Here is a 121,896-nt window from a genome sequence, read left to right on the forward strand (position 1 = left end):
CAACACTATAAATCAACAATATTCTAATTTTTTAAAAAAGATGTTCAAATGTTCAACCTCATGGATAACTAAAGAAATACATGTGAAAACAACAGTGAAGAATTATTTTGTCCCAATCCAATGAGCAAAAATTAGAAAGCTCAATAATACCCAGTGCTGTCAAGAATAAGGAAGAAGACCTCATATTTGCAACCTCTCAAGGCATTGGATTCCTCACATTTATGGCTCCTCTTTCACCTTTTCACTCCAAGCATGGATTCAGTTCCTTCCCTTCCCAATGCAAAGAGGAACTGAGACCAGAATATGGTTTTAACTGAGTCTTTAATCAAGTGGGTTAGAGGAGAAAGTAAATCTCCAAGACTATAATCATTTTGAAAAATTAGCCATCCTCTACCGGAACCAATCCTAGACCAACTTGGGGCACAATTAAGCAAGTTGGCACACTGGCTTGCCCTTTGGGTCTCTCCCTTCTAGCACTGAACCATTCTTCAAGGAGCCTGTCTTCTTTCTGGCTCTTAACTACCCAGAGCCTTCCCTATTGTGCGTTCATTAGGTTTCTTCTGCTCACTAGCTATGATTTAAATCAGAAAATAAAAAATGACACAAAAGTTCTCCAAAGGCATCTTTCTTGTGATACACGGAATATCAGACATCGTGTAATAGGAGAGGCATTTGTGATACTTCAAATCGCACCACTTAATCTGTTTGTAAACTCTCTCCTTCCCCTCACCTTCCATTTGCTTCTTTTGGTACAAATGGATAGAAAGGAGAGCACACTAATTTTATTAAGAATTCAAAAGCAAAGGATTAAAAAAATTCAGAGAACTCAACTTTTTTTCTTTCTCTCTCTCACTCTCTTTTTAAGTACACTCATATTGCAACCAGGCAATCAGGGCATCTGTAGAGAAAAATCTCACAACATAGAAATTAAGACCCATCCCACATTTATCAGGCCCACAGCTGGCAATTAGGAAACTTAAAGTGAGCTTTGTGGCACATTTTTATAAATTTCCACACATAAACTGTCTCAACTCAAGTCACGCCATCTTTTTTTCCTCTTCTTTTTTTCATATAAGAGTTTTTCTATCTCCTTATGTTTTCAAAATAAAGAACTCTTCTTTTCAGCCATTAACAGATACACCATGCTGAGAACTGCAGATGGAATGCAATCTGTTTAGCTTAACTGAAGGCTGGATCTTGTTCATAAGATTTCAGAAACTACTTTATTTACCTTCGTAAATACCATCCCTGGCCCACAATTCAAAGAAAATACACATATTCACAGTGGTCTTTCTACAGAGCTTTTTCTTTAATGATCTAGAAGAGAAATTTCATGTGGGAGTATAAAAAGAGGGAAATATTTGGCAAAAGTTTGAAAGCATCTGATAATGGCTTATTCCAAAGATTAGATTAGGAAGTTTGTAGAATGTTTGAAGAATAAAGCAGTACATTAATTAAGAAAACTGCATTTGATTTAGGACAAACTTCTCCATTAAACATGTCTATGTAATTGCAGTTCCCAAAGTAGCTGTAAAATGGAATTTTTTGTCGTCTTCATACCTTTGAATATACATTGCCTCTTAATGATCCTGCCTTCTTGGTATTTTCCCAAGTAATCTCCTCCCCTCGATCAGTTTGCCCCTAAGCAATAGGCTCTCTTTTGCTGGCTTTGATGAAGCAACTGCCATGTTGCAGGGAGTAGAGTATTCTTGCCCACATTGGGAGAGACTGAGAGACTGAACTCCTAATAACCAGTTAGGAACTGAGGCACTCAAGACCAATAGCCCTTGAGAACAGAATCTTGTCCACAACTGTATGAGTGAACTTAGAAGCAGGTCCTTCCCCAGTTGAACCTTTTTTCACATGAGAGCTTGGCCCTGGGAAAACCTTTGATTGCATCCCATGAAAGACCCATGAAGATAAGCTATGCCCAGATTCCTGACCTAAATAAATTGTAAAGTAATAAACTATGCTTTTGTATGTCATTAAGTTTTGGAGAAATTTGTTATACAACAATAGATAACTAATTCAAGCATATATTTCCCATTTTTAAAATGTCTATAATACTTACAATTTTCTATAGATAAGTTACTATATATTTGTGAAACAGTAATAGTAAGTAAATACCTTACTATTTCACATGATTTTTCCCTAACACACTATTTTTACATTTTAGTTTTAGCTGTCATAAGATCCAGTACAGGAGTTCCCCTGTGTTGCAGCAAGTTAAGGATTTGGTGCTGTCACTGCAGTGGCCTGGGTCACTTCTCTGGCCCAGGTTCAATCCCTGGCCCAGGAAATTCCACATGCTGTGGAAGCAGACAAAAATAAAACAAATAAACAAACAAACAATAAAGACCCAGTACAACAAATAATGACCAAAAGAATCCAGCCAAGTTGTGAATGCAAGGGATAAACTTCTCAAAGAATATTAAAAGTGCTATTCCAATGAACGTACAAATGATAAGAAAAAGAAAGCCTTATTCCTGACATGAAGAAAGTTTAAGTGATCTGGAAAGAAGGTAAAACCAGTCATATTCCCTTAAGCCAAAGCGTAATCAAGAGGAAGGACCTTACTATCTTGTGAAGGCTGAAAGAGGGAGGAAGCAGCAGAAGAAAATGTTGGTGCTAGCAGAGATTGGTTTGTGAGATTTAAGGAAAGAAACCATCTCCATAATACAAAAGCACAAAGTGGAGCAGTAAATACTGACATAGAAGCTGCAGCACGTTATCCAGAAGACTTTCCTAAGATATTTAATGAAGGTGGCTATACTAAACAATAGATTTTCATTGTAGGTGAAACAGCCTTCTATTGGAAGAAGATACCATCTAGAACTTTCATAGCTAGACAAGAGAAGTCAAAGCCTGGCTTCAAATCTTCAAAGGACAGGCTGACTCTCCTGTTAGGGGCTGATGCATCAGGTGACTTTAAGTTGAAGTCAGTGCTTATGTACCATTCTGAAAATCCTAGGCCCTTAAGAATTATGCCAAGTCTACTCTGTCTGTGCTCTATAAATGGAACACAAAACCTGGATGACAGCACATCTGTTTACAATGTTGTTGACTGAATATTTTAAGTCCACTGCTGAGATCAACTACTCAGAAAAAAAAAAAAAAAGATTTCTTTCAAAATACTACTATCCATTGACAATGCACCTGGCTACCCGAGAGTTCTCTTGGAGATGTACAAGATTAGTGTTATTTTCATGCCTACTAACACAACATCCCATGAGTCAAGGAGTAATTTCAACTTTCAAGTCTTATTATTTAAGGAATATATTTTGTAAGGCTGTAGCTGCAATAGATGGTGATTCCTCTGATAAATCTGAGCAAAGTAAATTGAAGTATTTTGGAAAGGATTCATCATTCTAGATGCCATTAAGAACAATCGTGACTCATGAGAAGTGGTCAAATTATCAATACTAAGAAGAGTTTGGAAAAAGTTGATTCAAATCTTCATGGATGACTTTGAGGGGTTCAAGATTTCAGTGGAATGATAAGTGATTAATGTCCAAAATATACAAAAACTCGTACAACTCAACATTAAAAAAAAACAACTCAATTGAAAAATGGGCAAAGGAAATGAATAGACATTTTTCTATAGAAGTCATACAGATGGCTAACAAACACAAGAGAAGATGTTCAATATCACTAATCATCAGGGAAATGCAAATCAAAGCCACAATAAGATATCAGCTCATACCTGTCAGAATGGGTATTATCAAAAAGACAATAAATATCAAGTGTTTCCAAGGATGTGGAAAAAATGAAACTCTTGTGCCCTGTTGATGGGAATGTAAATTGGTACAGCCACTATGAAAAACAGTGTGGAAAAATTAAAAACAGCACTACCATATGATCTATCAATTCCACTTCTGGATATTTTTCCAAACAAAAAGCCTCACTAATTTGAAAAGATGTATTTGCCCCTATGTTTATCTTAGCATTATTTACAATAGCCAAGATATGGAAGCAACCTAACTGTCCATTGATAGATAAATGGTTAAAGATGTGGTATATATACATATGTGTGTGTGTATAATGGTATTACTTAGCCATGAAAAATGAAATCTTGCTGTTTGCAACAACATGGATTGACCTAGAGGGTATTTATGCTAAATGAAATAAATTACACAAAGACAAATATCATGTAATTTCACTTATCTAGAATCTAAAAATCACAACAAAAAACCAAACACAACAAAAGAGAAATGAACTCATAGATACGGAGAACAAACTGGTGGTTGCCAGAGGAGGGAAGTGTAGGGAGATGAGTGAAATAGGTGAGGAAGTTTAAGATATAAACTTCAAGTTATAAAATAATAAGTCACAAAATCAACAAAATAGGGAATATAGTCAACGATGTTATAATAAATTTGTAAGGTGACAGGGTAACTAGATTTATTGTGGTCTAGTTTTTTAAGGTATAAAAATATTGAATCACTATGTTGTATACCTGACACTAATATAATATTGTAAGTCAACTATACTTCACCTTTAAAAAAAGATTTCAGAGAGTTCCTGCTTTGGCACAGCAGGTTAAGGATCCAGTGTTGTCTCTGCAGTGGCTTGAGCTGCTGCTGAGATGTGGGTTTGATCCCTGGCTTGGGAACTTCCATATGCCACAGGTATAGCAAAAAAAAAAAAAAATTTAAAAAAAATAGTTAGCAGAAAAAGTAACTGTAGATGTGGTGGAAATAGCAAGAGAACTAGAATTACAAGTGAAGCCTGAAGATGTGACTGAATTGCTGCAATCACATGGAAAAAATCTTTAACAATTGAGGAATAGCTTCTTGTGGATAAGCAAAAATAGTAGTTTTTGAGATGGAGTTGACAATTTTGAAATGAAGACAAAGGATTTAGAATATTAACATTAACTTAGTTGATAAAGCAGCAATAGGATTTGAGAGGACTGACTCCAATTTTGAAAAAAGTTATACTGTGGATAAAATAGTATCAGACATCATTGCATGCTACAGAGATATTATTCATGAAAGGAAGAGTCAATCCATGAAGCAAACATCACATGGTGTCTTATTTTAAGATATTGCCACAGCCACCCCCACCTTCAGTAACCACCAACCTGATAGGTCAGCAGCCATCAACATCAAGGCAAGGCTCTCCACCAGTGAAAAGATTACAACTCTGATGACTCAGATGGTTAGCATGTTTTAGCAATAAAGTATTTTTTAATTAAACTATGTAAATTTTTAGGCATAATGCTATTGCACACTTGATAGACTATAGTATAAATCTATCTATGTACTTGGAAACCAAAAAATTTGAACCCCTTTATTTGCCATATTCATTTTATTACAGTGGTTTGGAACCCAACTTGTTATATCTTCACAATATGCCTGTATGCTCTAGGGCAGGCAGGGGACCCATCCCTAATTTTGGCAGATCCTGACTCGCTGTGGTCCTTCTGCACCTGAAAAAAAAAATTATGCATTCCCAGGGTTACGTGGTGAACACAGAATCACCACCAAGGGGACTGAATTGTTCCATGACAGATTTCCCTCAGGCTATAGGAGTGGGGCTGACTGTGTCTGCTTCACTGAGTGGCTACCTTTCTCGGTATGCTGAACACCATGTGCTCGTCTCTCAGCAGGGCAAACACAAACATACCTCACTTTTTTGGCTTTCTCTTTCTAAATGGCATGGAGACTGACCCTTTCCATTATAAAACTACTTCAGGGAAATCAAAATGAATTAGGGCACCTAGTCTTTTATAATTAACTGCACTCTAATGTCCTCAGTGAGCTTTGAGAAATTCTAGCACCCAGTGAACCATGAGGATGCTCTTCTATCCTTTCCTGCAAATTCTGGAGTCTGGCTCCTGTGCAGTTTATTGTTTATGAACCCAACAACGACCAAGCATTTGACCAACACTGTTTTACAGAATAGATGAAAGCACAGAAAACATAATATTTTCTCAATAGTGAAATATCTATTGATTAACTGATGCTTGATCAGTGAAAAGACAAATGGAATTATGGTTTAGAGAAAACTATCTCCTAATAAAGTCCTTTGGTAATTAATCCCCTTTGGCTAGTGCTCAAGACCCTTCTGACACTGAGCAGAGCAAACAGCTTTTATTGAGGTCCCAGAATGCCTACTGAGATATCTTCGTCCTTCCATATGATTAACAGCTCTGTACAAGGGCAATGGAGTAAATATCTGGGTGCCTGCTGACACTGAGAAATCTAAAGTAATTTTTTTTCCCTTTCCTCTAAAATCTACCGTGATCAGACTTAAGGGTATCAAGAAGAAAAACACGCTAACACAATTTGTATTGAATTTTGAAAAATCATTCCCTGTAACCATGAGTAACCGGATAAGAAAACACTAAACAAATCCCCTTGGGGATATTACATGATGGTATTCAATTTTATGTCCTGCCTACTGCATTGGGGATTTCTTCAAGATACAGGCAGACAGTAAGAGTCAGACTCGTATAAATACAGGCATTGCTCCGTGATGGGATAACCCTTGGCTATAAGGCAAAATTATTTCTAAATAGATCATGGCAAAGAAGGAAAGAGGAGGAAGGAGCTAAGGAGGGAGAGAAGGAAGGAAGGAAAGAAGGAAGGAGGGAAGAAAGGAAGGTTGACCTCAGTGGTATGAGAAAGATCATTAAGCATTTTAAAGGTTATCCATAATGGTCTAAAGAATCACATATGAAATTATTTCAGACACAAAAGGAAATTGTGACGATAAACATTCAATTTACCCTTCTAACAGAGCAATAAAATCCCCCCCACACACACACTCCCTACATTCATTCTCCTATTCAGATCTAACTAAGAGCAACTAAGGGTGGCTTTGATTTCCTCTTCCAAGAGGTGTGGGAGAGAAAAGTTACATGATTAGATCAAAATTCCCTTCGCTGGGGAGTAAGGCTCCTATGTAACTATAAAAATCAGAACGCCCTCTGTTAGCAGATTGTGTACTTAATTAGGGCCTGAACTTCCAATGTTCAATATGCTAATGACATGCCTAAAAACACTGATTATAATTTTTAATCTACCAGTCTGCTAGATATGGTACCTTCTGGATATATAATTGCATAACCAAGGAGTCTTAAAATACTCTCAGGTTGCCTTTTCCTAGTCAAGTCACATCAGTCATATAGTTAACATAATTTTTGGCTGTATAACCACAAAAACGTACTGGGACTTCTTCCCCATCTATGCCAGAAATTTTCAGACACATCCCTAACTCTCCATCTGAAATAGTCATCTCTTTTTTTCTTTTCTTTCATTTAAGGAAATCTTCCTTTCCATCAGGCAGAATAATGTCCCCAGAGACCTCAGAACTGTAAAAAGTGTCCCTCCCCTGATGAGGGGGGAGGAAAGGAAGAAGACTGGCCTAAGAGACTAGAGTGTCTTATCTCTAGGCTAGACTGTGACTTCTGGAGATTCCAGGATGCCCGCTCTCACAGTCCTGGGGATTTAAAAGCCAGGATAAATGTGAAAATGACACTCAACAGGTTCCACACCTCCCCCCGCTCCCCACCCATGGTAATATATATTTCAGACAAGCCAGGATCCCTGTATTCACATTAACCATTTCCTTTTGCCCCTCTTGTGGGGGTCATCAAGATAAGTTTTCCACTGGACACTTCCCCAACCCAGATCCAGGGAACTGTAAGCCTTGGGAGAAAATGGAGCATAGCCTGAACTGACAGTAGAGTCATGGCTTCTGTCACTTCAGAGCCTTTCAGCCCTGATGAACATTCCACAAAGGAAAGGAACATTCTTCTGACTCAAAAAGGGAGACGAGGCAGGAATTTGTGACTCAGCTGGTAGAGGCAGGGAGAGCAGCACGGCTCACCTCAGGCATCTCACATCCCTCCTCCCAGAGGCATGATGGTGGCCAACCTCGAGGATGGTTCCAATGAAGCTTCAGTGGGAGAAGGAGTCCGTCATCGGCTGCCTCACGGGCCACATGGCAGACGGGAGCAGAGAGTCCTGGACCCAAATATGACCACCCCCAAAACACACACACACACAGCCTGGAACACCTAAAAATTCTCGAGAAGAGAAGCCTGTATGAACAGAGAAAGGAGAAGAGCCCTTTGGATGGGGCAGTGAGCTGACAGTAGTTGCATTTTTCCTCAGACTATGGAACAAAGCCTTGGTTCCAGAAAATGTGGAGTTAATGAAGCAGTATAGGGGCTGTAATTGAGATAGGGGCCAAACAACCAGGAAACAGAATAGATAAACGAGGTGAGGAAGCAGGGGAGGGGTGTCAGGGAAGAGGTAGTGAGGCTTGATCTAGGGCAATAAATGTAAGTGGAAGCAGCTCCTCAGGCCAACAAGACCAAAGGGATTCCAGAAAGAGAAAGCAGCTTCTGCAAAGGGCCCAGAGGGACGCAAGCACAAGATGAGTTTGGAGAACGGAAGACAGGTCACTGTAGGCGAAACAGTGATGGCTGAGGAGGGAGCAGTTGGTGGAGCCCTGAAAGCCATCTCATAAAACCTGGGCTTTTCTGTAAGGCACCAAGAGATGTTATCAGGTTAAAAGTAGCAACTCAGCCTCTTGAAGATTTGCCTTTGGGAAAGATTTCATTTTTTTTATTGTTATTTCCCCAATTTTCTTCTGTACAGCATAGTGACCCAGTTACACATACATGTATATATTCTTTTTTCTCCCATTATCATGCTCCGTCATAAGTGATTAGACATAGTTCTCAGTGCTGAACAGCAGGATCTCATTGCTAATCCATTCCAAAAGCAATAGTTTGCATCCATTAACCCCAAGCTCCCAATCCATCCACTCCCCCCCTCCCCCTCCCCCTCCCCCTCAGCAACCACAAGTCTATTCTGCAAGTCCATGATTTTCTTTTCTGTGGAAAAGTTCATTTGTGCTGTATATTAGATCCCAGGTATAAGTGATAGCGTATGGTATTTGTCTTTCTCTTTCTGACTTACTTCACTCAGGATGAGAGTCTCTAGTTCCATCCATGTTGCTGCAAACGGCATTATTTTGTTCTTTTTATGGCTGAGTAGTGCTGCATTGTGTACATATACTACATATTCCTAATCCAGTCATCTGTCAATGGACATTTGGGTTGTTTCTATGTCTTGGTTATTGTGGATAGAGCTTCAATGAACATGCAGGTGCATGTGTCTTTTTTAAGGAAAGTTTTGTCCAGATATATGCCCAAGAGTGGGGTTGCTGGGTCATAGCCTTTGGGAAAGATTTCAATGGCCACTTGAGGGGAAGAGAGACTGAGGATGAGTCTGGAATCTGTTGAACCGTCCAGAGCAGAGAAGGTGGTCTTTGCCATGGCAAGAGACAACAGGGTTGAGAAGAGGGCCTCTTGAAGGAAAACTTGCTCTGAGCAGGAGGAACTAAAACAATCCCTTACCTTGGTGTGGCACTCACTGGTTTTTGAACTCATACGCAGCTCATTAATTCTCACACGAACCCACCCAGGCAAGTATCACCAACAGAGTTTGACGTCTCGAAAAAGAAACGGACTCCAGGTGGTAGACTTGGGTAGGAAATTGCCTCCAAGGGACACACCACACGCCCTCCCAGGTCAGGGCTCTCTCCTCTGTACCCCGATGCTTGCAACTAATGAGTTTCTGTCTTCCAAGCTGCTAATAACTACCCTCAGAGAAAAATACATGCGATTTGCAAGACATCCCACCAGCAAGGAGACCAAGCAAAGGCAGAGAAATTCTCAAGGAAAAGAAAAATATGTCTTTCTGTGGTTCAGAAAACAATACCACTCTGAGAGCCATTTTGAAAACAGTTAAATAACCAAAGAATTATATGAGAGATTTTCATTTTGAGGGTTTTCTTCAATGTTTCAAATATTACATTATTTTATTTTTCCTTTTCTATATTTCAATGGTGAGGGCCTATTTTTACCCAAAATGTGATTTGGAGAATTATACCTACCGCCCCAAGAACATCTGATAGATACATTTAAAAAAAGGTGAATTAAACTCTTAAATTCTGAAAGGGTGAATCTATATATCTCTTTGGAACAAGCAATATTACAATAGCTAAATAAATAAGTGGTATGTCTAGAAGTTCTGTGGTGGCTCAGTGGGTTAAGGATCTGGCATTGTCACTGCTATGGCTCTGGTTATCACTGTGGCACAAGTTCAACCCCGGCCTGGGAACTTCTGCATGCCGCACAGACAAAATAATGATAATAATAATAAAGTGTAATATCTACCTAAAATGTGCAAGCACTGTAGTGAAATAGTTCTGTGCTTCATCAGTTAACTTAGTGTTTTCCTCAGAAAACATCCAGAGACAGCATGCCAAAGAGGAGTAAACAGTAAAGATTTTTATCACAAACACATGATCTTTCAGAACAAAATCCCCTACTCCCTTGGAAGTGACCAAAAAGGAAACATGTAGGGGTATTTTCCTCAAAGGAGACCTCCAGGTGGCTGCTCTAACATGGTTAGCAATGGCTCACTTCATGCTAGAGGGGTATCTGCAGTTTGAGATTGGAAAACATAAGCTCATTAGTAGTAGAAGAAAAGCATGGGAAGGTACCTAGATGATGGTTGATGTATGGCATCTGTAAGCAGCTGGTTGCTGTCAAAACTAGAACTGGATATAAGACAAGCCTTTTCCCAAGAAATGGCCACATTCTTTCATCTTGTCCAAACACTATGAAAGTGACAATCATATTATACAAAACGGAATCCTTAATACTCCAGCCAAATCTGTTCTTTCTCTACACTCTCCCACCTTCATAAATATCACTTTGAGTTCTGTGCTGCTCACTTCTGCAAGCATTCCTTCACCTTCACATTCAAGACCCAGTACCAGGTCTCCAGTCCATCTTGGAATCTCAAACCACTTGAATCACCCTCATTCACTACACCACTCATCTTTCCAACTGCAAGAACCTCCCTGCTGATATGCCCACTTCAGCTCTTACCTTCTCTATCTTTCTCCCACGTAGCAGCTAGAATGATCTTTAAATGCAAATCAGAAATTACAAATCCCTCTGAGCTTTCCTGTTGCTCCTAAAATGAAACCCATGCCTTGTTAACATGTCCTAGGCTGAGTCATACAGCTGAGCAGGCCCCAGCGCCCCCTTCCCAACTTCACTTCACACCTTTATCCACTGTAGAATTACCCTGCAGAAACACTACCTTTGATTCCATCAATAACCAATCCATTTCCCACCTCAAGGTCTTAGCACATGAGGTTCCGATTGCCTGGAATGCTCTAGTACATGGTCTTTACCTGGCTAACTGCTACCTCGCACAAGTCTCAACTAAAATATCCAGTTTTTCCTGACCCATCTATCTAAATTATTTTAAATTATGGTATTCTTTCTCTGTGTATGTTCCTTCTTGGCACTTATAGCAATTTGCAGCCACCATATTCATTCTACGTTTAACTTTTTGCATGTCAATGTCTTCCACTATACTGTAATCTCCATGACAGCAGGAGTCAGGTGTGTCTCTCTGGTTCACCTCTGTTTCCCCAGCACCTAGCATAGATTCTAATACATAACATGTGCTCAATAGCCATTGGCTGAATGTGTTGATGAATAGATGAGCAGAAACCAAGATTTAGTGATATTTTTTCTCTATAGAGAGTTTTCATTTAAAAGGAACTAGTATTTAATTTCATTTTTTAAGATTAGCCGAATATACAGAAATATATATTCAAATTAAGCAGGCTTGTGTTCAAATACCACTCGTACCATTTAATAGCTGTATAACTTGGGGAAGTTTCTCCCCTCTCTGCATCTTGGGTTTTTAAACCATATAATGAGGATAATAAATTCTATTTAATCAGTAGGTTAAAGGTGTTTTCCATTTTTTCTTACAGTTTTATCATACTTTCCATTTTTTTTTAATCAGAAAAGAGCAGTAAACATTATTTTAGAAAGTGACTATTTTGGAAAGTTATTGTGGAGATTGTTTTCTACTAACTTATGATTCAGATAGCATATTAATTATCTGGGACTGAGTAACAAACTATCTCCTGAAACTTGGTGACATAAAGCAGCAGCAATATCGATGATCTCTCTGTGGCTCTGGGATTCAGGAGGGGCACGGCTGGGCATTTCTGGCTCAGGTCTCTCATGACATTGCAGTTAAACACAGCCAGGCCTGCATCAACAGCAGTTGTTCTACTGGGGCTGAAGGATGCATTTCCAAGGCAACCAGTCCCATGGCTGGCAAGTGGATGCTAGCTCTTGGTCAGTTCCTTCTCTTGTGGATCTTTCCATAGAACTACTGGAGTGTCCTCCCAGCCTGGTGGCTGGCTTCCCCCAGGGTAAAGATTCTAAGAGGACAAAACAGAAGTGCAGTGCTTTTATGACCCAACCTCGGGAGCCACACACTGTCATCCCCACTGTATTCGACTGGTCATGTGAAATCAGCCTTGATTCAGGGTGAGAGGAGACCACACTGGGGCCAGAATACTGGGAGGCATGGGCCTCTGGAGCATTGGAGAAGCTAACTACCCAGATAGGAACTCTTGGACTTTAACTTTTATTCCTACAAAATACCCATGAACCCTCACCACTATGTGTAATGTGTAATATTGGCAGTTGCTCACTGTGATATATCTAGGGGTTTGTTTTAGTGCTAGGCTTTTGTTACATTGCTTCTGGTAGAGCAAAATGTGTGTCTTTTGTATAGTTTCAGAGATGTGTCTGAATCAATTTTATTTATGTTCGAAAATGGTTAATTCTCAGCATACTGCCATCTCTGTCCCCATTTAAACATAAAAATTAGAGAAAATTCATCATTTAATGATGATGACGAGAGTGGGCACTCCTCTCAGACCGTAACTCGCTTATTCCAATCCAGACAAAAGTAATTTAACAAATTTGTAACTCTGCTATTTTGATGTGGAAGTTGGAAAGGAGAATGTGAACACAAATAATAGAAAAACCAACTACAATTGGAAACCTAATGCCTAGTCCCATATCCAGTGTCATGTCATTGACTAAAGTTGATTGAAATATTTGAGCTCCCCTTCTTATTTATCCCCTTTACTAAATAGAGTTGATAATAACAGTCCTCACCTTGCCTCTGGAGATGGGAATTATAGCCATCTGGAGGAAATAAGTGAAAAGGGTTATTTTCACTGTATACTCTTTTGTACCATCTGAATTTTAAATTATTGAACATATTAGCTAGTCGACATCAAAAAAATTAAATTTTTAAAAACTACTGGAAGGAAGTCAACTGTTCATCACTAGGAAACTGGTTAAACTATGGTCCGTTCGGGAAATGGCCGGAAAAGAAATGAAGTGTATCCCTAGGCACTGCTATGAAACGAACCTCCAGGATATTTCACTAAGTGAAAAGAGCAAGGGATAAAAAATATGCTTAGATGGAAGTATCTAAGAAGGGGAATTTACACATATATTTTTAAGTACATATATAAATATACAATAATATTTAAATGTATATTAAAAAGGTAGATACATTTTGTATACTTAAATATATAATAATATTTTTAAATAAATAATTATCTATGGAGGAAAGAAGACAAGGTGAAGGTGACAGGAATGAAAGTTAGAATGATTGAAATGTTTGTAAATTTGACTATGAAACCACAACTATTTTGCATAATTACAAAAACAAAATTTAAATGTAAAAAGCCATCCCTAAAACCTTCATGTGAAACAGAACAAATGAGACTAACTGTGTGTCTCCTTGGTGGCACAATGCTCAGTGAGGAACACTTCTGAGGAACTTCAAAGCAGAGGAATCCCCCGGAGGTGAAGCAGGATCAGCCCTCCCGGCACTGGGTCTCACAAGCCGGGCACGCCTCTCCCCAAATGTGCCTTCTGTGGCATCAAAGCAGACGCCCTGGGGAAATCTGCACCATGGAAATCAGCAAATTGCTATAAATCAGGCTTTTGCTTATTTTGGTTTTGTTGTTGTTGTTGTTTCCTTGTTTTCAAAATATGATTACAAAACATTTACCAGCATACTATTTAATTGTATCTACCTAGAGACAATAATAATTACAAAACAAAATTGCCCCAAATTAGTTTCAGTAATCATGGTGTTGGCAGTAGTGTTGGCATTGTTTTTCTGAGACTGTCTTATGTGTAGTACAGATAAACAAATGAGTAATTATGTTGCTATTGTTAAGAACTGGGATTTGGGAGAGTGGGAGAAAGAAGATACAAAAATAAGAGATTAAATAAAAACCCTTAGTACTGAATTTCAATTGGAAGTGTGGAAGTGTCAGTGTGAACACTTCATGAATTTTATTTTCATACAATTTTAATTTCACGGTACAAGATTTTTTAGATCCTGATTCATATCAAAAAAAAAAAGAGAGAGAGAGAGAAAAAAGAAGGAAAAGCAAGCACATTTCTAGGACAATTAAGAGAACATAAATACCAACTGAACATCATGTTATTAAGGAATTTCTATTCTGTGTCATTATTATGCATTATTTTGTATTTTGTGATTATGTCTTAATAGAACAATCTTTGTCTTTTAAAATATATTTACACATGAAATTATATCACTGATATGCCTAGGATTTGCTTCAAAATAATCAGGGGTAGGAGTTCCCTTGTGGTGCAGAAGGTTAAGGATCCAACATGCTCACTGCAGTAGCTCAAGCTGCTGCTGTGGCACAGATTCAGTCCCTGGCCTGGGAACTTTCACATGCTGCGGGTACAGCCAAAAAAAAAACAAATAAACAAATCAGGGGTAGGAGTAATGGGTCATAAACTGACACCTATTGCAATTTAGGCACAGATGCATAGGAGGTCAACATATTGTCTACTTTTGTATTTGTTGGACATTTTTCTTAAATGCTTTTTTAGAGATTAAGATTCCCACATTCCCATGTCTCCTTGATTTTGCTTTTCCCAAGTTTCTTTAAAAATATAACACACTTTTTTGAGATAAGTTTCTGTGGGTATGTTTCTTACTATCATTGACTAAAAATTCTTTACTAAGTGCCTCATGTGTGGATCTCAATTTAACAAAATTCAAGTATCACCACACGTAGACATAAAACTGAGTTGGTTAGAAAAAAAAATTCAACTCAGTAGAGTCCATTTATACACCAAAAAAATCTTGGCAGCTATTAATGAAATGCTTAATTAGGAACCACAAACACTTTCCAAACAATAAGCAATCTGAATGTCTTACAAAGTTATCACGCCTTTAACAGAGTTACTGCTGCTGTGTAACATTATATAGGCCCACATAGAAGGATCCTTAAAAACATCTGGAATCCAAGGACATCTGCTACAGGTGAGCAAACAGAGTCTCCATAAAGCCACAGAATAGACAAAACAAGCTGATTGACCTGAGGGGCACTTTTTTGAACGGCCCTTTAGGAAGAGGCATAAACAGCACTGCTACTCATTGGGCATTTTTCAAGGAAAATGAAACCACACAGAAGTACAAAGAGGCTTCAGCCAAAACCATCCCCATTTGCTTTTGGTGTGAACTATCCTTCCCCAGTTCAGACAGACAGCAAATATTTAATGGGGAAAGAAGAGAAGCAGGTGCAGAATTTGGGCCATCAGTAACAACTCCTCGCACCATTTTGAGTCATTGGTGGGATATTTAGGGCAATGACCTTCAAACACAGATAGTGCTTTTGATGATTATAAAAAGTAGGAGGCACACTAAGAGGAGATCCATCTTTGGCCCCTGACCCCAGAGTTCCAACCAAACACTAAATCCACATGCCGTGCTAAGTTGGCAGTGAGAAACCTCTGCCATTAGCCAGGGTAAGCAACTCAAATAAACACTCGAAGTGTCCTAAGACAGACTTCAGGTGAGAACCCACAAGGTGTTGCCTTCTGGAACTCCTATTTGGTATTTTGAAAGTCTCAAGTCATACAAGGAGCAGAGTTTTCTGAGTGACTTCAAGCCAGTGTCCTTGCAGATGTGTCTACTGGACCACCCACATCTGAACCACCTTGAGGTGATGCTAAATACAGACCTCCTAAATCAGAATGGCAAGCAAGACTAAGAAACCTGCACTTTTAACAAGCCCCACAGGTGGCTTTTCATGACCACTAAAATTTGAGAACTACTGTATTAGACCAAGCCTGAACAGTGAGTGTTATCACAGCAAAATGCCCAACAGCAGAAGCAAGTGCTGACTATTTTTCCTTCGTGTAAAGTATTTAAAGTGTAAAGTCATTCTCTAAGCACATGCCTCAGACCTATAAAATGTGGTGGGAGGGTGGGAGTCAGGGGTGGAGGTTGATCAGAGTCAGAGATTCTCCCCAACTCCCTAGCCTCTGGATAGACTTCTTGTTGTTCCATCTCTGGACCTGGTTCTCCGGGTTAAGAGTCCATGTTCGTAGGAGGACACTCTGACCCAGCATTTGTATTGACTATCTATGGTATAGAAAATATTCAAACAGATATTCAAATATTGAAGGGCGTATTCATGTTGCCTACAATGGAGAGACTGAAACCTTTACTCAGATCAGTGAGAACTAGCAGGAGTCTAGAACAGGACTCAAGTTCCATTCCTCTGCTGTGTGGCTTTAGATGGGTCACCTAAACTTTCTTAGCATCATCTCCATGTTTAAGTGGAGAACAAGGAAAGTATCTACCAGGATATTGGGAGAGGTAAGTGAAGCACCCTATGGAAAAGCCTTTCGAATCTGCTGAACTCCAATTGAGCATAAACTGTTTTAATTACCAGATGTGACTGGGGTATTAAGAATTCAGTTTTAGGAGTTTCTGTTGTGGCTCAATGGGTTAAAAACCCGACTAGTATCCATGAGGATCCAGGTTTGATCCCTGGCCTTGCTCAGAGGGTTGAGTATCCAGTATTGTCTCAAACTGCGTCGGCGGTCATGGATTCGGCTTGGGTCTGGTGTGGCCGTGGCTGTGAGGTAGACTGGCAGCTGCAGCGCCAATTCTACCCCTAGCCTGGGAACTTCCATATGCCGTGGGTGCAGCCTTAAAAAGAAAAAACAATAATAATAATGTTGTTAATAATAATTGTTGTATTTTACTGACAACTAGTAATTATATTTTCAAAACACAGTTGTGAACTGGAGAGGTGAGAGTGAAGGGGCGGGGAGGACCCATCCTGTGCTGAGCACTGCACAAGCATCCATGCTTAATATAGAGTTCCCCATCCCCACAGATTTTTCTAGAACCAAGACCTCTAACTGACAATCCCAACCTAACAGTCAGTCCTAAAGCTTGGCCTGGGTGGCAGTGAAAGGGAGAACCACAACATTCCTTCTCCTAAGTTTTCTGGAAATTCCTACAGAGAGAAAGAAATACTGCCCGGTAGACTTACACCCATGTGCCTCCCTCCACTACTCCATTCCCGGTTCATTAGGAAAACCTTGAAGGGGTTCAGAATCTCCAAGTAGCTCTCGATCAGGAAGCCCCCAGGGAGTTGCCATCTCACTAGCACCCTGCAGCAGGCCTGGACCCAGTTCAGAAGTCCATCACCGCCTGCCAGAGAGTAGATAAATCAAACACAGTCTGGGCTATTAAAACTGCATTAAAAACAACATATATGAGCAAATGGAGCCCATGAGACAAGAGCAGGGTTGCTGGAAAAATCATTGACTCAGAACTGAAGGGACTAGGTTTGGCCCCTGCATCTCACTAGGTCTTAGTCAGCCCCAATCACTCAAAGCCTTCTTGTCTCCTAAAATCTAAAACAGTAGCACTTAGGATCCTCCTGCCTTCTGAGATGGAAGGGAAACCTCACATGGAACAAATTCAGAGAGGAATACATGAAATCATTAACAACAGTCACCTCTGCAACAAGAGATCCTAGGAAAAGAGGAAGGCCCCTTTTAAACCCATGCACTTCTAAAATGTATAAATTTATCCAAACAAGCATGTATTACTTTCATAATTAAAAATTAATCATGAAGGAATTCCCATCACAGCGCAGTGGAAACGAATCCAACTAGGAACCATGAGATTGCATGTTTGATCCCTGGCCTCACTCAGTGGGTTAAAGATCTGGTGTTGCTGTGAGAGGTGGTGCAGGTTGCAGACGTGGCTCAGATCCTGCATTGCTGTGGCTGTGGTGTAGGCCGGCAGCTGTAGTTCTGATTCGACCCCTAGCCTGGGAACCTCCATATGCTGTGGGTGTGGCCATAAAAAGAAAAAAAAAAATGTAAATCATGAGTCTCTCTAACCCTCTCTTATGTAATCATCTTATTTAATCATGAGTCTCTTTGTTTAGGAGTTCTATACTGGCAGGTAAAGTAGACTTCTCAGACTGACGAGCCATGACTTCATGGAAATTCTTGGTGAGAAGCAGTCGCAGCCTGCTCCGGTGGGAAGTGTGGAAAACACACATCTCATCTGCTGGTGGTCACCAGAGCCTTGTCACCCCAGAAACCAGAGTTTCACCTTCAAATGGGACCCCACACGTGGGAGCCTCTTGTGTCTTTGGCCTCTAGGAATCCATGTCCATGGCCACTCCTCCCATGGTCTACCCTAGAAGGCAGCCTGCTGTGTCCTCTGCAAGTCTGCCTGCTCAAGACCAGGACCACTCCCAGCCTCTCAAATGAGCCTTTGTTTGCAGGACACCTAGAGTTCTGCTGAACATACTGGTTTAAACCCTCAAGCTTTATTCCAACAGGACATAGCAAAGCGATTTATGAGAAGTCGCGTCTGGAGGCAAGAGGAAAATGCAGGTCATAGGGGCAGCTTCCTGCAGAGGCCGGCTGTGCTGTGGAACGAGACGTCTGCCCTGAGGCCAGGCAGGGAGCTGGGCCGGGCTCCCCAGGCTCCTCAGAGCCACAGTGAGATCCATTCACAAAGCCACACCCCACGGCCCAGAGTTGAGAGAGACTCCGTGCTGAGGGCACCTTTTCCAAAATGTGGCAATTCAGACATGTAACCAGAAAGAATCTGCATTTTCCTGTGGTCAGTGTCTGCGACTGAGCAGGAGTTGAGGCTGGCGTTGCACAATGACTTCCGGAGTTGAAGGCCACTGTGGGGTGGATTCCAAGAAGGATTTCGGACTGGGCTTCACAGAGCCCCCAGGTGTCAGAGCAGGCATCTCAGGGGACAAGGGTAAGGCTGAGGGGGTCTCTGGGCCACCCCTTCTGGCTTCATTGAGTGGTTCACTATTTACCTGGGGTTTTTTAATTTGGTTTTTTGGATTTTGCTTTTCTGCTTTTTAGGGCCGCGCCTGTGGCATATGGAAGTTTCCAGGCTAGGGGTCGAATCAGAGCTGCAGCTGCTGGCCTACACCACAGCCACAGCAATGCCGGGTCCTTGACCCACTGAGCGAGGCCAAGGATCAAACCCAAGTCCTCATGGATACTAGTCGAGTTTGTTTCCCCTAGACCACAATGGCAACTCCCTGTTTACCTCTTTTGTATCTGACTTCTGCCCTGTGAATGCCAGACAGCCTTGTGGTCCAACCTCAGCCAAGAGCCATGTTCAAAGAAACAGCTGTTCATCAAAAATGTATATAATCCAAAGCAATTTGAATCTCTACCCAGCCTCTACAGAAAAAGCCGGAGGGGTACAGTGTATTCTTAATGAGCACTAAGGTATCTTTACAATCCATCACTCTCCATCTCTACTATCCTCAGTATCCTCGACACAGATGGCAGCTGTTCCTGCAATCTTACTCTCCTTCCTCCTCCCGGAGCTAGACCAAAACCTTTCCACAACATGCAGCCTATAAGCCTCCCCCACCCTCTCCCCTCCTTTCTCTGGCTCAGTTCTCCCTTATGTATCAGTTTAGTCTCTCTGGCTCCATTAGCTAGGAGTCGGGCTTTTTGTCGCCCTTGTCCCATGCAGAAAGCCCAGACACTGGTGAAATGAGTATAAATCCTTCTTCATTACAGAGAAGGGAAAATGGACAAAGACTATGAATTCTAATACAGTAGGTTTTTTTTTTTTCCTTATTGCTTTGAGCTCCCATGGAAAAAAAATCCATTTTTAAAAGGATGCCACTCACTGACCCAGTCTATTCTACATGGAGTCTCTGAGAAAACTTTTAACTGGAAACATCCTACCTCTATACATTCCATAACAGGGAGTTCATTACTTCTCAAAGCAATATGCATAACCTGGGGCCAGTTTTTATTTCTGAAAGATCTTCCTTAACCATATTCTTGACAGGGTTCGAGGTCTGGCCAAAGGTCCTTCCGCTTAAAAATATTTCTGTCCAGCCACCTGCTGAATTGTCTCAAGTCTAAAGTTCCCACGTTGCCTTCCCAAGGACTGGTTAAGTATAAACAGATCCCCTAAAACAGGTAAATCCTTCAGTTCCTGACACCAACCTTATTCTTTGAACTCAATTCTCAAATCGGCTGGCCAGGCAACCAGCCATGCCTTGAGACATTCTATGAGGCGTGAGGAAGGAAAAGAGTCCACCACGGGAGGTGATCAGGAGGAAAGGCCCAGAGAGAACACACAGCAAAGTGGAGGAGGGCCCGGAGCAGTGGGAAAGGACAGATCCAGGGACAGTCAGTGTGAGAGACACGTGGTCCTAGCCCCAGCCCCAGAGTAAGAGGCCTTGACCCCGAGACCCAACCATCCAAGAGACCTTGCGCCCTCATCATCAGTCAACACTGTGGTTCCAGGTGTACCTTCGTTTTTGCTTTTTAGAAGTTTTTTCTCCTTTACATGATTTTTAAAGGTTACTTTCTATTTATAGTTATTACAAAATATTGGCTATATTCCTCACATTCTACAGTACATCCTTGAGCCTATCTTACACCCAATCGTTTGCCCTGCCACTCCCCCACCCCTTTATTGCTCCTCTCCCCAATAAGAACAACCAGTTTGTTCTTAATATCTGTGAATCTGCTTCTTTCTTATTATATTCACTAGTTTGTTGTTATGTTTTTTTAGATTCCTCACATAAGCGGTATCATAGAGTATTTGTCTTTCTTGGTCTGGCTTATTTCTCTTGGCATAAGGCCCTCTGAGTCCATCCATGTCGCAGCAAATGGCAAAACTTCATTCTTTTTTATGGCTGAGTAGTATTCCATTGTGTATATGTACACATCTTCTTTATCCATTCATCTGTCGATGGAACTCAGGGTGCTTTAATATCTTAGCGATTATAAATAATGCTGCCATGAACATTCAGGTGCATGTATCTTTTCAAATTAATCCTGTTTTTGTTTTCAGATATATACCCAGGAGGAGAATTTCTGGGTCATACCAATAGCTGTATTTTTTTGGGGGGTGGGGTGAATCTCTGTCCTGTTTTCCACTGTGGCTACACCAGGCGTACTTGTGGAATGGAGAACTTCCTGGGAGCCTGTCCTCAGCAAATGCTCCTGACCCAGTGAGCTCATAAACCCTTCTCTCTTCTCTCTAACAACCCCACCTGCCGGGTTTCTACCAGGTTCCAAACACCACCCCCATCCTGTTATGCCTGCTCTGTCTTCTGTCCCCACCTGTTGCACCCCCCACTTCCTGGTGGGCTCCAGGACCTTGTTCTGACCCAGCCCAGACTGTGCCCATCCCCCAGCAAGTTCTGGCTCACCAGAGCCTCTCCCCTCAACTAGCCCTCGTCCTCTCCCACCTGGATCTAACTGCTCCTTATCAGCCAGACCTCGGACCCCCTGCCTCTTGGTTACTAACAATTTTACCAGGGAAGCGTTCCCTGGCTAACATCACAGAGCCACACTGCTCAATCCTTTCATCCTCAGGGTTCGCTGAATGGGTTCAACGTGTGAGGGAGTAAATGAATTGCAAGTAACAGAGGGAAAAAATATATGAGAATTAAGGAGTGAATGGAAGAATGAATGAATCATGGAATGCTTTATAAGAACTGGCAGGGATGTTGTGGAAACTACCAAAGAGAGGTTCCCTTGTGTGACACAAGTGTTCGACAACAGCAACAACCATAACAAACAGAAAACATCTGATGAGGTTAATGCCCATTATGCAGCTGTCCTTGGAGCCCCATCTGACTCCAGGAACTCTGGACATCCATTGTTTTTGTCCAGCCAGCATCCATTCCCTTTCTTCTGATTTTCCTTGGGGTGGGGAATCAAAGCACTATGACCAATAGATGAGCTAATGGACCAGTGAGGCTGTCCAAGCCTCTCCCTTCCAGGCATCTGCATCTTCAGTCGAGTGACCCAAGAAAAGAAATAATTGGAGCAAATTCCTCCAGAAGGCTGTGCCTTGTAGAGACTGGTCAATTGTTTAAGAGGCAAGGTGGTGCCATATGCCCAGGATCAAACAGGGATCCACCACTTATTACCTCTGTGTCCTCAGATCAAAGTCGCTTAAGTCCTAGATGCCTTACCTTCCTTTTCTGTATAAAAACAATATGCAGTGTCTGTAAGGGTCTTAAGTTCAAATAGGTGTTCAGACCCACAAGGCAGCAATAGCCTCCACACTTAGCATCAGTTTACTCAGAAGCATATCAGATGCTCTTCTTCAGAACAGGAGCCGTGACAATAATCCACACAGTAGGTTTCAAGCCCACGGAGCCAAGATCCACAGCAAGTGGGAAATGCTCTGGCTTAAAAAACTTAGAACTTCTCCTCTGAGAGCTAGTAGCTCTTATGACAATTCCGTAAGCATAGCTTGCAAGTCTCCCCATAAAGACATGCCAGTTGCAGGTGTCAGAGAAACCCAGAACAATAGCTTCCAAACAGAAGCTAGGAGCCACTTGTCAATCAAGGGTCATTTTTACCCTAAACAATATTCTCTAGCATTAAGGTCAACACAAACGGTATCCAGTCTCCAGAGTGGCAATCAGGCAGTTAACACAAAAGGTCAGATTTTCACACTGCAGGGGAATTAGCGTTTGTGAACGCTTTCACCCACAGGATAATAATTACGCACCTCACAGCATTGTTGAGAGAGTCAGGTGAATTCGTACCTGTCCAGGGCTTAGAACAAGCCCTGGGAAATCCTCAATAAACGCTACCATGATTGTAGATTTGGGGAGCTGTCTGCATGTCTATCCTTTCTGAAACATGATTATTCAGTTTTTTTTCTCTTAGTTACCAGTAACCCTTCCAGTAAATTGAAATTTACTTCCATTGATTCAAGTACCTTTCTATGGTGACTTGCCAACTCTGATTACCCCAGAGTAGCCATTGAGAAGGAGCCTGTCTGAACCAGGAAGTCTAAGGCCGCCTGACTCTCAGGCCGTCTCCTAAGTGCCAGATTTTTTAAATTTGTGTGTGTGTGTGTGTGTGTGTGTGTGTGTGTGTGTGTCTTTTTTTAAGGCCGCACCAGCAGCATATGGAAGTTCCCAGGCTATGGGTCAAATTGAAGCTATAGCTGCCAGCCTACAGCACAGCCTTCACCATTGCTCAGATGGAAGGATCCAAGCCACGTCTGTGACATACACCACAGCTCATGACAATGCTGGATCCTTAACCCACTGAACAAAGCCAAGGCTCAAATCTGCATCCCCATGGATACTAGTCAGATTCATTACTGCCGAGCCACGACAGGAACTCCAAAGTGTCAGATTTTTTAAATGACCACATGAGATTCTGGAAACATCCAATGTGCCGCTGGCCCAGGGTAACATGGTACCAGAGCCTGAGGTGGCTTTGTTGTCAAGGATGAAAAAGGAAGAAGCATGTTACTGTGCCTCCCTCCCTCTGAGACGTCCAGTCGTGGTGTTTATTAGTAACTGGAGCACCCAGGGTTGTCAGGGAACACATGTCTCCATAGAGAGCTTCTCAGGAGGGTGAGTTGTTGAAGCAGCTCGTTAGAAAACAGGTAAACCAGACGGGGATGCTTTCCCCGGATGACCCTGAGCCAGAGCGCAGACCTCTGGGAGGCGTCGGTTACAATAAACGTACCCCTAAAGGAGACGCACCACAAATGCCACGTTTGTTCCTCCCTCCTCCACTCAGCGGACAGGAATGAAGGCACCGCACATCAGTGCCCCTCTGTTTCACGGAGCTAACTGTCTGGTGCCGAAGCTGGATGACTCACTTGAAGGCATTCCTTTTTATGGGCCTGCTGTCTGGGATGTGAATTGATCATTCCTCCCCTTGTCCCGCTGCCCCAGGTCCCTCACCTCCAGCACCCTGTGTCCCGTCTGGCTTCCATCTTCCTGCTTCTGACACTCGGACTAAAAAAAGCAGATCGAGAAACCAAGGCGGCTGTCCTGGGTCTGGTTGGGTGACAGTAACTGTATTTCTCGCTAAAGCAAGTTTTCACACCTGCTCTCTGGATCTAAGGAACATTGCCTGAGAAAATGATGTATTTGGAAAAGGTGAGAGGATAAGGAGTTCCTGTCGTGGCTAAGCAGAAATGAATCTGACTAGCACCCATGAGGACACAAGTTCGATCCCTGGCCTCACTCAGTGGGTTAAGGATCCAGTGTTGCCATGAGCTGTGGTGTAGTCTGCAGAGGGGGCTTGGATCTGACATTGCTGTGGCTGTCGTGTAGGCCAGCAGGTGTAGCTCCAATTCAACCCCTAGCCTAGGAATCTCCATATGCCGCGGGTGCAACCTTAAAAAGACAAAAAAAAAAAAAGGTGAGAAGATAAAAGGATATAGAAACTGGCATGTGTCCTGTTATAGGATGAGTCTCCACTGCCTTCTTTCCCTTCAGAAGAAAGCCCACCTGTGCAGCCCACCCACCTTCTTTGTGATACTGTCCAGCTTAGTACGGACAGGTGCTTCTCAAGCACCAATCATTTTTTTCATATAGTTTTCCTGCAATATCCCTGGAGGTTTGCTTCCAGGACCCTCAGACAGGTACTGAAATCCATGAATGCTCAAGTCCCTTATATAAAATGGCTTAATAGTTTCATTTAACCTATGCACATCTTCCTCTATACCTTAAATCATCTCTAGATTACTTATAATACCTAATAAAATATAAATGTTATGTAAATAGTTGTAAATACAATGTAAATGCTATGTAAATAGTTGCAGGAGTGTAGCAAGCTCAAGTTTTTCTTTTCAGAAATTTTCTGGAATTTTTTTCTCAAATAATTTTTATCTAAGTTTGGTTGAATCCATGGATGCAGAACCCCCAACTACAGGCTGCTCCCCCAACTACAGGCTGTTCTATTAGTTACCAATTTTATTTCAAAATTATTTCTATCCCTTTTGAAACATAAACTCTTACCCTCTCCAAATTCAAAAGTACTTGCAGTCATAAGTTTAATGTGCTATTTTTACTGTTTCCTGATTAATATGCTGTTATTTTTATTTTTTTAATATTTCCTATTATAACAAGTGCTTACAGAATTCTTATAGTACTTCAAGACCCACTCTAGGTGCTCTACAAATAATATTAGCTCACTGAATCCTCCCAACAAGCCTATGGAGGTGAGAGCTGCTATTAGTCCCATTTACAGATGAGGAGACTGAGGCTTAGGCTGATGGGGAAGGAATCACACAGTAAATAGTAGAACTAGGATTGGAATCTGCTAGAAGGGCTCTAGACCTTGAGTTTCATCTGAGTTAAACTGAGTTAACTACTATACCTTCTGATATATCTATTTTTTTATTAAAGTGCAGTTGATTTACAATGTCGTGCCAATTTCTGCTATAGAGGTAAGTGACACAATCATACATATATATACATTGTTTTTCTTATATTATCCTCCATCGTGGTCTGCCCCAAGAGATTGGATATAGTTCCCTGTGCTATATACAGGGACCTCATTGCCTATCCATTCTAAGTGGAATAGTTTGCATCTGCTAACCCCAAATGCGGGGTCCATCCCATTCCTTTCCCCCTCCTCACAGCAACCAAAACTGATAGACCTATTTTTAACATAGATTTTTTTAAACTATTAAAATATTTATATTGTGACTCATATATACTGCCTAAAAATCATCTCACGGACAACCCAGTGGTATGTGCCATGGTTGGAGAAACACCAGCTGAGTGTAAAGAACTCTGGACTCAGAGAAGAAGACGGGCTTCCGTTTCTTTTTCACTGCTTTCACATTCCTGGCTGTGTGGCCTTGAGCAAATTTTCAGACCAGCATAAGCCTCAGTTTCCATCCTAGAGACAGGAGTCCATACTTCCCTCACCGGTGGTTTTAGGGACTGAAGGAAATCATACCATTGCACGTGCTTTGGGAAACACTGTGGTCGAAAGTCAACACCATCCACTCTGAAGATGAAGAAATGTTTTAAAATTAAGGAGATGATGCCTCTCCCTTTTCCCTACAAGCAGCCCCTCGCTGGTTGGAAAACCTTTCAAAGAAAAAGTAGATCCCTATGTTCCTTTGTGCTATAGAGGTTGTTGCTGCAGCCAACCATCCAAAATAAATTACTTCATGCAGTAAGGTCTGTTTATATTATTCCACTACCTGATGACTTCCTGTATATAACATTCAAATGTGAGCATCTCAGCCAAAGGCCCATAAAGCTATTTCCCCCGCACACTTTACACTTCACCGTGCTAAACATCTGCTTTTCTTGGCCACCTGAGTTGATGAGTTTCACTTTGCACCACGGTGAGGTCCAGGTGTCAGGCGAGGACCCAGACATTTTCTTCCCGCATGGCCTCAAGAGGGATCTGGTTTATAGCCTTATTTCCCCACAAGAGCTGGTGGTGAGGGAAGCACTGCAGCTGGGCGTCATTACCTTCAATCAACAGCCATGACATTTTTTTTTTTTTTTTTGAAGGTAGCAGACAGGGCCAAAGGCTGCCTTCTCACATTTTCAGCCAGGTTGGAGCCGTGACCATCTGGAAAGACGGATATGAGTATAAACCCAAAGGGGGAACTTTCATTTTTCCTTTTTTGGGAACTCCCACAACTTAAAAATTCCTTGCGTCCTCATCCCGGGAGGAACGTGTTGTCTAGACCAAGCCTGTGACAGTGGACAGGGGTCCGATCACTGTACCTCTCTGCTCCTCCTCATTATCCCAACAAAATGAGAATAAGGAAGGTGATGCTCCTGGAGGATTTTGATATCCTGGCAGGAACAGTTACCTGTGATGAATCAGTGAAAGCTTGATATCACAGACGCCTTTGGGGCAGATCTCCTACCTGATTCCAACAACACCTTTGGTATCAAAGGATTTCTTTTGAGCCCTATGTCCATTTTCACCATGGGGACCACATCTCAGTATAAGAGAGAACTTCACCTGATAACTAATTATTGAGGAAGGAGAGGCAAGACAAACGCAGAGAAAACATTTCCTAAATCCCACCTGGCTTGCCCCTGTGCCTCCGTTGGCTAAACCAGAGCCTCCCAACGTGGACAGAAAGCAACTCGCCAGAAACAATTCAGATCGTATTTTGAAGGCCAGAGCTTCTTAAAGAAATGATTCAGAATCTAACAAAAAAATGATACAAAGAACTGAACAAAACAGAAACAGACTCAAAGATTTACCCTCTTCACAGGAAGTGTCCTCTCTCCTTTCCATCCATGCTTGAAAGTCCAGCCTCTCTGGACCTGTTTTCTTGCATCTCCTGTTTTCTTCCCTACTCCCCACCCTCGCCTCCCTGCTTTTCCTTTCTTATCATGGCCAGGTTCCTGAAAAGCCAACCACACTCTTCCCATTGCTCAGTTCCTTTCTTCAGCTCGCTCCCTTGAAATTGCCCACCAAAAAGACAGCTGCATGGCACTGCTGGTCTTTTCCTTTGTTTTTACATGTTCTGATTACATTCAGGTCTCAGGCAAACAAGCATACGCCAATCTGTATGCCAAGGGGAGATATATATCCAGATATGTGTTCTTATCCACAAATTAGTTAAAGCAACATACTAAATACTTTTCCAGGTCTTTTGTTTTCTTTTAGTCATAAAACAATTCAAGCTACTTGGAAGTAAGAACTATGTCCTCTTGTTTCCAGTAGGGGGCCTGAGGACATGCTTGCAATCAAATTAGAATCAAATAAGGATGCAAACTATTGCCTTTGGAATGGATTAGCAATGAGATCCTGCTGTGTAGCACTGGGAACTATGTCTAGTCACTTACAATGGAGCATGATAATGTGAGAAAATAGAATGTGTACATGTATGTGTAACTGGGTCACCATGCTGTACAGTAGAAAAAAAAAATTGTATTGGGGAAATAACAATAAAAAAAGTGAAAACAAACAAAAAGAATCAAATAAGAAATAGAATTCAAATCATCTCTATCAAATGAAATCAGCTGCACTTGTTCTCAATACTGAAGCTTCCATGACTTCAGAACAGAAGAAGAGTGATATTATTTAGGAAAAAAATTTTTGAAAGTTGGCCTATATTGCAAAGAATGCCCACTTCCCATAGACAAAAGAGTGATAAAAGGAAGAAACTGTTAGCTCTGTCAAAAACTTGAGTTAACTGTGTTAGCAGGAAGATAAGGGGAAATACACTCTGATGCATTGCGAGTACGAGTGTAAATTGATGACATATTTTGTAAAAAGATTGATTAATATATATCAAAATTAAAAATGCATAGGGGAGTTCCCATTGTGGTACAGCAGAAAGGAATCCGACTAGTATCCATGAGGATTTGGCTTTGATCCCTGGCCCTGCTCAGTGGGTTAGGGAACCAGCATTGCCCTGAGCTGTGATGTAGATCAAAGACGTGGCTCAGATTCCATGTTGCTGTGGCTGTGGTGTAGGCCAACAGGTGCAGCTCTGATTTGACCCCTCGCTTGGGAACCTCCATGTGATGCGGGTGTGGCCCTAAAAAGAGAAAAAAAAAAGGGCATATACCCTTTGACCCAGCAATTCTACGCTTTTAGAACCAATTCCACCTGTTTACTCATATCTTGCCCAAAGATAGGTATATTGTGATATTCATTGAGTCATTTTAAAAAATGAAGCAGCTTGATATCTATGACATGATTGCCAAGATAAGACATGCAAAAAAGCAAAATGCAGAACAATGTGTTTAACGTGCTAATATCTGTGAAGGTAGGACACATACACACACAAACTTGAATTTGAATGTGTTTGTCATAGACACACACATACACATTTGGATTTGAAAAGACTGTCTCTGGCAGCTTATCCCAGAACATTCTCTCAGCACCTGTCTTTAGGGAGAGGAATAAGTGACTGGAGACCTGGGGCAGGAAGGAAATTTTCTTTCCCTCTACATTTTTATGTGCTGACTTAAAAATTTTTTTTTATTGTGCAAGCATTAAATTTTTTTGTTTTTTTAAACAAAAAAAAATTTAAGTTTGGGTTAACTTGGACAGCATTTTTCCCCAACTGAGTGCTAAGAATGGCTGTGATTTAAACATTTTTCCCAGTTAAGTGTGAGGAGTTGCTGTAAGATTTGAGAGGCATGCGTGGGCCAACTCTGAATGGAGATGTATCAGCCCTGGATCTAAGATGAAAGAGAGTTTTCTGTTACCTCCCACTGGCTTTGAGTTTCGCTATGCTCAGAAGTTTTAAATGAGGTGTTGCTGTAAAGAAGGCACAAATTACTCAAACCAGACACAAGAGCCAGTCTCATTAGTTCACATTCCTGTCTCTTAGGTCATCCCATGGTCATTAGCGATTGTTGAAAGAAGCTGCTAGGGAAAAATCTCACTGCTCCAGGAAATGTGTTTCCATCCTACAGGTTCTGGGTCTCAGAATGTCAGCAATAACAGTCACTAGCCACAGTCCAGTCTGTTTCTGTAGCAGGCGGAAGGAGGCATCTTAAGGCCAGTAACGCCGAAGTCAGTATCACTCCATCCTTTCAGCTAGCCCCTGAAGCTCTCTATTGCCAACACTCGACTGCAAGGGTATGGCACCAAGGCAAGTCTGGACCTTCCACTTCTAGCTCCGCATAACTCTGCTCTCTTCCCTTAGGAGTCCCCCTAGTCTGACATCTTCTCAGCAATCAACCTCACACCCCGGGAAAGAAGGGGACATTCTGGAGACTAGGGTCCCCTGAGCCATCTTCGAAGCACCGGAAGACAGCCATTAGCAGACATTCTGGGACCTGGGGCAGTTCTGGTCCTCATAAGAACTGTTTTTGGAGAGGCAATTTACAGCTGTCACTGTTGTCAAGTGCAAAGAAATTTTTAATAATAAGAATAAGAGCAGTGGATTGATACCTTGGCTCTTCTGGAACAGCCATCCAGGGATATTCCAGCCTTAAAGTTTTATCAGCTCAAGCTAAAATTGATATTTCCACCCCACAGGGGAACATTTCGGCCCTTAACCTATTACAAGCAGCAGTGGACTTGAGAACCAAAGACAGCTGAGGACTTGGCCATTGCCAGGTAGCCTGTGAGAGAGGGACCACCGAGGAATTGAGGCCCTTTGCTGTGTTGCTGTGTTTCTCTCACTAGTCTTTCTTTCCAACTTTCCTGTAGGTGTGGTAAATCCAAATGCATAGTTCTCAGAAACTGTAACTCACACTTTAAGTGTCAAGAAATCTTAGAATGTGAAGACACTTTGAACAATCCACTCTTCTCAACTTCAGCTTCTGGCATTGACCAAGGAAAGTGTTTTTGGCATTGCCCTCCTCAGTCTCGCTCACATGCTATCAAGACTCACCTATTGGAGGAGAAATACTTCCAAGGACATCATGTGAATTTATATCTTTTTCTTTCTTTCTTTCTTTCTTTTTTTAGGGCTGCACCCACGGTATATATAAGTTCCCAGGCTAGGGGTTGAATTGAAACTGCAGCTTGCAGCTGGAGGCCTACACCACAGCCACAGCACCTCAGGATTTGAGCCACATCTGCAACCTATATCACAGCTCACGGCAATGCTGGATCCTTAACCCACTGAGCGAGGCCAGGGATCGAACCCACGTCCTCATGGATACTAGTCGGGCACATTACCGCTGAGCCACAATGGGAACTTCCATGAAGTTATATCTTTACACATCCAGTATACTGACGACTCTTGAATCCCCATACAGTATGAAAGCGAACATAATGCAAGTAAAACCTGAATTGATTTTAGTCTGATTTTTGCAGGAACAGAGACTTATAAATCACTATATGTGTCAGACTCTGCCCTTTTCCCTGATTTGGTAATCACCCTCTTAGTAATTTGGGAGATCTAAGCCAGACGTCTGAATCTACCATGGGCCCTGACTTTACTTATTTAATTCAGCTGAGAATCTGGGATATTATGTTCTATTAATTCACTGACAAACTATTTTTAAGTCAATGCTTCAGAGTCAACTTCTTTGTTAGATGTTAGGTTGGATAGAAATACATGCAGTAAGAAGTAATTCTCCATTCTGGCTTAAATTTGTTATTGTTCTATTCACATAAGAAAAGGAAAAAAAAAACCCTCAGATGCTCTCAAGTTCCATGGACATTTTTGTCTGTATGTTTATTCAGAAAGCAGTCCAACTCTACAGTTTCATTTTCATATTTTAAATTAACAGCAAGAGGAATAGCTCAAGCCAATTCAAAAATCCCAGTTATTTTGAATGAAAGCTAAAATTACAAAAATTAGTTAAAACCAAGAATTATGTCTAGCTTTAAACTATCTCAAATGCACAGATATCTTTTAGCCACACTTTGTGTGAAAAGAGTTTTAAAGGTTTTTAGAAAAAGGTTTGACTCTTTTTCCTCGCCTTTCTCCAGAACAACTTGTTCAAGTTCTATGGTGCTAAGATCTGGAGTTAACTACTATGATTCATAATGGATTTTCAAAAATTCAAGTGCAAGGAAAGAATAAAAAGCCCTCCACTGATGTTTGCCTATTGAAGGAAGAGGAGAAAAAATGAGTAAGCTGATAGAGCTTTATGATTCAAAGCAATGGCTTGTGCTAAATTCCTCATAAAAAGGTAAATTCTCAGGGTCTCCTTTCAACCTCAAAACTAGAGGTTGATTTTGTGCATGACTACTAATGAGATCCGTGATCCATGGGTCAGAAATACCAGGCCACATCAGGCACATTGCTTTCCCCCACCAATATCTACGTCTCCATCTTTAAAAGCATAGATTCCTTTCCTACTTTTACCACTCAACTTCAAATGGCCTCTTTTGGTCTGAGATCAACAAAAACCATTCAGAACGGACTTTTCAGATATTGTATTCTTTTTTCCAGTCTTTGTGCAAATGCTCTGATGAAAAGAAAGAAAACATGGTCTCAGAAAGCCATGACTGTGCATGTTTTTTAGTGCCCTCCTTTCAGAGTGTTCCTTTTATGTAGAGGGTATCCCTCTCCTGCCCCCCCACTTATCCAAGTCCTTCCCACCCTCCATCACATTAAGGACTGTTCTAATGACACTTCTTCTCCCAAGACCTAGCAAAAAGCCAACACCACATGAGCACTCAAAGGACTGTGGAAGGGTGATGTTGTGCTTTTCTTCTCTTGAAGGAGCCCTAAGTCATAACCTCGAAAGACTCATGTACCTGCAGGATGCAGCTCAAGGTTAGGCAGAGGCTACATAAGACTAAATGTAGGTTAATAATACTTGATTTAAAGCTTCCCTGTAACCCTTTTCTCTGAGGAGGTATACCTATGCACACGAAAAACAGGAGGTTAAGGGGGCCGGCACAACCTTTCGCAAAACGACATAGACTTTGAGGAGATGACAAAAACTGGTTGGACTTCCAGGGGAAGTAAGCCTCATTCTACACTCATTGTAATACATTAGCATGTGCTAAATGAGACAGGCACCATGACACTAGTCCAAGGCCACCATAAAAGGTCAAAGAGTGGGTGGTGGCCCAATTCCTGGAAATCCCCACCCCTTCCCTGAAATAGTTGGAATAATCCTCCCACTCATTAGCCTATGAAATTACCCAGCCCATACAAACTCACTGCCTCATATTTCAGGTATTTGCTCTCAACATCATGAGGCCTCTTGTGCCTTTCATTGACCTTGAGCTCACAACTCTAAGTTATGGATACCTGATGGTACTGCAAATGATTCTCGTCCACAGGCATGCAAACGAATTCTGTTTTCTGAGGCTACAATTGATTATTCTCTCCTGCTGTCCAATGGGCCGGTTTTGCATCTACTTACAAATTTATTGCTGCATTATTGCCAGGTCTTTGGATTCTCCTACAAGCCAGTTGTAATATCTGACTGGCTCCCTCATTTATTAATGATTTAAATAACATCTCTAACCCATGTTCACTTTGTATCTGTGATTCATGATGATATTCTGTTTTGAAAACGATCCCTTAACACAAAGAATCTAGAAGACAGTACAAAACTATTCTCTACTTTCTTCCTTGAGGAATCCATGGAGTTCACCTCAGGAGGGCATAATGAGCCCCCTCCTTCTCCAGTCTCCATCCTTATTCTCTGCCACCCTCACCCCTAAACTCTTTTCCTTATTTTCAGTGATTTACCCCCAGGATGGGCTCCCAGCCAGCCAGTTCCATCTGAAGGGAAGAGAGAAAAATATCTGATTCTTCAGTTTCCTCTGCCTGGAACAGCTACAGAGAAATTAGGCCTTCCTTTTCTAATGTTAAGGAGACCTAGACTCCAGTGCATTATACTAACTTCAATTTTCAAAAGTCCCCTCCAAGAAAGAGAGTGGGAAGGAAGGGCCTCCAACTCCATTCTGCCACGCTGTATCACCTTTCTTTTCCTGTTAAAAAGGTATGTTGCTGATTTGTCTTTCTGCTGATGAAGATGGTTTCTGTGGATCCACTCTACTCTTTCATCCAGTCTCTTTCGTGGTCCTCCACCAGTTCTGTGACGCATGAATTGAGCATTTGCTACATGGCAGGCATCGTTCTCTTTGCAGGAGTTTTGAGAGAGTCACCTCCACATGAATGCAGCAGCGTGGCACTTCATAAACCTGTACACTGGCAGGGTCTCTCCCATGAAGATGCCCAGCGTGTGGCAAATTCACGCAACCAAAGACTCAGAGGAGCACTCAAGCCTGAGGTGTTTGACTTCTTTGGCATAACATTTGAATAAACGCAACCAGCTCAGACCAGAACTTATCTGAACACAAAATAGAAGAGGTCAGGTACTTCAGATGGCTAATTATCTAAGTGACAATTCACAACCCAGAAAATATCCCTGCTTAGTTTGGCTTTCAAGTTGACAGCCATGAAATACAGGCTTAAGAAAACTCTCTCGAAGGGCATGTAGTGATTTGGACACTCAGCACTGAAACCCCACTTTTGGGGGGCTGGAGGGGTGCAATTCTGGTTGGGGCTGCCTTTCTAATGTGAGTGGGCCCTTTATTTCCCTGACCTCCAAGAGGCTTCCAGCACTTGTCATGGTTTATGAGTAATATTTAAAGTACATTCTAGACCTCCCTCCCTTTCCAACTGCTCAGGCCTCACTAGGCTTTTAAACTTTCTATTTCATTACAGTACAAACAACTCTACAAGCCAGCCTCCTGCTTCTCCCCTCAGGCTCTGCAGAATTATTCATATTCAAGGTCTAAAGAGGAACACGGGCATGAAGGGAAAACAGACGAAGGAGTGAAAACAAATTAGCAATCCAAACAGCCCTTTCCCTGACTGTCACGAAGGCCTTTGGTGTCTCCTCCCAGAGTCAGGGGGTTTTCTGAGTGGAAGATGAAAGGGTACATTTTCAGGGCTCAGAGAACAGATTCTGCAAAATCTCTATGCACCCAAGGCAACCAGGACAAATTATGCACATGCAGAACCAGGGCGTGCCTTCAACCCTGCAGGAGTCACCACACCAGATTAGCTGGGCGGGAAAATTTGGTATTCTGCACCCACCAGGAACAGGACAAAAAGTACATTTCATATTTTCCTTCATGCTTGGATAGGGGGAAAGAAAAAGGAAAAGGAAGAAAGAAAAAAAGAAAAAGAAAAAGAAGAAGAAGCCCTTAAGCTATCTTTGGGTGTGTCATAAAGCCTTATCTTAAAGCAGTAATTCTCAACTGGGATGAGTTTGCGCAAGCCCACTCCCCAGAGAGACACTTGGCCATGTCTCAAAATATTTTTGATGGTCAAAACTGGGGGTGGAAAGTGCTACTTGCATCTAGTGAGTAGACAACAAAGAGGATACCGCTAAAAGCCCTATAATGCACAGGGCAGCCAGCGTCCACAACCAAGAATGATCTGGTCCACTTGTCAATAGTGCTGAGAAACCCTGCCTTAGGGAGACTAAGGAGTGAAAATAGAATTTTTAAAAAGCTTCTCTCTCTCTCTCTTTGTGCGTCACACACACACACACACACACACACACACGCACGCACGCGTGCGCGCGAGCCCTTGACTTCACACAGGTGCGACCTGTGCAAACACACAGGCCCCCACACTCAGAAGAGACCCCACACTTGATGGAATCCTCGGCTACTGCCATCTTGAAGTTTTAATTTTGAAAGAGGGCGTCCCCATCGTGGCGCAATGGTTAACGAATCAGACTAGGAACCATGAGGTTGTGGGTTCGATCCCTGGCCTCGCTCAGTAGGTTAAGCATCTGGTGTTGCTGTGAGCTGTGAGCTCTGGGTAGGTCACAGACACGGCTCTGATCCCCCGTTGCTGTGCCTGTGGCATAGGCCAGCAGCTACACCTCCAGTTAGACCCCTAGCCTGGGAACCTCCATATGCCAAGGGTGTGGCCCTAGAAAAGATAAATAAATAAATAAATAAACAAAATTTTCTTTTGAAAGAGGCCCCACATTTTAACTTAGCCTGAGTCCACACACTATGTAGCTAGTACCACATGCAAATGCACATGCACCAAGGAGACACAGCCCTTTTCTTCCATTTTTTAAAAATAGATCAACAGGGATTTCCCATTTTAAAGTCCCAGACACAGACTTTAAAATAAATGTGCTAACAATGTTAAAGATAATAAAAATAATAATAATGGCAAAGAGAGAGATCAGGGGCTGGGTGTTCGACAGGCAAGGGGACAATTAAAAGATGGCAACACTGGATGGCACGAGGGCACTTCACTGTCTGTCATACCTCTATTCTCCCAGATGGTCACATCTTTTTTTATTATTATCTGTCAATTTCTGCTGTACAGTAAAGTCACCCAGTCGTACATATACACACACTCTTTTTATCATATTATCCTCCATCATATTCTATCACAAGTGATTGGATATTTTTCCCTGTGCTGTACAGTAGGACCTCATTGCTCCTCCATTCTAAATGTAATCCTTTGCATCTACTAACCCAAACCCCCACTTCAGCCCCCTCCCTCCCCTAACTCAGCCCTTTTCTGCAGCAGAGCCATATGTTTTTCACAGCACCCCCTTTTCACCCCCAAAATTCCACTGCAAAATAGCAGTCAATGTTATTTTTCTGTTTTGAAAACCCTTTGTTGGGTTATGACGATGGAGCTGAAGCTGGAAAATACACTCCTGTCACAGATTATGAAATTCCCTTCAGATTCCCCTCTTTCCCACCAAGCTGTCTAGGAAATTTACAGAAAGCACCGAGGGGTGGGCAGTGAATTGTGTGATGTAAACAGGCATTTTCTCCAGGAAAAGAAGCTGTAGGGACTATAGAGTGTGTTCTTTCCTACAGTAGGTTCTGCTCCAGTAACCCTCCCAGAGATGACAAAAACAACCCAGAGCAAGTATCTTAATACCTGCAATCAAAATCAAATTTCACATCTAGCCTCTACTTGTAAGTTGTTTTTTGTTATAATGTTCTCCAATGACAATAAACCTTTGAAAATTCTTTAAATGTCCTATTAAAAACTCCAGTGAAATAAGAACCATCACTTTGCTTCCTTTTTTTTTGTCTTTTTGTCTTTTTTTAGGGCCGCAGTGGCAGCATAGGGAGGTTCCCAGGCTAGGGATCTAATCGGACCTGCAGCCACTAGCCTACCCACAGCAACTCGGGATCCGAGCCGCGTCTGCAACCTACACCACAGCTCACGGCAATGCCAGATCCTTAACCCACTGAGCGAGGCCAGGGATCGAACTGTGTCCTCATGGATGCTAGTCAGGTTAGTTAACCACTGAGTCACAATGGGAACTCCACTTTGCTTCTAATTAATCACTGTTACCTACTCCCACAGGTCATTCAGCAACAATTCCCTGAGCAACTATGAAGGGATGGATGACCCTGTCCACTAATAATCTTGTTCCCTTTTCCAAATGGACCCTTTAAAATGTCCTGTGTGGGGGATTATCTGCGATGCTTATTGAAAAAAAGAAAAGAACTCCCACACCACCCCCCCTCCAACATACACACACAAGAGCAACAACAAATTCAATTCTAATACTGGACGGAAATGAGAAACCCTGTGGAAGGTCCGTTCCCTTTGTGGGGACCCGCTTTATGTGTCTCTGCTGCCATCTTCTGACGAAGCATCCAAGCAAACACATCCATTACTACCTGCCCCTTGGGTATCCGCCTAGCAGTTTAGAACTGCACTTACGGAGTAAATGGGCTTTGAAAAAAATATTAAAGCACAAATCACAGTCGCTGCCACATTAGTAAACAGTTGAGAACATCAATAATAAACTTCTAGACTTGCAGACAGCCTGACTTAAGAACCGATACAGAGAGTTCCCGTTGTGGCTTAGTGGAAATGAACCCAACTAGTATCCAAGAGGATGCAGGTTTGATCCCTGGTCCTGTTCAGTGGATTAAGGATCCGGAGTTGCCTTGAGTAGCCAGGTATGTCACAGACACAAGCTCAGATCCTCCATTGCTGAGGCTGTGATGTGGCCTGGCATCTGCAGCTCCAATTAGATCCCTAGACCGGGAACTTCTATAAGCTGCACCAGTGGCCCTAAAAAAAAAATAGTTACAGATGGAGCAGAATTCAACACTGTGGTCTGTGACTGGGCAGTCTGGAGCAGTGGGACTCTGGAGAGAACTGCACAAGGATGGTGGGAAAGGCTGAGGAAGAGAATCAACCAGCTATTAACAGCTCAAGGTCTTTAGAGGTTTTTCTTTGTCCGCTCCTAGGGAGGCGAAAAGATCAAAAGCCCTGAGCCCACTTTTCCAGGTAAAGTGTAAATATGGCGGATGTCCCTTCTTAGGCATCACCTGAGACACGCCTAACTCTCCTTTCCCCTTTGTACACCACAACCCAGCCAGAGTTTCAATATTAATGATGGTGCAATATTCACTGCAGCACTATATACAATAGCCAAGACATGGAAACAACCTAAGTGCCTATCAACAGAGGAGAGGATAAAGAAGACGTGGTACACATACACAATGGAATATTACTCAGCCATTAAAAGGAAAGAAATAATGGTATTTGCAGCAACATGGATGGACCTGGAAATTATCACACTAAATGAAGTTAGACAATGAGACACCAACATAATATGCTATCATTTACATGTGGAATCTAAAAAAAGGACACAATGAACTTCTTTGCAGAACAGATACTGACTCACAGACTTTGAAAAACTTAGGTTTCCAAAGGAGACAGATTGGAGGTAGGGGGATGGGCTGGGAGTTTGGGACGGAAATGCTAAAATATTGGGTTGTGGTGATCATTGTACAACTATAAATGTAATAAAATTAACTGAGTTAAAAATATTAATGATGGTGGTGATGTAGATTCCACAAGTGCAAGGACTTGAGTCCATGCACAGCTACATTTTCAGGACTAGGATGGTGGTTCACAGTAGGTTCTCAAAAGATAGATACTTACCAAAGAAACAGTCTTAGCTGTCATTTATTGATAATATATTTTATTCCCAGTCTTTTACTGTTCTTATCTCATTTTAGATTTATAACCCCCCTGAGATATGTGTTATTATCCCTGTATTACTGATGCAGAAAGTGTATTAAGCAGACTTGGTAATAGCCAGCCGGAACAAGGGGAAAATTTATACTATGTTGCTATTAGCCCAGGCTGCATAAGAATAATAAAACCAATTATTGAGTAGTTACTATGAGCCAGGACAGTGTTCAGTATCATCTTATTTACTCTGAACAATAGCTCAGTGAAATCAAATATCAAATATATTTGGATATTGCAGTTTTATAGATCAGAGTCAGAAAGTTAAGCAATTCGCTGGGACTTGACCCTGGACTGAGGCAGCTTCTCTTCCCCAGTATCCTGCCTCCTGTGATAGGAGTCAGGCTGCACACCTTGCTCCAGGATGTCACCCATGAGAGTGACAACAACGTGAGCCAGCTCCCACGCAATGCCCACCAGCTGACTAAAGGTAGACACTTCCTCCCAGCTATTTAGAACCCTAGGTAGAGAAAGAGTCCTGAGAGGCAGCAATCCAAAGGTACTGGATGGCTGGTCTACCATGAAATGGAGTCTCCTCCACACAATGGTGAAGGTCAAAAAGTCAGCTGGAAGAAGAAAGCACAGAGCCCTGGCAGCAACTTGGCTCCTCCACTTGGCTGTCCCTTAAACACTGCAAAATGTCATAAACTTAAACAGAACTCCTGGATAGCCACACCAAAACTTGTATGCAAATACCTGTGGCAGAATTGTTCATCGTAATCAAAGGTGGAAATGACCCTGATGCCCATCAGTTGATGAGGAGATACATAAAATAAGTGTATTCAGAAATAGAATACTATTCAACAACAAAAAGGAGTGAGATACTGGTACATGCTACAGTGCAGATGAACCTTGAAAACATCATCCTAAATAAAAGAAATTAGACAGAAAGGCTACATATGAATGTATGCTCAGCATACATAAATCTATAGAGACAGAAACTATGCTAGTGGTTGCCTAGAGTTTGGGATAGGAAAGGGGCGGGGGCTGGTGTAAAGAATGAGGCGGGAACAGTGTTTCTTTTGGAGGAATGAAAATATCCTAAAATTGATCATGGTGAAAGTTGCACAGCTCTGTGGATATACTAAAAACCAATTGAATATATCCTTTCAATGGATGGATTGTACCTCAATAAGGTACATATAGGCAGTATGAATTATGCCTCAATAGAGCTGTAACCAAAAAAACCACTGTCTACATGTGCTTAGAAACAAAATGAATTCTCTAATTACTGAGGGAGAAAACCCTTGGTGCTCCATAAGATCTAATCTAGTCCCTTCCTCCAGTCTTCCTTATCTCAGCAAATGGCACCACACCCTTGCACAGCTAGAGCGCTAGGAGTGATCCTTGTCCTGTGCCACCTCCAAAATCCGAGTCCATCAACAATTGCTGTTCATTACATCTCCAAGTTATATCTTAAACTTTGCCCATTGATCCCTGTCCTAACAACCTCCACCCTAATCCAAACTGCCACCCTCTCTCCGTCACTGATCTTGCTTCCATTCTTGCCACCCTCCTATCCATTTTCTGTAAGTTGCAAGAGGGATTGTCTTAAAGTGGAAATCAGATCATGGCACAGACTCCTTCAGGGGTTTTCCCATTGCAGAGACACAGCATCCACCTTCACCATAGCCTCAGCATTCCCTGATGATGCTCTAGGCACATGCCCTCCCTATTGTCCCTCCATTACACCAAACACTTTATCACCTCCAGGGCTCTACATTTACAGTTCTCCCTGATAGTACCAGTCATTCCTTCAAATCGTTGCATGACTGGCTGTCACTCATCCTTCAGGTCTCAAATGTCTCCTCCCAGAGGAGCCCCTGATTGCCTTCTATAGAGGGATCTTATTGGGTTCCCCTCTATCTTATCCCTGTTCGTATTTATAGTACTTATTGTAATTTGTAGTTACCTTGTTTATTTGTCTACTCTTATCCTCCCTGTTAGAGACTAGGTTTAATTATTTCTTTCAACTTTATAGTTAATTAAATATTTGTTTGTAATAAAAAAATGCATGAAAGCGCATAGAAATCCCTGCATTTTGAGATTGGTTAGAAAGGAATCCAGCAGAGGAAACTGAAAGAAGTATGTTCCTGAAAACATCTCCAGGGAAAAAAAAAAATTCATGGGAAAACAAGATTATAAACAGGATAATAGGAGCCCAGTGAGATAGACAAAACTTACAATGGTAAAAAAACAAAAACAAACAAACAAACAAAAAAACAAAAACAAAAAAACCACCTTTATATTTACTGAACTAAAACAACAAAAATAGCATATAAAACAAAGAGAATATTTGTTAACATTTTACAGAATTGAAATTTATAATAGGAGTTCCCGTCATGGCTCAGTGGTTAATGAATCCAACTAGGAACCATGAGGTTGCGGGTTCAATCCCTGGCCTTGCTCAGTGGGTTAAGGATCCATTGCCGTGAGCTGTGGTGTAAGTCACAGATGCTGCTCCGATTGGATCCCTAACCTGAGAACCTCCATATGCCACAGGGGTGGCCCTAGAAAAGGCAAAAAGACAAAAAGGAAAAGAAAAGAAAAGAAAAAAGAAATGTATAATATTGAGTGTGGTATAATTAATTTCCCCACTTATCCTAGTTTGAATTCAACATTTTGGGAGTTCCCTCACATAATTCTAAAGAGATGCTTATAAATTTGTTCTGTTTTGCTTGAAGATAATACAAATTATTAATAATAATTAAAATTATTATTAAGAAGAAGAAGCAGCAGCACAGTTCTTCCATCTAAAGTTTGGATGGTTTTCTAAAACTGAATCTCAGGGTCATTGTGTCACTTTTCCCAAGTCATGGCTCAAAGAACCTAGCAGTTCATGTACATTCTTCCAAAATTCTTTCTGTTGCAGAGAAGGAATAGAATATTGTAGAATCAATTGTTTGAGGATGGCAATGATAAAGGTTGTCCATACTTCAATTAAATGAGAGGTGAGGATTGAACAATGGGGAAAATGAAGCAGTTGGGCAAATATCCTCTAAGATTCAGAACTGTGACTGCTCATGTCCCTGTTTTTCATCCTTCCGCCATGCTGATCCATGAGGAACCATGCAGAACTAAGCTGTCTCAAGATTCTGACTCAAGAGGTCTGCAGAGATGTTTAGAGATCTGTACATTTGTAACTCCAAAGACATTCTGACACAAGGTCAAGGTTGGAAAACACTGTTTTAAGCCAGGCACTATGAAAAAAATCAGGCCACAGGTACAAAGATGACAAGGATCTGGTACCATCCCAAATATTCTCCTCCAGAAATAAGAGTTATGTAAACAAGTATTTCAATGCATGATAAACATTCTGAGCACGTTGCTGCGGGAACACAGAGGGAGCGCTGTCTCCAAGTCTGAGTCATATTTGTTCTGAAGAATGAGGGAATTTTGAGGGCTAATATCGAGCTAGGGCTCGCCAATGTTATTTGCAATTTTTTGTCTCCAAATAACTTTCCGTGATCTGCCTTTTGAGAGAGACACTCTCTTTACCAACTATTGGCAGATTATAGAGTTCGAAACTGGTCTTTCCTGGCCCATGTTCCTTTCGTGTTCAGTTTGCTAAAATTATAATCATGGCAAAAGAAAGCTCAAAGGACCTGCCAAGTTTTGTTAAACGGTGTCCCAGACTATACTCTCTATGAAGGGGAACCAATTTGCCATGGTTGGCCTGTGGGGTTGCCTGGGGTTGCTACAGGAGAGATCAAAATAATAAATTCAGAAGGGATAGGTAGTTTTAAAGATAGAAGATGACCAACTATAGACCATAAGAGTTAGCATAGCTCTCATGTAAAAATAATGGGGTTCTGTGAAGATGGTGAGATGTCTAGGGAAATTCTTACAGGAATACTTTCAGGTTGGACATGCAAGCTGGTGAGGACCTTGTACTGTCCTTGACATTGGCAACCTCGAATTGTGTGCCAATTTATTGCTTCCAAGGCATTGCAAGTGTATCCTGTTGGTTTGGGATTTTTTTGGTAGAATAAAATGCCTAAAAATACACACACATCTGCAATACACACAGCTATTATAAATCTATATATAACTAAATTTAATGATAAATTTTTCTCTCTTTAGAAGATTCCCACAAATGTATTTTAAAAGCTTTTGAAAATGTGCACACGGGGCTGGTCTTCAAAAGAGAATTAGCTATTCAGATATGCAAGCCTACCCGTCAGAAATCAAGTTAAAGAGTACTGTGACAAATACTTTTTGGAAATAGAATTGGGTTTGAACGAGAAGTTACCATCAATTAGCTCTATTAATCTGGGCTGTTGCTTGGTCTCCCTGACCCTCAATTTTACTATCTCTAAAATGGAAATGATAAAACCTGCCTAAGAGAATGATTAAGTAGATAAGTATGTAAAGTTTGGTAGTTTTTAAAGCGATGAAAACAATTCATTAGATTTCCAATACCAGTCTTTTTACTTTCCTACTAAAACTTTTTTAAAGTGAAAAGTTGTGTGTGTGTGTGTGTGTGTGTGTGTGTGAGTGTTTTAAGTGAAAAACTTAGAAGGAGGCAAAACTTTGGAGGCAGAAAAAGACCAGGAGTTGCCAGGACTTAGGAAGGAGAGAAAGATGAATAGTTGAAGCACAGGAGTTCCCATCGTGGCTCAGCAGTAACAAACCCTATTAGTACCTGTGAGGAGGTGGATTCAATCCCTGGTCTTGCTCAGGGGGTTAAGGATCTGGCATTGCCGTGAGCTGTGGTGTAGGTTGTAGACAAGGCACCAATCCTGCGTTGCTGTGGCTGTGGTGTAGGCCAGTGGCAACAGCTCTGATTGGACCCCTAGACTGGGAACCTCCATCTGCCGTGGTGTGGTCCTAAAAACACAGAAGAAAAAAAAATTTTTTTTGAAGCACAAAGGATATTTTTAGGACAGTGACAACACTCTGTATGACACTACAATGATGGATATATGTCATTATCATTTGTCCAAACCCATAAACTGGACAACACCAAGAGTGAAGCCTCATGTAAACTGTGGACTTGGGGTGCTAATGGCATGTCAGTGTAGGTTCATCGGTGGTACCAAAGGTACTGCTCTGGGGGGAGATGTTGACAACGGGGGAGGCTGTGGGTGGTGGGGAGGAGGGAGCTTAGGGGAAATCTCTGGATCTTCTGCTCCATTTTTCTGGTGAACCTAAAACTGCTCTGATAAATAAAATCTATAAAAAAGAAAAAAAAACCCATAATGACACTAACAACCTGGCCCACCGACTGAGTAAGAAAAGCAACCATTAGCCGTACACCTGATTATAATACTCAAATAAATGCCAAAGGTGAAAACAGTCTGTTGCACCACAGAACTAGAGAGAGATAAGTAGGCTTGAGGGGAACAAGAGTCTTTTCTCAGGCAGAAACTAAGGTACAAAAATTATCTTCTTTAAAAACCCCAAACATGAGTAGGTTGACATTTGTGCCTCTTCATCATTCTATTTTCTGTCCATTATCAAATGTTCTCCAGAAAAAGACAGCCTCTGGAATGCATCCAAAAAAAAAAAAAAACCCTCCTCTCAACCAGTTATTAAAAGAGGAAAATTTTCAGAACTTTGCGTATTTACTTACGGGTTTTTTTTCTTCTGCCTTTGTGTCTCCTTGCAGAGACCAGGGGAAAGTATGAAGTTAACAGACAACAGAGTCAGTCAACAGTGGCATCTAGTGTTCAATCGGGATTTTTCTGCAAAGCCTCTGGACAGAGACAGGATTCTTATGTTAATGTAAGATGCAAATCTGTTACATTTAGCCCACCAATGGCGATCAGACACTCACCAAATTAATAATGCTGCTGTTCTGACAGATGTTCCCAGGGAAAAGACACACGTTGTCCTAATTCCAGAGACAACCAACATCCCAAAGCCAGGAGCCCATCGCCAGCTCAGCTACTCCCTCTCCCACTTTCAAAGACTGGATGGTAAATCTGAGAGCCCAGGGGCAAGAGCCCAGGATAATTGTTCAACAGCCTTCTCCTGGAGTAAATTGAATACAGCTTAGTTTGGGGAGATCATCCTGTTTTACATGAACTTGTTCCTGACACGGTGAATTCCTCAATGAATAGCAAATTGGGGGAGGGGGGAAGAGTACTATTTAATCTATTGCATTCTATAAATAAGGGACTATTTTTATCTCTATATGCCAGCAGGGTTTTTTTTCCAGTTTTGTTGACATACAACTCTGTATCACTTTAAGGTGTACAACATGATTTGACTTGCATCATGAAATAGCTACCAGAATATATATATACATATATATATACACATTTTTATATATATACACATTTTTATATATATACACATATACATTTTTTTTTTGTCTTTTGTCTTTTTAGGGCTGCACCCGAGGCATATGGAGGTTACCAGGCTAAGGGTCCAATTGGAGCTGTAGCTGCCAGCCTACTGCGCCACAGCCACAGCCACACCAGATCCGAGCCGCGTCTGCAACCTACACCACAGCTCACACCAGATCCTTAACCCACTCGGTGAGGCCAGGGATCGAACCCGCAACCTCATGGTTCCTAGTCGGATTTGCTTCCTTTCTGCCACGACGGGAGTTCCTACCACGATAGATTTAATAAACATCTATCATCTCATAAGGACATAACATTAAAGAAATAGAAAATATTTTTTTAATTCCCAGAGTTGAGGCCAGTGATTTTCAGCATTTTTTTCACTAACGGTGGGAACTTTTAAGGGGAAAATGAATTATTTGGAATGATGATTTACAAAGCATCGATAAATTTAGATTAAAAATAGATGAGGGCGCTGCTCTGTTTAAAGCAAGGCTAGGTGGAAGAACCAAATCCCCAGTCTCTCAGGCTTCCTGAACCCCACCCTTCGCTCAGCTCTCTCTGCCTCTTTCCCTCTCTACCACTCCCCCACTTCTGTTACTCCAGGCCCACCCCACCCCCAGCTTATGCGGCTTTTCCACAGAGCCCTAGGTCCTCGCAGCAGAAGTCCTTTAAACTTGGATATATTTTCCTTAGGTAAAAATTGGAAGACAGTTCCCTGCAAATCTGCACAAAGACTACAGTGTCTTTAATATAGGTGCAGATGGAATGTACTAAGTACAGAAAGCTACCGAGGAAGCTGGGCAGCATTCTTCCAGGTGTAAAGACAAGTTTCCCTTTATTTCCATACCCAAGAAGGCACCTCACCCCCACCCTCACCCTTTTGCTAACAGCACCACACCTTTGGATGAGGATGCCGTCAGATGCCTTAGGGAACTCTCCTTTGCCAACCTTCTGGGAGATTTCAGACCCTTTTTTTCCCTTCCCCAGGCTATCTGCCTTGTCTTCTCATAGCAACAAGTGACTAGTGACAATGCAAGCAAAATCTGAAAGTGTCCTGGAAGGAGAGCCAGTGATCAGTGTCCCAAGGTCAATTTCCCAGGGCAACACCCCCGACAGACCCAAGCTTCAGGGCTGTCTGTGACATATTCCGAAAATGTTGTACCTTGGAGCTTCCTCTATAATCGCCAATTCATTCAATTCTTCATTCACTAAGAAAGTACACTGGAGCATCTGAACCATCCAAACCAAAGGATCAGCATTTTTACAGTTGGGAGCCATTTATTTTTCTTGAAAGTGAAATTTAAAACATTTTCTAAACAGGGAACTGACAGGCATATCTTACTGTTAAAATGTCATGTGTATGGTGTCATCAGAAAAGAAAACAAGAAAAGTTCCTCTTAGTCCTTTTCACTTGGTCAAAGCAAGCAGGAGGATTTGCTAAGTTCTATGTGGCAAATGCACTCTCATTCCTCTTCAAAGCTTATCAATGAGACTTGACACTGAGCAATTTCTACAAGACTGGATTTCTTCTCAAAATCTTAACTTAGGGTTTCTCAGCCTCAGTACTACTGACATTTTGGCCAATTCTTTGTTGTATGGGGCTGTCCTGTGCATTGTAGGATGTTTAGCAGCATCCGTGATCTCTAGGGATTCCAATAGCACGTGTTGCTTTAAAAAAAAAAAAAATCACAATGTGAGAGCTGTGAGTTAAATTGTACTGAACTACAGCCTGGGAGACGTCGTCTCAGATAGCTCCAAGGAACCGCTGCTCAGAAGAGGCAGTGGGAGAGAGGTCAGTATATCTGCCTGATTTTGGTGAAGGGGGTACACGCAGTCAAGCACACATTTTGGCAGAAGTTGGCTGCTAGTCCCAAGGAGCAAGTGTCTCTGTTAATGATTTTAGTGCTTTTCTAGATAGGAGGAGATGCAAGAAATTGGGCTCTTCTGAAAATATCTCACTATCTGAAGGCCTGCTCTGCCAGTTTTCCCAGGGCACAGAGTGCCTCATTCCTGATCTCCACCCTGAAATTCTTCCAGGGGGTGTTGAAGGTCAGCAACTTCAGTAGCTATTTACCTAATCCTTGTAGAGGCAGATGGCAAGTGACAGTTTTTAGTTGGCACACATTTCCCCAGTTAGGACAACCCAAAACTGTCTCCAGACACGGCCAGATACCTCCCAGAGGCAAAAGCATCCCCCTCCCATTAAGATGCACTGCCTTATGTGAATTCCCTGCATACTTCTTGCAAAAATTCCTATGAATTAGGTAGTCTGACTTTTCCTATTTACAGGTAAGGAAACCAACATTTGCACAAACTCCCCAGTTTTGCACAACTGAACTCAGTTTAGAGCCCAGGAATCCAACTCCAGAGTGTGTCTCCTCAACCATCTCTGCTCTATCCTCCTCAAAATTCCTAGCCTGCCTACTGCCCAGGATCAACAAAACTCTCAGAAGAGTCAGTCATTTCCCTGGTTCTGCCACAGTCTTAAGAGGACTTGCTGCCCCTTCCAGAGTCTGGTGCCGTGAAAAGACAAAACTAAAATTCATCCCCTATCAGGTTTGCCCTAACGTGTGAAACTATACTTCTCAGGCCATGTCAGCATAGAAGTTTCTATAAAGTTACAAGAGTAGTCACAAAACCAAATTTCTCTACTTCATTTCAACTCACTATGGAATTCTAACCTCCAGCTTTAAATACCTGCCATAATCTTCCAGTTCCCTCTTCATGCTGGGACTACAGCTGGAGACACCAAAAGGGGATCTTAGTGGCTGCTGCCCACCTTAATCACTTTCCCTGCATAAGTTCATTGAAACTTTGTAACAAGCAATTTGCCCATTTTCTGTAGAGGAAACTGAGGATTAAAGCAGTTCAGTAATTTGCCCAAGGTCACTTTACCTTGTTAGTGACAGAGCTGAGATCTGAATGTCAAAGCCTGTGCTTTTAACACTTAAGGTGTCTGTCACTGTCCCCTTGGCTACCTATGGCGTCACCAGTCTTGGTGATTGCAGCTGCCCACTCTCCAATCACCCCACCCCACCCTTGCCTCTGCAGAAGCCACAACCAACACACAAAGACTATGGGCATTCCTGTAGAAGGCACCTATGTTGCACAGACAGCTCATTCTTTTGAGCCTTTAATATCACTGGTTCCAACACTACAAGCATCTTCCCCACAGAAAATAGCTTGTTTAGTCTTTTCCTCTTTTTTGCATCTCCTCGCTTTAAAATTCAAGTATAAGCCCAGAGTGGGAAAGGAGAAGGAAAATGTCCATGACTGACAAACAGACATTTTGGCTCAGAATGAGCCTCCGTCATTGGTCTTTTGTTCTTGAATCAGACTCTGTCTCTTGACTTTCTTCCCTCAGGATGTAAGAGACAGTGTCCCAGTAAAAAGGTAGAAAGGAAAGATCCTGGCCATGATGACTAAGCCAAGTCCAGACAACTGTCCCTAACCCCCCCTCCCCCGCCACACACACACACACACACACACACACACACACACACACACACACACACGTCTGCTCCTATAAAGTTGCTTCCAAAATTACAACCCTGCCTGTTCTCACTCCAGTCCGACCAGCCAAGCACGGACCCAGAAGAGCTAGCCCATAAAAGCCTTGTGAAAACCAACCCTGTCTCAGGGCTCAGACTCCAGAGCACAATCTCCTCTGAGCCTGCTGACGTAATAAACCTGAGTTCTCCAACTCTGAGTGCTCGCTTGGTTTCTTGCCAGGTAAAGAGCTGCTGGAGCTGATACACTGTGGCCACAGGGCTGCTGGGCAGCTGCTGTAACAAGGATACAGCCTTCCCAGTTCATTCTCTCAGCTGATGTTTACTTAATATCTTCCATGTGCCAGCCACTCCACCAGGCACTGGGACTAGATCGATGAGCTAAGATAGATGTAGATAGATGTGGTGCCTGCCAGCTTCATGGAGCTTGCAGTTCATAGCAGAGGAAACCATTAATCTAATAATCACATAAGCAGGTTCAAGGTGATGGCTGTGTTAAGAAACAGGGAAGAGGAGTTCCCGTCATGGCTCAGCAGTAATGAAACTGACTGGTATCCATGAAGACAAGGGTTCAATCCCTGGCCTTAGTCAGTGGGTTAAGGATCTGGCATCACCGTGAGCTCTGGTGTAGGTCACAGACATGGCTCAGATCTGGCATTGCTGTGGCTCCAACTTGACCCCTCGCCTGGGAACTTCCATATGCCACGGGTGAGGCTCTTAAAAAAAAAAAAAGAACCATGGAAGAGGAGTTCCCGCTGTGGCTCAGTGGTAATGAACACAACTAGTATCCTTGAGGACGTGGGTTTAATCCCTGGCCCCCGACTCAGTGGGTTAAGGATCCAGTGTTGCCATGAACTGCAGTGTCGGTCACAGAGGCGTCTCAGATCTGGCATTGCTGTGGCTGTGGTATATGCTGGCAGCAGCTCCGATTCGACCCCTAGCCTGGGACCTTCCAAATGTCCAAGGCATGGCCGTAAAAAGACAAAACAAACAAACAAACAAAACCAAAAAACAAACAAAAAAAGAATTATGGAAGAAAAATATGCGCTGCTCTAAGATGACTTGATTCACATTTTATGTGGGGATCTAAGATTGTGAGGTTAGGGAAGGGTTTGTTGATGAATGTATAATGAACGGAAACATAAAGCTCTGAAGAGTGGACAGAAGGTAGGAGCAGTAAGGAGCTAAGAGGGCAATGGAGTGTGGGGAGCTGGAGAGCGTTCCACATAAAGAACCAGGTGCACAGGCTGAGAAGTGGCAAGAGGGGGCTGTGCTTCTGAAAGGAGGCCATTGCAGCAGAGTGGAGCTGAAGAGACAAGCAAGGTGCCCACCTGCAGAAGCTCATGGGCATGTATAGGATTTGGAACTTTTTCCTAAGGATATTTCTTTAAGCAGGAAGGGACATGAAACTATTTGCATTTTTAGAAGATCATTTTGCTATGAAAGAATTTCAACACAATGGTCTTCTAAAAATGCAAGTAAAGGAAGGAAGGAGGAAGAAAGGGCATGAACTATTTGCAGATTATTAACACAATACTGGTGGCAGCTCTCTTGAAGCATATACTGCAGATCATCCACATAATATCCACACTCTCCCTCTTGCAAACTCAGAGGATTCTACTTTTGTTCAAGGTGCTTAATCACTTTCTCAGACTTCCTTGTAATCGTGGCTGGTCCAAGGACCCAGTTCTGGACAATCATATTTTATGAGCAGAACTCTTTTTTAGAGAGAAAGGCATAGCTAACATGCCTTTTGTTCCTTTGCTCTTGTATCTTCTCCTTCCCTGGATGTTGATGCTGTCTGGAGGTGGCAGCCCTTTTGGAGCCATGAGGATTAAAGTCATAAGTTAAAGATGAGGAGCAGGAAGCAAGTCACAGACTACACAGCTGATCCACGGACTGTCCCTCCTGGGACTTCTTGTTGTATAAGACAAATAAGACCTTATGGGTAGGGGGTCTCTATGACTCACACCTGAGTCCAATCCTTACTTCACCCACTAATCCCTCTGACATCCTCAGACATGCCTGACTTCTAGAATGAATACAACATCTGGTCTTTCTCCAGATAAGTTCCAGAGATGACCTGCATTGAAATCTCTTAGACTGGGAGGAATTAAAACTACAAAGTCTCTAAGCCAGGTAGCCAAGATTAACATTGTCATAATAAGTCATGTTGATATAGGCACCCTTTAGAGGTGTCATGAAAATGGCACTTTTCCTCCCAGTTTAATCATAAGGAAAAGAAACAAATTGCAATTGAGGTACATTTTACAAAATGCTTGGCCAGAACTCCTCAAAAACAAGGAAAGTCTGAGAAACTGTCACATCCAAAAGAAACCTAAGACATGATAACTAAATGTAAAGTATCCTGAATGAGATCCAGAAAAGGGGCATTGGGTAAAAATAAAGGAAATGTGAATAAAATGTAGACTTCAGTTGATCATAATATATCAGTATGGATTCACTAGATGCGATAAATGTACCACACTCATGTCAGATATTAAGGAAACGGGAAACTGGGAGTGGGGTATATGGAAACTTCCTGTACTATCTTTACAAGTTTTCTATAAATCTAAAACTATTCTATAATTAAAATCTGTTAAAATGAATATTCCCTGTCTTTATGCCAATTCTATAAAATTGCACTGTCATGAGTGGAACCCAGGGACCATTGCATCTAACAAGACCCTCATGTTGGAAAACTACTACTTTAGGACTAATCTAGGGCCCGACTACACTTGAAAGGCAAAACTCTTTAGGGCACCTGCCAGCTGCTACAAAGAAAGATATAGACCCTTCCACAGACAGGGCTAGTCAGGATATTCAAGAGTAAATATTCAGCCTCTAAAACAAAGCAGACAATTCCTTTGTTGTATGTATTTTATTAACACCAAATGCCTTTGGACAGAAATCACCAGTTCAGTGTTTTGCCCCAAATTGATTTGGGGCCTCTGCAGTAATAATGCTAATAGAGTTATCTCATAAAATATCTGGACTGCATTTTTGTGTTTCTGTCATTAATAAAGTGGAACATTCAGTGATTTGATTTTTCTTACTTCTTGGCTCCCACGGTTACCACCATAATATCTTGGAGTGAAAGAGTAACGAAACCAATATTTAGATGGGTTTTTCCACGGCACTATGAAAATTTTTCATCACGCTTGAAAGAGTGAAATAATTGTTTTCTATAATAGATCTCTGACGTGCATATACAGAAATGCAGCCATTCATTTGTTGAATTCAGATATATCAGAATCAAATCATACTGTAAAATGCAGCCACACATGAAGCAGGAGAGGAAGGCAGCATGGTGAAATGGACAGAAAAGTACACCAGAGATTAGAGGGCCAAGTGGTAGATTGTGGTGCAGTTATTGGCTAGCTATGTGACTTTGGAGAAGTAATCTGGACTCAATTACACATTAGCAAAATGAGCTGTTTGGATTAGCTGACTTTTAAGATCCCTCTGAGCTATGGAATTTTGAGTAAGGAATCTCATAGCCAGGAGTTAGTCTTACACCTAGCATCACAGTATTAAGACTTGTATTTATAAGCTCAAAATAATTCATTACTAAGAATTCAGAAATTAATCACAAACTCTCACTATATATATATATGTGTGTGTGTGTGTATGTATGTATATATAATCACAAAATACAGGTGTAAAACTTCAGCAATCTTAATTATTTTTTTTAGAGCTTCAGTGCGGCATATGGAAGTTCCCAGGCTAGGGGTCGAAACAGAGCTGCAGCTGCCAGCCTACACCACAGCCACAGCAACCCCAGATCCCAGCTGCATCTGTGGCCTCTACCACAGTTCAGGGCAAGGCTGGATCCCTAACCCACTGATCAAGGCCAGGGATCGCACCCATATCCTCATGGATACTAGTCGGATTTGTTACTGCTGAGCCACAACAGAAACTCCCAGCAGTCTTAATTATTGAGAATTCTATCCCAAACAATGAATTAAAGAGACACAGCCAGTATGAAAGCCTATTTAAAGATACTTTTCAATTCATTTTGCAGCTCTTATGGATGCTGCCATGTGAGACAGGGAAAGATCCCAGAATGAAAGCTGACAACAAGTAGAGAAAAGAAAAGCCCCATAAAACAGATGTTTTAAACATGAAGCATGTGTTGATGTTTATTTATACCTGGCTGCTTTATAGACTGACATTGTTACAGTTTCAAAGTAGGAGTTCTCCCCATAGGCAATCGACAAGGAAAACAGAGGAATCACAAAAGAAATAAAAGTGATAAACAAGCGTATGGAATAATGCTCACCCTAACTAATAAACAGACATGCAAATTAAATCAACAAAGAGGTACCATTTTTTTTCCTTTGCTAGCTTTTTTCCTGGTGTATACCTGAATGATAACAATATGGTAAAACTATATTCTCATATATCATTGTTAAAAAGAGCATGAATTGGTACAAACCTTTTGGAAAATATCTAATGATGTACATAAGTATGATTTAGATATTCATGTTTTGAGTCTGTAATTCCACTAAGAACACCAGAGAAAGCAATGTGCAGGAAGATGTCCATTGCAGAGAAAAATTGGAAACAACCTCTAGATGTCCAAAAAATAGAAGAAAGATTGTAAAATTTGGTACATCAATTTAATACGCAGCTTTGTAAAAATGCTTTCAGAAGGTAACAGAAAATGTTTATGATCTGTGAACTGTGGTAAACTGTCATTCGCACATATATATATATGAATCTTTGGCTTACCCAATAGTTTAAATTTTTACATTTCATAACCAACATTTTAAAATTGATAATATTTACATAAAAATAATGTTTGTTCAGCTCTTGTCAAAAATCAGAATAACTGGCAAAACTGAGCCCCTTGGCATAACAATGATCATTTGGAGCTAAGCAGTAACTGCTCCTTTTATTTTTTTTTAATTAATTAATTTATTTATTTATTTTTAATTTTTTTGCCTTTTTGCCTTTCCTAGGGCCACTCCCACGGCATATGGAGGTTCCCAGGCTAGGAGTCTAATTGGAGCTGTAGCCGCCAGCCTATGCCAGAGCCACGGCAACGCGGAATCCAAGCCGTGTCTGCAACCTACACCACAGGTCACGGCAACTCTGGATCCTTAACCCCTTGAGCAAGGCCAGGGATCGAACACTCAACCTCATGGTTCCTAGTCTGATTCGTTAACCACTGCGCCACGATGGGAACTCCAGTAACTGTTCCTTTTAGAACAAAGAATACCTAACACTTTTTGATCCACATTCCCTACCCAGTTACTGTTGGAGACATTTGAGCTCATGATCTCTGACCTAATTTAATAGCCAGATATAAAATTGTACATATAAACATCAAATATGCACATAAAATGAGTCCTCCCAAAATGTTTTATATGGTTATATTAGAATTCTAGTATTATGGTTAATTTTTTCACTATTTGAGTTTTCTGGAGTTCCACTGCGGCTCAGCAGGGTAAGAACATGACAGTCTCTGTGAGGATGGGGTTTGATCCCTGGCTTCGCTTAGTGAGTTAAGGATATGGTGTTATAAGCTGAGGTACAGATGTGGCTTGGATCCAGTTGTTGTGGCTGTGGCGTACGCCTCAGCTGCAGCTTCAGCTTGACCCCTATTCTGGGTACTTCCATTTGCCACAGGGGTGGCCATAAAAAGAAAAAAAAGGTCTGCATTAGTTTTGCATATATTAAAAGAGGGTGGAAGTTGACCTAAGTCAGTGTGACCATTCAGCAGATGTCCAATCTTTTAGTAAACAGCAGTGATGTCCAGAAATTACAAGAGGTGAAGGCCATATGTCTCTTGTCCCATAACCTTGCAACTGAGTGGTATGTTACAATGAAAGCAAAACTTAGCCCAAATTCTTTTAAATGTACACCACTTATTAGACAAGAAGTACGAACTTGCTTCCTGTAATCCCAGAGAAGCACCCTCCCCCCCTTTTCTTTTCTCAGGACTCACTGTATTGAAATAAAAGTTTGAAAGAAACTTGAGTGAAAGTTTCATTCTTAGGCAGACACAGCAATGTTCTAATAACTGAATCAGATGACTCGGCATCAGGTCTTTGAAGTGGGAAAAGGACAAGCGGTGCTCTGGCCCCTTCAGCACTGCCGATCCTAACAGATTCTTAACACTGTCATCCTACAAACACGATGGAACCCAGACAGTCTTTCTACCTAACCACCTCTCCCGATTGCTATTCATTTCCTAAGTGGAAACTCATTCCTAACATACTTTATGCAACTTAATGAGCTTTCTGGTATAAATTTTGATAAAGATGATTGAAATGTTTAAGCAACAATCTTAGAAAGTGGATGCCTGGCTAGGGGATGCTTTTTTTATTCCTTTTTGGCTTCACCTGTGGCATGTGGAAGTTCCCGGGGCCAGGGATCAAACCCGTGCCACAGCAGCAATCCAAGCTGCAGCAGTGACAATGCCAGATCCTTAACCTGCTGTGCCACAGGGGAACTCCTGATTAGGATACTTTAAATACTAACTCCATGTCTCTAGGATATATGATAAAGTTTACTTACACATTTCACACTACTAATACTAATGAGTTTTTAAAGTAAATTGCTACCTGCAAACTACGGCTATTGGATTTTGAAAGAGTACTAATCTGGAGTTCCCCTCACGGCTCAGTGGTTAAGGAACCCGATTAGGACTCATGAGGATGCAGGTTTGATCCCTGTTTTCACTCCATGATTTAAGGATCCAGCGTTGTCATGAGCTGTGGTGTAGATCACAGTCGAGGCTCGGATCTGGCCTTGCTGCGGCTGTGGTGTAGGCCGGCAGTTGTAGCTCTGATTCGACCCTTAGCCTGGGAACTTCCATACACTGTGGGTGCAGCCCTAAAAAGCAAAAAAAAAAAAAAAAAAAAAGTACTGACCTATAAGTCTGTGTTTTATTTAGCACTTATAAATCTCATAACCTTATTTTCATCCTTTATAATATATAATATAGAAATATACTGGGAGTTCCCGTCATGGCACAGTGGTTAACGAATCCGACTAGGAACCATGAGGTTGCGGGTTTGATCCCTGGCCTCTATCAGTGGGTTAAGGACCTGGCATTGCTATGAGCTGTGGTGTAGGTCGCAGACGCGGCTTGGATTCTGCGTTGCTGTGGCTCTGGCGTAGGCCAACGGCTACAACCCCGATTCGACCCCTAGCCTGGGAACCTCCACATGCCGGGGGTACAGCCCTAGAAAAGACAAAAAGACAAAAAAGAAAAAAGAAAGAAATACATAAGTATACAAATACACAAAAAATTGTTCCTTCTAAATTTAAACTCACTAAATACTTAGATTATAGATAAGTAGAAAAATCAGATAAATCCCATTTAGTTACTCAATGATCAAAGGATCTGAATCAAGTTAAGAACTTGAATCCTAACTCAGTTCCCCACAGCCCAGTGTTCTAAACCCATATGTTAAGGGAGTTGAAAACTGGAATGCCCTGTGTCCTTCTATAGTTTGTCAAAAGAGAATATGAAAAAACACTTCTTGAAACATTGGAAAAGAAAGTTCAAAGTGGCTGATCATTTTCGCTCTACACCTAGCAATGTTTTGAAAATTACAAGTACACTCCTTTCAATGCAACTTAGCCAAATTCAAACAGATTTCTCATGACATTGAAACAGGCCTGGACCTGGGATCTAGGACCCTTTGCTACAGTGCTTGTGCCTGGACAAAGACTCCTGGAGCAACAAAATACAAAGAAACTATAAGAGACTAAAAATAACTGCATGCACGCACAGTTGGGGCAATTACCAACAACAAGATACTAAAAGACCAAAAACCCAACTGCTCCTTCTGAGGGGTAAGAAACAAAAGCAGGGTACTATGCATGCACCCTGCACACAGCACCACCAAGCTACCTCTGACCCGACCCCTGGACCCGCCCCTCCCCTCCCCCCATACAAGGGACTAGCTTGCCACCTCCCTCAGGGAGTGAGCAAGGGAAACTCTTACTTGTTTTTACTCCTCAATGCTGCAGCACGAGTCCCAATAAAGCTTTGCCTGAGTTTCTCGTCTGGCCTCTTAGCAATTTCTATTGGTTAAAGAGTCCAAGAACTCCAGTTGGTAATAATGTTAGTAACAGAAAATGATCTAAGGGAACAGATAAATGCATTAATCCAATGGAAAAGAAGCCAGGTTTGTGCCATGATACTTCTGCTATTTGGAGGTAATCACCTAAAGTAGTTTCTGCTGCTGTCAGTGCAGTCCCCTTCCAGAAATTACTGACTTTAATGTCTTAGCTAAAGAAAAATAACTTTTATGATAGTCTTTAAACATTATTTAACCACAAAAAAAATAAACATTACTTAACCACTTATGTTAAATTAACCATCTAAAGTACGATGCTAATACTAAGAGAAATTTGATACGAGGCATATGGAAATGCTCTGTACTTTGTAACTTTTCTATAAATCTAAAACTTCTAAAATCAATAGTTTACATTTAAAATGAGGGAATTCTTGTCATGGATCAGAGGAAACGAACCTGACTGGCATCCATGAGGACCCAGGTTCAATCCCTGAGCTCGCTCAGTGGGTTAAGGATCTGGTGTTATTGTGAGCTGTGGTGTAGGTCGCGCACATAGCTCAGATCTGGCTCTGGTGTGGCTGTAGCTGTGGTATAAGCCAGTGGCTACAGCTCTGATTAGACCCCTAGCCTGGGAACCTCTATAGGCCATGGGTGTGGCCCTAAAAAGACAAAAAAATAAATAAATAAAAATAACAAGGAACAAAGTAGACTGTTGCTAGATTTTGAATTTATGCCTTCGTGAGTCTGACAAAAACCCAACTCATAATGAGCAGTTTTTCAAGAAATGTGTAATTATTATCCCCTGCAAATGGCATGGCCATACCCCTGAACCCTAGGAGTCTGCATTGTCATTCATCTTTTGAGCTTTCCATAAATTCCACGTGGTATCCTTTCTTAATACTAAAAGGCCTGACAGGTCCTCTAATACAAGTGTCTAGCCACTTGGCCATAGCCTGGACCTGTTTTGGAGCCCTTTCTTCCCCTGCACCTTGCTCAGACCTGGCAGCTCTTCATGTCACCCAGATAAATGGAATGAGGGAGTAGTTCCAGGAGACAACATGAAGAAGCCTACCAAGCATTCTGCTGACTCCTTAGAGGCGAGAGATATAGATGAAATAACTCAACTTTTCCTTTGGAGGGGATGTTTCAGCACACCACGCACCACTGAAAATGTCACTTAAGTGACTGGTCCCCGAGACTTTGTAGGATTTAGCTCCCATCTTCTGAAGTGCATGTCTTTCATCAAGGCATCCAAATGCATTTACCACTTCGTACTCATCAGATCTAATGTCGCTCATATAGTAATCAATGTGATAGTCTGCAGAGTCCAGATGGCCCAGATCCCTTTGAGCTATATTATAACGGAGGGTAGGAAAGTTTAGACAGATCTGGAGCAATACGTTAATGTATACCGTTGTCCGTCCCAAGTGAGTGCAAACACTTTCTGATGTGTATGTAAAGAACGCATGTGCTCGATCAATAGCCACACAGTAGCTGAGACTTAATTGAGTCTCCCCAAGATCCCATGTTTAGCTCAGCAGCTGCAACTAGGGCTCCCCCTTGGTTAATTTTCAGCATTGACTTTCACGCTCTGCTATCCACCTAGTGTCAGGGCCAGAGTGGTGAACTAAATGGAATTATAATCAGGACCAACACTCCTGCATCCTTTAGATTGTTAAGGGAACCAATCTCTGTCATCTTTCTGGAATGCAGTTTTAACTTTGGTTTACTATCTTGGCTGGGGCGAAGCAGTTTCAAAGCCTTCCACTTAGCTTTCTCATTAAGATGATTTTTAATCCATAAGCCAAAAAACAACTGTTGGTTCTGCCAAGTCCCAGGTATGTTCAATCCAGTAATTTATTCTGGAAGTGGGGAAATGACCATTGGATGGATCCATGGACTTTACTGTGAGTTAGACCTGGGGTAGAACTCCAATATTCTCTGAATTCCATATGCCCCCACTCTAAATGGCACACTCTAATGACATTCTGGTCCCTGAGTATCAATGTCGCTTTGGACCCTGTGTCCCATATCCCAACAATATTTGTGTGCACTTCTTTCCCCAGTGTACAGTTGTCCCAGTAAATAACCACAAGTCCTTTTGAGAAAGGACTAGGGGAAGCACTGCCACATACACTGGCAGTGCTGTTTCAAAGTCCTCCTTCCTGGGGATCCAGCCTCTCCTTCAGTCAGTAGTTTCTGGGTCTGGAACAGCCAAGGTCTCGAAACTTGGCAAGAGATTGTAACTTTTCATTAAGGTGGTAGTGGCTGTGGCTGTGCCCCACCTATTTTTGTTCATCCATCCTTGAAATCTTTTGATGGCATAGCTTGAGCCATAGTCACATTGGCCACCCAACTATTGTGCCCCTGGGGATGCCATGTTCCATCAACCAACTCCAAATCTCAATGCAGGGACCCCTCAGACCTGGCCACTCATTGTGATTCATTGTGCCCACTGTGCTTCTCAAGAGAAGCACTGCCACTGGGCCCCTACTCTTCCATCCCCATTGTTACCCGTGAGTGCACCTCTGGAATAATCTGTGGCCTACAGAGATATGGCTGAGCTTTTAGTGATGCTGAGGACCCCTCACTAATGTGTTCTTTACCATTTGGTCCATGTGTCCACTGTGCCTTCCTGGGGTCCCCTGTAAGAGAACATATTATCTTGTTGACTGCAGTAACATTCATGGAATAGGAAATCAGGTGGTTGACTTGCTAATTACAGGGTTCTCCTGGTGCATATTAAAATAAATAACCATTAATATGAAATTTTCCATCCATCTACCCCTTGAAACCTACCCTGCATACATATATAAACTTTTGGGCCCTGGTCCTGCTTAGCACCTTGTGAATTCTGAAGGGGTCACCTCAGTCATCCTCAAGCCTCTCTCAAGTACGACTCAACGGGCTTGGGCACAGATCTGCCCCTTGACTGGCTATAGGTCAGTCCTTAAGCCTATCTATCTCTTAGCTTCTTTACCCTTCAATTTAAAGAGATTATGGAAAAGCATTATCTGTTCCTTCTCAAATCTTGGAAAAACACCACACATCAATTGAAAAGTAAACACAGAAAACTTTTAATTCCTTGCAAGGAAAATTTTCTGGATTATTCCATGTGCTTTTCTAATCAAAAGACAATTTTATCCTTAGTGGCTCATTACCAAAAATAAAGACTATGGGTACAATTTATTCTCTATAGATACAAACAATCTCATCTACTTTGACATCCAAAAAGGCAGAAAGACAAAACACAAATTCCTGGGACAAAGATGAAAACAATATGATTTTCAAAGGGTTTTTTTTTTTTTTTTTTTGAGTATGTCTTTGTTTGTCTCAGTGTTTGTATGTTTATTTTGCAAGATCCTACAGAAGAGAGGGAAAATACCTGAAGGCTAGTTTTAAACAATGTTAGAGAGGTATTAAGCACTAAATAAAACAAAATAAAAATGTATTTTTTATTTTAAAAAATAAAACTTTTAGTTTATTCGCTAGGAAGAATTTTCCTGAAACATGACAGTTAAAACTGGTCTGCAGCGGAGAACATGTACTTCCTCTAACAGAGTGTTTGAAACATTGTGTTCACTACCAAAAAAGCTGGTCGGCATAGGGAAATTTCCAAGGCATAACTCCCTACACAGCAAATACAGGTTACTTTTTAAACTTGAAGTCAGAAGAGCAAAATCTGTAAAAGTAAAAATATTGCCGTTGTTGTCACCAATATATCGCTACATCCTACAAGCTCTGAGAGTCTTTTCAATAAAATGAACCATGATTTCACAGCAAGCTTCTTGCTTAAGTAGCAATTAGGGGTCGAACCCGAGTCAAAGCAGCAACTCAAACCACCACAATGACAATGCCGGATCCTTAACCCACCGTACCACAAGGGAACTCCAGCCATTAACTTTTGAAGTTGGACTGCTTGATCAGTGGATAGAAGTAAGCTGTATTGACAGAATTGCTCCATTTTGAAAATCATCTGCAGAAGGGAAGAAAGTCCAGCGATGACCTTCTTCAAGGCAGCCCTGCCCTGCAGAGCTGCAAATCTACGGTAGAGGTCCCTGAGCAGGTGCCACTGTCAGCCAATAAGCTGGAAATAGATTAAAGACAAGACAATGAAGGTCAAATAGTTGCTATCCCAGACAAAGTATCAAGGGCTAGTGGACTAAATCTGGCTGGCCCATATGCAAAAAATGAGGTAACCAGATAGCAACGATGTTGCAAATTTAAGAGGCTTATCCTACAACTGAAGACAACTTTTTACAAGTAGCTGCAGGAAGTTCTGCTCAGGATCATTCTAATTTGGGACTCACTTTTGAGCAGCACTCCTAGATATTTCTGTTATTTGGTACTTCTGAACTTTTGAATCATCTCAAAATGATGCCTCAAACACCTCCAAGTTTCTGTAGGTGCTTCCAAATCAAGGAAAAGTCATGTAATGTCTGGTATTATTTTTGGTGTTATTATTTGGTTATAACAATTATTTAAAAATTGGTACCCCATATTTGGGTTCAATGATAGCACTATTAATTTTATTGTTTTATTAACTAGAACATCCCATTCTCCCAATAGGATGAATGGTTAGAGTGTGTTGCATAACCAAAATGGGAGCCATGGGTTCTTGGAACCTAATCACTCATCGTGAAATACCCCACTGTCCAACTTTCTGATGCCAGGTCACTGGGTGCTTCAATACAACTTGAACATTTCAGGGAATCAAGTCCTTATGATGACCAGATATCCAAACCCTCAGATTTCTGTTAGGTTCAGGATCCTTTTTCTCTTAGCTAGCTCATTCTTCTGGCTCATTCTCTTGTAACATTTTTCCAACTTTGGTTGGCTGTTGAGGTCCATTGGGAGAATTCCAACTCTGCCTCATAGCCTCTCCTTTAGGGACTTGGAAATGGAAGGTAGTGCAGTTGTTTCTGGCCATCTGCCAGGCACGGGACCCCAGGCTTCTTGGGGTAAGTTCGACTAGCAATTTTAAAGAACTCTTCTGCAGCATCGAGTGCAATGAGACGGTCCTGCCAAAAAATTAAAAATAAAAATGTTGTCAAGCGGGGAACTAAGCCATATGGGTAGGAAAACCAATCTAAAAAACATAATAGTCACCCTAGAAATAATGAGTAGGTGAAACATGTATTAACTTTTTCTCAACAAATTTAGAAACACTCCTTAATCCCATTCCACTGTTCTTAGAGTCCTTTCCAATCATTTTTCAATCTTAGGTTATATATACAATAGTTCTCACATCTCTTTGACCTAAAAATGCTTCCAAAAGCTGACTGCATGGCAAAATTGGCTGAAAAATATAGATAGATTCTTGAGCCACACCCAAGTCTCGACTGGTCTGAGTGCAATCTGGAAACCTGAGTTTGTCTTTTGTTTTCTTTTTACAGCTGCACCTGCAGCATATGGACATTCCCAGGCTCAGGGTCGAATCAGAACTGCAGCTGGGGCCTACGCCATAGCCAGGGCAACACCAGATCTGAGCCACATCTGCAACCTATGCTGCAGCTTGTGGCAACTCTGGATCCTTAACCCACTGAGCGAGGCCAGGGATTGAACCTGCATCCTCACAGACACTGTGTCAGGTCCTTAACCTCTGAACCACAATGGGAACTCCAGAAGCCTGAGCTTTTGAAGCCTTCCAAGTGATGATGATGTGCTGGCTTCTGCGCATCCATGCAAAGATGCCAGCATCATCGGCACACCTCATACTGTGGCAGAGCTGGTGGTGTCAGAATGAGGAGTATAAGGACTAGCAGAGATTAAAGCAAAATCAGAGCAGATCCACTTACCACAACAAAGAGGTATCTCTCCGAGAGCTCCCAACCAGTTGGGAAAATACTGGTCTCTTCAGCCAGTCTCAACAACATCTCCCGAGCTTTCCTTGTGTTTTTAGTGTCACTTATGGTGCTGAGTTTTGTCACTGACAACAAAGAGTCTGCTTCCTTTTGAAAACCTATGGTAAAGAAATGGAACCCTCAGATACAGCAGTCACAAGGAAATGATGGTCCTGCAGTACGGTCCTTACAGAAGATTAAGGGACCCAATGTGGGATTCTGAACAAATATGAGAAAAATGAAGCCCCAGGCACCACTCCACGTGCTGCTTCCCACCCATCCCAGTGGTTGGTGGGGTCTTCAATTAAGATTCTTTGAGGTTTCTTCTTATCTAATTTTCTTTGTTAACTTTTCCCTCCGAGTTAAGCCTCAGACACTCATCCATGGACAGATTGCTGTTCCTTTTCTCGGTTTGGAGACCCTCCTCCCACTCCCTGTCTTCACCTCCTCCCTGTTCCATGAATTCCTACTTGCCGCTCAACCTGCCAGGTGGACACCTTTAGGCCCTTACTTCTCCAAGCCCAGATTCTCCTCCCCGCGACAATATGGTTGGCTGGCTAAATTACTTACCCAAAGGTATAAAAGATGCATATATTTGACTTGACTGAAATAACTTATATGGTAAAAAGGAGACTATCCAGCCACAACAATCCTGGGTGAGTAAAGAAGGCAGAGGTCCACCCTACCCCGCAGCATCCCAATGAAAGCAACAGAGGCTCGCAACGCAGTACCCCACTTTTGAAAAGTTATGACGCCAAGGAGTCATGTTCTCTCAAAGCAGAAGGACTGAGGACTTCAAGACTGACAGACTCATTTTTTAAAAATTATGAGGATGCACGTTCAATCCCTGGTTCTGCTCAGTGGGTTAAAGGATCTTGCATTGCTGTGAGCTGTGGTATAGGTTGTAGATGTAGCTCAGATCCTACATTGCTGTGGCTGTGGCTCAGGCTGGCACCTGCAGCTCTAATTCGACCCCTACCCAGGAACTTCCATATGCTGCAGGTGCAGCCCTAAAAAGCCAAAAACAAAAAAACAAAACAAAACAAAAAACAAACCAGGAGCTGGTGATAACAGAAACATCAGACATTTATGCTTAAGGATACAAGGAAGACAAGCTTGGGAAAATAATTAGTGCACAGTAGCCTTCACCAGCCAGTTACTGACATTCCTTTCATAAAAACCCCGGTGAAGAAAGTGAACACAAATGATCACGATTGGTTATTTTTACTATTTCATAATCACTTTCAGACTCACCTAAATCTTCCAAAATACCTTTCCATCTATTTCTCACTTCCCTTCGAATCTGTCGCAGGGAGTAGATATCATAGTTGAGTTTTTGCCACTCCTGTAGGAAGATAAAAATTCAGTTTTATTTTTACCCTTTGGCCTCACTCTCTAACTAATTCCCCAAGTCAAGCTATATAAGCATGCAGTTCTCCTCATCACTGATCTTCAAGGCATATCCCCAAAGAAGAGAAGGAGATAGGTGAGAAGGAGTCAATTCATGGGCTCCTATGTCTGGAGAATCTGCTGTGTTCTAGGTGATATAACATATTACATAAACTATCCTAATTACAGTCTTCACATTACCTATCCTCCCAACTTCAGTGACAGCACTGGTAAAGTGGGAATAACAATAGTGAATATCCCATCTAAGATCAAAGGTATAAAAAAAGCACAGGACTTGTACACAGTGAGCACCTGACAACATCAAAGTATTACCGAATCCAGTCTTTATAGATGAAGAAACTGAAGCCCCTAAAGGTGAACTGGGTAATTCAATATCATCCAGCTAACAGGTATCAGAATTGGTATTTGAATCCACATCTCACTCCAGAGTTTGTGAGAAAAACAACGCACAAAGAATTTGTGTCTTCCTTTGTTATCCGAATAAAGTAGTCAGAGAACCCCAAGTTTCTTGATTTTCAACCAGTGTTTCCTTCATTGTACCTCACCATTGCTCCCTTTCATGTATATTCCCATGATAGGATTGACCTTTCAAGCGTTCAGCAGAACTATTAAAAAACTATCATTCTAAAAACTTCAATTTATGGGTAGTAAGCCATCAGTTGGTCCCCAAACAAAACCTGAATCTTTCAGGCACTTGAGAATCTTTATTGAGCTAAGCATTTCCTTTAAATGCCATGGAAATTTATTCTCAAGGAGCTTTATCTATATAGAAGAGTTACCTTATGGAGGATACCTTTTCCTCTTAGCAATGACATTAACAACTACCCGAATGCACGGCTTAAAAGAATATCATTCTAAATGCTCCACTTAAGACTCAAGTTATATGATATTTTGATTCCTCTAACTGGAACTATTTCAATGATGTCATTATTTCCCTACCAACTTCCTTTCAAGGCTTGCTGTGCTCATCAGTAATCAATATTCATGACTGGTTAAAAGAAATCCATTTAGCTGCCATCCCCAAACACTGACAGATACAACTTTGAGAAAGAAAATCTAGCAAAATAAAGTGCGTTTCGGTTTGATTGTGTTTTAGATCTTATACAAAGGCGGCAAAAGGTCATGAGTATCCGCTATTTTCTAGAGGTCAGGAAGTGGGGTGTCTGAGTACTCTTGCCTGGTCCCCTGTTTTTGACCAAATGTGTGTGTGCTCTCATGTGTGCATGAGTGTGTAGAGACTATAGTCAGGGATAGGTCCGTGACACTGGAGGACAAAGTTAACTGAGTCGTCTTAGAAATGTGCAGTCCGGGCCTCATCCTCAGCATCATGTTAAAGCATTCTCCTCTCATCCTCCACGAACTGTGAAGTATTCAGTATTGCCGTTTTCACTGGATGGGTCGCTCAGCATATATAGCCTCTTGGAATAGGGCATGGATGCTACAGACAGACTCCCCAGGTTTGGATCTGAGCTGCATAATTCATTAACAGCGGACTTTGGGTGAGTTCATAACCTCACTGCGTGTCCAGCGGACTTTGGGTGAGTTCATAACCTCACTGCGTGTCAGTGGCCTCATCTGTCAGCTGGAGACAATCTACTATGTATCTCTCAAGCTTGTTGTGAGGATCAAAGGCTGTAATGAAAGCCCTGAAAATGGAGTGGGGTGTACATTCTCCTCCAAAGCAGTGTAGGCCCAGTTAAGAAACAATTTTCCAAGACTCCGGATGATTTCTATTACAAAGGCTGAGGACAACAAACATGACGTTATGCAGTATCTCATTTGTGAGAACCTCTGAAAGAAAAATGTCTCGACATCAGGTAGGATTTTACTTTTCCTGAACATTGGTTCACTGTTCTGGATGTGGTGAATTTTGTAAGTGATCAGTTTCCAGGCTGACCTGAAAAATGTCAACTCCTTTCATAGAAAATGTATAGGATTTTGAAAGCATTTGTGAATTATCAAGAGTTTCTTTAAACTACTGTTTGTATCTTTATTCACATATATTTTTTTTTCCTTTCTCATCTTCTAGTTTGTGCTCTCTCATTGTCTTTTCATTTCATGTTACCTTAAATCTTTTTTTTATAAAGGAAGACTATAAATAAATAAAAGATAACACAGCGCAGCACTATGCTTATTCTCCATGAAACTGACCCTCCTTGCTGGACTAAATGAAAAGTGATCAGATTCCTAGTCATACTTAATCAGGGACCCAAACAACAATCCTCAGACGGGGATGCTTTTACGTATTCACACAATCTTAAATTATGGAACAAACCACTAGGTGGCTTAACTAACTTACATTTAAAGGTCTCTGCTCATTTTTCTTTCAGCTCCGTAACACTGATGCCTCAGAACTTGTGTCTTAAATGAAATGCACCCAAATCTCTATTTTTCAGAGATCTATTCTTTCACCATTGGGGCATCTCGGCTTCAGACTTTTTTCAAAACGTTCTCTTCTTGCTGTCCATCTATCAGTTATTTTACTATTCCTAAATATCAACAGTGAAAATATGGAATGTTATACAAATTCATTCCCTTCAGTGTCTGTTCCTCTGATAAACTATTCAGAGAAACAATCATGTAACATTGAAAAATCAGCTAAGGATGAACCCACATTAATGCCATCTGCTGCCTAGCACATGATAGGGGTCTGTGAAAATGAACAGAAGGAAACTCTGTGTTTCATAAATCCACATTATCACTGTGTTCTTTTGACAGAATAGTTATGGATAATCACATATGAACATATCTGAACATTTTGTGCAAAACTTAAATCTCCAAAAGCAGCAGAAGCTTCGGTAGAGTTTCAACTAAGAATTGGCTTTTGAAAAAAAATAAATGGTAAGAAGGGAATCTGAATTCCTCTTTAATATATGATCCCCAAGAATAGAATCTAAATGTGGCAAATAGAATCAGTGATGAATAAAATCTTACAACTAAAGAAACAAACGCACCTACTCCCTGGTGTTACAGAAAAACAAATCTTGTGATGTCTTTCTGCATTTTTTAATTTGTGTGCCAATTTTCTTTACACAAATAATTTGAAAGTAACAATTAAAGATCAGTTTAACATTCTGCAAAAGTGACTTGACACTCAAATCTACTAGCCATCCAAAGTTTAAAGTCTTATTTTCTAAAACAACCTTTGTTTCCTTATCATTTCTGAAATAATACATGGTGGTCAGGGTGAGACTATAGCCAAACTTTAACAAGTACATTAACGAAGGTGTGATAAAAGAAATCACGCAGGTTTAATTTCATATGACACCTGGGAGCCAAGGAAATCTGAAAAACATTTGACGGCAAACAAAATAACTGATAATGCTTAGCGGAATTCTTGAGGTTTTTCTCCTCTTTAGTTGTTGGCCAAATCAGATTAGGGCTGCTCTGTAAGAAGGGTGAGGCCAAATACAAAAGGGAGAACGAAGCTCAATCTCTGGCCACCATCAGAAGCTTTCAATCCCCTGAGCTGGCCTTGACTTTGAGTTTTGACTTAAGCTCCTAGGATCGTTTTCTCACGCACAAAATTAAAACATTTTATTCATATCTGAACTCTATACTATTGTGAGGTTGTGGATAAATGGCACAGTTAAAAAGTCCTTCATGGAATTCCCACTGTGGCTCAGGAGCTTAAGAACCTGACACAGTATCCATGAGGATATGTGTTCGATCCCTGGCCTCGCTCAGTGGGTTAAGGATCTGGCACTGCCGCAAGCTTCAGTGTAGGTCGCAGATGCAGCTCGGTTCTGGTGTTGCTATGGCTGTGGTGTAAGCTGGCAGTTGTAGCTTCAATTCAACCCCAGACTTGGGAACTTCCATATGCTGCAGATACAACCATTAAAAAAAAAGAAAAAAAATCCTTCACATCTCTTGTCAAACAGGGGATTTATACACTTAAAGAAATGTATTTTAACAATAGCTTACATATATTTTAAAATCATCTCACACTCTTAGCAACAATTTTAAAAGAAATAAATTTATTTCTCATTATAAAAGTAACAATAATTATAATAATATTTTATATAATATAGAAAATATATTTTAGAAATAAAAATTCAAAGAGAACAGAGGGTATAAAGGGAAAACTAAAGCTTGCTTCCTCATCTTCATGTCTTATTCCTCAGAAGTAGCTACTTTTTCTTTTTTTTTTGCTTTTTTAAAGCTGCACCTGCAGCATATGGAGGTTCCCAGGCTAATCAGAGCTATAGCCACTGGCCTACATCACAGCCACAGCAATGCAGTATCTGCGACCTACACCACAGCTCATGGCAACACTGGATCCTTAACCCACTAAGCAAGGCCAGGGATGGAACCTGCATCCTCATGGATGGATGCTAGTCAGATTCGTTAACCACTGAGCCATGATAGGAACTCCCGAAGTAGCTACTTTTGACTATTTCTTCTTCCTCCTCCCCCTCCCTTTCTCCTCTCCCTCCTTCTCATCTTCTCCTTCCCCTCGGGTAGCTACTTTCGTAACTCCCAACTATCAGGCTTATACTTCCAATTTCTAATGTATTAACTTTAAACCTTCTTGGTACTCTGTTCTATGGACAAAGAGAGCAATTCAGCTCTTCCATCTCTCTCTCTGTCTCCCTCACTGCAAGGGAATCAGGAAAAGTGGAGACAAGTTATCACTAGCGTTTGTACAGTCACGATTTCTACCGTCAACAGTGTAAGAGGGTTCCCTGTACTCCTCACCCTCTAATAGGAACATTTCTAGGTTTGTACCCTTGCGCCCCATCCTCCAGGAGAAGAAAGACCACCCCTCCGGATTATTCCCAGAAACCCCATGGATTTCACTGCCTCTCCTTAGCTTGAGTTAGGTTATATGCCCTCCCTGAGCCAATGGGATACGCTGATTGGCTTAAATTATTGGATTTTGAACCTGGCATCCCTTCAAAGGATTCTGATTTCATTGCTCTGGGAGGTGGATCCCATACATTGGTATTTTAAAATATTCCTTTATTGGTTCTCATATACAGCGAGAGTTGAGTTCACTGGCTTAAGCCAGTCAGTGTCTACTCTTAAAGCTGAGAATGTAATTGGAGTTCCCATTGTGGAGCAGTGGTTAATGAATCCGACTAGGAACCATGAGGCTGCGGTTCGATCCCTGGCCTTGCTCAGTGGGTTAAGGATCTGGCATTGCCGTGAGCTGTGGTGTAGGTAGCGGACTCGGCTTGGATCTGGCATTGCTATGGCTCTGGCACAGGCCAGCAGCTACAGTTCCGACTTGACCCCTAGCTTGGGAACTTCCATATGCCATAGGAGCGGCCCTAGAAAAGACAAAAAGACAAAAAAAAAAGCTGAGAATCTAACTGTTCTCCAATGGAAAATCAGGGTTTGACAGATTGATGAGAAAAGGGGAGAACCGATGTTGGGAGGCAAACGTCAAGCATCTGCTGTCCCAGAGTCCATATTATACTTTTCTTTTTCACTCCCAGAACCCAGCTTTTGTTTGGGGCCCCAATACGCCAGCCCCAGCAACATGGATGAACCTAGACATTATCATATTAAGTGAAGTTAGGCAATGAAAGACAAATATCATATGATATCACTCACATGTGGACTCTAAAAAAAGGATACAAGTGAATTTATTTTCAGAACAGAAACAGACTTGCCGACTTTGAAAAACTTATAGTTACCAAAGGGGACAGGGATGGGATGGGCTGGGGGTTTGGGACTGGTACATGCCCACTGAGGTATATGGAATGACTGGCCAATAGGGACCTGCTTTACAGCACGGAGAACTCCACCCAGTATTCTGTGATAATCTATGTGGGAAAAGAATCTGAAAGAGAATGGATGTGTGTACATGTATAACTGAAACACTTTGTTGTACAGCAGAAATTATCACAACATTGTAAATCAACTATACTTCAGTAAAACTTTAAAAAAAATGAAAGAAAAAAGAAAACTTCCCTATCACTTTACTACACAGAGAAGAGCCAGCTAAAGGAGTTCCCTGGTGGCTCAGAGAGTTAAGAATCTAACATTGTCACTGCAGTGGCTCACAGTGCTGCTGTGGCTCGGGGTCCATCCCTGGCCAGGGAATTTCTGCAGGCTTCAGGCACTGCCAAAAAGATGAAGGAGAAGAGGCTGAGGAAGAACCAGCTTAAAAAGAAGCTAATACTCAGAAGAGGATAAAGAGGATGAAAAAATCACAGACAGGTGAAGCCTAAGGTTCTGAAGTCAGTCCTGCTTCTGGAACTCTGTTATCTAAACTGATTAGACCCTGGTTTAGACTATTGGAGTTCTCATTCTGGTCCTTGCATCTGAAAGATTCATGTTACAAAGCCCATTCATTGAGTACATAAACAAAAAGGTAACTGTAAATGCTACACAAAATATTAGTCTCATATTTTCCTATGCTAGCCCCTGGGGGAAAATGTTCAGCATAGAGACCTACTTAGCTGGGAATGGATACAGCTTACAGAGTATGCAGTGTTAATGGCTCTGCGTGGGTCCCAATCTTTCTGTTCCTTGGAGTGACTTAGGCAATGGCACAGAACAGCAGTCCTTTTCTGCACCCAGGCATTGCTTTATGGTCCCTCCCCTGATTCTATCCATCAGAGCAGAGCTTCTCAATTCTTGCAACTGTTGTTATATAACAGGGGAGAGGAGATGGGATACATTTCATTGGCAAATTTCTTCCAAAACTCTGGAGGAAAGGGATCTAACTATCATTCACTTAACCACTGAATTCCCTTAATTGCAAAGACAGGTTGAACCCTTTTTCTGGATCTAATGATCAGTTCAGAGTTAACTTTTGATTCACAATAACTTTCAGCCAAAATCTATTCACCACATGGAACCCAAGCACTAAGATCATCTTGTCCTTTGTCTTTCTTGGGTGGTGGAAAGCCAGCTTCAGAGGAAGATGCTCGTACCCAAAATCTGCTTCATCTCCTTCACTGCATACCCCAAGACCAGATAATCACACACAACTTTAAGAAATGGTCTTTATTATATTTGATCTGCAGAAAAATCCAGCCAAGAAGGTCTTTCCCAAAATTTACATGAAGTGATGTAACTTTCTCCAGGCTCAACTGCCAGCAGCTGTCAAGCCAAAATTCAAATCTAAGGGCATCTAATTCCAAAGCCTGTATATGCTTTAAAAAGGAGATAAAAAGGATTAACTACTTATTGTTGCTTCCTCAACCCAGCTTCTTTCTTCTTATACATTTATTGTTTGTTCATTTGTGTTAGGTAATACAGTCACATGATTCACAATTCAAAAAGCACTAAAGACTATCCCTCAGCCACAGTGTCCTTCCTACAAGTAATGTTACCCATTTCCTCTGTACCCTCCCATTTTTTCCCCCATAAATGGCAGCATACTATATCCTGTACTTTTCCCTTCATATATTTTAGCAATCATCCTGTACTATAAGGTTCCGGATCCTCCTTTAACTTGACTTTTTGACCATCTGGCATAAACAGAAACAAAACTGCAATATATGTATTTCATTGAAAATGGTTCCCTAAAAAACTACAGTAGTTTCCTAAACATGCCTAAAAGTAGAAAATGCCCTAAGACTCTTTGCCTCTTAGTCATTCCTCCTAACATCACCATCAAAAAGTACCAAGTACCCACATGAATCACACACTATACACATCCCTTTGGGAACTTCCACTTCAACTCAACACCGACATCCAAAGAAGACACCACACAATTGTGGCTATAATAACGTTGTACTATATAAATTAAACATCTAAATCAGGGACTACAAAGTGGAGAGGCGCCAAATACTTTTAGTGGAAAGTGACAACTTTTGGTAAAATGAATTCTTTGAACATTGTAACTGTTCTCTCTTTCCTTTCAGCTTTCACCAATGCCTATCATCTTATGCTACTTTCTACTTAAAATGAAGAAAGATTCTCTAAGAGACAGACAAAGCATATGGACTGCTTCTCCAATTAATTTTCTTGTATTTTACAGATAGTGGGAAATATCAGATAAGAGAAAGACATGTAATGCTAGGGCGGTCTGGGGGGGTGGGTATATTTGGACTTTTAACGAGTCTTTAACAGAATCTCTCATGTTTGCTTTTCCCAGAGAAAGGTGAAATGGGTAATGCAGGCTGGGGTAGTTTTGCAGCTACTGAAGAATACTCAAAACTGTTCATGTCAGCCTGGAGGAAGACTTTTGGAATGCAGGATAGGGCTTGATTTCTGGGTCATCACTTTCATCAGTGACTTTATAAGGTCAAAGGTCAAAGGTAGCAGAGATAGCTAATACATGGAACATCAGAATCAAGGTTCAAAACATATAACAAATAAGTCCTATGAAGTAAAATCCATAGGTCGAAATGTATTAGCAGCCGTTCACTGAAAGACACGTCCTTGCATCTGGTCCTTTGGCCGTACTGATTTTTTTCAACCTAAGAGTTGACTATTTTTACTTATTCCTAATAACATGAACTAATAACAAATAAGTTCATTTATTCCTTATTCCATTAAAACTAACAGGATGGTTAGTGGAAGCTACAAGAAAGAAGGTCAATGTTAGAAGGAACTTTCTATCCAGAATGAAGGTTTTGTAAGATGATGAGCTCTCCATCACTGAAATTCTACGTTAGAATTTCTATACTTTAGTAGAACTATTTTATGTACTTTACAATTTCTAAAAATACAATTACTACAGGCTCTTAAAACATATATTCTTTCAGTGTCACCTGGCAAAATCCAAAAAGGATTTGAAGGCATTTACAAAAAAGAAAATAGAAACAGAGACAGATAGTAGACAGACATAAAATTTACTGAGCACGTACTACTTCCCAGGTACTACTCTAAGCTCTTTATGGGCATCTACTCAGTTAGTTTTCATAACATGATGTGTCACCTATGAGATGCTGTTATTATAACATCTTAAGAATGAGGAAACCGAGGCTCAGAGAGGTGAAGTACTTGTCCAAGTGTGCACACCTGCAACTGAGGAGCTGGGATTTCGGACCCAGGCAGTGTGGTTGTAGGGGCAACACACTTAGCCAGTGTCCACACTGCCTCTCCAATCAGGACTGGAGGGGGTGCATGAGCAAGGGAGGAAGGCAAGAGGAAGCACAGGACATAAGAGGAGATAATTAGAAAAGAGAGCAACCTGAAGAAGGAACTATGAAAACGCAGTTGAAATCTTGGGAGGAAAGAGGACTTTTCTAGAGGCAAAGCATTGCCAGGCTCCAGCCAAGAGAGCAGACAACTTCAAGAACGACCTTCTTGAGGGTTAACTCCCTGGGACGTTGCCCTCTGGTCCTCCTTTGGGGACTTCGGTTCTGTCTCCCCTCCTCTGAGTAGGTGGAAGGACCTCACCCCTCTCCCTCTTTCCCCACCCCTTCCCCTCCATGCCCTCAGGTCCATGTCCTGTCTCTGTGGAGGGAGACAAAGGCACAAGAGTTTGCTTCAAGATGCAGAGGTGTGGAATTCCCATGGGGCTCAGGGGTAACGAACCCCGACTAGTGCCCGCAAGGATGTGGGTTCAATCCCTGGCCTTATTCAGTGGGCTAATAATCCTGTGTTGCCATAAGCTGTGCTGTAGGTCACAGATGCCACCTAGATCTGCTGTTGCTGTGGCTGTAACTGTAGGCCGGCAGCTGCAGCTCTGATTCCATCCCCAGCCTGGGAACTTCCATATGCCTCTGGTGTGGCCTTAAAAAAAAAAAAAAAAGAAAGAAAAGAAAAGGAAAAAAAAGATGCAGAGGGGGAGGGGAGAGCAGGGAGGGACAGAAGCTGCCAGGATCTGAGATTCTGAGGATTGAGAAAAAAAGGTCAGTGTTTTGGAGGAGGTTGTGCTTGTGTGCAACACAGAGAGCTGTGAGACTGCCCGTACTTTTCTGAAACTAGGCTTCAGGCTGGAGAAACACCCTGGGTTTCCTGGACTTACCTCTGCCGCCTCCTCTGCTCCTCCCCACCTCTCATTTCAGAAGGGAGCTGGCCAGATGACAGGGTCACAAGGACGCCTCACTCAGAAACCCTGCCCAGGCCTCTCCAGGCTCATGGGGCAAACCGCAGTTTCGCTTGCTCACGTGATGGGTTTCCCCCACCCAGAGCTAATCAATCAGCCGGCACTGGGGAACAAGCACCCCAAAGCCAGAACCTTCTCTGCCAATTTTGAGAGAAGAAGGGCTTTGCGGGGAGCTAGCTCCGTCTCCTTGAGACGACAGGTGGTTTCACTGCCACAGCGGCCGCTGCGCCCTCCCCCGTGGCCCCACTACTTCCTCAAGCTCCTCTTCATTCTCCGCCCTCCCTTCTCCGCCAGGCTCCACAGCGGGCCCTCCGCCCGCTGCTCTCACTTCCCCCTAAACCCCTTAGGCAACCGCCCCCCGCAATCAGCCCTCAGATCTGTTTCCCACGGAAAGCGCCCAAGGACTTCCCCCACCTTCCCCATCTCGCTAGTGACCGATGAGAGGGGCCTCCTAGTTCTCTCCTAAAGCCCTGACTCCCAACGGCCTCCCTTTCTCGCAACCCCTCCCAGAGGCTCCTGGAAAAAGGGAGAAAGAATGAACGTCCACCAGGTGCCCCCTCGGGACACTCAGTGGGGGTGGGGTGGACATCAGTGTCCCCAGGCTGCAGAGGAAAGGGGTGCCCAGCATCTTGCCTGGAGTCAGCCAGTGGGAGGTCTGGGATCTGATGCCTCTAGGTGCCTCCTCCAGCTAAAATCCCTCACTCTCCTCCTTCCTCTGCAGAATCCTAATCCTCCTCTGCCTCTTCTTTTCTTGCAGTTCTTTCCCAAGGCCCTGTATTGGGTCTTCTCATCTCCACCTCCCTGGATATTTTCCTCTAACACCGCAGCTTCTGTGGTCTCTACTTCCCCACCAGTAACTCCCAAGCCTCTTTCTGTTGCCCTGACCCCAAGCCTCAGCTCCAGGTCCCCCCATTTCCACCTTTCCGCCGGATGCCTCCACATGGATGGGCTGCTGACCCAGCCACCTGACTGGATGAGACGGAGCCCAATCTGACTCCCGCAAGCCGGCACTGCCCTCTGACAGCTGCCAACGTGGTGGCCATCTGCTACCCACTCCCCTTCCATCCCACCTTCCGAATCCAAATCAGTCTCCCACTCCTGTGGATTCTGCCTGCGTCACAAGATTCCCCTCTTTTCTGTCCCTACTGCCTCAGCCTTAAGTGGCCTGAACAGTTGCAATCATGGTCCCTCTGCTTCCAGAAGCCGACTCCTCCAGTCTCCTCCCCACCTTGTGAAGGTCACATTGGGTCACTCTTCTCCTAGGGAATTCTAGTGATGCCCTGTGCTTACTGACAACAAGTTTCAACCCCAGACAGGCTCTCCACCTTGACCCTCTGCCCCTTTGAGCAGGTTCACTCCCGCCCTCATCCCGGCCATAAAGCCAAGTCACTCTGCAAGGCTCAGCTCAAATGTCACCACCTTGAGAAGCCTTCGCCTTTCTTAATTGAATGTAACTGCTGCTTCTTTTGAAATCCCTAAGTTCCTTTACGGGAACTACTGTGGAGTTATTTCCTGTTGTGACAGTGTTACACAGGGATTTGTAGTGTTCCTTTTGCAACTAGATCATGGGCCCCATAGATTCAAGAACCCTCTGTGGATTCATCCATTCCATACAAAGTCCTCTGTACACAGCAGGCGTCCCAGTGGGTTGGCTGAACTCAAATGAAGATGACAGAAAGGCCACCTTTTGCTGGTGACCGAGTGCCCATGTTGAATCTAGAAAGCAGCACTAAAGTTATCAGAAAAAGCCACTTGGGTTCTGATCCATGTATATTCTGAACAAGGCAGGTTTAGATAATCAAGATATTTTGATTCTCATATTTTAGGGAAACATAAAAAATTCAAGAAAGAAGAAATAAAATAATCCACTCACCTCTTCCCCCTCTTCTACTCTATGCCTGATCAAACATGATATTTAAAAAGTACTTTTCTCAATGGTCTCTTTAAGTCATACTTGATACTAAGATAATGTAGGGCAGGCACCATCGCAGGCACTTGATTAATGTCATTCTTTTCATGAGAAAATCCGAGAAGATGGGTTTATAGATCCCTTTCTAGAGATGTTAAGTGAGGCCCTAGGAGGTTAAACAACTCAGCAGAGACCTCACAGCTATTAAGTAAGGAGCCTAAAATTTAAATTCAAGTCTCTCTGACTCCACAATCCACGCTCCTCCCAGTGCCTAAGCACCTATTAGGTCCAAATTTAGCCCATGACATTCCCTTTCCCTGTCACCAATGTAGAAACTGGGACACAAAGAAAGAAATGGAACATAACATGTGGGACTTTCATTGCAAAAGCGGCTCTGGCATGGCCAGCCACTCGGGTCCAGAAGACAGACAGGCCCTGTTCTCCAGCTGCCTCTCACTACCCCTCACTGCCCAGCAACCAGATCCCAGTGCGAGGGGCCGGTGGGAAGGGGGGAGAGTCGGTTATGCTGAGGAAGCTCAAAGCTGGTCTGGACAGTGTCAAGCCCTCCCACCCAGGAGAGGCATCCTCTGTCAGGACTATAAAAGCCCATTCTCTCCATCCACCACACGTGGTGTGTGAGCAGGAAAGAAAGGATTATATTTCCCTGTTCCTAGACAGCCAGTCCACTCATTAGCGCTCTGCTTCCACCTCGGCCCAAATGGCACAGATCAGATGACAGAGAGAGAAACCCAGTGCATTAGAGGATAAACCACAGACAGGACGAACCCTGGAGGGGAGGCGGGGTAGGAAGTGGAGGCCAAGGAGGAGCTGGTTCCCAGGGAGCTGGCACTTAGCCCTTGGGGGTCCAGGAGTTGGCAGACCCTCCAACATCTCCCAGCAAGGCTTGGCCTAATGGCTTCTGCCCTGACTTCTCATCACTTTGGAACACTTGCTCTAGGATAAGCCTGGACATCGAGAACTAGGACCCGTGGCAATGAGCCTTTTCGGGTCAAACTCCGACGTGGCTGTCTCTGTCTCCCAACTTCTTCAGACCCACCCACTCAGTGAGACAGGAACAAGCCACTGGCTTACAGATCTGTATCGGGGTCTCCTCCCCACCAGCCTTCCAGAGCTCTCCACCTACCCTTTCTCTGAATCCCAGGGAAAGCTGGGCCTTCGTGAGCTGAGCCTGCTGCACGGACTGATAGGCCCCGGGACCCCTAACCCAGATGCTCTAATATTTAAAAGATAATGGAGTGTAACTTTCCTAAGCTCTGGCAGTTTGGGCGGTTTGACTGAATGTACCCCGCAGAGCCTCAAACCCCAAATATTAGCCTGCACTTACTGCTTGGGGCACCTGGGAAAGGCACCCCCTGCCTGGTTGCTAACTCATTCCCGCTGTCCCATGCACACTCCTGTGTTCTGACCTAGAAGGCGAGCTAAAAGTGTGACCTAGAACAAGGCAAATGCAAATGCCAGGTAGTGCCTTTCCAACGCTTCCCTGCTTATTTTTATGCCACAGCTCCACTGGAGTTCTGGAAACAGACTGCTTTGCAGCCAAGGGCCCCTGACCTAATTCTTTATCTGGTTTTAACCAGATTAAGCCACGGGATAGCTCCCAGCTCCGGCTGTGGAGGTGTGCCAACAAAGCCACAGAGCAGAGCTGTTAAGCAAGGAGATTTCAAGTTGGTTTTGTCTCATTTGGGTGGTTCCAGTCCACGTATAGCTTCGGGGGTTTGAAGGAAGGGCCAAACTCAGGATGTGATCTGGCTAATGCTGCCAATGGGGAGAAACAGGCCTTGATGTTTTCCTGTGACATTGTTATTCCTAATCAACATGCCGGAACTCATCCCCCGTTCTGCTGCTCAGGCCACTGCAGGGAAGAAAGACAATTAGCTGCCGTCACTAAAGTCAAAGGATAATAAGGCTAAATTCTTGTACATGGAGAGGAAAGGGGGGACTTGAAGTTATGACAAGATAGCAACAGCCAATTACTTTAAAGTGGGTCCTGTCAAGGAAGGCTGCTTCTTCAAAATACTGAGCAAGTTCGGATGTAACAGTGAATTGTCTGAATCCAGAGTCCGAGGGCCATCTCAAAGGTCCCACTGCCCCTGAACATCTAGCCCTGTGCTGTGCTGTAGGGCAGCCACCGGCCATGCGTGGCTGATGAGCACCTGGTGTGTGGCCAAGTGGAAAAGTGCTATGAACACAAACACATGCTCAAGTAGGGCAAAGCTTGCAAAGAGATGTCTCTTTATCCAAACCCCTGAAGAAAACACTCTGGACCGCAGGTTCTTTTCAGGTGACAGTTCCCTCGTGACATAGTGGGTTAAGGATCCGACATCGTTACTGCTGTGGCTCAGGTCACTGCTATGGCTTGGGTCTGATCCCTGGCCCCAGAACTTCTGTATGTCATAGGGGCAGCCAAAAAAATAATTAAAATAAACAAACAAAAAAATAAGCTTTCATACCTATTGTCTCACTTAACTGATAGCTACACCTAGACAAATGTCCTATTACTTTTGAGATCTCTGAGACAACAGAAAAATGTGTAATTTGACTGAATAAAAACCTGAAACTTTTATTCATGAAGAAGAAATAATAAGGCAAGCAGCACACCAGAAAAAGTCTCTGATACAAATATAGCAAAGGGTAAACATAGAAAGAAAAATTATACTAAAGAACAGAAACCAGGAGTTCCCGTTGTGGCTCAGCAGTAACCAACACGACTAGTATCCGGGAGGATGCAGGTTCGATCCCTGGCTTCGCTCAGTGGGTTAAGGATCTGGTGTTGCCGTGAGCTGTGGTGTAGGTCACAGACATGTTGGCTCTGGCATTGCTGTGGTTGTGGCTGGCAGCGGTACCTCCGATTCGATCCCTAGCCTAGGAACCTCCATATGCCTCAAGTGGAGCCCTAAAAAGACAAAGAAAAAAAAAAAAAGAACGGAAGCCATCAAGAGATAATTCACAAAAGGATTGAAGGGTCTTGAAGGATGAAATAACACTTCACCCTTTAAGAATTCTCAGTGAGGAGTTCCCTTCGTGGCTCAGTGGTTAATGAATCCGACTAGGAACCATGAGGCTGCGGGTTCGATCTCTGGCCTTGCTCAGTGGGTTAAGGATCTGGCGTTGCCATGAGCTATGGTGTAGGTCGCAGACGGGGCTCGAATCTGGCATTGCTGTGGCTCTGGCAGCTACAGCTCCGATTAGACCCCTAGCCTGGGAACATCCATATGCCGTGGGTGTGGCCCTAAATGGACAAAAAAGACAAAAAAAAAAAAAGAATTCTCAGTGAAACAATGAATTTTGTGTTGTTGTAGCCAAATTATCTATTGAAAATAAAAGAAGATTAAAACGTTCTATGCTGGGAAGGGGGTTGTGAAAGGGGCTCTTTTGTAATAACACTGAGAATTATAAAATTGGTGTCACTTTATTTTTTCACAGATAGTGACAGGCATTTGGTAGTATATATCAGACTATATAAAAATGGGTAAAATCTTTAATCCATGAATTTCAGGTCTAAGAATCTACTCTAAAGAAATCTGAAATGCAAAAAAAGTCAGTGCAAATGATGTGCTTTAAAGCATTAATTATAAACACAAAAAGGTGATAAAAAAAGACTTAAGTGACACATTAGTGATGAGTGCTAAAGTAGGCTAGATATACTTATTACAACATATTTTTGAAGTAAGTGTATATCTCAATGGTATGTATAATACACACATATATCATATAATTTATATAATGGTGTACATACATAATATGTGTAGTGTGTGTGTGTATATATATATATATATATATATACATACACATGCACACATCTCTGTCCATATATATGTATTTTTTTGTCTCAAAAAAAAAGCAGAAGGAAAATGCAATAAAATAGTATAACAGTGTTTATCCCAGGGTAGGATTATGTTTAGGTGATTTATACTTTCTAAATTTTCCACAATGGTCATGTACTTCTTTTATAATCAGAACAGAAAATTTAACTCTCCAAGAAGGATATATATTTTTTTGTCTTTTTGTCTTTTTAGGGCCGAATCTGTGGCATGTGGAGGGTCCCAGGCTAGGGGTTCCAATTGGAGCTGTTGCTGTCGGCCTACAGCAATGCCAGATCTGAGCTGCGTCTGCCACCTACACCACAGCTCATGGCAACTCCGGATTCTTAACCCACTGAGCCAGGCCAGGGATCAAACCCACAACCTCATGGTTCCTAGTCGGATTCGCTTCCGCTGCACCACGAGGGGAACTCCAGGATTTTTTTTTTAATGGTTTTTTAAGGCCGGACCCATGACATATGGAAGTTTCCAGGCTAGGGGTTGAATTGGAGCTATAGCTGCTGGCCTACACCACAGCCACAGCAATGAGGAATCCAAGCCATGTCTGTGACCTACACCACAGCTCATACCAACACTGGATCCCCAGACCACTGAGTGAGGCCAGGGATTGAACTTGAGTCCTCATGGATATTAGTGCGGTTCTTAACCTGATAAGCCACATTGGGAACTCCCCAAGAAGGATTATTTTTACGGCTTCCTTTATTAATCCAAATGAGAATCTAATTACCTCAAAAATAGAAAAGTGTAGTTATGGGTATCACTGTAATTTGAATTTATTTAAAGAAGTACTGAGTTCTGGATGGCAAGGCACACACCTCAGCTCATCTGATTTCAATGAATTCTGTTAAACTGAAAATCCTGTCTCAATTTGCAAGTTCCTGTGCATGTCTCAATATTAGCTGAAAACACTGCTGCTTCTTTGGGATGTTTACTCTGTATTCCAGGATTGCTTCGGTCTTCAAAGAAGAGGAAGAGCAGGGGCACAGGGTAAGCACAAAATGACAAGATGAGAAGCAGGGGAGGGGGGGCCGGGGGGAGGACAGGGCCCACAACATCCAGCAGAGCCAGGTAGAGACTCAGCAGAGAGCCAGGGAACAGAGAAAGTGGGAAGTTACCATTTGCTCTGAAAAATGAACAACCCCCCAAATCTGAAAGTTTTCTGTTTTTTAAACCAAATTACTTCTATTACAGTGATAACCCTTTTTGTAATTACAATTCCTACACACTTTATCACCAGGGACCCAAGTTATAATTGTTCTTTCTTTATTTTCTAAAAGTCAAGTTGTTCACTTCTGCCTGACCCTGAATAATCCCAGGCCTTTTCACTTTCACCCTCTAGTAGGAAGGAGTTAAAGGGCTGGCCTGTGGTTCATTTACTGGCTCTGTGTGTGTGTGTGTGTGTGTGTGTGTGTGTGTGTGTTGGAGGTAGGGATGGGCAAGCTCCCCCAACCCCCAGAAAGGGATGAAAGCAGGTGACCCATCTATCTTCCTTATCAAAAGAACCTCCATGTAACTAGACTAATGATAACTAGACTAATTAGACAAACACTAACTAGACTAACAATATTTGCTAGGAAGAAGAAGCCTTGTCTACAGAATGCCCTTAGCAGGAGGCCTTTGGCCAAAGGATTAGTTGGACTCAAGACACCCAACATCCCTGGGATATGGCCCCCTAAAAATATCACATTTGCTGCAAAATAATGAGAGGGTATATACAGTGGGGCTCTTTCATAATTGATCTGCTTTGCACTATGTGAGGTAACTCGGTGAAGCTCCCTGAGACTCATCCAGGATTCTGAGTCAGAAGTGCATGCCCCAGGGAGACATTCTCAACATCCCAGAGCTCCCTCTGCTTCTCCCAACCCTCTCCATCATCCGTGTCTTTGAAAGTATTAGTAAAGCTTGGTACTAGGTATGATCCATGATCCATGCGAATCTGATTTGACAATCAGATTATGCGGGGTGTCTTGTTCACCCCAGCTCCCCCATTGCTTGATTCCTACTTTCTAATTTTTCCATATTTCCATTTTCTACTCCACATCTTCTCTAAACTATCTCTATCCTTTTAAAGATATGTAGCTGGAAACTAAACTACTTCCCTAATCATTCCAAGCACATCTCTGGCATATTACACCCCTATGAACACAACCCAGAACCACACTGACCTTTTCAAAAGAAGCCCAAAATGCTTATTCTCTATGTCACCTGTCAATGACAATAGAGTTTTCCTGCAACAGATGGAAGTTTATTATTTACTTATGTATGTATGTATGTACTGTCTTTTTTAGAGCCGCACCTGCTACGCCACAGTCACAGCAATGCAAGATCCGAGCCGAGTCTGCAACCTACACCACACCTCACGGCAACACTGGATCCTTAACCCACCAAGAGAGGCCAAGGATTGAACCTGTGTCTTCATGGATACTAGTTGGGTTCATTACTGCTGAGCCACAATGGGAACTCCAAGAAGTGCATTTAAATTCAAGCCACGGGAGTTTCTGTCATGGTGCAGCGGAAACAAATCCGACTAGTAACCATGAGGTTGCGGGTTCGATCCCTGGCCTCACTCAGTGGGTTAAGGATCTGGTATTGCTGTGGAGCTGTGGTGTAGGTCGCAGGCGTGGCTCGGATCTGGCGTTGCTGTGGCTCTGGTGTAGGCCGGCAGCTACAGCTCTGATTAGACCCCTAGCCTGGGAACCTCCATATGCTGTGGGTGCGGCCCTCAAAGGGCAAAAAGACAAAAAACAAAACAAAGAAACAAAAAAAAAACAAGCCTCATGAAACATTTTTCCTTGCAATTCCAGTATCTCATTTGCTATTCATATTTTCTTCCCCTACAATCTTCAACTGAGCCCCCAGATGCTGCCTCCCCCACTCAAGTGTTGGGAGGTTACCCTGATAAAGCCTCCAGCATGATGTAATGCCACAGCCTCAAGGCAAAATAACAGCTGAAGTGGAAGTAGTCCTGTAATTGCCTGGAAACTCACTGGTTAACACACAGTTTATAATGACCCCAGTCTTTACGGGCTGTTATAGACACAGGGAGGACCCTTGGCCAAGCCAATTAGCAAGCTGCCTGGTCAATTCTAAACTCCGCAGCCATTTCCCAGTTTTCAAGACCTCTGCCTTGTCAGGCATCTGCCTGTTCCCTTATCAACATGGCAGGCTTTCATTAATACGAACAAAGCCCCTAAAACCATTCCTCTGCACTTAAAATCCAGATTGTGAAGGGAAAACAGTGGTGTGGCACTAATGCAACCGAGCAGGACCCTGGGAGGCCCTCCCAGAGTGGACCCCCACTCCTGTCCTCCACCTCCATTTTATCAATAGAAAAACTTTAGTCAAAAAATCAATTTAATCAGAGAAGTGAGAAAATACAGAGAAAAAGGGAAACAGTCAAGACAATTAATAGTTCAGCCATTCAACAAAGTCAAAGACCTTCAGTTAGTTCTTCTTCAAGGCCTATCGATAATACTCAGAGTCATGTCCATGGAGCTGTTTTGCAGGTGCTGAAGCCCCCACCAGGTGGAAGAAGTCAACTGCGTGCTGCCCACAAATGCGTCGACCCCAGACTGGATGGAACCAGAAAGTTGATGATGCTGAGTCTCAATTAACTCACCACCCACCAATCAGGAAAATGTTCATGAGCTGATCACACCCTCTCCTCAAACACTGTAAGACGCTTCACTACCCCCTCCAGAGGTGGGGGGCACAGTCCTTGAGGCACTAGCCTGCTTGTATTTCCATCTTTGCCTGGCAATTAACGCTGCTGCTTCTGTTTCCTCCAACTCTGTCTCCCCTTTGGCATCGGTGTACAGAGGCAGCCGATATTTCGGCAACACTGATCCATGCTGGAGTTCATGAACATGTTTGGAAATTTAGAGTGTATTTTTTTTAATTTTGATGAATCTCACATAATACATTAATCATATAGGCATTTCTCCCAAGAAAAATCATCAGTCATTGAAAAATGTTTTGCCTTCATGAAAGAAAAGGCTGCAGGAGTCTCTCAGTGGCCAAAGAGGATGTCTTCTTCCAAAGTATCCTAAAGCAGTGGCCAGGAGGGAAGCCCTCCTCAAAGGGCTTAGTTACGTGTCCTTGTATGAAAGGGTAAATCCACACAAGCCCTTGAGCCGAGTCTTCTGAGCACCAAAACAAAGGCAAAACTTGGATGGCCTCAAGCCAAAGAGGAAATGTTTTAGGGTTCAGGAGACATCAGGCCTCCGTCACAATGACTCAGATTTGTCACTGTAGCACTAAAGCACCCAGGGACCATATATAAACACAAGTGGGAAGGAATTCCCTTTGTGGCTCAGTGGTAAAGAACCCAACTAGTATCCATGAGGATGTGGGTTCAATCCCTGGCCCCGCTCAGTGGGTTAAGGATCCAGCATTGCTGTGAGCTGTGGTGTAGGTCACAGACGAAGCTCAAATCCTGAGTTGCTGTGGCTGTGGGGTGGGCCAGCAGCTGCATCTCCGATTTGACCCCTAGCCCATATATTGCAAGTGCGGCCCTAAAAAGCAAATTAAAAAAGTGGGCATGACTCTATTCCAATACAACTCGATTGGGCCTGAAGGCCAGGGCTTGTCTAGAATGTAGCGGGAAACATGGTGTGGAGGAATCAAATCCACCCGACTTAGTCTCAGAAATGCCCCACCTCTCATTCCCACAGTGCGTGTATCTCACTCAAAGGGCATGAATGAGGGGACAGTCCTAAAAATTCAGATACCCAGGAGGACAGCACTTAATGTTTCTTGGTTTAAAGCCACACCACTGCTCCACAGTCCGCAGGCCTTTAAGCATAGAGACTTCTGAGATCATGTCCTCCATACCTCCCTCTGTCAGATGAGAAAACAGGCCCAGAGAAGTGGCAGAGCCTGCCAAAGGTCACACAGCAAATTACCAGGAGAGTCAGAAGACAGCAGAAGAGCTGGGCCTGAACTGCAGGAATCCTTTCTGCTGTGCCCCGGCCCTCCTTGTCCTCTATGAAATAAGCACCTGCTTTCCTTTTTAACACACCCTGCCAGAACTCCAGATAACAGAGTGAAGATGAGTGTTCAAACTTATTTCTACAGAAGAGTCATTCTTCCAAAAGATATCTCCCACAGAACCCCAATATAGAATATATATTAAAGGAGGAGCTCCCGCTGTGGCCCAGGTGACCCAGTGGGTTAAGAATCCGATTTCAGCACTCAGGTCACTGTGGAGGCACAGGTTTGATTCCCCAGCCCAGCCCAGTGGATTAAAGGATCTGGCATTGCCCCAGCTGCCTCACAGATCACAGTTGTGACTCAGATTCAATTTCTCACCCAGGAACTTCCATATGCCGTGGTTGTGGCCATAAAAATAAAATAAAATAATTAATCAATTTAATTTTAAAAAGAATATATGTGAAAGGAATAGTGCCCCTCTCCCTCAGCCAGATCCCACTCAGGGCTTGAGAGGCACTGGAAGGGTTCGTAAGGATCAAGGAAACCAAGTCATTCAAATGTGATTTATCATCTATTATGCCCCTAGCACCCCTCATTTCTAGCACTCTCCCTCCCCTACTTTCCAGCTCTACCCAAACGTCCAGGGCCCACCTCTCTCACCCTTGCCCCATACTCTGCAACCCAAATTAGTTATCCAGGATTATTAGTCCTGGATTCCATTCCTCTGAAAAACTAGTTTGTGCTGGCCTATTAACGACAGGGAAATTAACTCTTTTGCTGAGACATACCCAATCTGTCTCTGATAAGAATTAATGTCTTATTACTCCCAGATATAAAATTTGAATTTTAAAAGGGAGAGTGGGAGGCAAGATGGCGGAAGAGTAGGGGGACACGCTCGCCCTCTCCCACAAACACAACAAAAAAACCCACATCTACAGGATAAACGACTCGCACAGAACAGCAACCAATCACTGGCACAAGAACCTAAACTCCAATAACGGCAAGAATCTCGTGACATTACTAGGTAAAACAAGAGAAAAGAGGAGAGTGAGAGAAGGTGAATCCAAGCTGGATGGGCGCTCCCGAAAGGGAACTGTGGAGGAGAAAGGGATCCCGCACCCTGGAAAATCGGGCCTTTAGTAGATCAACACAGTGTTTTTTGAATTACATCGGGTGGATTTCCCAAAGGTGCCTGAGGGGCTGCCTAGGATGGGGCATCTAGGTTCTTGCCTTTCCTTAGACCAGGGCAGTTTTAGTTTGATCAGTTTTCTGGTAGATTTCATTGTAGTGGGGAAGAAGGAAGAGTTCCAAAAATAACAGAAAAAAGTTTAAAAACCACACACAGACACCAAAGGGCTGCCCCATGCTCAAGCTCTCAGTCCTAAAGCCAACATCAAAGCTATTTTATGGGCATCAAGAATTGTGATGCACCTGAGATTTGACCAACAAGCTAATAAGCTAACACGTTCTCCTGCCACATTTCATGGGTGCTGGCAGAAGACATGAGACTCCAGGGCGCAGAGACAAAGGATCCAGCAACAGCAGATCAGCAATCATTACGCCAAATCCCACATCATAATGACAAGAGGGCCAAATGATAATTGCATGTGCTTGGGCTGAGTTTCAGGAAAGGAACCCTAGACGCAGGGAACGAGGACCTTTTTTTTTTTTTCCACAAATAAGATCTTTTATTTGTCACCAGTAAAAGTCTGAATTTTAAACAGATTCTTGGACAGGTGGTTCATATATATCAGCTTGTTCCACTCTAGCACCTGTTTCATCCCCAGTAGCTTTTCCAGAACCTTCACCATGAAGCTCTGTGAGTTTTCCCAACTCAAACGTGGGCTTCTTCAGCATTTTTACTTTTCTAAGAAAGACATCACGGAGCAGATAAATAGATTGTCAAGGCTTTTCTATGTCCTTTCCAATGCTGTCTGGAAGCAATTCACTGACCACCTCTTTCAAGATATTTGTCTGCACTTCTTGGATCATGATTTCCATCATCTTCTTCCAGGTTTGGCAGACCCACGGGTGCTGGGCATAAGAGGTCTTCTGAATCTGATTGTGTTTTTTCAGTAAAACCCACACAGAATAGACAAAGCAAATAACCATCGGTAGTCTCAACATCCATGTGCGCTTCCGTCATGGTCTGACATTTTTTGACCACGGAGCACATTGTGTCACAGGTAGGATTCATGCCATGGAAGTTGGTTAGGCAGTTTTTGCCCTGAACATCTTCAGTCATCAGCTTGAATTTTTCAAATGAACTTCATTATTCTGCAGATCAGCAGGGCTCACTTCAAACACACGACTCTTGAGGCCATCAGCTATGATTTTTGGTTCCTTGAATTCTCATGACTAGTGTTTTCCCAATATTTCTTATATTGAGCATAGTAGATGCTTTCACACGATACCGGTATTTCTTAGAAAATGGGTCGACCACTGTCTTCTTGGCTCCCCTTTCTGCCACCTTTCATAAAGTGCTTGTTCTTGCTGATGGCTGTGGTGATGCTCAGAGAGCCAAAAGGCCCAGGGAACCTGAACCTTTTAAGATGGGATAGGCCGGCCTCCCTTTGCTCGAGGGAGAATTAGCTCTATTTCCCAAGGCTGCTTACTGTAAAACACCCTTGAAAACACAGTCTAGACAAAAGGCCAGCAGGGCTTATGTTTACAATGTGTGTGGAGATCAACAGACTCATGGAGGAGTTCCCATTGGGGTTCAGTGCTAGCAAGCCTGACTAGCATCCATGAAGATGCAGGTTCGATCCCTGGCCTCGCTCAGTGGGTTGAGGATCTGGTGTTGCTGTGAGCTGTGGTGTAGGTTGTAGATGCGGCTCAGATCCTGCATTGCTGTGGCTGTGGCACAGGCTGGCAGCTACAGCTCTGATTAGCCCCCTGGCCTGGAAACTTCCCTATGCCTTGGCTGTGGCCCTAAAAAAGCAAACAAACAAAAAAGAGAGACCCGTGGAGATCACTCTCCCAATGGGGAAGGGAGGCATGGTTTAAGGCTAGGCCTGCTCAGGACTCCTAGGAAAAGTGAGCTGCTCAGACTGGGAGTATTGGGCGGACCCAGAGGGGAAGAGCAGATCTTGCTAATGGACAGATAAGCCTTGTCTACGAGATTAGTTTGAAAGCATTCCCCACCCTTCTTAGAACAAAATTCAAAACTCTCACTGTGCCTTTGTGGTCTGGTCACTGCCTGTCTGCTCAGTGTCACACAGCACAGCTCTTTTCCTCGCTCCTTCTGCTGCAGCCACACCGGCCTCCTTGGTCCCAAGCTCAAACCAAGCTCATTCCTGCCTCACAGCCTCCGCCTGTGCTGTTCCCTTTGCCTGAGATGCCCTTGCTAAGGCTCATCCCCCACCTCATTCAGGTCTTGGATGCCCAGCCCAGAGGCACTTTGTGTCCCCTCACATCGTCTTATTTTTCTTCAAAGTGCTTATCACAACTGAAAGAGGGGCAGGTTTTGCCACCCCCAAAACAGGTCTCTTTGGCATAAGGATTATTGCGTGCTAAAGGCAATCAAAACCCAGCAGACGCAGGAAAAGCTCTTTACCTCCATGGCAACGGCCTCACTTTACATCGGAAAGGGGGCCTGTACCCATAATCATCTTTTCTCTAGGACACTTATCTGCACCACAGGGAAACCTTTGTTCTCCAAACACCTCCTCTGCCTTCCTGTGTATGGCTTTTCCTCTGTACCCCCAGCCCTTTTCCTTTTATTTGCTCAGGCTGATATATAAGCCTCAGTTATGTGGTTGCCTTCTGAGCCTTCATATCATTAGTGGGAATCCTGCATATATGGAATTAAATTTGTTCTTCTCCTGTTAATCTGACTTACATCAATTTAAATATTAGACCAGCCGAAGAACCTAAAAGGGAGGCGGGGAAATTTTTTCTGCCCCTATACAGCCTACATTATATTTATTTGTTACCAGTCTCCCCTCTACCTGAGGGCAGACCCTTGAAACACTGCTGTGGCCACAGGGTCCACAGCTGACCACCAAAGGAAATAATTATTTTTAACTCTATCACATTATAGGTTGAATTGTGTCCATGCCCCCAAATTCATATGCCAGTGTCCTAACCCCCAGTGCCTCAGAAGGTGACCTTGGAAGACAGTGTCTTTACAGAGTTAGTCAAGTTAAAATGAGGTCATCAGGGTGGGCCCAAAGCCAATGTGACTGATGCCCCTTTAAGAAGAGGGCATTAGCCACAAGCACAGTGTCAGTGGCCATGTTTGGTTAAAAAAAAAACAATAAAACTCCTGGAGGCAGGAGTTCAACAGAGAATCATCCTTCTGGAGTTCCTGTTGTGGCCCAGAGGAAACGAATCCAACTAGGAACCAAGAGGCTGCGGGTTCAATCCCTGGCCTTGCTCAGTGGGTTAAGGATCTGGCGTTGCTGTGGCTGTGGCGTAGGCCGGCGGCTACAGCTCCGATTAGACCCCCAGCCTGGGAACCTCCATGTGCCTTTCTTGTTTCCATATGTTCAAAGATGCCCTTTTCTGTCCCCCAAGCGTCACTTTAAAGCAAACAGAAGAGAAATACCATGTCACAGATTAAAATACGAAGGTGAGGACTGCGGCATCAATAAAATGCTATGATTTTGAACCTCAGCAATCAAAAGCCGAGATACACTGGGCCCGAGTCGCTTCCTCTGAATGACTAAGTCCTACTCCACATCAGCTGAGACGTCCACTTACAGACAAGCACAGACAGAGGAGAGGATACTCTGAGTGAGCCACATGGAGAAAAGGATGGATGCATTCTGCTCATTTCTCCACCTGGGTGTTTCACAAAGCCCTGCCCTCGGCTTTCTGTGGCTGGAAGAAGCATCAGGAGGAGAAGAGACCAGAAAGGAAGAAGAGACCTTTCCAAACTAGGGCAGAGGAACAGGCCCAGTGAGTGGTGTGAATGGCAGCCGGTGTTTCAGCATCACCTGAGGATCTGCCAGCTGGAAGGGAGATCCTTTCTCAAAGGCCCCGCCTTACCTGACCTCGGTCAGGTTGCTGAGACATACGGGCGCCCCAGTTCCTTGCCCACATTCTTGTGCAACTCAAGGGTGTGCTCGATACTGACTGCCAGCTCACGCCAAAGTTTGCGCCTTTAAACAATTCAGCCCTTGGGAGCCACGAAATCCTTTGGGACAAGAAGGAGTCCTGCTCATCCTGTGCCTTGGCCTCCACCATCGCGACCCTCAGGCTGGACCCTATCCCCTTCCCAGGAATTTAGATGGCAAGTTTCTAGATGCCCAAGGTGATGAGGCAGCTCCAACCCCAATTCAGGAAAGACCCCAAACCACAATGACCAGAGGAATGGATGTATTCGGAAGCCCAGCAGGACAGCACTCAGCTGAGCTGGCCTCTCCACTCAGAAAACCTCTCCTCTTCCTCAGATTTCACCCATGATGATAAGTTTGGGTTCACAAACACTGGGTTCCTCCTTCAAATCACTGACACTTGTCACTGAATTCCTCTGGTTTTGACCTAACACCTGCCTCTTTTTAACTTCCAGTTGGGCTGGGCCTACAGAGAGCAAATGTCATTTTACTGGCTGGAAAGATGGGAGAAAAATATGTTAACGATGGGATACTTGGGGGAGGGCCAGGTGTACTGAGGAGCCAACAATGGGGGCACAACTAGAGCGTAACAGAAGACCTCTTGGGGGGCGGGGGTGGTTTCCAGAAGTCAACGTGGCCCCTGAAAGGTGAGAAGGTTCTGCATTCACAGGCTGCCTGTCTCAAGGGTCACAAATACGTCTTTGGGTAGCTCAGCTCTACTCCAAACAGCCCACCCCACCCTGATGATACCAGAAAGATGATACCCAAGTCCAGGTTCTTGTTCTCAGCAGTCAAAGAATGGACTCCGCAAACACACAGGCAGCAAGCAAGCAAAGTTTTTATTAAAGGAAAGCAGATCGCTCCCAGGGTTGCTGGGAGGGGGGAGAAGAGCCCCCCTTTCTCTATTGTCCTATAGGGATTTTTATCTCTTAAAGGTGAGGAGGGGCACTAAAGTGGGGTCCAGAAAGATGGGGTTTTCTCCCATTGGCCTTATTCAATTACCTCAACTAATATCAGTCCTTGTCCAATAGGGATTTGGGGGTTGGAAATGTCCCGAAAGTTCTAATGCTTTGTTTTGTTTTGTTTTCGTCCTTTTCTTTTACCATTCCTCTCTTTCCTCTTTTATCAGTTGAGGAATGGGCTAGAGATTCGCATTTTCTATAGCAAACAAAGTCTGTGGGGCAGGCACGTTCCTTAAAATAAAACAAGGCCTGTGGAGATGTTACTCCCTGGAGCCCTTCAGCCACAAATGTTAATCAATGGCCAGATCAAGGAATGCATTGAAGCCCATGCTCCTACACTGACTACCTGGGTTAATATTCTGCCTCACTGACACATTACTCCTGACTTCTGCCGGGAGAAGTAGATGGATAGTGGCTTAAGCTTATATCCTACCGTCATTCCCTGTTAGGAAAAATACAGAAACTTTGCTGACTTTAGACAGATGACACTGTCTATGCAGTATAAAACGCCAGGGTATTTTTAGTTATTTTCACAGACTAACAAGGCTGGGTTGGAAGAGCAGACACCCTGATATTGGTTCTTGGTCTGAAGGCCACTCTCTTCTCACAAGCTGTTGTCACTCCCACTCAGAGCTTTCCTTGGAGTCCCCCAGTTTTAGGTGATCACTGGCAAAGGGACCAACAGATAAAAGCTCAGGTCTTTGGTTTAAGAACATACTCAGCTGCAGGGGGGTTTATCTTCACCACGAGTACATGGGTGTCCAAACTTCCTGGTAAACTCACCAAGGCTGGCAAAACAGCAAGGATAAAAAGTAAGTGCCAATGGACCGAGGTGCATTCGGCTGCACAAAGGAACAGAAAGTATCCTGGTGGTTCCGCCAAGACCTTCCTCCTGCTTGGCCCCTTCCTGAGGACCTGCCACATGTCCAGGCTTGGTTAGGCTGCAGCAGCTTGTGGTCTTCTGGTTCTTGCTTCCACAGCCAGGACTGGCCACGTGGGGCCCACACACCCATTGCCCACCTGCACGTAGCCTCCAACCACAAACCTCATTGAAGGAAGAAGGAAAGGGGTGAACGGTGACTCAGGTCCACTGAAATTGGCGCCATGTTATGTAATAATAACAATGACAAAAACGTGGTAATAAACAAGCTTGGGTGTGACTTTATCTCACCTAATTTCTAATTAAACAGGACAATGACTTCAAAAGGGTGGACCCAGTTTGTACTCATAAACCACCTGACCTACCTCTTCTATTGCAAAACCATCAAAGGGCACAGCTCCCTCGGGGGCGGGAAACAGCATGGTCACGTGTAACAATATGTGACCACAGGTACCAGGGACGGGCACCCCAATGGAAGGGTGGTTTCCTATCAGAAAAAATATCTTGATCTCCTTCCAGAAAACATCAGGGATTTTAGGTCTGAGAAGTCACAAATCTGGGTTCCCATCAGGGTCATCCCCACCCCACATTCAATCCAAACCAGAAAGCTCAAGCCTTCCAGATGCCCCAGCTGCACACAGTCCCAGAGCACCCGTATCCAGGGCTCTCGTGGGCTCAGTGCAATTAAGAGCCATTTACGGTTATTCTAGGATGAGCAAGACCAATCAAAGGAAGGGGCGGGGGGGGGGGGTGGTTGAGAGGGTGGGGGGTGGGGAAGAAGCTGACAAATACAGCTCTGTTAATTACCATGTAGATTCCCAGGCAGTTGGAAGGGAGGCAGAGCTCCAGAGAAACAGCCTGATTTATCAGATGAGTCTTGGACAACGTTGAAAAGATAAATACCAACTATCTACTTTGTGCACATTCTGCCTCCGTCCACTTTGGCAGGATTCCTCAAAGCATGCTCCAGCCTCTCCTAAACTAACTCTCATTTTCTCTCTTAATCTCTCTCCCCCTCCCTCCTACCCTCCTCCCACCCCTTTCTCTTTCTCCAACACACCCACAGTAAAACAAGACTCAGGCAAATAAGCCACCACAAAGTGTGCTGTGAAATAATTGTTTTATATTAAAATGTATATATATGAAGCAATATATGCATATGGTCTAAAATTGCCTTCAAACGGTACAGAAGACCATAAAATTAAAAGAAAGTAAAAATGTCCCTCTTTCCACTCATTTCCACTCCCCAGGGGTCACCAAGGCTATACAAAGTTCACAGCATAGTAACCTTCCTACAAAGAAATGTTATAGGTATATATGCTGCTATATATTAGCATATATACGTTTTTACACAAATGGGATAACATAATACATATCCACTTAGCAACAGATCGTAACTATCTTTCCAAGCCAGTACCTATAAATCTTACTTTTTTTTTTTTTAAAGGGCCACACTCTCACCATATGGAAGCTCCCAGGCTAGGGACTGAATTAAAGCTGCAGCTGCTGGCCTAAGCCACAGCCACAGCCACAGCCACACCAGATCCAACTGTAACCTACACCATAGTTCACAGCAACCCAGATCCTTAACCCACAGACCAAGGCCAGGGATCAAACCCACATGCATCTTCTTGGATATTAGTCGGGTTCGTTACCGCTGAGCCACAACAGGAACTCCCTCTATCCTACATTATTTTTAAACCAGTACTTTCATCAACTATTTTAATTTCCAGATTTTTACTTTTCAAAACGATACTGCAAAGAATGCACACCTTTGTTTAACAGTATCCACAGGATGGACTGCCAAAAGCAGAATTGCTGGAGGAGTTGATGTAATTTATATTCAGTATTTAGGCTGCTCCACCTTAAAGAGAATTCCTGGTGAATGGGGCCAAAAGGACTGATGAGGAAGCCAAGGAGCTATTCTGATCACAAGGGGTACCACTCAGAGGCAACCACTCCCCTGGGCTCTCTTGTGTCTCGGCCAAGAGGAAAATGTATAACTTTATGAAATGCGACCACAGTTGGTACAGGCAGCAACTCCTAAAAGCTCAATAGCCTCAGGGTTTCTATGCCCTCGGTCCAGCTTTGTCTATTAGATAAAAAATCAGGAAAACAAACGTGCCTTCCATTGGAGAAGTGTAGCTGTCCATGGGCAACAGAGATGATGTCATTATTTGACTGGGAAAAGAGTCAAGAAGTTCTGTGGAAGAAAATGGGATGGCAGGGCTTGCTGAGCCTGGGCAATGCATTAAATGCTATTTGCGGAGTTCCCGTCGTGGTGCAGTGGTTAACGAATCCGACTAGGAACCATGAGGTTGCAGGTTCCGTCCCTGCCCTTGCTCAGTGGGTTAAGGATCCGGCGTTGCCTTGAGCTGTGGTGTAGGTTGCAGACGCGGCTCGGATCCCGTGTTGCTGTGGCTCTGGCGTAGGCCAGTGGCTACAGCTCCGATTCAACCCCTAGCCTGGGAACCTCCATATGCCGTGGGAGCGGCCCAAGAAATAGCAAAAAAAAGACAAAAAAAATGCTATTTGCAATCACCTATGTGCTTCACTCAGATTGCAATATCTAGAGATCTGACCTGCCATTGCTCATCTGCTGGCTCTGTCTGGGTCTCTGCTTAGCCTCTTCAATGTGAGCCTCTATTCAAAAGAGCTCCCTTGCTTTCGGTTGTAGATTTATCTAATATTACATTATTCTGGATTTCCTCTGATTCCATATGCTGCTGCCTGCCCTCCCATATCCCTGCGTGCATCCAGTTCACTTGTGGGTGATGCTCAGAAACCTCTGTCTACCACCATCAAGGGGCAGGGTATCCTAACCAATCTCCTTACACTGGAGGTGAGGGCACCAGGTTTCACATCTGGAGGACAATAGCAGTTAACACTGCATATGAAATGTACTTAGAGTAGCACTGGGTATACAGGAAGTGTTCCATAGTTGCTAGCTGCTATCAATCACTGGTCTCTTCCTGGCCCCCAGTCACCTCCAAGTCTGGTCACTGGTTTCCTTTACATATTTCATTACCGGGGAGAAGCTGGATGGACCCATCAAGTTTATGATCCATCAAGTGGTTACATGCATTTGGGTTTACACGGCAGTCTCTTGTGAATTTGGTCAGTGTTAGTAAAATCCCCTATGATGGTTCATTTTATGTGTCAATGGCTAGGCCTCAGGGCCCAGCTATTTGGTCAAACATTATTCTGGATGTTTCTGTGAAGGTGTCTTGTGGATGAGGTTAATACTGAAATTAGGAAGGTATTTCGTGAATGAGATTAAATTGAAATTAGTACACTCTGAGTAAAGCAGATTATTCTCTAGAATGTGGGTGGGCCTTACCTAATCATTCAAAGGCTTTAATAAAACAAAGATGGACCCCCTCTCTGCAAGAAGGAATTCTGCCTTTGAACTTGAACTATTTGAATAGGCCTAAATGTGGCCTTCTCCATTAGATTCTAGATTCACCAAGCCTCTGCAATTGTGTGAACCAATTCCTTTTATTTTATTTTATTTTATTTTACTCTCTTGCTTTTTAGGGCCACTTACGCAGCATATAGAAATTCCCAGGCTAGGGGTCGAATCAGAGCTGCAGCCACTGGACTACACCACAGCCATAGCAAGGCCAGATCCCAGCTGTGCCTGCAACCTACATGCAGCTCATGGCAATGCCAGATGCTTAACCCACTGAATGAGGCCAAGGATCAAACCTGTGTCCTCATGGATACTGGTTGGATTCATTTCTGCTAAGCCACCACAGGAACTCCCAATTCCTTTTTTAAAAAATGCAAATTGGGAGTTCCCGTTGTGGCTCAACGGAAGGGCTTCCAGCTTTTAGCTAATGTGAGCAGTGTCGCTATGGTGTGCACACATTCGTTTGGGTGCCCGGGAACTTTCATGGTGCAGACCTTGTGGAACACCGGATGGTTCCTCAAAAAACTAAACACAGAATTACCATACGATCCAGCAATTCCACTTCTGTGTATAGACCCAAACGTATGTATTTATTTTTTGTTTGTTTGTTTTTTTATGGCTGCACACACAGCACATGAAAGTTCCCGGGCCAGGAATTGAATCCGAGCTGCAGCTGCAACCTGTGCCACAGCCGTGGCAATGCCAGATCCTGAACTCACTGTGCCTCAGCAGCAACGTTCCTAAAAGTTACTTAAATCAGGCACCCAAACGAATATGTGTACACCATGGCGACACTGCTCACATTAGCTAAAAGCTGGAAGTAACCCAAGTGCCTGCTGACAGAGGATGAATAAACACAATGCAGTTTATACATACAACAGAATACCATTCAGCTTTAAAAAGGAAGGAAATGCTAACACAGGCTGCAACGTGGACAAATCTTGAAGACATTATACTAAATAAAGTGAGTTTGTCATAGGAAGACAAATATTGTATGATTCCATTAATATGACGTACCCAAAGTAACGTAACTCGTGGAGACAGAAAGTAGAAAAATGGTTTTCAGGGGCTTGGGGGAGGGGATAATAGGGAGCTACTGTTTAATGAAAGTTTGAAGTTTTAAACTGGGAAGATGAAAAGTCCTGGAGATGGATAGTGGTGATGGCTGACCAGCAGTGTGAATGTACTTCATGCCACGGAACTGACACTTAAATGTGGCTGAAGTGGCAAATTTCGTGTTATTTGTATTTGAGCACAATTTTAAAAACAGGTGATCAGGGATCCCAGCTTGTCTAGGGCAGTTCCAGTTTATATCATTGGCCTGGTGTACCTGATGTTAGCACCGCCCCTTTCCTCTTAGGTAAGACCTTGTGGCTGTGTCCCAAACAAGACAATAAAGAGTATGACCACCCCCAAAACTACTCGGTATCATCTTAGGACATGGCAAAGGTATGACTCTCCTCTCCAGCTGTCTAATACCAAAATGCATGTTTTTACCACCTCTCATCCCACTGAATATAATTATTTTCCCCTTGCCTACATTGCTATCTAATATCTATTGTCTTAATTCTGTGGGTTTACATAGAGCTTTGACATGCTACCTACTTAGTAAGAAACATCAATTACCTTAATGGTAATATCCAAAAGGCTTAGATTTTTTTTTTTTAAAGTGAAGGGTCTGCAAAGAATAGAAAAGACTATCACAAACAAACAATGTCTTCTGGTGGAGTCGAGTGGACTTTTGAACCCAGAATGGTGCCCAGGATGTTAAAAATTCCCAAAGCAGCAGTGCCTGGAGGATGTTGCATGCAGTGGCCAGCAAAGGTTGATGCTGAACAAACACCAAAGTTGTCCACTCTGTGATTCTATTGGTGCAGGGTGAGAAATGGTTGACAAAAACGCAGACCAGAGCAGCTACTCGGCAGAAAGTCAATATCCATTTGGTAACTTGGTCTTTGACCAAAAAGATTCCACTGAGGCTCTTTCTAAGCTCAGTAGAGAGAGGGGGGCAGTGTTTCTAGTCACACAGCCTCCCGGGTCATACAAACTGAACTCAGATCCCAATCCCCCAACTGCAACACCTTGGGCAGATGACCGAAAGTCTCTAATCTTATGTGTCAAAACACCTCCATTACAGGGTCACTGTGAGGCTTCGGTTTGGGGTCTGGAGCACATGCATGAAGCAGTGTGCCATGGCTCAGCACCCAGCATAATCCTCAAGATATATTATTGCCTAGAACCCAGAGGGTATGACGGCTTGACTTTCAGATCCTAATGAGCGTTTGTATTCTCTCCCCCTCTAACCCAGTTATTAGCACAATCAAGGAAAGAATGGTGGCATTCAACAATCCAGATCATCCAAACAAACAAAAAGGCCTTTTGAGAAGCCTGGAATTATCTGGGGAATTGCTTCAATTTCCCACTGTTATTCTGCTCCTTCACATTGGGTGTAAAACTTGCAGTCCTATCGCCAACAGTGGCCAGTGTTCACCCACTTGTAGAGAAGTCAGGGTGTGCTTCGTGCAGTGCACAGAAATGGGCTAAGACAGAGCAGTGCAGAGCCCCGACTGGAGTGGCCCGTCCCAAGAGCCTCAAGGGATGTGGCTGGTGCAGGATCAATTCATCCTTCTCTCCCGCCTCCTCACATCCTCCCACCAAACACTCAACTCTGTTCTGTCCTTTCTTTGCGAACCAGGGATGTGACAGTCTAAGCGTATAATCCACACTGCAAACAAACCCCTGGGAACATCTGTTGCTATTTTAAATGTTTTATAGGAACAGTTTACAATGTCTGGCAACACTCTGCCAGCCCTGACTCACAGGAAGAGCAAACAAATTGTAAACCAGGAAGCCATATACAAACTCCTCAAAGAACTACTACTGAGGCACAGCCCACTGGATCCTGGGGGCAGAGCCTTCTTGCCTGCCCGCATGCATCTTTCACAAGCATCATATGTTAATAAATCCATTTCCTACCTAAAAAAAAAAAAAAGAACTACTACTGAACCACCAAATAATGTAAGCCAAGGAACACTAAACGAAGTGCCAAAAGGATGGGAAGAAACAAGATGAAATACATTGGGGTTAATGACACCGAAACCCTGGCTTGGAGCCTTAACCAGCTGTCCTCACCGTGGAATGCGAGATTTGGGGAAGGTGCATTACGACTGGGACCACTTCCTGAACTGTGGTCATGATCCCCAGACCAAACACAGTTCTCGTCCCACTGATGTGCGCATGCCTTTCACATCATTGGTTTTAAAAAGTCACAGAAATGGGCTTTGAACAGGTTCTGTTCATGCATTTTGAAATCTAGATGGAATCAGACAACTAGTCCTCCGTCACAATTTCAATCATGGTGCTCATTATGCATTATGTCTCTGGGTTCACAAAGCCCAGATTGAGATCCTGGCTCCATATTTTCATCTGTGTGGCCTCAGACAAGTTGCTTCAATTACAAATGATAATGGCACGCACCTCACAGACACTGTGAGGACTTAGTGTGTATCAAGTGGTGGAACAGTTGTGTGGCACTATTTTCGTTATTATTAATATCTTAGAGGATGAGACCATTGAGCATGATTAGAATTATTTATACAAAATAAGTAAATAAGGTGCAATAATATCTCATTAGCCATTATTAAGCTCCCTAGAATACAGAGTATTACCTGAAATACAACTAGGTTAATGAGAATGAACATAAGAATAATGATTTAGTACATGATTTTGAGGTCATTTACTAGCTCTTAGTCAAAGCATACAGTATTTTACCAAATCAAAGATAAGAGCAACATTTTTCCACTACTTGAAGGTCTGTAAATGCGTCAGTTCTTCTGTCTTCAAGCTTTTGAAGCCTTGTGAAAATAACAGGGGATTGTATTTTAATTCATGTGACTTCATTTTCTGACACTGCAAGTAATTTAAAGTTCACCCCTTTGCTTCATTATTTGCTTTCCTATATATCTTCTTTTCTGATTTTTTTTTCCAATTTGGGACAATACTGCAAAATTAGCCTTAATTCTATTTGCAAGCCTTCCTCCACCAGCCCCAGATTCAGTAAGGACATGTAGGTGACACACATACTGTTTAGAAACTATTTTTCACTTTTCGGAGAATTTCAAATACGGACATTCCCAGGTCTTTCATGCTACGGCTACTCGAGGAAATACATAATGTTCTGTTTTCCTTAATGCTTTCCTATAGCTTCTAAACCGTATCATGGAAAAACATCTAGGGTTCTTTGTTCCTCAGTAGGTGGAATTTGTTTCCCTTTTGAAACTAAAATCCTCTGTTTTTATTAAAATTTGTACCAACTTTATCTTGCATGATAAAGAAGATAAGCAATATGAACAGATACGGAACTTGTTTCAACTGAAAACATTCCCACCAGCTTCCTCACTCTGCCTTCTCAATCCATGGTGAGTTCATTTTTCAATCATATTGAACAAAATAACAATAATACTAGCGGTAATAGTCCTTGTTGTAAATGTTTCTCATGTATCTGCAGCCCAAAAACATATTCTGTTTAGCTGACACATTTTTTTTAATATGAGCTATCATTAAAAAATCTGGATATGTCATATGTAAATTTGGGTTTTTAGCTTCTCTTAAAAACTCAAAGTTCTGGCACTTCCGGATCCACATTCTAAGCATGGCACACACCTAGCTGGAGCTTAGCAGCTGCACTCCTCAGAGTACGAACTTCCAAGGCTAACCAGTTTTGCATTTGGAAGTCTTTTTCCTGGGTTCCTCCAAGAAGGAGGCACTGTGATAATTCCAACATTATAATACACATATACTCTTTGATCCAGCAATTCTACTTCCAAAAAAAACCATATATATGGATATCCATGACCACACTGTTTCTGCTCCTAACAGCAAAAAACCCTGTATCAACCCAAATATCAATAGATGGGATATTTGATGGGAAATCCATGTAAGTGAAGACCTGCATGAGCGAGTGCCAAAAACAATAAGGTAAATCTCCGCATGTTGATATGGAAATAGGTCCAAAATATATTATTCGATAGGGGGAAAAAAAAGCAAGGTGCAGAATGATATGTAATGTACAATCCAATCTGTGGGGAAAATGAATAAATACATGAATACATTACTATATGCTTTTATATGCATTTCAAATTTTTGTAAGAAAATATAAGAAAAAATTTTAATGATGTGCATATATTATATATGCATATATATACATATATACCTTAAAATATATTACGCATTTTATATATGCTTTGTGTATGTATATATGTGTGTATGTGTATATAGACATACATACATACACAAGGCATATATAATATATATACATTTCTTTTTTACACCTGAAAAAAGGATGCACCGTGAACAGAGATATTTCACACCATTTCGTGTGCACTCACCCTCATGACAGCTTCATGTTAGTGACATGATGGCCTGGCTTGGCTGCAGAGTTTCTCTAGAGTTGAGCCTGATTTCATTTCTTGGTCAACCCAAAGTAAAAGCCTTCTGGAAAGCCCTTTACACGGCTCCAAGAGCAGCACAGAAATGACACAATGGGCTGCTTTGGAAGCTGTGCTTCTTCAGAGTGCTTTGCAGCTCACATTGCCTCCTCTACAAACTTTTCAAACGTAAAGACAAGCTGGGCAGAGAGGCAGGAGCTCCTCCAGAGAGAGCAGCCAGGCTCAGTCTAAACACATTTCAAGCCCCTTTCATTTGGTGCCTAGGGCTCTGAGGGGAAAGAGAGGTATATTTTATCTCTCATTTCCCCATTGCCATTACAGCTTTGGGCAGAGTACAGAAAGAAGAAGAAGAAAAGAGAAGAACTAGTTCCATTCTCACAGTAGAAACCCTAACTGGTCAGCCCAATAGAGCACAGTAAGAACTAGCTCTTTCCATTAAAGGGAAAACAGGCCTGAATTCCTGTCCATATACTTAGGAAGGGCAGCCACACCCAAGAAAGGACACTCATCAAAGCCACTGCAGGACTCCAGCCAACCCTCCCCCTGCCCCAGGCCTTAAGGACCAGAGGTAGCTGTGACCGCCGCCCCAACCCCTCAAAGGCATCCAAACCACAACAGAATAAAAGGACTGTACACAGGCACTAACAAAAGGTTATCATTAGAGATGCACTGGTTAAGCCATTTAAGATGATAAAGTATCTTCAGGCTGTTAACAGCTTGGCCTTGCTGTTTCCGTAGTGTTGTAATTTGTATCATTAAGATAATAATTAGACATCAGTCTTATCTGTGTATTAAGCAGGTGTACCAAGACCAGCTATAATTAGGTTGCCCTTCGTTTCAAACGTCTCATCCTCCGTTCTTCCTTCCAAGCTGATCTTCTCCGTCGTTGCTCTTTTTCACCGGACACTGTCACTTGCACACAGCAAGATCTCAAAAGGTGCTTACCTCTGAATCTTTGGCCTGTTGATTACGAATGACGATCAAGTTGTACAGGATCCTGTCGTCATCTGCCTCTGTGTGGGACACATCGTGAGGCATGCTCCACAGGTTCTTCTCATCATCCCTCGCCAGAGTGGCTCCAAACGAAGAATACGGATTGCTATCACTACGGTATAAAAGGGGGGGGGGGGTATGAGGGTCTTGTAATACATATTACATATAAAATATATATCACATGCATGGAATATATAATATAAATTAAAATGTATTATATATTACATGATGTAGCATATAATATATATACTCCTAGCAAAAGAAGCTGAACTGTCTTTAACAATTAAGCATAACACAACAGAACAAGAAAAAAAATCGCTTTAAAAACAGGAGTTCCCGTTGTGGCACAGTGGTTGATGAATCCGACCAGGAACCATGAGGTTGCGGGTTCGGTCCCTGGCCTTGCTCAGTGGGTTAAGGATCCCACGTTGCTGTGAGCTGTAGTGTAGGTCACAGACGCAGCTTGGATGCCACATTGCTGTGGCTATGACATAGGCCGGCAGCTACAGCTCCGATTTAACCCCTAGCCTGGGAACCTCCATATGCTGCGGGAGCAGCCCTAGAAAAGGCAAAAAAAAGACAATAAATAAATAAATAAAAAAATAAATAAAAACAACAGAGCACATATATAACAGAATACCTTGGCAGAGGTAATTTTACTATGTTAAACGTGAAATTTAGCACTGAGCATCCCAGCAGCTAGGACAAAAAAAAAAAAGAAAATCCAATCGGGAATACAATCCCCATGTGATTAAAAGAAGAAAACAACAGGCAGAGATGAACTTTTTACTAGCTCCAAATTCAAGGAAATAGATAAATTTCGAGTTCAATGGTATGTAGGATCCATTAAATTTCTTACGAGAAAATTAAGTAATAAATTCACATATCCAAATAGTTTACAATGTGGGATGTTGAGAGGATTTCAAGAGCCGCGTGCTATACTGTACTTTGGTTTCCCGACTTGCCATTTATGAGACAGTATCTGTGCCTGGCCTTAGGGAGGAGCTGCATGGCAGAGGGTCATACCCCAGACCTGCTTCCAGAGACCCAGGTAACTTCTGTGGGACTGGACAGGTGGGCTCATGCTGAGGCTAAACCCTTCATCTAATCAGTGTTATCTTGATTAGATGAATCACCAATTCCGTGTTCATCGCAGGGCTCAATAACATTGTGAGCAACACAGAGGTGGCCCCTGTCCTTGGACCTCACTAGAGTCTAAGGATGGAAATACACTGATGAATGATCATGTGACTGTAAGAATAAAAGCTGTGATAAGTGCTATAAACGGGGAGTTGAGAGCTAGTGGGGGTGGGGGCGGGCATCAGACAAGCGTTGCGTAAAAGGGATGTTTCAGCTTTAAGTTGCAAGAGAAGAACAGAGTTCCAAACAGAGGAAACAGCACATTCAAAGGCCCTGGAGTAGAAGGAAGCAGGGGGCATGTGCAAGAAGAAGGGGGGCGTTGGCTAGAGTGAAAGACAAACTGAGGAGGCAGCTGGGGCCAGATACCCATAGCTTTGCAGGCCGTATTTTCTTTTCTTTTCTTTTTTTTTTTTTTTTGTCTTTTTGCCATTTCTTGGGCCGCTCCTGCAGCATATGGAGGTTCCCGGGCTAGGGGTCGAATTGGAGCTGTAGCTGCCAGCCTACGCCAGAGCCACAGCAACGCAGGATCCGAGCCACATCTGCGACCTACACCACAGCTCACGGCAACGCCGGAACCTTGACCCACTGAGCAAGGGCAGGGATCGAACCCGCAACCTCACGGTTCCTAGTCGGATTCGTTAACCACTGCGCCACGACGGGAACTCCTGCAGGCCGTATTTTCTAACATCCTTTAAAAATGTGGTCTTTATCCCTAAGAGCAAAGTAAGATGTGGAAAGGTTTTAAGCAGGACTGCAATGGGTGATACGAACAGTACTACATCAGGATTCCCCTGGTGGCCTAGTGGTTAAGGATCTGGTGTAGTCACTACTGTGGCTCAGGAAACTGCTGTGTCTCAGGGTTGATCCCTGGTTCGGGATCTTCTGCAAGCCATAGATGGAGCCAAAAAAAAAAAAAATAGTACTACATCTTTAAAGATCTTGCTGGCTAAAGTACGGAGAATCCTAAAGAGGGGTGAAGAGTAGACTTGAGGGATTCATTAAGATGCAACTGAGGCAACTCGGTTGAGACCTGACAGGTATCAGGAGTAGAATGATGCTGTGCCACTGAAGAGAAGTACATTATCCAGGAGAAAGTAGACGCTCTTGGGCTTTTCACCTGAATGGTGAGTGACGCCGTTGTCTGAGGCAGCGCTAGAATGCCCCAAGCCCATAGGGTGGCACACACATCTGCAGGTGCAACATGAGGGAATGGCAAGGGAGAGATGGGACACCATATAAGCAGACAGTACCTGGGAAGGATGGATGTGAGTAACTGACAGCTGGGCTAACGGTTAATGTTAAGATTTAAACAAACATGAAATACTCAGAACTTGGCCCTAAGGAGATCTTGAAACAAGAAGCAAAGTCCCGGTCACCAAATTGGGGTTCAGCAGCAGGAACCCTCCCAGCAAGGAGGGGATCCAGCACTTGATGGGGTACAGGTCAGGCTTGGGAGAATGAACCAGGTCCCCGTTGTACAAACAGGGGCAAAGAGGAGATGGGAGCTTGGAACCAAAGCCAGCAGGGGGCCAGCTGACCATATGGATGCTAAAGGGTGTCCCTAAAATCCCTCTGGCTTCAGGTTAGAAGCGCAGGGTCTGGGACTGGACAGAGTGATCAGAGAGATGAGAACTATGGAGAGAGGAGCAACTTAGGGAACCAGGCACAGCTCAGCCACAGTGTTCTCAGAACTGTCCCATTTTCCCTTAGCTGCGGGACACCACAAGGCTGAAACACAGAGGGGTCCGCTGCCAGCTTCTCTGAAGAATGATGACGAGCCAATGAAAGGGGAGGCAAATGACGCCTTAGTGCCCATTCGGACTTTAATAAGCATGTCAAATTCATTCATTCTTTCTTTTAATGGCCGCACCTGTGGCATATGGAAATTCCCAGGCCAGGAAGTGAATCTGAGCCACAGCTGCAGTCTACACTGCAGCTGCAGCAACATTAAGTCCTTTAACCCACTGCCCCAAGCCAGGGATCAAACCTGAACCTCTGCAGCGACCTGAAGCATGACAGTCAGATTCTTAACCTACTAAGCCACAGCAAAAACTCTCTTCATTCATTCATTCATTCATTCAGTTGTTTGTTTATTCAACAACTGTATGCTGGGTACTGGGCTGGGTGCTTTAGGGATTTAAAGATGAATAGGACACTTTCCCTGCCTTTAGTGTGACAACAATGCAAGAAGGTAAGATAATTTTTTTTAAGTCTAAACAGAAAGTTGTAGGAACAGATACGGAGTGAGACCTTGTGTGTGTTGAGAAGACAGTTCAGGAAAGGTTTCAGGGAGAGGACAACATCTAACTCAGACCTGAGGAGTAAATAGCCTTTCTCCGGGAAGAGAAGCAAGGGGAAAGGTGTCCCTGGCGGAGGGAAAAGCACCAGCAGGGTATGGAGGTTTAAAGTGCCCACAGGGTTGGGGAATTTCATGTGTCAGTGCAGAGCTAGCCACACAGGCCCTGGGGGAGGGAAATGAGGGAAGTGGGAAAAAGGTGACTTGGGGTCAGATTGAGTGAGGATTCTCCTGTGAATGATAACAAATTACCAAGGGGGTTTTGAGCCTGTCAGGTCTGGGCTTTATAGAAATTACTCTGGATGAAAAAGGAACAGAGAGATGGCTTGGGAGGCTGTCACAATCAACTGTCACAAAGGGTAGGTGTGGCTTTCATGCCACGTGCTTTGAGTTCCTAGTACCGGGGGAGAGGCGTGGGCAGGGCTGTCCTGGCAGAGAGAGAAAGAAGCCCGCAAACCAACCACAATCAGAACAGCTGCTCTGTTTAAATCTTATTTGTTAGCGTTACTGGAAGATTTCCTTGGGGCTTAGGAAAGGTGGTTCTGTTGCTTAATAAGGACATCTGCAATTCTAAATGTTTTGAAATATCTATTGGGGTAAGAGTGCAGGAGAGTGTGGGCTAGGGGAACATCGGTGGGACTGGCAATGAGAGGATGGGTTCCCGCAGCATCTGAGAGGGGACATGGCAGCCCGGGTGCCAGGTGGCAGGAAGCACGGAGGTGTGAGCAGAGGAGTGAGTGCTGACCGTGTGAGGGTGATGCCTTAACCTAGGACAGTGCAGAAGAAGCCACAGCTCACCTGTGCACCTGCAGGTCGTTCAGAGAGTGGTCAGGGTCTGGGCTGAGGCACGAGGACAGGGCTGGAGATCTAGACTTGCAGAAAATGTTCATGCATTTCCATCACCGCAGAAGGTGTGGGATCAGAGGAAGGGTCTGGGAACAAAGAGGGAGTGAGGAAAGACCTCAGGGGAATGGCTGACTTAAGGAGCAGGGGTGGAAGGAAGGGTGTGAGAGCAGATGAGAGCACGCTGGGACAGAGAGGAATTCCCAAGAGCAGGTGAGCCTGGAGCATGTCAGAATGTGAGCACGCTGGGACAGAGAGGAATTCCCAAGAGCAGGTGACACTGGAACATGTTAGAATGTGAAGGGTATTGAGCTTCTTTTTGCAGCCCGTGATAAACCACACAGGGCCTTACCTGAGGGCTTCCCCCTTCCATCCCCTCCTGCTGCACAACCTTCTGAGGTCAGAAGGGTGGGTGATGTTACCCCACGTCATAGGCAGGATGGAGACTGAGTTGTTGTTCTGACTTCCCCCTGGGGAGGCAGCCAGCTGACCATCCCTCCAGCACGAGATCCCCGCTGGGGCGTCTCTAAGCAGCCACAGTCATGAGACTTACCATCCAAGTGCGGTGATGGGGGCGCACCCCCCTCCCCACAGCAGCTCAGATAACAACCACCCATGTGACACGTTCCCCATACAAACTGGCAAATTCCCCTGGGGCTTCTCCTCAAGGCATCCAGCCCCACCCCACCCCACCGTCCACCCCCAGTTCACCGCTTTCACCAGGAGCTGCAGTCATAGCTGCTGACGCCACAATACTTGTTCCTCTCAGGTCCCGAAACCCGGTATGGTCCCAAGACCCGTCTTTTATTTTTCCCAATTTGTTTCACTTGTAGAAGTCTTGTCTCTTCAACAAGTTCACACATTCCTCTAAGGCAGGGATGGTACCCAGTGTTTATTCCACATCCCACATCACCTGGCAGGGAGGGGAACAGAATAGCTGCTTTCAAAGTACTTGAAAAAAAGAAAAAAAAAAGAAAAGTACTTGAAAGGAGCCACCTGAGCTGTGACTCCGATGTGCTGAAGGAAATCCCAAATATAACTGATCAAAACTTCCTCCTTCCAAGGTAGGAGGTTTAGACATTAGCCAGGATCTACCTGAATAGTTGGAGATAAACAACATTTGACCATGAAGAAGCTAGCTGCTTCCTGCTTGATGAGCCACCATTTCTTTGCTTGCTCTGAGATTATGACAGCAGCATCCCTGGCCAGCAGCTCTTACCCTCTCACAATCAATCAATCATCAATCAATCAATATCTCTGTCTTCTCTCTTCTCCCCATCCCACACGTACACACACACACACACACACACACACACACAGGTGCTCACATGACTCTAGCCAATGTCAAACAGTAGCCACTCATCCTTAACCTACAAACCTGAATGCAGCTCAGCAGGAAGCTCACGTCTCCAGACGGGTGTTGCCTCCCCTGCTCCTCCCACACCCAGCCCTGCCCTAATTAGGAGCAATGCTCCCCTGTCGACCCATGAGCCTCAAACTCTGCCTAGTCACTGATGCCCCAGGGACAATATGAGACTGGGGAGAACTAAGGGCCTCTGGCTCTAGGTGACAAATGACTCTAGCCCGGGGTGATGTTCCCAAGCTCCAGCTGCCCTCCCAAGCTCAGGATCTCCGATCTCCGCTGCTCTCCTCTGCAGGGAACCTCCCCCTCCACTCCACTGCCTCCCTCACCTTCTTCTTATACCTTGGGGTCATGAGTCAGGTTTCTTCGGGGCACAGGCAAGGTGGGGTTGATTGCTAAATAAACCACTAAGTTAAGAATTTCACCAAAACACGGGTCAAGGTGAAAGTAAGTGAGGGCGTGACCTCGTCGGGAAGGCCCCGTCAGACCAGCCTGGCCCCCAGGATCTGTGCTTTGGCACTGGGGTCCCATTCCCTTTGTCCTGCTCCATCACCCAGTCAAGGCAACATCCACTTTGTTTAAAACTTTGAACTCAAGAGTTCCTGTCATGGCTCAACAGAAACGAATCTGACTAGCATCCATGAGGACGCAGGTTCCATCCCTGGCCTCGATCAGCAGTTTAAGGATCTGGCATTGCCATGAGCTGCAGAGTAGGTTGCAGATGAGGCTCGGATCCCACGTTGCTGTGGCTGTGGTATAAGCCAGCACCTACAGCCCTGATTCCACCCCTAGCCTGGGAACCTCCATATGACACAGGTACAGCCCTAAAAAGACAGAACAATAATAATAAAATTAAAATAAAATAAAATAAAACTTTGAACCCTTAGAGTGGAGAAACCAGAGCAAAAAGGCTGAAGTGAATAAGTAAAGAAGCAGCTTAGGAACCTCTGTGCAACTGAGACTATGAAGGACCGACTATAGGGCTTGTATAAAGAGACGTGGTGCAAAGGCCCTGGTGTCTGGGCCAGAGCCATGGGAGGACAGAAGGCAGGGGGAAGAGGGCACTGAACCAGAGCTTCACTTTTCCTCCCTCCCCCCATATAATGATCCTAAAAGGTTCTGAGGAAAGTAAGAGGGGCCGTTTCACCCCTGGCCACCATCTGCTGATGGTAAATATTTTATTAACCTTGGGCATTTGAGAGGTGACTCTGAAGTTACACATGAGGTGAGGCAGAGGCTGCTTTTACTCATGAATGGTAGTAAAAGATTCCACCCCTGATCCCAGCTGGGGCACGAGACCAAATCGCTTCAGAGTCTTTATTTTTTAACACCACCTAGAGCTAAAAGCTACAGCACCATCCACTCAAGGTTAGAAACTCTAGACTCCGTGCTTGGGGACTAGGCTTGGCATTAAAGCAGCTCACAGGGGTTTCCCGTGAGTCCTCACTACCAGCAGGGACCCCAGACGAAAGCTTCTGCAAAGCCCCACAAATACGGCGCACACAGGCGGGGCGCTGAGGCCAGGCACCCCACTGACTTTACTGCTCTCCCCATAGACAGGCTGGGTGTCAGCCCTCACTGGTCCCTGACTCAAGCTCTGAAGACAGTGAAGAGACAAAATCTCCAGTAAACAGCAAACAAAGGTCTCAAAAAACAATCCCCCTTGATGGCCTATGGCCTCCTTATCTGATTCCCTTCTAGGAACTGGCCTGCCTTTTTTTTCTTTTTTCTTTTTAGGACCGTACCTGTGGCATATGGAGGTTCCCAGGCAAGGGGTCAAATCAGAGCTGCGGCTGCCGGCCTACACCACAGCCATAGCCACAGCCACACCAGATCCGAGCTGTGTCTGCGACCTACACCACAGCTCACGACAATGCCAGATCCTTAACCCACTGAGGGAAGACAGGGATAGAACCCGCGTCCTCATGGATGCTAGTTGGGTTTGCTAACCGCTGAGCCTCAACGACGGGAACTCCAAGGCCTGCCTTTTTGCCTCTGGCTTCCCCTTCCTCCCTCTGTGGCAACTTCCTACTGAAGGAAGCTCTTTACCTTCCCCTCCTTTTCCTCCCTCCCTCCTTCCCTCCCTCCTCTATTCAGTCTCTCTCTCCTTTCTTCTCTCTCCCTCTCTCCTTCCTTCTCTCCTTCCACCTTGCCCCTTCTTCCTTCTCTCCTTCATCCCTTCCCCATTCCTCCTTCCTCTCTTCCCTCCTTCCTCCCTCCCCTTTCTCCCTCGTTCCTTCCTTCACTGTTCCCAAGACAGATACTCTGACTGCTTTCTCTTACTAAGTTAATCCAATGTTTAAATACTATTTAACCCCAAGTCTAAACATCTTTCATAGATTCTGGAGCTTTTCTCATTGTTTAACCACCTAAGCCCATGACTCCTTCAACCCCAGAGGTATCAACCTCCCCAACATTCAGGAAGAAAACCACCAGATACCATTTTGGGGCACTGCTCCCTGACATGCTCCCATCGCCTGGTGGCTGAAACAGTGGGATCACGCGTTTCATTCATTGCTTTAAAAAGCACGTTAAAGGCTCAAAGATGGACCAGACAAGGAGCCTACAGAGTAGGCAGGGGAAGTATGATTTGTATTTCTCCCAGCTGAGGAAACGCTGGGGCTCAGGAAGATGAGACTCAGCCCTTGAGCTCTTCTCTGTTTATGCTCACTCCTGGTCACTTCATCCCATCTCATGGCTTTCAGTACCATTTCTTGAGGAAGATTCTCAAATCCATATGTGTATCCCCAGCTCAGACATGCTCCCCAGTCCCAGACTCTTGAATCTACTGGCCTTCTTCCCATGTCCACGTGCATGGCTAGTGGACAGCCCAGCTCAACATGCCGGACCGAGCCCCTGACCTTCACTCTAAACCTCCCCACCAGCAGTCTCCCCACCCAGAGGATGCAAAATCCATCCTTCTAATTGCTCAGGACAAAACCCTTCAAGTCATCCTTGGCTCTCTCATTCCCTAACAACTAATCCACCAGAAAATCCTACTGACATTAAACAAAAACCCACCTCCACCCCCACTCAGCCAAGGGGCCAAGGCAAAACTCCTGCAATGTTTTTATTTTCCACCTCTTTCTACCTTTGCCTCCACCAATGCTCTTCTTAACACAACAACCAACCTTTTAATATGTAAGTCAGATCATGTCACCTGTCCCCTATGACCCTCCAGTGGCTCCCCTTTGACTTAGTCTATAAGCCCCACGTGACACCCCAGCCTCTCTGACCTCTTTGCTGTTCCTTGAACCCACCAGTCGTTCTGCCATCTCAGGGGCCCTTGCACTGGCTGATTTTTCCATCTTTAATACTTTCCCCCATATTCCACAGGCCTCACTCCCTCCCCGCCTTCAAATATCTGTTTAAACATCCTCTCCTCAGTGAGACTGACTCTGACCAACCTTTTTTTTTTTTTTTTTTGGCTTTTTGTCTTTTCTAGGGCCACACCTGTGGCATATGGAGGTTCCCAGGCTAGGGGTCCAATCAAAGCTGTAGCCGCTGGCCTACACCAGAGCCACAGCAATGCCAGATCCGAGCTGCGTCTGCGACCCACACCACAGCTCACAGCCGGATCCTTAACCCACTGAGCAAGGCAAGGGATCGAACCCGCAACCTCATGGTTTCTAGTCGGATTCGTTTCCGCTGAGCCACGACGGGAACTCCCTGACCAACCTATTTAAAAGTACAAGCCCTCTCTCTCCCTTGCCCCCTGCTTTACCTCCACATCCATGGGATCTGCATCCTCGGTTGGTGGAGGTGGGGGGAGGGTGGGGGACCAATGCCCTGCAGACACCAAGGGACTCATGTTCTTACTGATCTTCTAATTTACTTATTATGTTTACTATCTGTTGTGCTCCCCGCACTATAACAAAAGCCCCCTGAGACTGCATCTGTATTTATTTTTGCTCAGTGATATATCTGGAGTGCTTAGAACAGAACCTGGTACTTAGGAGGTGCTCAATTTGCTGAATGCATGAACCGTAATTCCCTAACTTCACAGGAATCTAAATGGTAGAAATGAGGCTGCAATCCCACTCTCTAGACTCATAGACAAACCCTTAACATTGAGCAGGTTAAATTTATGAAAGTGGGGCTTGTAATCTCCCAGAGGAAGCAGTCAATAGGCACATACTTTTTTTTTTTTGTCTTTTTGCTATTTCTTGGGCCGCTCTCGCGGCATATGGAGGTTCCCAGGCTTGGGGTCAAATCGGAGCTGTAGCCACAGGCCTACGCCAGAGCCACAGCAACTCGGGATCCGAGCCGAGTCTGCAATCTACACCACAGCTCACGGCAATGCCAGACCGTTAACCCACTAAGCAAGGGCAGGGATCGAACCCGTAACCTCATGGTTCCTAGCCGGATTCGTTAACCACTGCACCACGACGGGAACTCCTAGGCACATACGTTTTTAAGTCTGGTGGTGATCAGGGCTCTGAAGGAACATACAGTGAATAAAGGACAGAGTACGGGCAAAGAGTACTGTTTTAAAGGGGTGGTCAGGGAAGAACTTTCTGATAAAATGACTTTAAGCAGAGACCTGAATCGATTGCGGGAGTTCCCCAGACAGGTAAGTGGAGAAGGAACATTCCAGGCAGGGAGGGCAGGAAGTACAAAGGCCCTGAGACAGTGAGGACCTGGAGGAGGCCAGTGTGGCTGAAGGATGAACAATTTCCCCTTTGTGCTGTCTTTCAAACCTAAATCACATGTAATAGCGTCAAACTGGAAATCACCCCAAAGTCCACCAACAGAAGAATGGATGAACCAAAGGAAAAATATTATAAAGCAGCAAGAACCACTGTCTATATGCACCAACCTGGAAGGAGCTCACAAAGTCAAAAATACACAATTTGATCCTATGTACATAAAGTTCGAAAGCAGGCAACACTAACGTACATTTTCAGGTGCATACATAGGAGATAAAGCTATAAAAAAGAAGCAAGGAAATGACTATCAGAAAAGTCTAGATACAATCAGGGGTGGGATAGATGGGCCTGGCGATAGTTATCTCTTACCCTGGGTGGTGCTTACAGGAGCAGCCATTTTGCAGTTGTTCTTTTTTTAATGATTTTTATTTTTTTCCCTTATAGCTGGTTTACAGTGTTCTGTCAGTTTTCTACTGTACAGCAAGGTGACCCAGTCACACACACACATATATACATTCTTTTTTCTCACATTATCATGCTCCATCGTAAGTGACTAGATATATAGTTCCCAGTGCTATGCAGCAGGATTGCAGCTGTCCTTTATACATACATGTTTGTGTATGTTTTCAGTCTCTGATATCACACATACAAACACAGATTTTTTTTTTTAAGTGAAGAAAAAAAGATAAGTGAGAGTCAATTCAGTTAATTCTCATTCCCTTTCAGGCAGTACAGGGGTTCTTTAGATACAGACTGTTTGGCCAAAATTATCTCCTAAAAGAGACAGCAAAGAATAGAGTGCATTGTATATTGCTGGTGCAAAACAAATATGCATTAGCCCGACGGAAAAGGATGTCCTGTGCTAACAGAATAAGCTATCGTATGTGACATTTAAGCAGAGTTTGCTTTTTAAACACAGTACATGTAGCCAGAATAGAGAAAAGACTTGTGGTTGCCAAGGGGGAGGGGGAGGGGAGTGGGATGGACAAGGAGTTTGGGTTAGTAGATGCAAACTATGACATTTAGAATGAATAAGAAATGAGGTCCTACTGTACAGCATAGAGAACTATGCCCAATCTCTTAGGATAGACCATGATGGAAGATAATATAAGAAAAGGAATGTGTGTGTGTGTGTGTGTGTGTGTGTGTGTGTGTGTGTATGTGTGTGTATATATATACATATAGGTATAGATATATATATGGATATGAATGACTTAGTCATGTTGCAATATGGCAGAAATTGGCACAACACTAAATCAACTATAAGTTAATTAAAATAAATAAACAAACAAACAAACACAGGCGTAGTGGTAAGATCACTTTAAGATAGCAAAAGAAAGAAGAAGTTCTAGGAGATCCCATCGTGGCTCAGTGGAAAACGAATCTGACTGGCATCCATGAGGACGCAGGTTTGATCTCTGGCCTCCCTCAGTGGGTTAAAGACCTGGCGTTGCTGTGAGCTGTGGTGTAGATCACAGATGCAGCTCGGATCTGGCGTTACTGTGGCCGTGGTGTAGGCCTGCAGCTACAGCTCCGATTCCCGATTTGACCCCTAGCCTGGGAACCTCCATACGCCATGAGTGTGGCCCTAAAAAAAAAAAAGTTTCAGGAAACCTAGATCACGTGATATATACAGGGAAGAACAGGCAAGAACTCGCATCTTCTCAGGAACTTCCAATATCAGCAAGATTGACTAAGGCAACTCACAAAAAGGGAAGGGGAATGCTGTGTGTTGCCTGGGAAGAAAATCTTTCCAAGCCATCCTCGATGAATTGTGAGTGGCTAACTCGGTAAAGCATTTATCTCCTACTTATCGGCCCTGAGGCCCACTTTCCGGGAACAGGATGCCAGATCCTCCCTCTCTCTCCTCTGTCTTTCAAGGAGGTAAAAATACAACCCTTGGAATGGATTCCTTGAGCGACTTTGTGCCTCTGTGATCACTTCCTGTGAGTCACTGTCTGGCCCAGAGCCACCGGCTTTGTCACTGCAGGTAGTGCTGAAGGACATGGGTGAGTTTGCTGCGCCAGCTCAGGGAATCTCAGAAACAGATTATGGGAAAAGAGTCAAGCCATCTGGGCCCCGGTCTGAGAGATCCCACTGACACTAACTCATTAGCTGACATTGTAAAAAGCCCTTCGAGGGTAGATAGAAGGCAATTTGATCAGCTCCAAAGTCATGTGAGAACCACAGGGTGAAATGAAAAACTCTAGACATGTGGAAGTTCACTGTCTTTCTGGAGTGGGATCCTCTCTCCATGTCCTACACCCACCACCCGTCTTTCCCAACGCCACCTGGCTTCACAGCCTTAATACAGAAAAATGAGCCAGGATCTCTGGATCCCAGGCTGCAACAATTCGAGGCAAATCTCAAACTTCAAACACAGTGTCAAGAACACACCACATAAGTGGCTAGATATGCACACCTCCCTGTCTACTAGGAAGACTCTGCCCTTTCTATGGAATTGAAATGTATTAGGATTTGAATTCCAGCTCGACCATGTGTGCCTCTGACAGGTTGCAGAAGCTCTTGGGCCTCAGTTTCTTCAACCATCCAGTGGGGATTACAGATGCAATTACAGCCCAGCTTCATTATTCCCAGATTCCGTATTTGCAAACTGGCCCACTCGCTAAAATGTATCTGTAACACCCAAATCAATACTCCTGGGGCTTCTGAAGTATCCGAGTCTCAAATTCCCAGTTGGGGCCCTACAAAAGGATGCCAGCCTTCTGTTTCAGCTCTCCTACTACAAACAAATGTCCCTTTTGTGGTCTATTTAGTGCTACATTTTTTTTTTTTTTTGCACTATTCAGAACCTCAGACCTTCCACAGATGATTGACAAGGTGAATGTTCCATGACTCCACCCTAAAATTAGGGTGAAGGTAAGACTGAGCCAAACCTTTGACTTTCTTTAGGGCTGAAGCCTAATGTTAAGGTCAGACCGTGGGTCCTCTCCCCAGGCCTAGACTTGTTCTAAGCTTCCTGGCATTAGAAATGACTACTCACCTGCTTGCTGGTGAAGCAGATCTTGGCAGCTAAAGAGTTTGACAAATGGTCATGATTCACACATCCTGGGCCTTCAGGCTCCTTCCTTCCTGGGATGACAACCAGCTTCCTTGCCCCTCTATTCCATGTCACAAAGCATTTCAACGGACACAAGCCAGCAGAAAGAGGAGAGTCTGCATCGACCCTGGAACGGCCCTGCAAGACTGTGCCTTAAAGTCAGATCTATCCCTTGTACAGAAGAAACTCAGGTTCAAGGACTTTGAGAGACGTCCACTAAATCGCATAGCTGGTTAATAGGTGGGACAAAGACTCCGGTCTCCTAACTCCCTCTGGGCTTGGCGCTCAGAGCCAGGTTGCTCCTACATCCAGGCTGAAGAATTATACTGATGAAGGTACATGGAAGAGGGGCACGAGAAATAGGCCACCATGGGCGGGAGCTAGGGCTGGTGATCTCCACCAGTATTGAGTCTATAAATACTATCAGTTAATTTTGGAAACCACTTGGGAGTTTTCTGAATTTTCTGCAATGCAAGGCATGGACTCTGAATTCAGATAGATAAGGAATTCAAATTCTGGCACTCTGACTCACTGGTCGTGACTCTGAATTAATTGTTTAAAAACTCGAAGCCCTGGGTTCCTCATCTATAAGATGGGGATAAATAACACTGTTGTCATTTGGTCACAGTGATAATTAAATGACAGAATGTATGTTTAAAAAAAAAAATCTCACTTGCCCAACAGCCCACATGCACTACGTACCATTTATATAAAGTTAAGAATGCTAAACACTGGAGTTCCTGTCGTGGCGCAGTGGTTGACGAATCCAACTAGGAACCATGAGGTTGCGGGTTCGATCCCTGCCCTTGCTCAGTGGGTTAAGGATCCGGCGTTGCAGTGAGCTGTGGTGTAGTTGCAGACTCGGCTCGGATCCTGTATTGCTGTGGCTCTGGTATAGGCCAATGGCCACAGCTCCAATTAGACCCCTAGCCTGGGAACCTCCATATGCTGATGGAGTGGCCCAAGAAATGGCAAAAAGATTTAAAAAAAAAAAAAAAGGAATGCTAAACACAGATTCAATTTAGAAGTCACATTTGGAGGGGAGAGGAGGATGCAGACATAGATCGATACATGGGGGGCTTCAATTCTACTGTTAATGTTTTCTCTTTTTTTTTGCCTGCACCTCCGTCATGCAGAAGTTCCTGGGTCAAGACTCGAACCCATGCCACAGCAGTGACCCAAGCTGAAGCAGAGACAATGCTGGATCCTTACCTGTGGAGCCACCAGGGAACACCCTGTTCGTGTTTTCTTAAGGTGGGTGCTGAGTATGTGGGTGTTTGTTCTGTTACTCTTCATAACATTTTGTTTTAGATACACTTTTAAAAAATTTATGCGTTGGAAGAAATTAATAAATGAACAGCTATTATAATTTTTACTATTAAAAAAGCATTGAATTCATTCTTATGCCCTGTGGAGCACTGTGCTGGGCACAAAAGGGGATGCTAAGGAGAGTTAGAGCCCCCCCCCCAATCTGAATTAGAGCCTCCAGTCTGGCAGGGGTTGGAGCACCCACCCTATAAGTGTAATAATACCGGGGGGATGCAGTAAGTGACCTGAGGGGTAAAAAGAAAAAAAAGAGACACCATAACTGCTTGGAGAGATGGCCTAAGACTTCATCATATAGGTGGCAGCTGAAACAGGCCTTAAAAACCAAGTAGAAGCTTCAGCAGAAAACAAAAAGATGTCTAGCTAAAATGCAGCTGACAGCAGCACCAGAAGGGAAAGCAGCATGATAAGACTGGTCAGGGCACAGGGACCAGGACACTGAAAGCAGAGACAGGGAGAAAGGAAATGGGAAACACAGCACAGATGGTTAGCACAGGGGTATTCTGTGCACAGCAAGAAAAGAGCAGCATGTATCTTTCTCTGGGAACTATCAAGACAACAGTTTTCATGTAATCACACAGAGGAAAAAAACAGATTTCACGTTGAGTGTAAGATGAGGGGTGCAGCTCTCTACACTTTAAAGACATTTGTGCCTGGAGTTCCTGCTGTGGCTCAGTGGGTTAAGGACCCAACGATGTCTCTGTGAGGATATGGGTTCAATTCCTGGCCTCACTTGGGGGGTTAAGGATCTGGCATTGCCACAAGCTGCAGTCTAGGTCACAGATGTGGCTCGGATAAAGTGTTGCTGTGGCTGTGGTGTAGACCCCAGCTGTAGCTCTGATGCTACCCTTGGCCTGTGAATGTCCATATACCACACCAGCCATCAAAAGAAAAAAATTAACAAATAAATAGACATTTGTGCCTCACACAGAGGAAAGCAAAGGAAGGCAGCTGAAGAACATGGCAACATCAGAATGGATTTGTAGTCAAGGGAGGCCCCAGCATATTTCCAGAGAAAGGGCAAATAAAGAACTAGTGGGGCAGAGAGAAATAGAGATGCAAACCAGACAAGGGACAGCCATTCCCTTTCAAGGTTCCAGAACAAGCAAAAAGAGCAAGACCAAAAACATAAGTGGCAATGTCGGATTGGCAAATGAGGCAAATGAGATTAAAAATTGGTTTTGCTAAACTAACAAGAGTTCCCAGTGTGTTTTGGAAAACGGCTGCTTGCTGGTGACCACACACAAGTAACAAACATCTTGCCCTGTGACCACACCCCCTCGAGGCACTATTGCCTTGGGGTATGAAATAAAACTTGAAAAGCACTGTTTATAATAGAATAAGAGATTTAGTTTGGAGGAGGAAGGGTCTGTACAAAACTTTTTTTATAAATTAAAAAAAATGACATAAAGAATGAAGTTCTTAATAAAATAAAAATTAAGACCACCTGGCCATATTGATTTCATGACGTCAAGATTTCAAACCAGGCACTTTGGAAAACAGCCTGGCAGTTCTCAAAAAGTGAAATGTAGCATTTACTATAGGACCCAGCAATTCCACTTCTAGGTATATACTCAAGAGAATCAAAAATCTATGTCCTGGAGTTCCTGCTGTGGCTCAGCAATAAGGAATTCAACTAGGATCCATGAGTATGTGGGTTTCATCACTGGCCTCGCTCAGTGGGTTAAGGATCCTGCGTTGCTATGAGCTGTGGTGTAGGTTGCAGACATGGATTGGATCCTGCATTGCTGTGGCTGTGGTGTAGGCTGGTGGCTGCAGCTCCAATTGGACTCCTAGCCTGGGAACCTCCATATGCTGTAGATGTGGCCCTAAAAAGACAAAAGAAAAAGAAAAGAAAACCTATCTCCACACAAAAACCTGTATGCAAGTGTTCACAGAAGCATTATTTATAAGAACTAAAAAAGTGGAAATCACTCAAATGTCCATCAATCAAAAAATAAAACGGGATATATCCATACCATGGAATATTATCCAACTATAAAAAAGAATGAAGTGCTGACAGACCCTACGACACGGATGAACTTGAAAACATTATGCTAGATGAAAGTAGCCAGATGCAAAAGGCCACCTATGGAATGATTCCATTTATACACAATGTCCAGAACAGGCAAAACCATAAAGATGGGAAGTAGTTTAGTGGTTGACTGTGGAGGTTCAGGGACTGGACCAGGGAGTAGACAGGGAGAGGAGGGCAGCAAGTGACCACCAGGGGGTATGACGCTTCTTTCTGGAGTGATGAAAGGTAGAGAGTGGTGATAACTGCACAGCTTTGTGAATAGACTAAAACCCACTGAACTTCACACTTCAAACAATTTCACTATAGGGGACACAAATCTAAAAAAGAATGGATATATGCATATGTATAACTGATTTATTTGCTATACACCTGAAACTAACACAACCTTCTGAATCAACTATGCTCCAATAAAATTTATTTCAAAAAAATTTCAAACTAGACCTTCCATTGACTTGGACAGGAAAGAACATGCTAGTAACACACACACACACACACACTGCTCCACTTGTCCTTTAATAGGCAGCTCCTCCCAAGCATTATATTGAATAGTGTCAGAATGACACTTAACCACAAAAGGCCAGTCCACGCATATGCACATGCTCAGAAAACCAGCAACAATACTTAAAACATTTATTGAGTGTTTACTATGCATCAAGCCCTATACTGAGCACTTTACACGGATTAGTTCATTCCATTTCTCACTGCATCCCTTTGAGGTACATCCAATTATCACCCCCATTTTACAGATGAGGAAATTAAGGCATGAACATGTTTCATAACTTATGCTAGGTCATCCAGTTGGAATTTAACCCCAGGCAACCTGACTCATGTGCACTATTCTATTCTACCCAACTGTCTCTGTCTTCTTAAAATCCTTTGTAAAATTCCCTGACCCACAGTGTAAAGCAAGGAAGGAGAGGGTCGAGATTTGGTTCGATTGGCTTGGATTGGATTTTTGTCATTTGTCTTTTTAGGGCCACACTCACAGCATATGGAAGTTCCCAAGTTAGGGGTTACAAGATTTTAAAACAACCAAAATTATAACCTCACGTGGCAAATCCAGGACAGAAAACTGGAAAGATCTGAGGCTCTGTGGCTGAAATCAAGCTGAGGACTATATTTCATGTTCTATGACTATCGACAATTTGAGTGTATGACTCAAGCATGAAATTCTAGATTATTACCCACTACTCTTAAGACTGGGAGTAGAATACTGGGTTTCTCCCTGCCCACAGCAATCTAATAATATAGTGGGAACAACACTGCAAGAGCAAACAAAAACACTGTGTATCTGTCGTCTGTATGACTTTATACATCCACAACAAACACATTTGTGTTTACATACTTGAATGCTCCCTAAACAGGCAACAAGTTAAAAATCCTACATCATAAAAGAAAAAGATGAATAAGGGCAAAATTATCAAAGAAGACTGCCTGAGGGGATCTTGAGAACTAACACTGAGGAAGGGGCAGGAAGGATGAAGGTCACTACTTGCAGCAAACTTGGAGGGAATAAGAAGCTTGGATTGTTCCTCCAGCAATAAGAATGCCCGTCTGATTAAATCAATGGGTGTACAATGTGTAACGTACCGGAAAATAAGAGTGGACAGGCAAGAAGGGTTACGTAAGATCTCAAAAGTCAAGGGAAGTGTTTGAAAAAGCAAAAAAAATAGGTAAATCACGCTTTCAAGAAAGTTGTGAAAGCTTTTAGCATATCATTTGCATACTTCATAAGAAACTTGGGCTTCCACGTTTGCTGACCCAACCCTGGAATCCTGCCTCATCTACTGTTTCCTCATTTCATTTTTTTTTTTTTTTTGTCTTTTTGCTATTTCTTTGGGCCGCTTCTGTGGCATATGGAGGTTCCCAGGCTAGGGGTCTAATCGGAGCTGTAGCCGCCGGCCTACGCCAGAGCCACAGCAACGTGGGATCCGAGCCGCATCTGCAACCTACACAGCTCAAGGCAACGCCGGATCCTTAACCCACTGAGCAAGGGCAGGGACCGAACGCGCAACCTCACGGTTCCTAGTCGGATTCGTTAACCACTGCGCCACGACGGGAACTCCCTCATTTCATTTTAAATAGTTTGCTTCTGTCATATCTACCTCCAAGGCATGACCCAGTCAGAACCTTAATTTCAGCAGTTAAGATAGAAGATAATTGCTGTTCTGTCCCTTCACAAAGTCACTTAGCACCTTGCTAACAGTGCATCAAATCTGCTCACACTTCATAGCTTAATCTATAATGAATCATCAACACCCCAGTGAGTGACTAGGCTGTCCCTTGAGAGAAAAATAGGTATTTTTTAAAGTGAAAAATATTTCCTTGTGCTCAGTCGCTGAGATTGTCTTCTCTTAGTAATAAAATTTAAATGACAACGTATTCAAACAGAAATTCACAGTTGCCTATTTCACTGAAATATACCTACGAAACAGACAGTCATAGTTGTATTTAATGGGACTCCTATGCAAACTTCTCTCCTGTACTTCCCCGCCAGGGCACTGCACTCGAATTCTCGGCATTTTCCACAGGCGTCCACTTGGGTCTCTGGTGCCTCTGAGCATCTGTGTTTTTAGCAAATATTTTGCCCAAGGAACAGACCCAAGAAGCAGGATCTCCTGTAAAGGACCAAGGGGCTTAGTCTGAGCCTCAGCGTGACCTTACAGCCTAGCTCCCCAGCTTAGACGATCACACGGGTACTCCCCACTCTGCGGCCCCAGTAGCCGCCAGGGAACCCCAGATCTCGGTCGGGGCGCGCACCTACCTGACCAGGGGCTCCTTCTCCGGCACGGCGGGCTCCTCCAGGCACCTGCACGGACAGCAGCAGCACACGGTCCTCAGCCAGTCGCTCAGCCCCATGGAGAAGGAGGTGCCCCGCCGGCGCCAAGCGACTCCGAAGAAGCCGCGGTGGCGAGAGAGCGTGGCTGCGGCGCGGCCACCGGGCCGGCGTCCAGGTGCGGGGACAGTGGCGGCCCGGGCGTCGCGGACCGGTCCGTGCGCATCACGCCGCGGCCGGGAACGCGGGTGAGGCCGGAGGCGCCTCCACGGCCCCGGGGTTGTAGGGCCGCGCGCTTTCCTCCACTTGGGTTTTGTTTGGCGCGCGTATTTGGTGTTTTTTTCTCTCTCTCTCCCTCTAGCTCTTTAATTCCCCGGGCGCAAATTGGGGCGCATGCGTCCCCGAGATGCTCCGCTGCTGCCCTCTAAGGAGGAAGCCGGGACTCCAGCCGCCAGAAGGCAAAATCCGAGGGCACGGGGGTTACAGGAGGGAGGGGGAAGCCCTAGAGTCACAGAGCACGAGGTTTAGCTGGATCTAATCATACGTTTTATTGGCTTCACTCCCGCAGGAAATAAAAGAGCCTCCTTCCCGCCTCCCCCCTTTCAAAGCAGAGGTTAGGCATATTTTTAACATGTCAGCCCCACTTAGTAAATTTAGCAGAAGAGTAAGGACAGACGCAGTATAAAAGTGGGTTTTTAAAGCATTGCAGTAACAAGGATTTTTTTCAAAAGTCCTTTTCACGCTTCCCAGTCTTTGATTTATTCTAAGAAGGTAGCCTCCATCATTAGTTTTTGCAATTTTCCAGAGCTATTTACATACGTATTTATTTACTTAAGCTTGTACGAACTTGTAAGTGCAGGTAGGCACTTGCAGCCCCAGCTCCTTTCACACAAACAGTGCTTTACTCCATACATCTCTGTCCCGGGCTCGTTCCACTGTTTGCCATGGAAACTGTTCCACATGAGTACATGTGTAACTTCCTCTATCATTTGAATCATTGTCTTTATGCAGTTATATGGATGCCCATATGCTATTTAACCAGACCCCTATGGATGGACGGACATTTAAATTCATTCCAGCCTTATACAATTAAAATATTGCTGCAATCACCATCCTTAAACTTTGTGTTTGAGCATGTATATCTCTTGAATAAATGTTTGGCCGTTGAATTGCCAGGTCTTAGGTAAGACACCTTTTTAAATTTTGGTGGATCTTGGCCAAATTGCCCTCCAAAGAGGAAATTCCAATTTCCACCCTGATCAGCGATATATGAAAGTATGTTTCCCCAGGCCCCACCAATGTCATGGAATTTTCATTTCTGTCAAGCTTATTTATTCAGCAAATATTTATTGAACATCTATTATGTGCCAGGCCTGTTCTAGGCTCTGGGGATACAGCAATGAATAGAAAAAACAAAAATCCCTATCTTCTTGGAGCAAACATTCGAGAAGAGGAATTAAACAAATGAAACAATACA

At 43.4% G+C, this 121,896-nt stretch overlaps 1 protein-coding gene and 1 pseudogene across 2 annotated transcripts; both read right to left on the bottom strand.

The window, feature by feature from the left end:
- Positions 1–59,598: 59,598 nt before the first annotated feature.
- On the bottom strand, positions 59,599–120,844 carry MREG (melanoregulin). Of its 2 annotated transcripts, none has more exons than XM_047773442.1 (5): positions 120,408–120,844; positions 100,880–101,039; positions 63,377–63,467; positions 62,078–62,241; positions 59,599–61,300 (listed from the first exon to the last, which is right to left on the bottom strand). In XM_047773442.1, the coding sequence occupies exons 1-5, from the start codon at positions 120,500–120,502 to the stop codon at positions 61,166–61,168; spliced, it is 645 nt and encodes a 214-aa protein (XP_047629398.1). In that variant the 5' UTR covers positions 120,503–120,844; the 3' UTR covers positions 59,599–61,165. The 2 variants fall into 2 exon arrangements, with proteins under 2 accessions (XP_047629398.1, XP_047629399.1); XM_047773443.1 differs by lacking the exon at positions 120,408–120,844 and adding an exon at positions 105,162–105,185.
- Positions 85,195–86,975, bottom strand: LOC125123522 (40S ribosomal protein S3a-like; annotated as a pseudogene).
- Positions 120,845–121,896: the final 1,052 nt, after the last annotated feature.

Source organism: Phacochoerus africanus, chromosome 3 (assembly GCF_016906955.1).
Source record: "Phacochoerus africanus isolate WHEZ1 chromosome 3, ROS_Pafr_v1, whole genome shotgun sequence".
NCBI classification, from domain to species: domain Eukaryota; kingdom Metazoa; phylum Chordata; class Mammalia; order Artiodactyla; family Suidae; genus Phacochoerus; species Phacochoerus africanus.

Excerpts from the sequence above, each read along its gene's own strand:
- MREG (XM_047773442.1), bottom strand. The coding sequence starts at position 120,502 with ATGGGGCTGAGCGACTGGCTGAGGACCGTGTGCTGCTGCTGTCCGTGC. Across the intron at positions 63,468-100,879 it reads AACAGGCCAAAGATTCAGAG|GAGTGGCAAAAACTCAACTA; the intron begins GTAAGCACCTTT and ends ATCTTCCTACAG. Across the intron at positions 61,301-62,077 it reads AGAGATACCTCTTTGTTGTG|GACCGTCTCATTGCACTCGA; the intron begins GTAAGTGGATCT and ends ATTTTTTGGCAG.